Below are 144,179 nucleotides of genomic sequence, written 5' to 3'. Positions count from 1 at the left end.
ATTGACTTATTCGTAACTGAGAGATCTTTTGTGCACTAGGGCATCAGTATAAATGCAATGAAACTGTCTCCTGTAGTGGACGTGTGCCTATTTCTTCTTAACAGTAAATCTGACCTTGGACCTGACCTTGGTTGTTACAGCTTTAAGCCAAGCACACGGCAACAGTTTGAGAATCCAAGTCTCCCTTAAAAGCAAAATAAACATCCACTAAAGCAGCTGTGAATGCACTGGTGATCTTACAGTCAGAACACATCCCACTGAATCACAGAGGAAAGATTCGGAGCACATTCAAAGTTTCCAATATTGTGTCCAGCTTCAATGTTTCCTATTTTGAGTTATTTCTAGTTCATGGCAAAACATATTTCAAAGAGCTTTTCTCCACTTAAAGCTGGTCTAGCTGAGAGAATCAATAATTTAGCAATTAAAGCACAGACATAAAAGTACCAAAGCTTCTAGACTGTAAGTTTAAAGGCAGCCTGAATGGTCAGTGCCTCACTCTCTGACAGGCTTCGGAGACCTGAAGACAAGACGGACTGCTGTCCACGTGGCTAAGAGGTGATGGAAAATTATCAGCATTTCAGCAAAGAAACAGATAAAAGATTAACGTGCCTAAAGAGTCTGCCCAGGTTTCCTGTCATCGTTATTTGATCTCCAGGTTTATACTTTAGATTTGACATGCATCTGAACTTGGTTATCATTTCTGCCCCATCACTCTGTTAACGTGTTTTCTGCATTTAACACTATTTGTAAACCAAAACAAACAAAAATCCAATAGGTCTACAGTGATGATCGAACAAAGACAAACCCCCCAAATGGCAGAAATGATGTACAAGATGTTAGGAGTTTATTGAGATCAATAAAAACTTTGTAGCCCAAAGATTGGTTTACTAAAGTAAAAAAAACATGGACCCGACAAGGTCCGTGTTTCGAAAAACCTCTTCCTCAGGGGTCTAAGATCTTTTATTACTCAAGGGAATGAACCAAATGGGATGCAACTTTATAAAGAAAATTGGGCTGAGCGAGCGCCAAAAGAGTGCAGTTGTAACCTGTCACCGTGTAATTTTCTTCATAACGTTGGATCCCATTTGATTCATTCCCTTGAGTAATACAAGATCTTGGACCCCTGAGGATGGAGTTTTTTGAAACACGGACCGTGTTGGATCCATGTGTTTTTTTACTTTACTGAATCAGTTTTTGGGCTACAAAGTTTTTATTGCTCTCAATAAAGTCCTAACATCTTATACATCGTTTCTGCAGGGTTTTTTTGGGGTTTAACACTATTTTTAAAAATACAAAACCTTCATTCAACTACTCTGGGGTCTGTGTCTTCCTGGCTAGCATGTTTCAAAATTAATGCATCCTCATCTATACCTGAAAACCCTGGATTAATGTAGCACCTGGATCTAGAACTGGGTGGGGGTAACTCATTTAATATTATGATATATCATTTGAATCTCACAAAGGAAGATGGAAGTGTCTTGCCAGTAGCAAACCAGTATTTATTGTCAATTATCTGGGATTCCAACTCCAAGCAAATATTTGCTAATTCTGCTTAAATATGTTGGGTCTGATATTTACCTCTTAATTCGTATTGTGAATAACACTATCTCCTTACTAACAAAACGCTGTCACACAAGTCAATACTCACTACTTTAAGGAGAAAAACAGGGGTCTCAAGTGCTCCCACTCAAAGGCCCGAGATATACTTCAAGGCCAATGAATGATATATTGAGCTATCATCAATCCCGTTTATTTTCTCTGTATTTTGTAGTGGTTAACTTTCTTATTTTAGTTAATATTCCTTGTGTTTAAATAATCTTTCAATAATTTATTTTAATACTCATTTGCCATTAGAAAATCATAAGAGGAAGGAAAAGAATCTATAAGCTAAGTAGTTTGAAAAGTATTTAATGGCAAATGAGTATTAAAATAAATTATTGAAAGATTATTTAAACACAAGGAATATTAACTAAAATAAGAAAGTTAACCACTACAAAATACAGAGAAAATAAACGGGATTGATGATAGCTCAATATATCATTCATTGGCCTTGAAGTATATCTCGGGCCTTTGAGTGGGAGCACTTGAGACCCCTGTTTTTCTCCTTAAAGTAGTGAGTATTGACTTGTGTGACAGCATTTTGTTAGTAAGGAGATAGGGTCTGATATTTAGCCAGTGGGGGTGAGGCACAGAGGATGGCCTTTTGGCTGCCCAGAAGATGAAGAAATGACCACATATCCAGATCTGACATGTTTTGAGCATTTGTTTGTTAAGGGGGAATGTGGACCTAATGATCCATGGTTATGCACATTTGGTTATAAATCTTTGTTAAGAGGTTTAGTTTGGCCTTGACTTTGCACTAAATATGTTTATCTCTGTGTAACAAAAATGCTGTATGTGACCTGCTATTTTAGAAGTCTTTGCTAGGAATTTAGACTTTTTGATATTGGACTGTGAGGCATATTCTATAAACGGTGTCCCAATTGTAGGTGGTGGTAGGCGTCCTACTGCTGTCTAATCAGCCAATCGCACACCCATTAAATAAAAAAACACCCCGAGGCAGGCCGCCTACACTGTAGGCATCTGTCGCGGTTGAGGAAGACAAGTAGGGACACTTAAGCTCACCCAAGGCTAGGCATGGGTGTGGTTTCATCCAGAAGTGGCCTTAGGCAAGCTTAGGCAACCCTATGCATCTCCCTAGGGCCGCAATAGGTGCCTGAAATGTAGGCCAACAAAAAGCTGGTCTACATTTCAAATACCCAAATATATATTTAGGAATAATTAATTGCCCCAAGTGCACTAAACTGCAAACAGATATGAACTAATGTGCACACAGGTGATTATAGCACACACCTTCTAACATGTCTCAGTCTTAGTAAGAGTGGTTGAAGCAAAAACAGACATGGTGGGGGCAGAATTAAGTTCGTGTTGATGCATGTTCTCTGAGGCAGCATGGCGAAACGCGTCAGAACCCGTTGAACCCCTACATTAAAAGCTAATTCTGTTTTGAAGTTGAGCATTTAAAAAGACAAAAAGTATTTTTAAAAGTTTTTAAAAAAGCAAAAAAAGTGAGAGAGTATTATACTTAAAGATACTACAGGGACCATTGCAATGATTGAGAATTGAGCCGTATCAGTAGTGGGCTAAAATTTTGCTTCACCCAGCAGTCTCATAAGCTAAAAACAGTTCTCTGAGAAGTGTTAGAAGGTGTGTGTTATAATCTCCTGTGTGCACATTAGTTCATATCTGTCTACATTTCAAATAGACACGGCTGTAATGCTGATTGTGGTAAAGAAATCTTACTGCCATGATCAGCTGAGAGGCCATGGCAGGGAACTCGCCCCCTCCCTCCTACAACCACCTCCCCGAAGCATCCTCCCCCCAAAAGCATCCCCCGGCTGAAAGAGTGCCCAAGTGCTCCTGCCGGAGCCCCTCGAGCAACCCCTTCAGCAGGAGGAATGCCTAATCCCTCCTGCCAGATCCTACCAAAACACCCCCCACCCAACCGCGATAGGCAGGAGCGATACCCACTCCCTCCTGCCTGAACACCCCCCAAAAATACCCCCACCCCAACTGCTATAGGCAGGAAGGATGCCTACTCCCTTCTGCCAGAACACCCCCTGAAATACACCCCCCCCCATCCAGAATTCTGTGATGCACTGGGAAGGATCCTAAGGCCCTGGTTGGCTCAGATGCCTAAATCCCTTTCCATAGGAGGGGCCTTAGGCACCTGAGGCAACTGAAGTCTTAGGCCTCCTTCCCAGTGTATTCAGGGATGCACTGGGAAGAGTCTAAGACTCCGATTGGCCAGATACCTAAAACCATACCCTGGGCGCTATCTTGGTGGGGGTGGGTCTCCGCACCCCCATGCCAAGCTCACGCCCTCCTTTCCCTGCCCACCTTCATACCTCTTTAAATCTTTGCCAGCAAGAGCAACTACTCTGGCCTGCTGCTCACACTAGCCTTGCTCCCTCTGAAATCACTTTGGGTTGTGGGGCCAGGAAGTGATGTCAGAGGGAAAGCCAACGCCAGCGCGAGCAGCAAGTCAAAGAAGCTGCTCATACATGTAAATATTTAAAGAGGTATGGGCACGAGAGTGTGGCATGGGGTCTGTGGAAGGAGCGGGGCACCACCACCCCAGGTGCCTCCTACCCTCGCTATGCAGCTGCCCATGCTCTTCCTACATTTTCAACTATTTCATCCACCGCGGGTCCCATAAGGCATACCATTCTGCAAAGATGCTCTGTGTGTTGACATATTCGTTATGTAAAGGCTGTTATGCAAATGTTACAAGTAACACCATTTATCACTTCGAGGATTGTGCTTTATTAAACAAGAGACTCCTGATGCAGGCTGTAGAGCTGAAACATGTACATGTTGTTGAGTCACTAATACGAATAAAACATATTAAATGATCGAATGAATAAAGCAAACAAAGAAAAATTAGAACCTTGGTCAAACCCCTGCGGCGTACCACAAGGATCTCCACTATCCCCTACCCTCTTCAACCTTTACACTGCTTCTCTAGGAACACATCTGGACAATCTAGGCATAACCACCTATAGTTATGCAGATGACATCACCATCCTCATCCCATATGATCATTCTAAACCTACCATGACAGACACACTTCACCGAACACTTGAAACAGTCACAACCTGGATGAAAGATCACAAACTTAAACTCAACCCAGACAAAACCAAATTCATCCTTCTCGAAAATGACAAGGTCCAAACCACAACCAACTTAGAACTCAACGCAATCAACTATCCCATCCAAACCACCATAAAACTACATGGCATGACCATAGACAAATGCTGCACCATGCAACCGCAAATAAACAAAACAATTCAGAAATCCTTCGCAATCATGACAAATCTGAGACTTGTCCGGAAATTCTTTGAAAGAACACAATTCCAACTTATAGTACAATCCCTAATACTAGGTCTACTGGACTACTGCAACATCCTCTTCCTTCCTTGCCCTGTTACTATGATTAGACAACTTCAAACAATCCAAAATACAGCTTTGAGACTCTTCTACTCATTGAGAAAATATGACCATATCACAGAATCCTACATCAACTCACATTGGCTTCCAATCCAAGAAAGAATCCAATTTAAATTCTACTGCATGTTATTTAAAACCCTAAATGGAGACAGCCCATCTTACTTGAACAATCGCCTCATCCAAGCACCCACTACCAGACACAGAAAAACGCACTCCCCATTCATACCTCCCCCAATCAAGGAAGTAAAACGAACAAAACTACACGACGGCCTCCTAGCCACTCAAGCCGCAAGGTTGGACAACCAGATTTCCAACCTTGTGACGACCACCCCAGACTACAAGACATTCAGAAAAGAAATAAAAACTATACTTTTCAAGAAATTCCTGAAGCAACCATAACACCACGTACTCTTAATAACTCTAAAACTGACAATTGATCTACCCTTTACTTCACTAGTAATAACAGAACTTTCATTATGACCCCCTTCTTAATTCTTTTGCAAACTGCCTTATCCTTAACAACCCGTGAAATGTTTAAAAGATCTACTACCTACCTCTCTAGCTAATCAATAGTTCTCCCATTGTAACACCGTTTTTTTATTAATCTTTTGTAATCCGCCTTGAACCGCAAGGTAATGGCGGAATAGAAATCCCTAATGTAATGTAATGTAATGTAAAGCAGCGCTTTGAAAAGCACTAACACACCTGTTTTTCTTGGACATCTCCACTGTCTCTTTGATATTGACTCGTGGGGGCGATTCTCCTGCTTATTCCTCCTGCATTAACATCACCTTTGTATTTGCAAGTGAGAAAATTAGGAGCGCTGTAGAGAATGACACGGTGACAAAATTCATCACCGTTCCCGTCCCCGCGGATAACCGCGGGAAATAATCCCATGTCATTTTCTAGTGTCTGTTTCAACCTCAGTCCTTCTACACCAGCATTATTCAAAGCAAAGCTTGCGGGTCAGTGGTTGTGGCCATTCATACTCTGATTCTTATGTGAGCCAAGGATAATGAAGTCATTGTGACATCACTGATGTGATTGGCTCTTAGGCACTGGTGGAATGAGGCATTATGACATCACAATATCTGCTCTGGATACCAGAGACTGTCATTCTGTAGTGTCTGTTTCAACCTCAGTCCTTCTACACCAGCACTCTTCAAAGCAAAGCTTGCGGGTCAGTGGTTGTGGCCATTCATACTCTGATTCTTCCCTCTCTCCTTAAAGAATGACATGAAGATGGTTTCCCGCGGTTATCCGCGGGGACGGGAACGGTGATGAATTTTGTCACCGTGTCATTCTCTACGCTGTGTAAGGGGCATAAGTCTGTTACTCGCACAACTGCAAATTAGTGCCAATTAGTGCTTGTTAACCCCAATTAAAGGTATTTATCACCATTTACCAGTTCAGTGCCAATTAATCAATTATGTCATGTGCATAATTAGCCATGTTCTATAACTGTGCGCCCAACTACGTGTCTGTCTTTCTGTGCCATTTATTCAAATTAGGGGACAGTGCTTCTCTGTTGTCTAGCTTATGATGCAGAAAGCTATGGAGCAATTGTAAGTTTGGACTCAATGTAGCTCAGGATTTTCCATAACTTACTCGGTCATGTGTGTTGACTCCATTCCTCAGTGAAAGTGGAGTTTTCAGCAGCATGCAGATTTATGCCTGTCATTAGGAGCAAACGGTACAGCCAGCATTGTGCAATGCCATAACTCCATTATAAAAAAATAAAAAAATAAATGCCACTGAACCGAGCTAACAGCCTTTAGCTGCTGTCTGCATTTTTTGCACAAGGACTGCCTTTAATTATTGTGGTATGGCTGACAATATGGGAAAGATGTGAGTTACTTCTCTGCTCCTTGGTTTCCTGCCACAGACATTTCAGGTTATTGGTAAAGGAGAACAAACTGTGTTCCATGCTCGATGTTAGCCAGGAGTTTATGTAAGGGTTTAAACCCTACGTAGAACCACAGCACATTTGAGCAGAGCTGAAGTTCTAGTCTAAAGCTCAGTATCCACCTCATCATCCTCTTTGTAATTCCCTACCTGAGCAGCGTGTATAGATTCACCGTTTTGTCCTTTATGTCATAATTTGATTGTAAGCTCTTTCGAGAAGGGACTATTTCTTGCATGATTAAGAACATAAGAACATAAGAAGTTGCCTCCACTGAGTCAGACCAGAGGTCCATCGTGCCCAGCGGTCCACTCCCGCGGCGGCCCATCAGGTCCATGACCTGTGAAGTGGTTCCTGACCATTTTTATAACCTACCTCTGGTTCTATCTGTACCCCTCAATCCCCTTATCTTTTAGAAACCTATCCAAACCTTCCTTGAACTCCTGTACTGTGCTCTGTCCTATCACAACCTCTGGAAGAGCATTCCATGTGTCTACCACCCTCTGGGTAAAAAAGTACTTCCTAGCATTTGTACAGTGTTGTGTGCGTCTAGCAGCACTACAGAAATAATAAATAGTAGTAGTATTTTAGAACTGAAAAAACAAAAGGAATTGACCCCAAAATATCTGCAAAGAAGAAAATCCAGAGAAAACCCAAAAAAACTCTGTGGAGTGACGATGTTCCTAAATGGACTTTATTTGAAAGTGTCAAAGTTCCAAAGGTACACTGAAATCATCCACATAAAATAATTCCATCCGCATAAAAATAAATCATCCACATAAGAGCCTTAAAGGACCTAGTCCACTAGGGATACAGGACCCAACACGGTCCGCGTTTCGACAAAAAGTCTTCTTCAGAGGTCCCTGGGGGTCCTATAAAGGTGAGTACGTGGGAAACAATTGTGTGGTGAGCCGGAAGTGAGATGCGGGCCATGTTGGGTCCTGTATCCCTAGCGGACTAGGTCCTTTAAGGCTCTTATGTGGATGATTTACTTTTATGTGGATGGAATTATTTTATGTGGATGATTTCAGTGTACCTTTGGAACTTTGACACTTTCAAATAAAGTCCATTTAGGAACATCGTCACTCCACATAGTTTTTTTTTTTGTTTTCTCTGTATTTTAGAACTGAACATTGCTTATCACTGCAGAGGCAAGTAGAATGTGCATGCTTTCCTTCTTAGCTTGGGTCAATTCTCTGTTGGTAGACACAAATAATTTCCTTTCAAAGTCTAGGTTGTCGTACTGCAGCTGCCACTATTATGTAACACAGGGTTACCCCATCTCAGTCCTCAAGGGCCACAACTCAGTTGGGTTTCAGGATTTCTGTAATTAATATACATGAGATCTATTTGCATGCACTGCCTTCATTATATCCAAATACATTTCACACATATTAATTGTGGAAATCCTGAAAACCTAACTTTGCGAGGGCTGAGGACACCCCCTGATTTAACACATGATATAGTCAAAGATCGTTGCAATTAGTGTTCTGTTGAAAAAAATTAAGGGCAGATATGTAAAAGGATTTAATCCTCTTAGTTATTTATTTATTTAGATTTATATCGCATCCTCCCCAAAGAGCTCAGAACAGTTTACATTCACAGTGTTACAATAAAGGTTTCCATGCTTCCATCAGAGCCATCAGGAGGTTCTTTGGAAAGATTTAAATTTAAACTCAAAACACATCAGTTTTCCCAAGCTTTTGGCTCTTGATTGCCCTTTGCCTCTTGTCTGGGCAGATGTGGGGATAGTATCAGCACTGATCTCTTCTCTTTCTTCCCCCTTTTTCTTCTCTCCCTGTTTCTCCTTACTTTTCACTGTTCTTTACTATTAATTGTAGTTCTCTTTTCAGTTGATTTTAATTGATTTATTTCATGTAAACTGCCTTGATGGACTTTCCAAAGGAGGTATAAACTTGGAAACTTAGAACTCAGTAAAAGGTTCCTATTTAGCTAAATTCTGCTGGCCTGCTCTGCTACTGATATTACATAAAAACATAAGAATAGGCTTACTGGGTCAGACCAATGGTCCATAGTACCTGGCCAAAACCTAAGGAGTAGCAACATTTCATGCTACCAATCCAGGGCAAGCAGTGGTTTCCCCCATATCTTTCTCAATAACAGACTATGGACTTTTCCACCAGGAAATTGGCCAAACCTTTCTTAAAACCAGCTACGCCATCCATTCTTACCACAACCTCTGGCACTTAACTGGATACTGCTGCTGGATATCAGTTCAGACTGCCATGGCACTAGCTAGTTTGTGCCAGGGTGGTCCATGTGTGGTCTGAAGGTGAAGTCAGGGCGGAGCCAGGATGGTCCCTGGGTATATGGCAGTGATAATACAGGTATTAGAGAACAATGGATATAGCCTTAGAAACAAACACAAGGACCATCCTTGCTAGGGTTACCAGATTTCCAAGAAAACCCAGACATGTTCTCATTTTAGATGGACTTTCCAAAACCCAACAGTTTTTCTGGGTTTTGGAAAGTTCTGGTAGCATCTGGAAGGCCTCTGAGCATGCATGGATGATGTCACATGCGTCCGCACATGCTCAGAGGCCCTTGGTCACAGCCTGGAGGACAGGAATTAAAAGAAACAACTTGCTGGAGATGGGGCAGAATGGGGTAGGGCTAGAGGCAGGATAGAGTGGGGATGAAGGCAGAACAGGGCAGGGCTGGGGGCAGAACACGGCAAGGCTGGAGCAGAACAGGGCACGGCTATGCATCTGGGATTTTTGGATGCAAGATATGATCACTCTAATCCTGGCTACATGTGTTGTTAAATTTTCCCAGGGCACAGTGGATAAATTGAATCCTTGGATCGTCATATACAGATGTTAGATCATCAAAAGTTTGAATTTAAGGAAGCCCCGATATTCCTATCTGATTCTTCTCTGGCTCCACTCCCAGACAGCCCAAGTGTTTGGTTGAAATAACCATCTACTCAGGCTATCTACCTGCCTCCTAATACTTCCATATATTCCTCAGTTCTTAATTCTATTTCTGGGGAGTTCAGGAAAGAAATCTTACAAACAAGTGTGATTAAAAATAGTCAAAGCTTTCATAAGCGTTTCTGCATCTTCTAAAATAATGGGATGTTAGAAAGATTTCCCCAATACAGGTGACTGCCCATTTTATTGACATCATTAATTAATTTATTATTAAACATACGTAGTTGGTGCATCGTCCAATTACAATCCATTTATAAATTGCAATATTCTATTGGCTACTTCGTTCCTTAGCAGCAATGACTTAACTCATCACATGCTATTGTCTCACCTCTGTCAGCCATAGAAGTAAGTGGACTGAGGTCATGCTCTCTATTGCAAATATCTCGTTTACAGAAACAATCACATGATTTTATATAACTATCAGCTCATCAATATTTGCCCTAACTATGTAAGTGGAAGAAAACTATGTTCTTATAAACAGATGTGCTTTTCTGTCTAAACTGTCTAAACAACTACTGGAAAAAGATATGTTTTCCAGAAACTCTTTCATTTGCTAAACAATACATTTCTGCAACCACATGGTATAGTCACATGATTTATTCTAACTAGCGACAAATATGTCAGTGTTACTTGTAGCTTATTTGCAGGGGCCTGCTATGTTATGGCTCCAGCATCTTGTTTCAGACATTAAAACATAATATTTTGTTCCATGAAGGAAAAATATGTACTCTGCAAATTATGTTGTTTATACTTTGCTGTGTGTGAAGGATTTCTATTATTTAGCTATAATATTAGTGTCTTTCAGAGCCCTAACTAAAAGTGTATCTAATATATATATTGGTTATGGGGGCCATGTTAGTTATGCCCCCCCCCCATTATATTCTGTACAATACACTTACCACCATCACAAGCACTAGCTGAAATGTGCTATGGCTGTCAGAGCACGTATTCAATTAGGTACCGCTGGGGTGGAGGTGAGGGGGGGGGGTAAGTTATCAAAATTTATTACTATGAAGTCAGGTTGTTTTACCATGTTGGGTTATTTTAGTACAGGGTCCCATGCTAATAACTTCTCCTCCCCAACCCCCCCCCCTCCCGAATATTTGTTTCCGGCCTGGTCAACATGATTTAATAGGCTCCATTTATCTCAATATCTCAATGAGGTCTATTAACAGCTCTTAATAACATGTGACAATATACTCGTAGGTCAGCACAAGCTGAAAAAAAATGTATTCTGTGTCTCGTTGTAGTGTGTCAGTTCTGGTAGGGTAATCGCAATCCCTTTCCAATCCCTTGCCTCTGTTCTACTAAAGGCACCGTTTGAGAAAACTAGAGAATGACACAGTGACAGAATTAATCACCGTTCTCATCCCTGCAGATAACCGCAGGAAACCATCCCTATGTCATTCTTTAAGGAGAGAGGGTAAAATTATAATATGAATGGGTACAACCACTGACCCTCAAATCTTGCGTTAAAGAATGCTGGTGTAGAAGGATTGAGGTTGAGACAGACACTAAAGAATGACATAGGATGGTTTCCTGCGGTTATCTGCAGGGATGGGAACAGTGATGAATTCTGTCATTCTCTAGAGGAAACAAAACAATAGTCAGACTCTACCACCTCAGGGGCACACTTAGGTCACTAGACAGATACAAGGCTGGTGTCTTTGGAACACTAGCTAAATATCTTTTCATACATATGGATTTTATTTCTCGCCTTCCATTGTGGACTTTAAGGCAATTTACAAACAGATTTATTTACCATCCTTTTAAAGAAGATAAATGAGTTTTTTCCCTGTCCTAGTGGATTTATAATCTGAGACAGTGGTTGCTGAAATAATTTGCCAAAGATCACAGGGACAATTAGTGAGAGAAGCAGAATCTGAAGCCTGGCTTTCTTGAAGCTTATCTTCCCAATTATTCATTAGACTTCTCCATTTCACCCCTGAACTGCAAAAAGCTCTACAGTAAACCTGATCCGCGGTAGGCGATAGTCTATGCTAATACAATGATCTCTAATTTTATGTCAACTTCTCTTGAAAAAGATCACTACAGTTCCCTTGTTTCTTTTCCTTTTTCATTACAACAAAGGAATGCTCCTGAAGGTATTGCAAAGTGTTTGTGCGTTTCTCTATACAACACTACAAATTAAATATTATCAGGGAATCATTGTGGAGGACAAATTGCTTTATAAATTCTTTAAAACATGTATGAAGCTATCCCAAGGATCATTATGATACATTATTCTGTCGGCTAAGACTACTTTGCAAAAAGGTGAAATATATCTTAATTTAAGTGCATCTGTTGTTTCTAGCAAACGATTAACTGTCATAGAATCATAAATTTTGTTTTACCGCATGACTAAGATCATTTATTCTAATTAAAGACTGTGCATAGGGTTTAATAAAGCTTTTAGTTTTTAAAATGCAAAACAAGACTTTTTTGTAATGCCTTTTGACATCAAATCTTAAACTATGGAGGCTGATAGTATGATTAAAACATAAATCCTAGACAAAAATAACTTACCTTTAATAAGTGAGACCAGGGTAATTCTAACCAGGCTTATATTCAGTGGTATTATCAATTTTATGCTATCTATTTTGTGTTAGGGTGGTCCAGGGGCAGAGGCAAGGTGGGTCCTTAAGGTATCCAGATACTAGATAACAAACCATACAAGTAGGACTGCATGAAAAACAATGAATATCACTGGTTCCCATAAAACCTAAGGACCCACCCTGACTAATCCTGGACCACACTGGCATTAAACAATCTATAGGGCAGAAAAGACAGATCATGTGACTCCTCTTTTCATGTAACTGGCTTCCTGTTTATGGCAAAGAACACAGAAGTAGAAGTAGGAATGGACCGAGAACTTTCCTATACACGAGAATAACATATAAAGCACTCTTTTATTACCAAAGCACCAAAAGATAAAAAGACCTGACATGGGGGCCTGCTTCAGGAGTCACTAATACTCTCTCGGATGTGTTATATCAAACGATGTCAAAGAGCAGAGTCTGTATCAAATAGTACTGTCATTCTCATAGCCAGTGCTCTTTAGAACACTGTGGGTACTATCAGATGCAGACTCTGCAGAGTGTGGTCGTGCAGTGGTTAAAGCTACAGCCTCAGTTGTGACTTCAAACCCATGCTGCTTCTTGTGACCCTGGGCAAGTCACTCAATCTTCCCCCTTGCCCCAGGTACATTAGATAGATTGTGAGCCTGCTTGTACAGACAGGGAAAAATGCTTGAGTACCTGAATGAATTCATGTAAACCGTTCTGAGCTCCCTTGTGAGAGCAATATAGAAAACTGAATAAATAAATAGTGTGAACAGTTTCAGCCTCTGATAACCAGAGCTGGAATTGTGACATCATAATGCCTCATTCCACCAATAACAGCCAACCTCATCAGTGATGTCACAATGGCTTGATTGTCCTATACTTGGCTCACTTTTACTACATTTTGATTTCTAGAGTGGTGCAGTGGTTACAGCTACAGCCTCAGCACCTTGAGGTTTTTGAGTTCAAACCCATGCTGTTCCATGTGACTCTGGGCATTAGACAGATTGTGAGCCTGCTTGGACAGGCAGCAAAAAATGCTTGAGTACCTGAATAAATTAATGTAAACTGTTCTGAGTTCCCTGGGAGAACAGTATAGAAAAAAAAAATGTGTCCTTTCTGTTTTCTCTATGTGTGCTGAGACATAATTTTTTTGATGAATTCACATAGGTGTCAAAATTCAGCCAGTGGAGCTAAGCATTTTGCTTACTGATGCTGGTGTTATTCCCAGATATTCAATGCATTGGATATTCAGTTTATGCAGAGCTGGCTAAAACATATTGACAACTTAAGCGGCTATGGGTTGGCGCATAAAGATAAGACTGTGCTATATGCAGTCCCATTTATGCAGTCACCCTGGTCGATTTTAAGTGCTTTATAAGCACTTAACTAGCCAATTGCTGATTCTGCCCTCAGATTACCCCCAAATAGTTGAATTTCACTTAGGCGCCATCCGCTAATTTTTAGTGGTGATAACCGGTTAAGGTCTGATGAAAATGAGTGGATCAACAGTCAGTTAAATCATTTTAGATACCTATCAGATATTTATCAATTTGCTAATTTTATGTCTATCATTATACTTATGAATTTTAAATTTATTTATTATCATTCATTCCATATACATCTGACATGTAGACATGTATTTTATGTGATTAATTTGTTAAAACTAATTTGTGTTTCCCCGAAAATAAGATCTGCCCCGAAAATAAGCCCTAGTCCCAGGATTCGCCGGCAGCTTCCCTTCCCTCCCTCTATCCCATCCCAGAACTCTTGAGCACCGCACCCGCCACTCAGCCAAACCCCCATCCTTCACTCCCTCCCATCTGAACCTCACTGACCGCAAGTGAGCCCTACATACGGTACCTCCCTAAGCAGCTCCTTTCCTCATCCCGGCTGCACTGCTGACATAGCACACTCCTCCTGCTTCCTCTCAGCGCCGGTCCCCCATCCTGCCGGGCAAGCAAGAGGGCATCCCGATCCTTGTTCAGCGTCGGCTGCTCCACCCCTACTCCTGCTGCTCCCGATGTCTCAGGACGAGCCGAAGGACTCCATTCCTCCGGAGACAAGCTGATACCCTTGAGGGAGAACTCCCGCATTTCAGCTTGTGCGTTCCCTTCAGCCGAGGCATTATCTTCCGGTTGCTGCGCTGGTGGGCCATGCTGCACAAAAGAGTCCACCGGGCTGGTCTGAGGTAATTGTTCCCCCGGGTAAACCGGGCGCTTTGATTTTATTTTCACCATTGGCGAAAATGGGAAATGATTCAAAAGAACTGCTCCGGCGTCCCAGTGTAACTTTGAGCCGCCATTTTGCCAAGCTCCACCCTTGTATTTATTATTTCATTTGTTTTTTAGTAACATCAAAGGGCCCTGAAGCAGGCACAAGCTGATTTTTTTTTATCTTGAACACAAGATTTAAATAGCGCAATCTACCTTTGCTGTGCATGTTGGCTTGAATTTTGCATCCTATTGGATTCTAGAAAGTTCAATATCTTTTCTTTCAACAGCATCTCCTCTTTCCTATTGTACAGGACTAAGGGATGCTTTTTCTAAAACACAGCACATTTTTGCATTTATCTCACTGTAACAGCAAAAATCAGCATTTGGAAGGTACAAAGGCTGTGTGTTAATTATTACATGTGTGCCAGCATGTCTCCTGCAGTTATTGTACAGAAATGTTCTTTAGCACATGTGTACTTCGAATTACTGTTGAAAATGTACCCCCCTCCTTCTGCCTATTGAGGAGGGGATAAGTACACCCACGTTAACCCTGAGATTTTATATATGACATCCAAAGTATGCACCCAAGATTTGCGCGCATTTTAAATTGATCGATGAGCCCTTAACTAGCAATAATTAGTCATTAACAATCAATTAGTTCAATTAATTAGGATTCATATGTGCAACTTGTCTTTGTGCTATTCTTTAAGGCTAGGTGCCTAACATTCATAGGGCTAGATGAACTAAAGATACTGACTCGATCGCTGTTGGCCGATTCTCTGGCCAATTTTCCAGCAGCGATTGATGCGCTATCAAGTTTGCATGCAAATTATTTGCATGGAGGTGCAAATCATTTGCATGCAAACACAACCATCAATCGCTCAGTGAGGGGAAGCAGCCTCCTGTCAGGTCTAGACAAATCTGTTTTTACGATCACTAAAACCCCATTTGGAATAGCTAGGCGACGTTAGTGCATCAATCGCTTGGCTATTTTGCATGGGGTTTTAGTTAATTTGCATGGATGGATCGGAAAATGAGCGATTGAGAGGTACAATACGTGTTGCATCGGAGCATGTGCGGATGTCGGCTGATGATGTCACACACATGTGCATGACATCATCATATCAACATCTGTGCATGCTCAGAGGCCCTCCATATATGGCCCTGAGTTTAGTGTGCTATGGCTGAAAAACGTTTGTGAGACACTGGTATATTCCCTAGAAAGCTCGGGTGCCTTCCAAAACCCAGATAAACTGCTGGGTTTTGGAAATCCCTCCATCTGGTAACCCTAAAATTCCAGTAAGCCGGGGGGCAGAGAGGAGGAGAGACTCTGGCACTGGTGCTAGCAGTGAAAGATGCGTATCTCTTATTGCACATCTGGAATCTCGCCGCAGTACACAGTTTGCAATACACTGGAATATACAATTGTGCTGCTACTAGGGCATGTCTACTGCTGAATGATCAGCATGTGAAAAATTCTCCTGTTATGGTGCCCGGGTCATGTATGTATGGCCCTGTTATGTATTTGAAGCTTGTGGAAATTTGGTACAGAATACGGCAGTGAGATTGGTTTACGGTTTGAAGAAGTATGATCATGTGACTTTTTATTATTGTGAGTTGCATTGGCTTCCTGTGGAGGCTCGTGTGATTTTCAAATTTGGATGTCTATGCTGCAAAGCTGCCTTTGGAGTAGTTAGTTGACAGGTTGCTTATAATGTCACATAAGAATAGCAGAAAATCACATGCCCTCTTTATGTTTCTGTCAGTTAAGAAATACCATGAGCATATACTCTCATACCAAGCAGCTTACTATGGTAAAGATTTTCATCCACTGATACTCAAGTCCAGCTCTTATGAACACTTTAGAAAACTGCTAGAAACTTTTCTCTTTTCTAAATTCCTGACCAATTAGATTATCACGTTCTTTTCTAGCATAATTTGTGTCTTCATAGCATAGCTTTTGTTAACCGCATTGAACTTATGGTTATGCGGTCTATAAATCTGTTGTTATGTTATGTTATAGATCAAGCAAAAATATATGTAAAGTGATAGTTTTTATTGGGCTTAATTTCATGCAGCTTTTCACCAGCTTTAGGAAGTTGTGTTCCCTTCATCAGACCATAGAGATGGTAGAATTATGTCTCTGTAATATCTCTATTTTCTGCTGACCTTTGTATGCATTCAGGAGATTCGTGAAATATCAATCTCAGCTTGTGCACTTTTGTGGATGTCCATAGAACATCAAATACTGTATTATAGGGTTAGTATTGTATGGATAAAAGTGCTCTTTAGCCTGTTTGTTGGGGTGGGGTAAGGAAGAAAGAGAGGTAAGATAAATGGAAGACAGGAGAGATGCATGACAAAAAAAATCATGAAAAAAAGTAGGAAGAGAGAAGTCAGGAAGGACAAAAGGAAGATAAGGAGGCAGAAGGACAAAGCAAAAGGACAAGCTGATAAAATACAATACTATAAATATTAAACAAAGGAAGTTAACATGTTTTTGCATGCATTTTCTAGACCTTTTCAAAAGCATCCTCCTGAAGTTGATCTGATCATCAAGTTCTACCCTTTTCAAAAATGTACCAGGTAAGCCTGATCACCTTCCCAACTGGTGCAGGGTAAGAGAAGGTACATGCCACAGAACTGAACCAATCTCTAAGCATATTTTACCGCTACTCTCTACCATCCAATGAAATTCACTGGAGGATAGTACCAGGCCCCTGGAGTTAGGAGTAGATAAAATAGGCTACTACTCTGGTGCCCAGTCTTCATGGCAATGTTTGTCATGCCTCTCATACGCTGTTGTTTTTCTCAGCGGCTATGCTTTGGAATTGCTAATTTATATAGGTTCCTGAAGAAGGATGCAATCCAAAACTGAGCCCAGTTGAACCTTTGGCGATTTCTTTTACAAGCAGCATGTTACTACCATGCTTTGGATTTGTGTCCTGATACTGGTCTGGGAGTCGCATGGATTTTTTGATCTCCCTTTGAGATAAGTTTGTTTTTCTCATATCAGTTTTTTGGACTGTGCAGTCTTTTTTGAGTTTTACCTTCTAAGCTAGTGCAACACTTTGATGGTATATCATTGTTTTGGTGTTTTTTCCACTGTATTAATTAGTTTGGCACCAATTTGTATCTCACATGGAAGACTCTATGATGGTGAGATGTGTGGTTTATACGACACATAGATTATAGTATTGGGCGTTTATTCGTTCACCTGACTACATAATCCCACACTGAGGTCTTCCCTCACACAAATTTATATATATATATTTTTTTGGAAATATTTTCTCATTGTGTTGCTCTTTCATAGTTTGTTGAATAACTCTGTTATAGAACTTATTTTTTTTTCATTATTATTGTTGTTCTATACAAACTCGAGTTTTGTTAACTAATCTAGATCTACCTGCAGCAGCAAATAGCAAATCTTGAGAAAAGACACTTACAGGATTTGTAATTAAACATGTCCCAGTACCTCTCCTTGTATGGGTTTCCTTGATACCATTCAGTGGCGTAGTAATTGGGCTGCAGGGGTCGTTCTGCTTTTGGTGCTGTCACCCCTTCCTGCTCTCTGCTGTCCCCCCTTTCCTTTCCCTCCGTACCTTTTTAACAAACTGGCTGCTTGCGTCGGCTTCGGTGCTCTGATGTCACTTCCGGGACCCACGCTTAGGAAGTGATGTCAGAGAGAGCGCTGAAGCCGACGCAAACAGCAAGTGCATGGCTGCTCGCACCGAAGATAAAAAGGTATGGGGAAGGGGAACATACATGCGTCAGGGGTTGCGGAAGAAGGGCATCCCCTCCGTGGGCGCTGCTCACCCCCACTACGCTACTGGTACCATTAACCTATATGAGAGGAGTCTGTGAATGTGTGCGCTGAATTGCAGGCTCCGTGTGTTTCCTTAAACTGCTGTTTTGTTTTATTTTTGTTTGTTTTTTTATTGAAATTTTTAAACGTATCCAAACAAGTATACAGGATATGGGAATTTACACAAAAAATATAGAAATATCATTTCTCATAATACAACTTAAATCAGTCGTAGGAAATCAGAAATCCCATCAAGCCCACATCATTGAGGAGAAATAATTTCATTACATAACAACATAAAATTTTGGTAATCAATAAGGGATAATCATACTCTTAATTTTTATAGAGGCATTTAACTATTTAAACTCCTATTTTCATTGAAATTATCATAACCAAGAAAGGAAAACTGTACCCCAACTTATAAAAAGGAGGTTACTAAGAATGTTCAAGAAAATACTCTGAATAGGATCCAAAAATACGTAATCCTTATCCTGAAAAGTTACCAAGCACTTACACGGAAATCTCAGAAAAAATGTGGCGCCAGATTCCACTATCTTAGATTTCAAAGCTAAAAAGGCTTTTTGTTTAAGTTGGGTTCCTTAAACCACTGTTGTTACAGCTTCCCACTCTCCATCTCCCATTCAGTGAACCTAAAAAATGTTTTAATGTGCCAAAATATTTTGCAAACCTGTCTCTAATGACCTAGGATTGTTTTTTTTTAAAAAACATTGGCATGTACAGTTTTAAGATATTTGAATATGTGGTCAATTTATTCAGCTTTCTAAGTAGAGTTTGTTTAACTCAGGCATTAGAAACATGCCTAGCTTTTTTTCCCATCCCCAAAACAATTGGTGAGAGCTTTAAACTCCCCTTGGAATTACCCCAGCATCTGAGCAATAAATATAATGTTATACTGTATTATTAAAAGGACTTTCAGTACGGGCTCAAGCAACCCTGCGATTCAAATTTAGCTCCGGGCAGATGTTCATGGGTGACTAGCACCAGATCGAAATCTAAATAAATTCCACCCCATACATCATAACGTCCTTAGAAAATTATTTTTTGGAAATAAATACTTGTGCCAATCAGCCCAAAGGCGCAGAGATTAATTTCAAAGCAAGAGAAAAAAAAAGACTGAGGAGCGTTTCAAACACCCCAGAACAACAAACTTCCAAAAGTAATAAATAATGAAAAAAAAAAAATAATAATTTAGGGCTCCTTTTACAAAGGTGCACTAGCGTTTTTAGCGCACGCACCGGATTAGTACGCGCTAGCCAAAAAATTACTGCCGGCTTAAAAGGAGGCGGTAGCGGCTAGCGCACGCTTAAACCGCTATCGCACGTTTGTAAAAGGAGCCCTTAAAGTTAAACCAAAAATGCTAAGAAAATTTCAACTTAGCTGAGTCCCATCAAGTTTGTTTCACCGCTTTTTTCCCCTCAGCATTAGGCATATGATATAAAAGAAACTTGAAATAGTTCAATGTGCTATCAGGTGGTACAGGCCTGGTCTTATCTTCCTATGGATTTAAAAAGATTAGAACATATTCCCTCTTTCATCATAGTTTACGAGGCCATTTCATAAATAATGCACACTATTTTTTTTTTAATTTACATGTTTTATTTTTATTTTTTCAAGTATTTCTTTACAATCCTTCAATATAGTCTCCCTGCTTTGCAATGACCGAGTCCCAAGGTCTGGGAAGCTTCATTATTCCATCTAAGACACTGTTTCAGTTCAGTTGCCGAATGGCTCGGGTACCGGTGGAAGAAAGCTCTTCCAGAGATGCAAAACGATGTTCACGCATAGGTTGTTTCATAGTAGATGACGGCAGATAAAGACACGAATGGTCCATCCAGTCTGCCCAACCTGATTCAATTTAAAATTTTTTTTTTTTTTTTTTTTTTCTTCTTAGCTATTTCTGGGCGAGAATCCAAAGCTTTACCCGGTACTGTGCTTGGGTTCCAACTGCCGAAATCTCTGTTAAGACTTACTCCAGCCCATCTACACCCTCCCAGCCATTGAAGCCCTCCCCTGCCCATCCTCCTCCAAACGGCCATACACAGACACAGACCGTACAAGTCTGCCCAGTAACTGGCCTAGTTCAATCTTTAATATTATTTTCTGATTCTAAATCTTCTGTGTTCATCCCACGCTTCTTTGAACTCAGTCACAGTTTTACTCTCCACCACCTCTCCCGGGAGCGCATTCCAGGCATCCACCACCCTCTCCGTAAAGTAGAATTTCCTAACATTGCCCCTGAATCTACCACCCCTCAACCTCAAATTATGTCCTCTGGTTTTACCATTTTCCTTTCTCTGGAAAAGATTTTGTTCTACGTTAATACCCTTTAAGTATTTGAACGTCTGAATCATATCTCCCCTGTCTCTCCTTTCCTCTAGGGTATACATGTTCAGGGCTTCCAGTCTCTCCTCATATGTCTTCTGGTGCAAGCCTCCTATCATTTTCGTCGCCCTCCTCTGGACCGCCTCAAGTCTTCTTACGTCTTTCGCCAGATACGGTCTCCAAAACTGAACACAATACTCCAAGTGGGGCCTCACCAATGACCTGTACAGGGGCATCAACACCTTCTTTCTTCTACTGACTACGCCTCTCTTTATACAGCCCAGAATCCTTCTGGCAGCAGCCACTGCCTTGTCACACTGTTTTTTCGCCTTTAGATCTTCGGACACTATCACCCCGAGGTCCCTCTCCCCTTCCGTGCATATCAGCTTCTCTCCTCCCAGCATATACGGTTCCTTCCTATTATTAATCCCCAAATGCATTACTCTGCATTTCTTTGCATTGAATTTTAGTTGCCAGGCATTAGACCATTCCTCTAACTTTTGCAGATCCTTTTTCATATTTTCCACTCCCTCTTCGGTGTCTACTCTGTTACAAATCTTGGTATCATCTGCAAAAAGGCACACTTTTCCTTCTAACCCTTCAGCAATGTCACTTACATACATATTGAACAGGATTGGCCCCAGCACCGAACCCTGAGGGACTCCACTAGTCACCTTTCCTTCCTTCGAGCGACTTCCATTAACCACCACCCTCTGGCGTCTGTCCGACAGCCAGTTTCTGACCCAGTTCACCACTTTGGGTCCTAACTTTAGCCCTTCAAGTTTGTTCAACAGCCTCCTATGAGGAACTGTATCAAAGGCTTTGCTGAAATCCAAATAAATTACATCTAGCATATGTCCTCGATCCAGCTCTCTGGTCACCCGATCAAAAAATTCAATCAGGTTCGTTTGGCACGATTTACCTTTTGTAAAGCCATGTTGCCTCGGATCCTGTAACCCATTAGATTCAAGGAAATACACTATCCTTTCTTTCAGCAACACTTCCATTATTTTTCCAACAACTGAAGTGAGGCTCACCGGCCTGTAGTTTCCTGCTTCATCCCTGTGACCACTTTTATGAATAGGGACCACATCCGCTCTCCTCCAATCCCCAGGAATCACTCCCGTCTCCAGAGATTTGTTGAACAAGTCTTTAATAGGACTCGCCAGAACCTCTCTGAGTTCCCTTAGTATCCTGGGATGGATCCCGTCTGGTCCCATCGCTTTGTCCACCTTCAGTTTTTCAAGTTGCTCATAAACACCCTCCTCCGTGAACGGCGCAGAATCTACTCCATTTTCTCGTGTAACTTTGCCGGACAATCTCGGTCCTTCTCCAGGATTTTCTTCTGTGAACACAGAACAGAAGTATTTGTTTAGCACATTTGCTTTCTCCTCATCACTCTCCACATATTTGTTCCCAGCATCTTTTAGCCTAGCAATTCCATTTTTTATCTTCCTCCTTTCACTAATATATCTGAAAAAATTTTTATCTCCCTTTTTTACATTTTTAGCCATTTGTTCTTCCGCCTGTGCCTTCGCCAAACGTATCTCTCTCTTGGCTTCTTTCAGTTTCACCCTGTAGTCCTTTCTGCTCTCCTCTTCTTGGGTTTTTTTATATTTCATGAACGCCAACTCTTTCGCCTTTATTTTCTCAGCCACTAGGTTGGAGAACCATATCGGCTTCCTTTTTCTTTTGTTTTTATTGATTTTCTTCACATAAAGGTCCGTAGCCATTTTTATCACTCCTTTCAGCTTAGACCACTGTCTTTCCACTTCTCTTATGTCCTCCCATCCTAACAGCTCTTTCTTCAGGTACTTTCCCATTGCATTAAAGTCCGTACGTTTGAAATCTAGGACTTTGGAAAAAGGTCAAAGTCTGGTGGTCTCATGTCTGGACTGTAGGGAACATGAGGTAACACCTCCCAGCCATATTCGTGTAATTTATCAATGACATTCCCTATGTGCGAGCGAGCGTTGTCGTGAAGAATGAGTGGCTCAGCCAAGAGCAACTGAGGCCGGGTTTTGTGCATTTTTCTGTGCATTTTTTTGCAAAAAAATCACGATAATACACTGCTGTGACACTTCTTCCACATGGAACTTTGTCTGTAATGATGATGCCTTCATGATCATAAGCAAAAATCATCATTTGTTTGACTTTTGATTGAGCTCATCGAAATTTTTTGGGTCATTGGGAAGATGGAACTCTCCACTCATCATTGAAAAACTACGTGATTACGGCTGGGAGATGTTACCTCATGCTCCCTACAGTCCAGACATGAGTCCACCAGACTTCGACCTTATTCCAAAGTTGAAACAACCTATGTGTGGACATCGTTTTGCATCTCTGGAACAGCTTTTTTCCTCCGGTACCCGAGCCATTCGGCAACTGAACAAAACAATGTCTTGGATGGAATAATGAAGCTTCCCGGACATTGGGACTCGGTCATTGCAAAGCAGGGAGACTATATTGAAGGATTGTAAAGAAATACTTGAAAACAAAAATAAAACATGCAAATTTTAAAAAATAGTGTGCATTATTTATGAAATGACCCTTGTAAAAACTTACGCTGACTTTTACAAAGCTGCGGTAGAGGTTTCTACCACGGACCAGCGAGGTAAATGCTCCAACGCTCAGGGAATTCTTAAGAGCATTGGAGCATTTACCTCACCGGCCTGCAGTAGAAACCTCTTTTGCGGCTTTGTAAAAGCAGTCCTTATTTATGTAGGAAATATTATTATTACATCGCATTTATTGATTTATAATCTGTCAAAACCTTTTAATTCAAGGTGGATCTCAAAACAAGAAAAAACTGGCAATTTTCAGGAATTACATTAATATAAATAACGTAATTGTATTAAAACCAAACTCTATAAACATACAAAATTACAAAATAAGTATGTCTCAATACTGCTCCACAGTATAAACTGACTGAAAGAATGGAAAACAAAATAGTGTCCAAATAATAATATAATGTGACAAGCTTGATGGAACACTTGTAATGTATATAATGTGATTAAAATCAAGGGAGAAAAAGACCTCAAAATACCCCTAAAATGTGATCAATGAAGTCACAGATATTTCGGGGTTAGGTATCATCACCGGTCAAAAACCCTTGAATTAATGTTTTTTTTAATTTTTAATTGTATTTTATAATTTTCATTGATTTTTAATTCATTCTTCTTTTATTATAAATACCAATATGTATCAATTTAAGATTTAAATCTTTCCTTCTAAATGGTTGAGCAATCAAGTGACCAGCAACTGTTGATTCAATATCACAATAATCATTCTATTTGTATTTAGAAAATAGTAAGCACTTATCTTCGATAACCCAACGGAGGCCCGGTCCGTTTCGCTCTAATGGGCTTCTTCAGGGGTAGTGAAAGGCTTATGTGATTGCCAGTTAAGTTTCCATTTTGCTCAAAAATCTTTAAACAGAAGGAAAAAATAAACAAATACATTATATACCAATTTTTACTGAATAAATCAATCATGAGTTTCAAAGAACACCCAGTGCACTGCCAATAATACCATAATGAAAACTATAATCATTTATGTGAATTTTCTATTAAATGTGTGTCATGTTGTTGAGTTTACCTAAGTTAATTCAATGCATCCATAGATTGAAATATTGATACTAATGTTGCAATTGTAGCTGGTAAACTCAAAATCTTTTTTGCAACAGTTTCAATATAACACAGTTAAATGAATGTATCTGTTAAATACATGTGTTGAAAGTATCACAAGTATGGCTGTAAGCTCAATCTCTAGTTTACGACGTTCAGATATTCTGTACTTTACAAGGCTTGGTAATGTTTATAAAAACGGCAGAAATCTAGAATCTAACTTGTCTGTAATTGAATGATACTTGCCGTTACTGAGATTTTCACAGGCTGTAAATCGGGTTGTGAAACAACAAAAAAATGGCGCTTGTGTTTAAATAGAACGCCATGAATTTATTGACCAATCAGAACACTGATACATAAATTATCAAGCTGCCGACTTTAAAACTTATCGGCACAAGCTCTAGCTTTCATTCACAACTCCTAGACGTATTCAAGTCTAAATTCACAGCAAAACTAACCATTCATCAACTCATTTGCAACAGTTTTAATATAACATAGTTGAACGAATATATCCATTAAATAAATGTGTTTTGAGTATCACAAGTATGGCTGTGAGCTCAATCTCTTATTTATGACGTTTAGATATTCTGTACTTTACAATTCTTAGTAACGCTTATAAAAACGGCAGAAATCTGGAATCTAACTTGTCTATAATTGAATGATACTTGCCGTTGCCGAGATTTTCACAGACTACACATCGGGTTGTAAAACAACAAAAAAATGGCGCTTGTGTTTAAATAGAACGCCGTGAATTTATTGACCAATCAGAACACTGATGCATAAATTACCATGCTGTCGATTTTAAACCTTATCGGCACAAGCTCTAACTCACATTCACAACTCCAAGATATATTAAAGTCTGACATACACAGCAAACCTGACCATTCATCAACTCAATACCTGCCGTTGGTGAAACCTTCGTTCACTATGCACCAGATTGTAAAAATTAGAAAACAAAATGGCACTCGTTTTTAAACTGAACGTTGTGAGCCCATTAACCAATCAAAACACTGATGTGTGATCAAAGTGTTTTTATGTTGTTATTTTTGAAAAATTTCTTCATAAAAACACCACTTGTTTTAAATACGATGAAATCCTTTGAATAGTGTGCTTTACAATATAATAAAAATGAGTCTGCAATAATGTGTGTAATCTCAGAAGAACATAAAGTTTGATTTAAAGATAACGCTGTATTTAAAGAGAGATTACAAAACTCACAGCCAATCGGATCTGAACATGTTTAAAAAAAACAAATATTTGAACTTTGTAATATACACTGTATGTTTATATTAAAATCCGGTAATGTACCTAACTGGATATATATATATAAAGAACTGTAGATTTAATCAATCTTTATAGCATTGAAATAATACTGTGTTTTAAAAGAATGCATGCCATTCTATTTGACTATTTAGTCCACAGGGCTCTAATGAGTGGAGTCTCGAGATCCAAGATTGTTCTCTTCTCAATAAAAACTGATTACGATCGCCCCCTCTGTTGGTTTTAAGAACTTGATCAATAACCCAGCATTTAAGTTGTTGAAATTTATGTTGAAATTCATTGCAATGGGCTACCATGGGGGCTTCAATTTTTATTCTTTTGAGATTAGACCGATGTTCATTCAATCTTGTTTTCAAACTTCTGATGGTTTTACCAACATAAATCTTGTTACATGGACATGCAATGAGATAAACAACATGAGTACTGTTACAATTACTAAAGAAATTTGTCTTGTACTGTTTTGAATCAAACGGATTAGTAAAATTATCTGATTGTATCATAATTTCACAGTTGGAACAATGTCCGCATTTGAAATGACCTTTCAATATTGGAGACTTCTTGGTGGTGGGTTTAAGCTCAGATGGACTTAAGAGTTCTTTAAGGTTCTTACCACGAGAATATGCATTTCTTAGATTGATATCTTTAAAGATGTCTAAGGTTTGCATTACTTTCCAGTGTTTCTTCATTACATAAGAAATTCTGGGACTTGCATTGTTGTACTTGGAGACAAAGGTGCAAACATTTTCATTAGAATGATGATTTGAAATTGGATTTAACAAATATTGTCTGTTATTGAATTTTGCTCTTGTGTATGCTGCATTGATGTTTTTTCTATTGTATCCTCTGTTTAGGAACTTTTCTTTTAATGATTTAGATTGATGTTTAAAATCTTTCTCATCATTACAAATGCGCTTGTATCGTAAAAATTGAGAGTATGGTAAACTAGTTTTACATCCCAGTGGATGACAACTGTTTGAATGTAATAGAGTGTTACGATCTGTACTTTTATGATACACTTTAGTTGTGAATCCATTTGTTGTTTGTGAAACTTCAACATCCAAAAAGTTAATCTTGTGATAAGAATGTGTATATGTAAAGATGATGTTATCATTACATGTATTTAGCCATTTAAAGAAAAGATCAAATTCCTCAATGGTGCCAGACCATAGAAGAAAAATATCATCTATGAATCTATGCCATGATTTAATTCTACTGTTGAATGGTGATGATAGTATCCATTCTTTTTCAAAAAGATTCATAAAAATGCAAGCAATAGAGGGAGCAAAAGTCGCACCCATGGCGACTCCAGACAATTGGACATACAATTTGTCTAGAAACATGAAATAATTTTCTTGCATCGCTAATCTTGTGAGCTGTATTAAGAAGTCTGTTGGAACAAAATGCGGACGTGGCCTGGATTCCAAAATTTGACGGATAGCTTCGATAGCTTCTAATTGAGGGATGGATGTGTAAAGAGAGCTGATGTCCAAAGTAACCATTAGAAATGAGGTACCATCTGTCATCTGTTCAGATATTGTGTTCAAGATGTTCAAAAAATGCGTAGTGTCTTTAATGTATGAAAAATGACATTCAACATGTGTTCTTAGGAATTTGTCGACATATGAAGATAATGCTTCTAGTAAAGATCCTTTTGCAGAAATGATAGGTCTGCCTGGTGGTTTCTCCATACTTTTGTGAATTTTTGGTAACAAATAGAGAACTGGAATGGTTGGATTAACTACATTCAAATATTGATGTTCACGTTTTGTAAGATAACCGTTGGATAAAGCAATTTTAGTGATTTTTGAAATAGTGATTTTTAATCTATGTGTTGGATCAAGATGTATCTCCTTATAAATGGATGAATTGCATAATTGGGAAAGTGCTTCATCGATGTAGTCAGATCTATTCATGACGACCACTGCACCCCCTTTATCTGCACTTTTGATCACTAATTGATCATTTTTGCGTAGATTCTGTAAAGCATTGCGTTGAATCCTGGTTAAATTGTTGTTTCTAAAGGAAAACTTCATCTGGTCTATTTCTTGCAAAACTAACTCTTTAAACACAATTAAGGTGGAGTCAATGGGACCTGGTGGAACCCAACTTGATTTGTTATAAACCACCGAACGGTCAGAAATAGCTTTGTCTTTGAAAAAAATTTTTAATTGTAATGAGCGTATAAATTTTTCAAAATCTATCCGAAATTGAAAAGCGTTATAATGATTAGACGGTACAAAAGATAAACCTAAAGACAAAACGTGTTCTTCTATAGAGTTAAGTTGATATGAAGATAAATTCACTACGGTCGATACAAATTCCTTTGTTGTCGTCCTCGTCGATTGTTCCTGCCACCCCTTTGTCTTCGGTAGTTTTGTCTTCGTGTGGCTAAAAAATCAGCTGAAGAATCACTACTGATAGATGAACTTTGTGTGGTTTGGGCACTTGAAGGTCTTACGACGGTATTTCCATCATTTTTTCTGTACATCCAAGGATATACCCGACCTGTTTCATAATCTTTCTGATCTCTTGCTAGTTTAAGCATTTTTTGTTTTCTTACAGATTCTTTATGTTTATCAACTTGACTGGAAATATCTTTGAATTTAATGTCGAATTCCTGTTCTCCTAATTTTGATTTCAAATTGACAAGATCAGTGTCGAGTGAAGCTTTTTGTGTATTTATCACTCTCTTGCTGCGTTCTATTATTAATAACATGATGTCTAAAGAACATTTGTTCAATATTTTATTCCAACAGTCAATAAAGTCAGTGTCGTCTTTAAACATCTGTGGTTCAAGATGAACCCTCAGTCCACGTGGAATATGCTCCTTCCTACAGTATTCAACTAGGGCTGAACCATTAAGTTCCAATCTGACTGTCCGTTTGAATTTGATAATGATATCATTAATGTCTGATGTCTCAGTGGAGCAGGCAGTGGTGCTCAATGTTTCAAATTCATTCATTAGTGAATTGGCTTTATCTGATGTAAAGCTAAGACCAGAGGTCCATGATTTATCCAAAGTTTCCATAATGTGTACACAGTATAAACTGACTGAAAGAATGGAAAACAAAATAGTGTCCAAATAATAATATAATGTGACAAGCTTGATGGAACACTTGTAATGTATATAATGTGATTAAAATCAAGGGAGAAAAAGACCTCAAAATACCCCTAAAATGTGATCAATGAAGTCACAGATATTTCGGGGTTAGGTATCATCACCGGTCAAAAACCCTTGAATTAATGTTTTTTTTAATTTTTAATTGTATTTTATAATTTTCATTGATTTTTAATTCATTCTTCTTTTATTATAAATACCAATATGTATCAATTTAAGATTTAAATCTTTCCTTCTAAATGGTTGAGCAATCAAGTGACCAGCAACTGTTGATTCAATATCACAATAATCATTCTATTTGTATTTAGAAAATAGTAAGCACTTATCTTCGATAACCCAACGGAGGCCCGGTCCGTTTCGCTCTAATGGGCTTCTTCAGGGGTAGTGAAAGGCTTATGTGATTGCCAGTTAAGTTTCCATTTTGCTCAAAAATCTTTAAACAGAAGGAAAAAATAAACAAATACATTATATACCAATTTTTACTGAATAAATCAATCATGAGTTTCAAAGAACACCCAGTGCACTGCCAATAATACCATAATGAAAACTATAATCATTTATGTGAATTTTCTATTAAATGTGTGTCATGTTGTTGAGTTTACCTAAGTTAATTCAATGCATCCATAGATTGAAATATTGATACTAATGTTGCAATTGTAGCTGGTAAACTCAAAATCTTTTTTGCAACAGTTTCAATATAACACAGTTAAATGAATGTATCTGTTAAATACATGTGTTGAAAGTATCACAAGTATGGCTGTAAGCTCAATCTCTAGTTTACGACGTTCAGATATTCTGTACTTTACAAGGCTTGGTAATGTTTATAAAAACGGCAGAAATCTAGAATCTAACTTGTCTGTAATTGAATGATACTTGCCGTTACTGAGATTTTCACAGGCTGTAAATCGGGTTGTGAAACAACAAAAAAATGGCGCTTGTGTTTAAATAGAACGCCATGAATTTATTGACCAATCAGAACACTGATACATAAATTATCAAGCTGCCGACTTTAAAACTTATCGGCACAAGCTCTAGCTTTCATTCACAACTCCTAGACGTATTCAAGTCTAAATTCACAGCAAAACTAACCATTCATCAACTCATTTGCAACAGTTTTAATATAACATAGTTGAACGAAAATATCCATTAAATAAATGTGTTTTGAGTATCACAAGTATGGCTGTGAGCTCAATCTCTTATTTATGACGTTTAGATATTCTGTACTTTACAATTCTTAGTAACGCTTATAAAAACGGCAGAAATCTGGAATCTAACTTGTCTATAATTGAATGATACTTGCCGTTGCCGAGATTTTCACAGACTACACATCGGGTTGTAAAACAACAAAAAAATGGCGCTTGTGTTATAATTTGTAATACGCATCTCCTTCCAAATTCACAGGTTTAGGACTCGCAACTAGTTATTTGCGAGTTTCTAAACCCTGACCCACTCCCGCCTCCCAGACCTCTCTACACCTTACCTGGTGGTCTAGCGTTGAAGCAGGGCAAGAAAATTCTTCCTATGCTCCTGCCCCGTGCAGAGCCATGAGCAAAAATGGCTGCCGTGAGTTCCTGTGGTCTCACGAGACTACAGTGGGAACTCACAACAGTCATTTTTGTTCACAACTCTGCACAGGGCAGGAGCGTAGAAGATCTCTCCTGCCCCGCTTCACTGCTAGACCACCAGGTAAGGTATGGAGAGGCCCGGGAGGCTGGAGGGAGTTGGGGGTGGGTTAAAGTTGGCCCTAAAATTATTCACAATTTTTCCATATTCGCAAACTTGCTCTGCCCCTAACCCCTGTGAATTTGGAGGGGGAAGTATACTATTTTTTTTTTCAGATGCTTTTTTGTATAATTAGTTGTGATCCATTTTGGGCCTTTATTTTAAGGGAGTTAGATGAATATAAGCAATACTTAATGTAACAATGAAAGAGTTGACCGGGGAGGCACTAGTAACCAAGGATACTAGATGGCATTTTAGCAATGCTTCATTGTCCTCTCTCCACTCCTTGATATATTTATAGTTTTAGTGGCACTCAATGACTGGAACAGGTATATAAAAATTCCAGTGTTCATTTGAAGAAGTGCTACATTGATCCTGACCATCTTAATCTTGTATTATTTGAGATCCTATGTTCCCCTGATTCTGGTGCTGCGGGATGGTACAGCTATGATGGGCTTCCCCTTTCTCAGAGCTGGCCTTAAGCAGGTGCAACTGGGGCTAGGGTAACCAGATGTCTGGATTTCCCCGGCCATGTCCTCTTTTTGAGGACATGTCCGGGGGTCCGGACGGCTATACCAAACCGAGCACTTTATCCAGGTTTTGAAAAGCCTCCTCATATCACGTTGGGCAAGAGCGGGAGGCGGTGCTAGGGTTGGATGGGCGGGACTGGGGGCGGGATTAGGGAATTACAGGGCAGGGATGGGTGGAACTGGGTGGGCCTGGGGGGCAGGTCTAGGAGTCCAGATTTTCCAATTGGAAAATCTGTCAACCCTAACTGGGGCCCCACACTTCATTTCCATTTCCATCTCCCTCTCTGTCTCCTCCTGTCTCCCTTTCCCTCTATCTTGGTAATCATGCTTCTCAGCAGGGTTTAACCCAGGGGTAGGCAATTCCGGTCCTTGAGAGCCAGAGCCATGCTAGGTTTTCAGGACATCCACAATAAATATGCATGAGATAGATTTGCATCTCAAGGAGGCAGTGCATGCAAATCCATTGTGGATATCCTGAAAACCTGACCTGGCTCCAGCTCTCGAGGACCAGAATTGCCTACCCTTGGTTTAACCAGACAGGAGCTTCTCTAGCAGATATCCACATGTATGTCATTATTCTTAACATTTATGTGCACAATGGCCTGGATTCTCTCAATGACACCGATATCAGCACTCGCCTATAAAGCAGCTGCCGATCACATGTCTGTTACACAATAGTGACGTATAGAGAATTGCACCTCCAGGAAAGTTAGGCACTGGAAATGTAGGCCAGGGTTTTCCAGGCCTACCTTTCCAGTGCCTATCTTTGCTGTGAATTGTGCCTACATAGGTGCTGTAGGTCACCTAATGCCATGTCTGACATTATTCATGTATAGAGTACCTCAAGAAATAAGTTCAACTATTTTTTGAGACCTCAGTGGTGTTGCTACGTGTAGTATAGTTCAGGTACACGCAGACTAAACATACCTCAAATCGTCATTGGTCTTCAAATTTAAAATCCTCATAAGCGCTATTGTGATATAAATAAATACTTATATACTTTTTTTAAATAAATATTTTTAATAATTTTAATTCTTACATGTGGATCGGGGGGGTTGGCTTTCAATTAATAATATATATGAATGATAAGATATTATATTCATGTGGTATATTTTTTGTTGTATATGGAAGTGGGAGGGGTGGGGGTTATATCTTTTTGTTGTATGATATGGTAGATTTTCAAGTGATATTGTATTCTAATTGTTTGATATTTACTGTATACTTGTGAATTATAAAATGAATAAAGAATTAAAAAAAAAATAATAAATAAATATTTTTATAGTTTTTAAGATTCCCAACAATGTCTGGCATTAGGCCATGCCCATGGTGGCGTTAGTTGGCCTAAAGCACCTATGCCACTGGTAAGAGCCTTGAAACTCAGTTAAAAATGTCATTTAAATGGTGTTTTTTTTAAACTGAGCTTGCGCCTATAAAAACAACGGCAATTAGAGAAGCTGGGCCAACCTGTATGCAAATGTGAGCACTGAAGCTGCCTGATATTCAGCATTATTTAATCAGCCAGGAACAGATTCTGGCTGGTTAAATAGTGTTTGCCTAGCTAAGCGCTAATATTCAGTGGGAGTTAGCCAGCTTGTATCTAAAACTTAGCCAGCTAGATCATGTGATGGCCATTGATTTTAAATACTGATCAAGTTTAGCAGCCAAGGCAGGCTACAAAATAGTTTGAGCTAGACAAAAAAATAGACCAGATATTCAATGCTGGTCACTAGAAAAAGCCCAGCATTGAATATGTGGGTTCAGTGCCAACTGCGGGAGTTAGCCAGCTTCCTTCCCGTGGTCTCAATAGCAGCCCCTTAATTTATAGAAATGCCTTTTCCCTGTCTTGTAGGAATTTATTCTCATTTAGAACCAAGTAATAGAAGCATGGAGGTAAAAGGCATTTTTTGACTTTCTTTTGTGTATGCATCCCTTCTGTGTATTGCAGGCATTCTGCAGACAAACAGCAGATATTATAGAATTGCTTCTCCTGTAAGTAGGGCAATCGGTGGCTGCCTTTCTAATTTTAGAATCACAACATGGATTATCACCTTTCCCAGACGTAAAATACTATATAACTGGGCCCAAGAAGAACAGATGGGAATGCTGGATAGGTTTTCAAGCACAGGCTGTGAGGTAAACTATCAGTTTCTGCCAAAGATCATGAAAAGAAAAGCAGATTCAGTTTCCCTGCCTTCCTAAGCAACAGGGAATAAAATTGCTCCATATGAAAAAGGAATGTGATTCTGGGCTCTTTGTAATAGACCATGAGATGCAACAGAACAAATGAATCTTAATATGTCTCCAAAATCCCCCCATTGTCCAGCTCATAAAATGCTTCTGACCCCCTAAAAATTAGATTAATTCTTGAAGATTTTTTTAAGGCTATTTTTGTGTATTTTGTCTGTTGGTTTTATTCTTTTCTTTTTTTTTTCTCTTCTTTGCACAGATGCATGCTGGTGACAACTTACCAAAATCAGATTTATAAAAAAAACATTCAGAAGCATTTCGTTGTATTTGTCTTGTCCAAGGTCCAGGTGGCAAAAACTGTGAAAATCAGGACAGGTCATTGAACTGGAAAATCACATAGCAGTTAGATCAGTGGTTCCCAAACCTGTCCTGGGGGACCCCCAGCCAGTCAGGTTTTCAAGATATCCCTAATGAATATGCATGAGAGAGATTTGCATACCTGTCACTTCTATTATATGCAAATCTCTCTCATGCATATTCATTAGGGATATCTTGAAAACCTGACAGGCTGGGGGTCCCCCAGGACAGGTTTGGGAACCACTGAGTTAGATCAAACAATGTAAAAGGATTCAAATCCTACTTTTTCTCACTGACAGGACTTGTGATCTTGGGTTAATTATTAAGATTTATTTACTGCCTTTCTGAAAAAAATTCACCCAGAGCAGTGTAGAGCAGTGGTTCCCAACCCTGTCCTGGAGGACCACTAGGCCAGTCGGGGTTTCAGGCTAGCCCTAATGAATATGCATGAGAGAGATTTGCATATAATGGAAGTGACAGGCATGCAAATCTGCTCCATGCATACTCATTAGGGCTATCCTGAAAACCCAATTGGCCTGGTGGTCCTCCAGGAGAGGGTTGGGAACCACTGGTGTAGAGCACAGACTTAGGCAATAATAGACAATAACAACAGTAAAATATTTAAACAGTAAACATTATAGCATAGCATAGCATGCTAGTTACAGGGCTGCTTTTATCAAGCCGCACTAGCGGTTTAACGCACGTAATAGTGCGCGTTAAACCGCCGGCTGTGCTAGCCGCTACCGCCTCCTCTTGAGCAGGCAGTAGTTTTTAGGCCAGTGCGGGGATTAGCACATGATAAAACGTCACGCGCGTTAACCCCGCTAGCGCGGCTTGATTAAAAGAGCCCACAGTGCTGACACAATATTACATTCCCCAGGAATCTGTACACTGTGGCCAAAGTGTATCTATTTACTTATTTGGATTTATTAACTAAGGTACCTTTTTTATGAAGAGATTCACCCAAAGAGGTTTATAATACAATGAATAGTAATCAGGTTCTCAGGTATTTTCCCTATCTGACCCAGCAAGCTCACAATCTAACAGTAGTACCTGGGGCAATGGAGGGATTATGTGACTTGCCCAGAGTCACAAGGAGCAGCCTGGGATTGAACTTACAACCTCAGGGTGCTGAGGCAGCAGCTCTAACCATTAGGCCAAAATAAGTTGCACATGCAAATATGTGCATATTGCCGATTTGCAAGTGCAACTTAATTGTTTAACAAGCCAATCAACGCTGATAATTGGCAACTAGCAAGCAATTATTGTCATTAATTAAAATTTCCTCACACAACTTTCTCTAAAGTGGTGTACAAATTCTGGGATGCTGATCTCAAAATGAGGCATGGCCAGGGGAGGAGCGTGGGTGAGTCATGCGCATTCCTACACGATAGACGCAAGGCCGAAGCAACCTGTTTAGAGTGCTGCTGGCCCGACGCTGCTTTCACGGTCGGCGGGGAGGGAAGGATGGAGGGTCAGCAGGGGTTCGGCTGTGCGGTGGGACGGAGGAGTGCTCAAGGGTTCTGCTGCAGAAGAGATGGGAGGGAGGGAGGGAAGGATGAATAGAAGCTGGGCAAGGGTTATCCTGCACATGGGAGGGAGGGAAGGATAGAAGCTGGACAAACTTTTGCTGCACGGAGGGAAGGAGGGAGGGGAGGAAAGATGCTGCACATGTGGGGGAGAGAACGAAAAGAGGAAGAATTGGGGTGAAGGAGAGGAAGGTAGAGATGATCATGTGCGTACCCCGAAAATAAGACCTAGTAAATTTTTGGGCCCAAAATTAATATGACACTGTCTTATTTTCGGGGAAAAACGGTATATAGAATTTGGAGTATTTATATACATCACAACTGTTCCTCAGCTCCACCCATATGTCCCTCCCCCATGCATATTTGTTCATCTTGACTGTTGGCAAGCATGCCTGTAGAAAGGGAGGAGTAACCTAGTAGTTAAAACACAAGCCTGACAATGCACAAAAGCCTGGTTCTAATCCCACTGCTGCACCTTGTGGTTTTGGGCAAGTCACTTAACCTTCCATTATCTCAGGTATAGGCTTAGATTGTAAGCCATCTGGGAACAGAGAAATACCTACTGTACCAAAATGCAACTCACCTTTAACTAATTCTGAAAAAAAACGTGTGAGCAGAATCCAAATTCATATGTATTCAGGAGCGCAATTTTATAACCATTTTCCTCGGCTTCATAGAATTTCCCCCCATTATATCCCATTAATGCCAATAATTGCTTAGATACCCATATAGAGCCAGATTTCCGTAAATTGCGCCCAAAGTCAGGCGCCAAAGAGATCTATGCTAAACGAGTATTTTGCAAAGGTTGCGTGCCCTTTGCAGAATACTAGCTTGGCTTGGGTGTTGCGACTAATTTTGGGCACTGGTGCCCAACTGAGGTTCAGATATCACATTATTATAGCATCATGCTTAATTTCTGGGAATGCCCCCTGATCTGCTGATACTCCTAGTACAGCTATGCCCCTTTAGAGTTGCACACTAAGGGGCTGATGTTCAGATCATGGGATTTAGCCGGGCTAACTCCCGTAGTCAGTGGTGAACCCAGAAATTCAAAGCTGGGCTGTATCCGTCAACCGGCATTGAATTTCCAGTCTTTTTGAAATAGCTTTTGCAATAGCCAGTTATGCCAATATTCATCAGCTGACCACTAGGTCATAATGGCCAAAGATAGACCTGCTATATATATATGGGTCTATCTGGTCAGCCAATGAATATTGATAAGAACCGTCTATGTCACACAATATAGCCAGTGACCAGGCTAGCCACTGACCATGAATATTAAAAGGCTATCACAAGCTGAATATTCATGGTTAGCTGGCTTAGTAATATTTAACCAGCCAGGAGCCATTCCTGGCCAGATAAACAGTGCTTCATATTGGGCGGTATGAAATTTAGGTGCAAATGTTATAGAATAGGGCAGTTACACATATAAATCCAAATTGATGCCAATTGCTGATTTGGATAGTTTTCTTCTTTGAAAATGAGCCCCATAAGCTCTTATGCTCTCTTATTGAAAATAGGCTTAAAATAGATGCACTTTTGGACTTTCGCATAAGCATCCTTTATAAAATCAATATGTGTGAGCTCCACAAAATATTTATTTATTTATTTATTTATTTGGATTTTTATCCCGTCCTCCCAGTAGCTCAGAACGGTTTACAAATGAACATATACAGTGGGGAGTAACTAGACATATAAGTAGTACAACAGGTTTAGTGATTGGATTTATAGATTTTGGAGAGAATTAAATACAGGGAGAGTATAGCAGAAAGAGAGAAGGGGGAAATACAGTAGTTTAATTTAAGGAAAGTTATATGCGTTTAGGTACAATTTGTTAGTGGATAGAGTAAGAGAGGGTTATACTGGAGTTCGGGAAGGTGATAGGAGAGTGGAGGGGTGGGGCGTAAGGGGGGGAGAAGACAGAGGAGATCTTTAGTTGAAGAGGAGGGTCTTTACCGATTTACGGAATGTTAATAATGAGTTCTGTTGTCTAAGTTGGGGGGGGAGTTGGTTCCAGAGGTGTGGAATGAAGTGGCTGTAGGATCGTTTGTGGGCAGTTTCTGTGAGCAGGGATCTTCCGGGGTGGGGGGGGGGGTGCATAGGCGTATCTCTGACTTTGAGCGGAGGGTGAGAGTGGGGTTGTAGATGGGAAGCTTGGATTTTATGTAGGTGGGGTGGTGGAGTAGATTCTCTTGTGAGCAATTGCCAGGGCTTTGAAAGTACAGCGTTGGCTAATTGGGAGCCAGTGTTCAGCATGGAGTGCCGGGGAGATGGAATCGTGGTAGTTGAGGTTGTGTAGGAGGCGGATGGCTGCATTTTGGACCCGTTGGAGGCGTTTGATATTATTTTTGGTTAGTCCATTAAATAGGGAGTTACAATAATCCATTCTGGAGAGGACATATGCGTATAGGAGTTGGGCGAGGTCTGGTGTGGAGATGTAGGGTTTGATCCTTTTCAGTTGGCGAAGGTAGTAGAAGGAGGTGGAGACTACTTGGGATATGTGGTTAGATAGGGATAGGTGTCCGTCTAGGGTTACTCCCAGGCTGCGAACTTGATCTGCTGCCGTTAGTAGAGTGGAATCCCATGTTAGTGTAGGTCTTAGGTATTTGGTGTTTTTGGACTGTACCCAAGAATATTAAGGGAGAGGAATTTCAAAATCATTTCAGCTGGTTAAAGTGTTTTACTCATGGAAATGAGCTATTTGAAAATTATCCCCCTTTCCAACTGGGAAAGGTACCTGTGCTGAGCAGACATGTGCCCGAGAACAGAATATGGGAAGGGAGTGTAAGAGCGAATGCACTTTTGTATTTGCAAAGCTATATGTCTTGTTTGAGTTGGAAAAAAAAAAAGTCCCCACAGGACAAGCAGGTAACCGGGAAATTTTCCATTATGCTGTTTGAAAACTAGAGCCAATTCCAAAGGTCAAAAGTAGTCATGAACTTTGTAATGATGCAGTGATCGTGGGAATGGCCCTCAATTATGATTTTGCCTCAGCTTTTTTCTACAAAAGCAAGGCAGCTGAAAGGGAGGATTGGTGGAGGGAGTGGGCTAAGGTTTTACTACAGGGTATTTCTGCATAAATAGGTTCAAGTGTATAGCAGGGGACCTGCTGTAAATAGCAAGTGTTACTGCATGGTAGAATATGGCAACAAAGTAATGCCTTTTGCTTCATCTAACCCTCAGTTGTCAATTGGCTAATCTATGTGTCCTCTCCTGTCATTTCTGGCTGAGGTTCATTGTGCATTCATGTTGAAGCCCTCTGCATGTGTTTCTGACTGATGTCTTTTCTCTTTTTTTTTTTTGTGCCAGTGGCTTGGAATCCCTGCATGACGGCCAGAATTGGCATGAATTGTGTTCTGTACTAAATAAGTATACAGGATGCACAAGTGCAAAAAATAAAAAATAAAAAATGACAGAATGAAATGAAGTGGCATTAATTTACTGCTTCCTACTGTCACGTTACCACGATTGCTCTCCCTGGATTGTGCTTAATGTGCAGAACTAATGGGTAATTGTCCTGTAAACCCAATCAACCCATATGTACCAGTGGTGCATTTTAGGGAGAAAGCAGAAGAGATGAGAACTTTAATTAGGTCACATTTGCTACTTCACTTCAAAGTGGGAATATCAATTTAAATGAAACTCCTGCAATAAAAATCAGAACAATGATAAAATAGTGTGACAGCAGTGTTAGTCCATTTGAATATACAATATAGAAATGTATTTAATATTTTGTAGGCAATACAACAGCGAGGGAGACGAAAACCAAAAGGCTATAATATATTGAGTTTATTAGGTGATGGACTCCACAAGATTTGTGTTTCAGCCAGGGGCCTGCATCAGGGATCTAAAAATAGAATACAAATCAAAATAAACATTATAACACACATATCATGAGGACCTAATAAACAGTGATAAAAACAAAATAGTATACAAAAACTAAGATGGTAATAAAAAGGAAAGTTTGCATGAATGACACTATAAAATCCATGCATAATTTAAAATATTAAAGATAAAAACTAAGCAATATGCAACCTTCATGGAAAAATTATTTTTTTCAAATACTAATTATCAAATACAATGAATATAAATAATAAAAATTGTTATAAATGATATATATTTTATACATCTATATTTGAAAATATATATTTTTTGAAAACCATAAATAAAAAATGAAAAATGAGAGGATATTATTTATTATTTCCATTCTTCATCACATTTCTTTTCTCATTTGTTTCATTTTTCCCAATTCCCCTGTTTTTTTAAATCATTATCCCCCCTCCTTTACAAAGCCGTGCTAGCGTTTTTAGCGCCAGCCACAGTGGTAACAGCTTGGACACTCATAGGAATTCTATGAGCATCAGATCCGTTACCACAGTGGCTGGCACTAAAAACGCTAGTGTGGCTTTGCAAAGAAGGGAGTATTTGCTTCTTATTTTTCTCTTTCTTTTCTATTGTACGCTTCAATCATATTTGAATTATAAATGTCTCATTTTATTTACCCTCCCTTTTATAAAACTGTGGAAGCGGGTTGTAGTGCAGGCCGGCGCACTGAAGGCTCTGCGCTGCTCCTGACACTCATAGAGTTCTTATGAACATCAGGAGCAGCACAGAACATAAGAACATAAGAATTGCCATTGCTGGGTCTGACCAGAGGTCCATCGTGCCCAGCAGCTGCTCCCGCCGCGGCCCTTAGGGCAAAGACCAGTGCCCTAACTGAGACTAGCCTTACCTGCGTTCATTCTGGTTCAGCAGGAACTTGTCTAACTTTGTCTTGAATCCCTGGAGGGTGTTTTCCCCTATAACAACCTCCGAAAGAGCATTCCACTTTTCAACCACTGTCTGGGTGAAGAAGAATTTCCTTACGTTTGTACGGAATCTGTCCCCTTTTAATTTTAGAGAGTGCCCTCTTGTTCTCCCTACCTTGGAAAGGGTGAATAACCTGTCTTTATCTACTAAGGGCCTCTTTTACAAAGCCGAGCTAGCGGCTACCCTGCGCTAACAGCCCTGAAGCCCATAGAGATTTAAAGGGCTTCGGGGCTGTTGTCACGCAGCAGCCGCTAGCACGGCTTTGTAAAAGAGGCAGTGAGTCTATTCCTTTCATTATCTTGAATGCTTCGATCATGCCCCCTCTCAGTCTCCTGTTTTCAAGGAAGAAGAGGCCATTTTCTCTAACCTCTCGCTGTACGGCAACTCCTCCAGCCCCTTAACCATTTTAGTCGCTCTTCTCTGGACCCTTTCGAGTAGTACTGTGTCCTTCTTCATGTACGGCGACCAGTGCTGGACGCAATATTCCAGGTGAGGACATACCATGGCCCGGTACAGCGGCTTGATAACCTTCTCCAATCTGTTCATGATCCCCTTCTTAATCATTCCTAGCATTCTGTTCACCCTTTTTGCCACCGTTGCACATTGCGCGGATGGCTTCATCGACCTGTCGACCAGTACTCCCAAGTCTCTTTCCTGGGGGGTCTCTCCAAGTACTGCACCGGACATCTTGCATTCAGTGTGCCAGCCTGTGCTAAAACCCACTTCTGCTGTTTTCTAAAAGGGGGATAAGTCAGTTCACATCTGCTTACCATCGCTATTAAATCAGCTTGGATTATCATCATTTGATTCCATGCTTTTGGTAACATTGCTTTTCTTTTTTCCTCTTTTTATTCACTTATTTTTCATTTTTTTATTTCCGGTTTTCAAAAAAATATATATTTTCAAATATATATCTATAAAAATATATATCATTTATAACATTTAAAAAAATATTTATTAAATATTTGTATTCATTGTATTTGATAATTAATATTCAAACAATTTTTTCCATGAATGTTGCATATTGCTTAGTTTTTACCTCCAATATTTAAAATTATGCATTAAATTTATAGTGTAACTTTAGGGGAACTTCATAGAATCAGGGTCTATCTGATTAGCACAGGATTAGCGCATGACCCCTTACTGAGGTAAGGGCACACATGCTAATTTTTGTTAAAGAGCATGTGCTAATGGCAACTTTAGTGCATGGCCATTAATAAGGAAAATGGAAAATTGACTATTTTCTGGATGTGGTAGAAATGGCCTTGGCACATGGGAAAGACCTGTGTACGGATACGCTAAGGCCACTTTCTATCAAAGCACGAAGATATCACAGAACCCCAAAGATATCACATCCCGAAGATATCACAGGACCCCACTTAAATAATTGGGGCTCAAACCATATAATATTTTTAAATGAATACAACTAATTGAAACACAATTCTAGCCCGGATGTTCCATGTTATACCTGGTTTTACCACATCAAGGCCAAATACATAAGCTAGACATAGATAAGGTAAGCATATGGTTCCAGAAAAAGGAGGATGGATTGAGACATCTGGGTTTTACTTCCATTGCTTTCAGTGGATGTAAAACCCAGATATCTTAATGTGTCCTCTTTCTTCTGGAGCCATGTGGTAACCCTAGACATAGAAACACCTAGTACTGGTACCTATGCAAATTGGTGATGAACACAGGGAGGGAGGGAAAAAAGAGATGCTGCATCCCAAGACCTAACATTTCTCCCTCCCGCCCCTCCTTCCATCCCCAGGTCCAATTTTTCTCTCTTTCTCTTCCCAACTGTCCTCCCATCCCATATCTCTCCCTGCCTCCCCAAGGTCCACCATCTCTCCCTTTCTCTTTCCAACTATCCTATTCTATTCTATATCTCTCCCTCACTCTACAGCACCCACAGGTCCATCATCTCTGCCTTTCTCTTCCAAATTGTCCTCCCTTCAAGAATTTCTTTCCCCTTTCCTTCACACACCCCATGTCCAACTTCTCTCCCTTTCTCTTCTCACTCTCCATACCACTGCCCACCATCGCTTTCTCTAGTGTCCTCAATTTCTGGCCCTATAAGTTCTTCCCCTACGGCCTCCCTCCATTCTTTCCTTTTGCTGCGGCCCCTCCATTCTTTTCTTTTGCTGCAGTCTGCCCAAGTGGAAAAAGAAAGTTGCAGCACTGGGGGCTGACCACGGCAGAAGGAGAGCAGGGAGAGAGGCCACAGGCTACATTTCAGAGTCACTGTTGCAGCTACTAGATCCCTGCAACAAAAATGGATGAGAAATTGAACGAAGAGTGAAGGTGACATTGGACTGACTTGCTTAGAAGGGGGAGGATGTGTCGGTCCACAGAAGGACCCCCAGAGCCTTGGGGCCCAGGGCAGCTGCCCTATTTGCTTCCCTTAATGCTGGCTCTGCTACCAATCCAGGGCAAGCAGTGGCTTCCATCATGTCTGTCTCAATAGCAGACTATGAACTTTTCCTCCAGGAACTTGTCCAAACCTTTTTTTTTAAACCAGCTACATTAACCACTCTTACCACATCCTCTAGCAATGTGTTGCAGAGCTTAACTATTCTCTAATGTTATATGTATAGCAGACTATGACCCTTGTTTTATAAGCATCCTGATGTCAAAATGGCAACATAGACAGGCTCAGACATTTAAATGCCATTTTAGAATTGGGGCCTTTCAGATGGCAGGAAGCCAAGATATCAAGGGGGTGGTCAGGGTAGAGAGAGAGAGAGAGTGGTCTCGGTGAGATGACAAAGGAAACATGCATTCCTTATTTCAAATAGGGAAACAACCTCTTAAGTATGAAACCCAGATTTCAGAAATTACACCTACTTTGAGGCATTTCTAAGTGTTTTAGGGGCAGTGATAAATCCAGACATTTCAGTTTTCTTAATGTCAGTGCTCTCCCTACCCTCAAGGCATCTGGGCATCCCTCCTGGTATCACCTGACTCCATTCTTGTTATCACCCCTCCCCCACCTTCTGCAAGCCAAGACATCTCTTCACAGACAAGATCCACTTGGTGGGGAAGGCTCCAGAATGTGTGTTTGGGTAGGAGGACTCATCCAGCATTAATCTGCCTTGTGCATCCTTTTTACAATGACATCCACATGTATACCATAAACAGAAAATTTTGAGAGAAGCATACACAATAAAACCTTGGATTGCAAGTAACTTGGTTTTCAAGTGTTTTGCAAGACAAGCAAAACATTTTATTAAATTTTAACTTGATATACAAGCATTGTCTTGCAATACAAGTACATACAGTATAAACATATCACAACTGAGACGATGGTTCTTCTCTCCCAGATGCTGCAAGAGTGTAGTGACTGTTCTAAACAAGCAAAGTAGAGAATGACATGGGGAAAAAATCTTTCCCCGTCACCGGCCCACCATCCTCTGCATCGCCCTGTCACCGCCGTTCCCTTCACCGCCCCGTCACCGTCACCGCCATCCCTTTCACCACCCAGTCACCACCACTGCTATCCCATTCACCACCCCGTCACCATCCCCGCAGCATCCATATAAGCCTCAGTACTGCGAAACACCATGAAAACAGAAGAGAGTCCTGCCACTATTACTACTGCACTGAAAATCTGTTTCAGTGCCTCTGCCCTGTAGTAAAAACAGAACATAAAATAAATCAATTGACTTGTCCTCCCTTGCAATGGCGTGTCCCATATAGCTCGAATCAGGTCAATTGTGCACACTAAAAATGCAGGAGGATCTGGAACGTGAACGCAGGCAGGCAGTGATACAAAAACAGCAGACACCCAACCGATTGCAGCGTTCCGCCATCTCCCTCCCTCCACCTCACCTTAGATGTATTGTAGAGTATGCCGGCTTTCTTTTTCGCCAAGCCACACGCGCGGATGCTCATTTGTTCAATATTCTCCTCTGACGCAACCGGAAACAGGAAGTTGCAAGAGAGGAGAAGATTGATCAACTCAAGCAGCCGTGCGTGCGGCTGGGCGAAAAAGAAAGCCGGCATACTCTACATCAGTGATTTTCAACCTTTTTACACCCGTGGACCGGCAGAAATAAAATAATTATTTTGTGGACCGGCAAACTACTAGGACTAAAATTTTAAAACCCTGTTTCCGCCCCATCTCCGCAAGCTCAGTCACCTCAGTAACTATAGAAAAATAGACACATATAGTGCAAAATATAGACAGCAGTTATAAATTCTCAAAACTGACACATTTTGATCACTAAATTGAAAATAAAATCATTTTTCCTACCTTTGCTGTCTGGTGATTGATTTCATGAGTCTCTGGTTGCGTTTCCTTCTGTCTGTGTATCCTTTCTTTCATTTCTTTCTTTCTGCACTCAGGCCCAAGAATTGTCCCTTTCTATTCCCTCCCTCTTTCCTTACTATGTCCTTAGTGCCCCCGGTGCCTCCTTCCCATGTCTTTGGTGCCTCCGGTGCCTCCTTCCCATGTTTTTAGTGCCCCCAGTGCCTCCTTCCCATGTCCTTAGTGCCCCTTCCTGTCTTTAGTGCCCCCTGTGCCTCCTTCCCATGTCTTTAGTGCCCCAGTGCCTCCTTCCAATGTCCTTAGTGCCCCTTCCTGTCTTTAGTGCCCCCAGTGCTTCCTTCCCATGTCTTTAGTGCCTCAGTACCTTCTTCCCATGTCCTTAGTGCCCCTTCCTGTCTTTAGTGCCCCTAGTGCCTCCTTCCCATGTCCCTCTCACTGCCTTCCACATTTTGTCCCACCCCCACCCCCGAAGCCTGCCTGCCTGCCTACCTTTCTCCCTCCCTAGCCAAAGCCAGCCTGCTGCCTCCCTGCTGCTCAAAAAAAAAAAAAGCCTCCCTCCTTTTCCCCTTCTCTTACCGCCATGCTGCAGCTGCTAAAGCCGGAAGTCTTCTTTTCAACTCAATTCTGAAATCGGAGAGGACTTTCTGGGCCAGCCAGGCAGCGATTGGCTGGCCCAAAACGTCCTCTCCGACGTCAGAATTGACGTCGGAAAGACTTCCTGTCGGCTTTAGCAATTGAGAGCAGGGGAAAAGGAGAGGCTTTTTTTTTTTCGCCGGACCGGCGGTTGAGGAACAGAGCTCTTCAATTCAAAGGTGAGGTGGAGGGAAGGAGATGGCTGGGTGGGGACCGCGCGATCCTTGATTGCCTCACTGCGGAGACAAGTCCATTCACCGCTCCACGGGGTGGTGAATGCCTTGTTCCCGTCCCCGCAGAGGCCACTACTTTTTATTCCCCATTTCGGCGGGTTACCCACGGCTAAACGCGGCTAGCCACGGGTAACCGCCACCGTGTCATTCTCTAAAGCAAAGTCTTGCAATACGAGTACATAAAGTATACACATGTCACATCATCACAACTGAGCCGATGGTTCTTCTCTCCCTGATGCTGTAAGAGTATAGTGACTGTTCTAAATGAGCGAGGTCTTGCAATGCAAGTACGTATAGTATTTAGTATTAAAGTTTTGGGGTTGCTGCTGAACGCAATAACTCTCTCCGGAAGTTCACAACCATGTGGGCACCACTGTCCAGTGAAGTAGCATTCGAGTTACCTCATGACCGTCCTGGTGAGCCAGAATCATGAACCACGAACACAAGACGTGTTTTATTGTATCATCTTTTTGAAGTATATGACTGTATGAGCCACCTTATAACTTTCCGTGACACACTTTAATGTTATTATATCCTCTCATACCTGTGTGTTTATCTAAGATCCGTGCACACGACTGATGAGCTTGTTAGTTGGGTTATGTTCTTATTTCTTTGTTCTGTTTTTCCTGATATGTCATGGACCGCCTGTGCTTACACTTTTTAAAGACTTATTACGAATGTGAGTTCTGTGTTTGTATTTATATGACAAAATGCTAATAAAACTGATTGAACACAAAAAAAAAAGTTTTGGGGTTGTGGAATGAATCGTCTGAGTTTCCATGATTTCTTATGGGGAAATTTGCTTTGATGTACGAGTGTTTTGGATTACAAGCATGCTTCTGGAACGAATTATGCTTGTAAACCAAGGTTTGACTGTATATATATTTGGCATGGCACTAAATGTGTAAGTGTTTTTTGAATATTCATCTCTTAGATCAGGTGTTCCCAACCCTGTCCAAGAGCACCCCTAGGCCAGTCGAGTTTTCAAGATAGCTCTAATGAATATACATGAGAGAGATCTGCATATAATGGAGGTGCCAGGCATGCAAATCTGCTCCATGCATATTCATTAGAGCTATCCTGAAAACCCAACTGGCCTGGGGGTCTTGAAGGACAGGGTTGGGAACCACTGTCTTAGATCCTTATGTTTCATCTCACAAGACTTTTGGTGCCCATCCGGCACCATCTTGACAGTCACTGTTTATCTTTTTGCAGGCACAGTGTGCTGAACCAGATAAAGTGCTCAAATAATAGATTTGTAACTAGCTTTTGAGTGGTAATCTCCCTTACTAGGTCAGTACTAGATGAAAAACCAATTTTAAAAAATGACATTATAGCTGAAAATAATGACAGAAAAATTATCACCGGGTGACAGTTAATATATCTCCTCCATAAAAACAAAGGCATTATTTTCAGATTGTCAGCATCTTTTACCATCCACGGCATGGAGAAGATACTCAGTCGCCTTGGAAATAATTGGAACTGGTGTCCAGGGCCATGTTTTATATGTGTGTAAATATAACAATTACCACATGGCATCCACAGCTTGAGCCATTTGCAGACCCTGATGGAGAGTTAACAGTTTCCATAGAAACAATATAGAAAAGTTTGTAAAGAAAACCTCTTTTATACTAGTTGAGTTTTGGAGAAAAAAAGTTCAGAGGACCTAAGAGGCTTCGTGGTATGGGAATGCCTTGTATAATGAAGCTGAATACCAAAACCAAAACAATAAGGCAAGCAAAAGTTTTTTTTACAGAAACAGATCAAACTGGCTATGTCACTGGAAGCCCAAATGATGAAGTTATGACAGCATCAGAAGAGAAAGATCATTGGAGAAGGTACATTATGTTTGGGAAGATCGAAGGAACCAGGCAAAGAGGATGACCTACAATCAGATGGCTGGACATGTAGTAAACGGCCATGGGGATGATGCTGGAGAACCTTATTGGACTAGCAGAAAACCGATCTCTTTTTAGATCTGTAATTCATCAAATCAGTAGGACTCGAGCACAAGTCGATGGCACCTAGCTATAGATGCATAATTTAATTCTAAAGAGCAGGAAATCATGGTATAGTTTCCAGTGGGTAACTGATTTAGTTGGAAACCTTGCTAGAAAACAAAAAGAGAGCCTTATGTGGCTATGTTTTACCTAATAAGACTTCTTATTTATCTAATTGACCAGGGGTCAATAGGTTTTCTATGTTTGTGCAGAGAATCTCAGCAAGGCATTTTTAGCCCTCACTATTAGAAGCAAGTGGTTTTATTTGGGGCAGTTAGTTGTATGGTTTCTATAGCTGAAGATTCTGGATACTTTCTGGATTATTTTCAAGGCTCCTACCCTCTTAAATCACTTCCTGACACCTAAGTGGCATTTAACTGGAGTACCGTAAATATCCCCACAGCCTGCCCAAAAAGTAGGCATGTCAGGGGTGGCACTGAGGAGGACTCTGGGGTTATGTGGGTGCTGGCTGTAGTCAGTGCCAGCACCCACATATCCTTTTATTTATTTATATACTGCCTATCAAAGGAGGTTATCTAAGTGGTTTATATTCAGGTACTCAAGCATTTTTACCTATCTGTCCCAGTGGATTCACAATCTATCTAATGCACCTGAGGCAATGAAGGATTAAGTGACTGGTAGGGTCACAAGGAGCAGCGGGGGCGTGAACTCACAACCTCTAGGTAGCTCTAACCACTAGGCCATTCCTTCCTTTTACTTTATAAAATCCCCTTAAGCCCCTTCTAGGCTTCTCGAATAGTCTCCCTCCCTCTTACTCCCTTCCTGCCACAATGCTAAAACCCCCTCCTCCCCAATGAGGCCGCCAAACCCTCTACTCTATATCCGGGTAGGCTCTCTGGGCCTACCTGTCTCTCTAGTGGTCCAATGGGTGGGGGGGGGGGTCATTGGAGGCATAAGGGCAGCCCTCTTGCTTTTGCCCATTGTGGCTCCTCTTCAAAATGTTTGCCATGACCTCTCAAGGCACCATTTTGAAGTGAAGCTGCATGGGGCAGGAGGGAGAGGGCTTCCCTCTGGCCTCCAATGATTCCTCTCCCCCCCCTCTGCTCCACCAAGGAGACAGATAGGTCTGGGGTGGTCTTCCTAGACATTGGGGAGAGGGATAGGAGGTGCTTGGAGCATTGTAGCCTAGAGGAAGGGATAGAAGGGATGGGGGCTATTTGAGAAGTTGGGAGGAGGATTGGGAGAGTTTTAAAAAGAAAAAAAATAGTTATTTGGGTGCTGGCCTGATATTCAACTAGGGATGAGAGTACAATGATGCAGGCAAAGTTTATTCTAACAATAGATAAAATGCGGTTAAAAACATCACTTAAAAACAAACAAGTGGACCCGACACAGTTCGTGTTTCAGAAAACACGCCTTCATCAGGGGTCCCAAATGAAGAGCTCTGAGAAAAGAGTCTGTGCAAGTCTTGCTGAAAAGTTGAAAAAGAACGCCACAGGAAAACAGCTTAAATAGGTGGAGTCTGAGAAAGATGGCTATCACAGGACAGAGGGCAACTTTCTCAGACTCCGAAACACGGACTGTGTTGGGTCCACTTGTTTGTTTTTAGGTGATGTTTTTAACCACATTTTATCTATTGTTATAATAAACTTTGCCAGCATCATTGTACTCTCACCTGCAGTTTTCTTTGTTTTGGTTTTGCCTTCGTACTCCTGACTGTAGACCCTTGTTGGTTCTCCCCTTTGTTGTTTGCTCTGATATTCAACTACGACATAAATAACTTTCATATGGTGGCCCCAGCTGAATATTGGCAGGGACCCACATAAGCACCAATAGCAATTGCAGTCTCAATTAGCCCTGGATATTCAGTGCTGGTGTCCAGGCATGTCCCCACACTAAATATCCAGGCAAAAGTCATCTGACCATCTCCGGCTGAATATCGGGAGGGGGCAGGGGGGATTGGTACTATTCCTTAGAACACTTATTGTCCTCTATACAGACTTATTAGGTAGAACTTGGCCACAATGGGTGTATTTTTACAAATATTCTGGAAACCTTTTTTTTACACTTATTTTTTGGTGCTAATCCTTTATCTCCAGCTTTGTCAGAAAAGCCAATATCAAAAAACACAAGAAGACTAAACTGGTGGTTCCCAAATCTGTCCTAGGGAATCTCAAGCCTGTTAGGTTTTCAGGATATCCACAATGCATATGCATGAGACAGATTTCCATGCAATGAATGCAATGCATGCAAATCTATTTAAAGCATATTCATTGTGGATGTCCTGAAAACCTGATTGACAGGGGTCCCTCAGGACAGGTTTGGGAACTACTGGATTCAACTATTCTATTGTGTGCAACCTTGTAAAACCAGATGGGGTAGAGTTTCTATTTTCTATTTCCTTTCTGATCTCTGGAAAAATGATTTTCCATAGCTAGTAATGTGCTAGTTTTCGAACACAAGAACATGGCAAAAGGTTCAAAGAAAGCAGACTGAGGAGTATCTTAATGAAAGATTTATTCAAGGAAAAGGTGATGAACAGAACAGTCACTGGAAATGTGGGCAAGGACTGATTTTAAAATGCCCTTTCCATACTGGACTTGCAGACTGACTAAACAGAGTAGTGTGGCAATGCCTACCCTCAACCTCCTCCAGCTTGGCACCCAAATAAATCTACCTGCTTATGTTTTTATGGCAACTTTCCTCAGAGCTGCTAAACAGAGCCCTGAAAATGGGAAGGACAAAATATGCATATGTATTATCACAAAGTCAACTTATTTTAATCAAACCTTATTGCCATACAGTCCTCTGTTCATTCAGATCTATTATGTCCACCTGGTGCTATAAACATGCAAATGACCATCCAACTTCAGCAAGCCAGACTTATAGACTTGCTAGTATTCTGAAGATCCAGCTGAAGTCAGAGGGTCAGTTGTACGTTTATAGCACCAAGTGGACATAATAGATCTGATAAAGCCGAACTACTAAATGAATACTTCTGCTCAGTCTTTACCTATGAGGCGCCGAGATCCGGTCCACAGTTGCAGACTAGGGAAAGCTCGGAAGACCCGTTTCATAATTTTGAGTTTACGTCCAGTAGCGTCTGCTATGAACTATCAAGGCTCAAAGTGAACAAAGCCATGGGACCAGACAAACTACATCCCAGAGTGCTTAGGGAGTTGAGAGATGTCCTGGCGGAACTGTTATCTGTGCTGTTCAATCATTCCCTAAGTACAGGAAGAGTCCGATTGGACTGGAAAACAGCTAACATCATTCCGCTCCACAAAAAGGGTTGCAGGACAGAGGCTGCAAATTACAGACCGGTAAGTCTCACATCGATAGTGAGTAAACTTATGGAAATACTAATCAAACACAAATTAGATACGATCCTGAACGATGAGAATCTACGAGATCCCCATCAACATGCCAATCCAATCTAATCAGCTTCTTTGACTGGGTAACAAAAAAGCTGGATATGGGGGAGTCCCTGGACATCGTGTACTTGGGCTTCAGTAAGGCTTTTGATAGTGTCCCACACCGCAGGTTATTGAGCAAGATGAGTTAGTTGGGATTAGGAGAAACATTGACTGCATGGGTTAAAGACTGGCTCAGAGGTAGACTTCAAAGGGTGGTACTCTCTCTGAAACGTCGGAAGTGATCAATGGAGTGCCGCAGGGCTCGGTCTTGGGTCCGATCCTATTTAATATCTTCGTAAGGGACTTGGCTCAGGGGCTTCGAGGTAAAATTACATTATCGCCGATGACGCTAAACTATTACATTACATTACATTACATTAGTGATTTTTATTCCGCTTGTACCTTGCGGTTCAAAGCGGATTACATAAGAAGAGAACTGGACATTTCCAGGATGGTACATGACAATAGAGAATACAGTTTGAGGATAGAGACTTAATAACAGAATGATAGTAAAGACTTAATAACATCGGAAGATGTTTTGGACGGCAGTGTTTTGGTTTCTTGGGGGATGGGGTGAGGGAGGTTAGGTAGATTGTATATATTTTTTGAACAGCAGTGTTTTGATTTCTTTACGGAATGTCTTGAGGTCTGATGTTGTGGTTAACAATCTGGTGATGGAAGGTTCGAGTTTTGCAGCATGTGTTGCCAGGAGGCTATCATAAAGCTTTTTGCGGTGAGTACCCTTGAGTGGTGGGTATGTGAATGATGTCAGTGTTCTTCTTGTTCTGGTTGGAAGGTTACGGTTTAGGCGGTCATTTAGGTAGGTGGGTGCAGTACCGTTAATTACTTTGAAGAGTAGACAGTATAGTTTGAATTGAATTCTGGCTCGAATCGGTAGCCAGTGTGAGTCTAGGTAGGCATTGGTGATGTGGTCAAATTTTCCGAGTGAGTAAATTAGTCTAAGGGCTGTGTTCTGAACGGTTTGAAGTTTTTTGATCATGTTTGTGGGGCATGGTAGATAAAGGATATTGCAGTAGTCCACGAGACCTAGTACCAGGGATTGTACAATTATCCTGTAGTGTTCTTTGTCAAATGTAGGAAAAAGCACAGTGCCCGACAGTATGGCGCAGGACCTACTCTTACTGGAACATTGATCCACGACTTGACAACTTAGTTTTAATGCCAAAAAGTGTAAGATCATGCACCTTGGCAACAGAAATCCATGCAGAACTTACACCCTAAATGGTGAGACCTTAGCAAGAACTGCAGCAGAACGGGACTTAGGAGTGATCATTAGTGAAGATATGAAGACTGCCAATCAAGTGAAGAAAGCTTCATCCAAGGCTAGACAAATGATGGGTTGTATCCGAAGAAGTTTCATCAGCCGGAAGCCCAAAGTTATAATGACGTTGTACAGATCCATGGTGAGACCTCATCTGGAATATTGTGTGCAATTCTGGAGGCCACATTATCAAAAAGATGTGCTGAGGGTTGAGTTGGTTCAGCGAATGGCCACCAGGATGGTCTCAGGACTCAAGGATCTCCTGTATGAGAAACAGCTGGGTAAGTTGCAGATATACTCACTAAAGGAACGCAGAGAGAGGGGAGACATGATTGAGACGTTCAAATATGTCACGGGCCATATTGAGGTAGAAGAAGATATCTTTTTCCTTAAAGGACCTACGGCAACAAGAGGGCATCCATTGAAAATCAGGGGTGGGAGATTTCATAGCGACACTAGGAAGTATTTCTTCACCGAAAGAGTGGTTGATCATTGGAATGATCTTCCACTGCAGGTAATTGAGGCCAGCAGCATACTAGATTTTAAGAAAAAATGGGACAAGCATGTGGGATCACTTCAAGGAAAAACTTAGGGGGGTGGGTCATTAGAGTGGGAGACTTGTTGGGCCCTGGCCCTTTTCTGCCGTCATATTCTATGTTTCTATGTTTCTATCACATCATACCATATCATGAGTTTATCATGTTAGGCATACTGGATGGCAGTACAGGTCTTTATATGCTACCATCTACAATGTTACTGTGTTTCTATGTTGCTAAGCTGACCCAGTTTTTGTAGGGAATAGAGAATGACATTGTGACAAAATTTATCACTGTTCCTGTCCCCATGGATAACCAAGGGAAACCATCTCCATGTTATTCTTCAAGGAGAGAGGGAAGAATCAGAGTATGAATGTGTACAACCACTGACCCTCAAGCATTGCATTGAAGAATACTGGTGTAGAAGGACTGAGCTAGAGATAGACACTAAAGAATGACATTGGATGGTTAGAACATAAGACCATAAGCGTTGCCATACTGGGACAGACTGAAGGTCCATCAAGCCCAGTATCCTGTTTCCAGCAGTGGCCAAACCAGGTCCCAAGTACCTGGCAGAAACCCAGAGTAGCAACTTTCCAGAGCTAAGATTGTGATGTCATAATGCCTCATTCTACCAATGCCTAAAAGTCAACCTGATCAATGATGGTACAATGGCTTCATTGTCCTAGACTTGGCTTACATAAGAATCAGGGTATGAATGGGCACAGCCACTAACCCTCAAGCCTTGCATTGAAGAATGCTGGTGTAGAAGTCTGAGGTTGAGATAGACACTAAAGAATGAAATAGGATGGTTTCCCATGGTTAAGGGAATGGTGATGAATTTTGCCACCATGTCATTCTCTACTAGGGAGTCAGTTTTGGTTTTTGACATGCACCTGTTGTATTCTGGTACCTGTAGTTCTGACTCAAACTGCAAAGACATGAACTACAAATACCATCTTATATTGAGCTGCAAGTTTGATAAAAATAATGATGAACAGTCAACAGTCTCCCTTCAGGAACTGAGCTGTTTGTCATAATTTCTACCATCGTCTACCCTGTAAAGTATGAACTGTGGTAAAGGGCCATTAATTTTTAATTTAGGAGTCTCCACACTGCACTGACACTCCTTTTTATAGGCACATCATTTTTAATATGAATGCTTGTAAACTGAGAAATTTTAGGATGAGAAGGAACACTTGTACTTAACACCCATGGCAAAGTGGAATTGTATATAATTTATGGGACTATTTAAAACTATTATTTTTAACCTTAATATTCAGTGAAACACTGAGGATCTAAATTGCAAAAATGAGCTACAAAAACAGTGCTCAGATGGGAGTGATTATAGATGCACTTGCTGAAAACATATCTGAGCCCCTAAAGTGCAAGGGTAGGTTAAAGCAGAACTAACATTGACGGGAAGTTCCCAAGGAAGCAGGACTGGGGTAGTTGAGCTGTATGCCTCCAATTCACACTCCTATCACTTAGGACTCTGATCTCAGCATGAGGATCTCTAGTGCACCCCCTGTGCTAGGGGAACAAGATCCATTAATGGACTGTATGAAAAACCGCCTAGGCAAAATTTAGCTCCCCTTCTTGGGGACTAGGAAGCCAGAGATGAGGGTATGGCCTTGATCAGGAAGGATGCAACTGCTTTGTATGGGAAAGTCAGAAAGGCCTGGTGAGTAGTTGAAGGAAGCCTCCAAGATCCTGCCAGTGACAGTTGAAGGACTGTTAAGGACTGTTAAGAAGAAGTTTGAAGCATTACAGCCTGCAGTGTAGCAGAAGCTTCTTTACATAGTCCTGGAGACTGCATAGAGCAGTGTTTCTCAACTTCTTCAAGCCAAGTACTCCTTAAGTCTAACAACTATCAACCAAGTACCCCCAAAAACCAACCGTCCAAGCTCTACCGTTTACCCCACCCCATAATAATAGCACTAATTATAATGCAATTTCTTCCATTCATTTTTTATTTATACACAATATAATCTTATTAACAATACATAATGGTAACCACACAATTAAACTACACAAAGTGCACTGTATGCAGAAAAAATTTTAATTATCATTTATATTCAGATTTTTCCAAAGAGGTCAAGGCAGATGACTTAAAATATGCAATGGCACCTAAGTAACTGCTGTAGAAAAATGTGCAAAATATAGGGGTCCTTTTATTAAGGTGCGCTAACTGATTTAGCGCGCTCTAAGTGCTAAGATGCCCATAGGATATAATGGATGCCTTAGCATTTAGTGCGCTCTAAATCAGTTAGCACACCTTAATAAAAGGACCGCATAGGTAGTAGACATAAATTCTCAAAACCGACCCATTTCAATCACTAAATTGATAATAAAATAATTTTCTCTACCTTTGTTGTCTGGTGATTTCATTTTTCTAATCATCCTTTCCCAGTCTCTGATTGCACTTCCTTCTGTCTGTGCTCTCAACTTTCCAGGGCCTTATCTACTGGCTGTTTTCTTCTTCACTTTCTGCCCTACATCCATCTTTCAAAATAGAACAAAACACTAGTGTTTTGTTCTATTTTGAAAGTATTGCCCCTTCAAGTGGACTGTAATTTAAAATCCCCAGTTTGTTTGGATCAAACCTACATCCATCTTTGGCATTAACTTTTAATCTTTTTTTTTTCCATTTTTCTGCTTTCTTCTGAAAATCTACTTTTCCATGTCTTCCCTTCCCTTCCTATCTCTCTCCTCTCATATGGTCTGGCATCTTTCTTTCCTTCCCTCCCCACCCAGTGGTCCATTTCTCTCCTTCCTTTCCCCCCATCCCACGGTCTGACATCTCTCTCCTCTCCTTCCCGCAGTCGGTTAACATAAAGAAGTGAGGATATGGAGATTAAAGGTAGTTTAAAGAATTTATTATTCAATATAGCAAAAACATATTTCTAAATCCTCAATAAAGTTACTCAGGTAATGATTGTTGAAAAAGTAATGTTTTTAAAGATTTTCTAATAGTGTAAAGAGAAAAGAATACTTCTAATCTCAACTGGAAGTTCATTCCAAATTGAAGTAAAAGTATATGTGAGAGAATGGGAAACATAACCTAAAACATTTATTCCTTTAAGTGAAGGAAAGAAGAGTTTATTCAATTGAGAAATTCTTGGTTTTGTAGTTCGTAAAAAAATGGAGATTGAAACAAAAGGAAAAAAAATTTCATGTAAGATTTTGAATATTATACTTGCACATTTAAATTGAATTCTGAAATAAACTGAAAACCAATGAAGTGTCTTCAAAAGAGGAGAGACAGGGTCATATTTCCATTTTCTATAGATTAGTTTAGCTGCCATATTTTGAATAAATTGTAATCTCTTCAGATTACCATTAGTTAAACTGACATAAAGAGAGTTGCAGTAATCCAACTGCGCCAAAATGATAGCTTGGATGAAAGTAGCAAAATGTTGCTGGTGAAATAAGTGACTATCTTTCCCTAACATACGAAGACCAAAAAAACATTTTTTGAGAGATTAGGTACCTGACATTGAAATGAAAATGAGGACTGGAACAGAAATCCCAGTATCCTGGAGGAGAGATTAATATTTAAGATATCTCCAGTCAACAAATTTGGGACCAAACCATAAAAGTTTGGTTTTTCTGGTGTTGAGTTTCATCACCCTTCTTTGGATCTGACATCTCTCCCTTCTTTGAGTCATTTCTTCTTGCCCCCTCCCCACCAGTGTAACATTTCTCCCTCCCTTCCTTTCTGTCCCCTGCTGTCTAATATCATCCTCCTTTCTGGACCCCTCCCATTCCAACATTTCTCCCTCATTTCCCTCCACCAGTCCAACATTTCTTTCTCTCTGCCTCATGCACACTTCCTCTCCTCTGGTCCTCATTCCCTCACTCAACCAACATCTCTCTCTCTCCCTCAATTTCAACTTTTCACTCTCTGTCATTTTCCCCTAATCCCTGAGTGCCTGAGTGTGACATTTCTCCTTCACTCTTTTCTGTCTTCCCCATCTAACATCTCTCCCTCTCTCTCACCATGAGTCCAACATTTTCTGCCTCTTGCATGCTTTCTCTCTCCTCACCCCTTTCCTCGAGTGTGACATCCCTCCTTCCCAACTCCCCCAGTCCATCTCACCCCAGCCCCATTCACAACTAATATGCTCTTTCCTTATGCAACATCTCTCCTTCCCTCCACCCCATATCCATTTATCCCTCTCTCACCACTCTCATCTCTCCTTCCTTTCTTCTTTTGCTCCCTCAACCCAACCCCAGTCCCACTCACAACTAACCTGTTCCCTCCCTCATGCTTCAATGGGTTAGTGCAGTGACTCCTACATGCTACATGCCATGAACCCAGAAGCCTCTCCTATGTTGCATCCTACCCGGGCAGAAACAGGAAGTTGTGATTGAGGGTAGGACCTGGCAGAGGAGAAGCTTCCGGGTTAACGGCAGGTAGCATGTAGGAATTGTTGCTGCTAACCTGTTGATACAACTAGTGCAGGAGAAGCAAGGACCAAGACTTCAAAATTAATTGTAGGGGCGGCAGCAGTGACGACAGTTGGCTGAGGAGGAAGGAGGGTATGCGTACCGCGTTTTGAGAACCTCTGGCTTAATGTACCTATTGAGCCTGAACTGTTAAGCCTGTTAAGGACCAGACTTCTCTGTTGTGTTTGCATTATAATTTTTATGTTAAAACCTGAACTGCCAGCTCGAGGAGAAAGATTATTGTGTTTGTTGAATCTAACTGCATGAGTAAATGACGGGTTCCCCTGCAATTAAACTATAGTTTGGCTGTGTATTTACAGGTCTAAGGCTCCAACTCATGCTCACACTATCACAGTCTGTTTGAATAAGATCCTATGGGATTTGGATAGATTACAGAATAGAAGTGGTATGTGTGTCCCTCCTAAATGAAAGTGTGATAATGAAGCACTACCTCCAATTGGCAAGAAGACTTCCACACAGCTTAGAATTGGTAAGAAGGAACATTGATTGAAAGCATATATTCAAAAGTTCTATACCATACCTCATCTAAAGAATTCTTGGCTAAAGAAAGTCAAACTGTTGTACTCATATGGACATACCAGATCCTTCCAAGTTTGTTTGTGGGGTTTTGTTTTTTTTTTTTTTTACATTAACCTTTTAATTAGAGCCAGTGGAAGGGTATTGGCCATCATTAGTAAGCCTTCAGCTTTGTGGCCCTTTCCATTAACTTCCAGGCCCCTAGTTTCCTAAGTGAGAATTTGATAACCAAACAGGGCAATTATAATAATCACTGCAACAGCATCTCTCCCATAACGAACAAAACAGCCTGTGGCAACATGAGTGATAGGGTAGCAAATCATGCTGGACAGGAGAAACAACTAGATTGGTATTGGCAAATATACATCAGAGCACCAAATCAGGAGCAGGTCAAACAATGACATGGCAACAGGGAACAAAGAGCTTTTTCTCTCTTCTTGTTTTTGTACATGAGGCTAACAAAACCCACTGGAAAGAAAGAGAATAGAAAGCTGTGACCAATACAGCAATTGGGATCCCGATATTCAACGGCTCATGGCCATTTAAGTCCCCTGTTCAGGACTAACTGGGTATTTTCAGTGGTACTTAACCATATAGTACCGCTGAAAATGCTCGGTTAGAGCCCTTACCGAAACCAGCTATTTCAGGGGCATTCTAAATGCGTAGTCGGAGCTTTGATGTTAAGTGCTAATATTCAGCACTTAACCGGCTATGTTTTCACTGGATCCATATACCTAGAAAGCCAATGCTAGAGCCTGAACATGGCCCAGCAGTGAATTTCCTGGTATAATGCTGGAGGCGGTCGGCAAAATGCTGACAGGCTGCCTAAAACCACTGGAAGACATTGAGGGCAAAGAATGTGGGCATGCATTTCTTTAGTGAGGCTGTAAATTCAGTCTCTCACCCATTCACCTGGAAAATGAAAGAAATAAAGCAAAGAGACGTTTGTCTTTAGAAATATCCATTAAGGAAAGGTAGATATGTGTAGAATTTGGACTCCTTCAGATCTCAGTGGTGAAATGCATGTTACTGCATTATGCCTTGACCAGCTCTATCTGCAACTAGACCATCTGACTATTAAACATTTTCCTGGAGGACACTTGATAATAGATGCAGCAACTCTCTATAGTTACCACTATTCTCACAGCGCCAACTGCAAGGAGCAGCCGGAAAGTGAAACCAAATATGTGTGTGCATTGTAGTGTTGTGAATGAAAACCCTGGTTAGGTGCCTTTGTCCTCCTCATTCAGATAGCATCTGTCGCTGAAGAGCATTGAGCCTGTCAGGAGTCAGTCAAAGGCTTGGAACCGCATCAGGATGGATTCCCCAGTGGTTATTTACCAGAGCTTTGGTTTGTAGTGACATATTTGTTGCGTGTCCTTTGATACCACCACTTTATGGGACCCCTGAAAAAAGATGTGTTGATCGAAACATGGACTGTGTTGGGTCCATATTCTGTATAAAGTGGTCTATTTGTATGCAACAAATTGTTTGACTGCTTTAATAAACTTTGCCTGCATCTTGTACATCTGTCTGCAGTCCTTTTTTTTCTTTGCAACTCTTAAAAGACCTTGTTCTCAAGGTCTGACCTTGTTCTGCAGGGGCTGATCTTCCAGGGCACTATATCACAACTTTGATGCTACTTGCTGCTTACTCCAGCACAATTCTGTTGACTTATTACCTCATTTCCTCTATGACTTGCTTAGATGTGTCTTGGGGCTACTCATTTGCTACCTCATTAGGAGAAGAGATCCTGCCTCAGTTTAGTGAATGGATTTCCTCTTTTCTGTCACTTTCTTGCCACTGCTATTTGTAGTGGAGGATGTAGCCCACAGCATTAGATCAGCACCTTTTCTTGAACTTAGCTTAGAAATAGCTTGAAATGGTGATGTGTCTAGAAATGATGTAGCATGCTACTTTTAGAAAGATAGTCCATTAGCTTTCTTCTAGTGATGAATTGGGAAGGGAACTTATATACCACCTTTTTGTGGCGTTGGCATTTCAATGCTTACATTCAACACAGTGGGCACTGGAGGATTAAGTGACTTGCCCAGGGTCACAAAACCGCTCTACCAGTGAGCCACACAATGACATACCAGTAGTGCATAAATTTCTATCCACTCTACAATGTTTCCATACCTCTGATGTTTTACAAGACTTCCTCCTGACTGTTGCTACTGATATTGCTGGAAATGGGGCTGAAGTTAGAGCAGAAGATGAAAGATCACTTTCTACTGCCTGCTCCTTCTTGAAGGGTGTTCTTGGCTCTGGCAGTATCCCTCCCTGTCTCCTCACTACTTAACATGCTAAAAACAAGATCTTCAAGACTTCCTTCAGCTATAAAACTTTTATTACCTGATGATTCTGCTGGAAATCCCTCACGTGGAAATACATCAGATTCTGTATCTGCCAAAACCAGCTCCATATACTGTACCTCTCAGCAGAAAACTGGTTGTACCTGCTACTGTACTTAATTGACTTTACCTGTTGTTTTTCTCTACCCAGTACCGTCTCTGCCTTCCTTCACCCCTCTATGGAGATGGAAGCAGACAACTGCATTCTCACAGTTATAATGCTGGTATTCCCCTTATCTCTTTCATTTGAGTAAGGAGATCATACCAAAAGATTGCCTTCTCGGTTGCTCTCCACTAGTACTGCTACTGATCCTAGATCTCTTAACTATGTTTCCTTCTCTTGTTCTACCTCCATTTCCATGCCTCTTCCAAGCCTTGCGATTCAATTACGAAGGACTACAAGCTCTAAGGAATAGAGGCTCTCTCTCTCTCCTATATATACCTTAAAAGTGCTAAATATGCCTGGTAGCACTTTAGAATGATTAGCAGTAGTACAGCTGAATCAGATGAATATCTGCTTGTCTTTGTCTACAGCAGGGGTGTCAAAGTCCCTCCTCGAGGGCCGCAATCCAGTCAGGTTTTCAAGATTTCCCCAATGAATATGCATGAGATCTATTAGCATACAATGAAAGCAGTGCACGCAAATAGATCTCATGCATATTCATTGGGGAAATCCTGAAAACCCGACTGGATTGCGGCCCTCGAGGAGGGAATTTGACACCCCTGGTCTACAGTATGTATTCTGTCATTCTTTATCTCTTTGGGTTCTTTTTCTGTGCCTTCTTTCCATTCCCAAAGAGTCTTCTCTTTGTGTGTTCTATGAACCAAGCCTTGCCACCAAAATGAATGGCATGGATGAGGATTCAAGAAAATTCCCCCTTTCCATCTATTCATTGCAGTTACCACTTTCCCTGATAGTTCGATAGTCCCACAAAATATTTGTCAAATGTGTTCAGTGAACTTTACAGTGAAAAACAAATCAATATAGACTCCTTGAATTGGCCAATACAGTATATATTGGGTTTTGAGAAGATTTATCTGCTTCGGGGATATGCAGGTGAGCATATTCAGTGTAGGTGGTCTCCTCACAGCAAATCATCATCGTCAGACCTGGTTGCATTTTCCTAGAATTGCTGGAGAAATTTGATCCTGTTTGTCCAGAGACATTGGAGGAAATCCATTTTCATCAAACTAAAGTCACAAACAGGATGCTTTTGAAACAGAAACTGAAAAAGTCAGACTTGAATCACCTGTAGTTTCTAGCTTAAAGCACATTAGATATTGGATTGGATTGGATTTTTTACATTTGATATACCGCTTGTACAGGAGATATGATAATATTTGCATATTTGCTGTACATTGTTGATTTAGTCTAGTGCTTCTCAATCCATTCTTGAGGAACGCCTAATCCCATCAGTTTCTTTTAAGAACATCCCTAATGAATATGCATGAAATAGATTTGCATTCACTGCCTCCTTGGTTTGTAAATCTATCCCATGCATAGTCATTGTGGATATCATGAAAACCTGATGGGACTAGATGTGCCTCAAGGACTGAATTGTGAAGCACTGATTTGGTCAATCAAAGGGCTTGTTACAAAATCAGGGTTTTGGTATGCTTGATTAAATGCTGTATGCATTCTTCAAGTATACATGTTCAGAAGCAGCCATCGTCTTTTGAAGATGCACGGGTGATGCCCATTTTCCTTCTTGGTCTTTGTGCCATGTTCACTGACCCGATTCAGAATGAAGAACCTTGAATAATGGCTCAGGCTGGTTTGTACTGATACCAATTTGCTTTTGCTATAAATCTAGAGTGAGTAACAGCGACTTGGAGACAGATGGATCGGAAGAGGCTTCGACAGTCTGAAGACTGGCCTTGTGCTTGCACAGAGTATTTTATGGACAGGAAAGTGATTTTAGTAATTGTTTATGATGGCAGTTTAAATGAGCTGCAGGAACCTTCTTAGCATCCTGTGGGGAGGAGGTGACAATGGCCGGATCACATTACCTTGCGCTTACTTTGATATATAGGTAACTTATGAAGTGTCTGCTGTTTGAAAACATAGGATAGCCAGTAGACTCTGTCATCGGTATAGGCCATAAATAACATTTCAAATGGCTTAGCTTCAGTGCTTGGGTAATCCTTTCTTATTATTTTTCCCATTCACTTTGCTTAGAAATTGTCTCGCCTGAAGTTATCTTCTTATTGTGTCTCCACTGTGACTCTGCTTAACAGAAGTCTGTTAAGATTTTTCCACTCCTTGGGTCACATTGTCTCGTGGTACCATTCCTGGCTTGGATCTTAAATGATGATAAGTGAGCACTGACTTTCACCCACAGACAGGGATTTGTTGGCATTTTGTTTGAGGTAATATTACCAGCTTCAAAACTAGCACAAACTAGGCATAGTGAGATAAAAAGCTTTTTTTTTTTAAAGTCAGAACAATGCATTTCATTTTAGTTCCTGCTCTCAATGGATACTGGCCCATTTTCAGAGCCTGAGCTGCAATAATCCAACATCCGCAAGTCTTTTCCTGACTGGCGAGCTTCTTTGGATTTTAGTCATAGAGATCCTTTCTTGTTATTTTTCATTTATTTCAAAAACGTGAAAAGTATTAATTTTGATGTTTATATGTGTCCTTCTGCTTGTCATAGGAGCTGTCCAGATCTTGGTGCTGAACAGCAGTAAAAAAAACAAAACGAAACAAAAAAACCCACTGTAATAAATACTAAAGTATATGGTTATTGATTTTTTTCCTTTTCAGGTATAATTTAATTCTTATGCTTTTATGTTTTATGGGCACTCTTCATTTTGAAGTCTTATTTTTAAACATGTTTGTGCTACTTGCTTACTCAGGATCCTTTTAATAAAACATGCTAAAATATGGGTTTATTGCATTCTAATATGGAACTTTCCTGTATACTAAGCCTATATTTAAGGTGGCAGTATTTTAAAGGTTTGGGGTTTGATATTCAGTTGGAAGCAATGAGGGCCGGATTTTGTAACTGGTGCCCAAGTCACTGGCTGCCTTAAATGCAGCACCAATTGCCTGTCAATCATTCTAGGGCACCAGTTACAGAATCGTGGCTTTGGGGAGAACCTGCCACTCAGCTGTTGCATTTCTGGTACTTGTAGGCCTGATTTCAGGTGAAAGTTGGAAAGGATCTGATTTCAGGTGAAAGTCAGTGCTCACTTGATGAAGTTACAGGGAAATACTTTTAAAACCAATAGGAGGAAATATTTTTTTCACTCAGAGAATAGTTAAGCTCTGGGCCGCATTGCCAGAGGTTGTGGTAAGAGTGGATAGTATTGCTGATTTTAAGAAAGGTTTGGACAATTTCCTAGAGGAAAAATCCATAGTCGGTTATTGAGAAAGACATGGGAGAAGCCACTGCTTGCCCTAGATTGGTAGCACGGAATGCTGCTACTCCTTGGGTTTTGGCCAGGTACTAGGGACCTGGTTTGGCCACTGTGAAATGGGCTTTATGGACCATTGGTCTGACCCAGTAAAGCTATTCTTATGTTCTTATGGGAACACAAGTTGAAAAACCAGAGACAGATAAGCGTTCTCTCTCCAGTTTAGCAGTTTTGTCACTATTGTGCCTGTATGGATTGCTGATGCAAATCAACAAAGCAACATTGCTGTCAACCTTAGAGCACAGCTTCTCAAACATATCCTTGTGAGTCCACAGCCAATCAGGTTTTCACAACACCCACAATAAATATGCATGAGATAAATTTTGCATATAGTGGGTCTCTCGTGCACTTTATCTCATACAAATCTATTGTCGATATATTGAAACCTAGACTGGCTGTGGGGTCACCAGAACAGATTATATTCATAACAATTGAACAGATTGCAGGATGAGCAGTCCAAAACTTTAAACATTAATATCAATAAAACTCCCTCAGGTGTGAAATATAAAGCACAAGAGAGAAAGCCCTATGATTTGCATATGCTTTTAACACATAATCGAATTATATCAGTAAGTCTTTTTTACTTGTGCTTTGCAGACTGTTGGGGCTTTTTTCCAGCATGGTAAGAAATGGCATATTATTAAAACCTCATGACCAAAATGTCAAAAGTGGTACTGTATTTGCTTTGCAGCTTCTTTGCCTAGTAGCAAGTAGCAATAATATTAGTTTTCCATACCAGTGGATAGACTAACTGATTATGAGTAAACTGGCATGAACTAAAGCAGGAGAGAGGGCTACCATGTATTTTTATGTGTACAACTATAAATGAACCCTGTAATCACTCAGCAATGAAACCTGTGATTGTAAAAACAGATTCTTTTCCAGGTATTTTTTAAGTAACACAGAATTGGGGAGTGGGAGAGGGGCATTTGGTTCCTGGTGTCACGGCATGAGTAAAAAAAGGTGCAAAACAGTCACAGCAGGAGTCCAAGTTTCAGAAAAGGAGAGGCCAAACCAGTAGAATTAATAAAATGTATTTTAAAAACAACCATTGGTAAACAAAGCGTGTTATTAATGTCCAATCATAGATGATTTTAATGATAGTCCAACATGTTTCGGCAGCTTTCTGCCTGCATCAGAGGCACATTCTGTCCTTGTATTTGGAATATACAGTATAACACACTTAAAGATATGATAAATCAGAGCATATATACATAATACAATCAGAATAATAAAAGTAGCATCAGCTCAAAATAAAAGAACTCATACAGAAATTCATAAAATAGAAACTTATTAAAAAGAGGACTCCAGCACACTCCTTGAGGCCATAGTGAATTGCTAAAAAAAAAAAAAAAGGAAGAGTTGCACATCTCTGCTATTAAAAATATAAATTATTTATATAAAATATTTTTTTAAGTTAAATATATTTTATTAATAATTTCAAATATAAACAAGTCATGACTCAAACATGTCACAGTAATGATTGGAAAAACAGATTAATTACAATAATCAGTATACAAATAATGTTGACACTAACTCCCTCTTTTACAAAGCCACGTTAGCGGCTTCCGCACGGCAACAGCCCTGAAGCCCTTTAAATCTCTATGGGCTTCGGGGCCGTTACCGTGTGGCTTTGTAAAAGAGGGGATAAGACTAAACATAAGAAAACTAACAGCATGGATATACATTACCCCCATAAAAGATATTCATTTTAAATGTGATATGTCGCTATATGAGGGGATTCCAAACTTTTTTTTTTTTTAATTTCTTTATTGATATTTTGAACTTGACAATGTATACATTTGAAAAATTGAAAAAAAAACCCAACTATATGAAAATACACTATTAACATCAGAAATATTACAATAAAAATTTTAAATCCCTTCTTAACCTATAACAGTAATGATATTATATTATACTCATCAATATTATAGAATATTATGAAATTTATACCTCTAAATAAATAATACACCCCCCCCACCCACCCTGGATGTGCAAAGGAATCTAACATAAAGAAAAAGGAATCACTTTAATTATAATGTGACAAAATTAGTTAATGGACCCCAAATCCCCTTAAAGGATTTAACAAACCCTAAACGCTCTGCCATAATCTTTTCATATTTATATGTTGCACATACAGTTGCCCACCAAAAACTAAAATTAATCCTATCATGATTTTTCCAATTAGATGTGATCATTTGAACCCCTATTCCTGATAAGATCATGAAAAGGCGACTATTATTTCTATCCAAAGTGGGTTTATCATGCAGAATCGTTCCAAAAATTATTGCTTCAAATGTCAAAGGAATAGAGGATTGAAGAATATTATTAATTTGCCCCCAAATCGACTTCCAAAAGCCAAGTATCAATGGACAAAAAAATAAAAGATGATCCAAAGTCCCAATATCGAAATGACAATGCCAACATCTATTAGATTTAGAACTATCTACTTTATTCAACCTAACTGGAGTCCAAAAAATTCTATGTAATAAAAACAACCATGTTTGTCTCATAGATGCTGACATTGTACATCTTAATCTCCAAGTCCAGTTTCGTGGCCAACGAGAAACAGAAATATGCTGTTTTAACTCGATACTCCAAATATCTCTAAGACTATTTTTTGTTTTTTTATTTAAAAATCCAGAAATCAATTTATACCACTGGGCAGCCTGATGTCCTATTAAATCTGTTTGGTAGCAAAGGATTTGCAAGCTAAAATAAGTTTTCAAATTTTTCCATTCAGGGAACCCCATCTGAATAGCCTGCTTCAACTGCAAGCACCTATATTGTTGAGTGTTTGAAATACCAAATGAATGCTGCAGTTGTGAAAACTCAAGCAGATTACCATTAGAAATAAGATCATCTAATGTCCTAATATTTGCCTGCATCCAATTCTTCCAAGCGATTCCAGCACCGCCTATTTGAATCTTGGAGTTTAACCATAAGAACTGTAAAGTAGATTTCATTATTGGTACCTCTGTTAATTTATCAATAAATTTAATAGTTTTCCAAGTACCAATAAAATTATATTGTCCTTAGCATATTTATGAAATCTGATACTTAATACATGTGGAAGTCTCATAGGGGACATCAAATTCCGTTCCAAATATAACCAATCTGGTTGATGATCAATAAGCTCAGGGAGGATCCAATACATACCTTGACGCAATATATAGGCTTGATGGTACCTATAAAAGTTTAGAAAATTTACCCCACCCTCCACAATTGATTTTTGCAACGATACTAAAGCAATTCTTGGTTTTTTCCCAAGCCAAACAAATTTTGTCAAAATATTATTTAATTTTTTGTAAAAGGACTCTTGAAAATAAGCTGGTAACATACTCATTTGGTAACAAACTATAGGCAAAATCATCATCTTTACTGTTTGCACTCTCCCCCACCAAGAAATATGCAAAGGATTCCATTGCTCACACAATTTTGTAACTTTTAATAATAAGGATTTTTCATTTACCTTCATTGTTTCTTCCAATGTACTTTTTATCCAAATTCCTAAATATTTTATTCCATCTTTCTTCCAACTAAACTGAAACGAATCAAATAAGCCTTTTATACAATGTACATTTAGTGGAAGAATTTCTGATTTATTCCAATTTATTTTATAACCTGAAAATTTTCCAAATTTATCAATCAAATCCAATAAATGTGGAATGGTTGACTCCGGATTTCTCAAATGAATCAAAATATCATCTGCATAAGCAGAAATTTTATATTCCCGACCTGCATAAGGAATACCTTTGATTGTTGAATAGCTAAAAGTAGAGGTTCCAAAACAATATCAAATAACAAAGGACAACCCTGTCTAACTCCCCTTTCTAAAAAGAACCTTTCTGAAAAAGTATTATTTATATATAATCTAGCAGATGGGGAGCTATACAGGGATTGAATCATTTGTATAAATCGAGAACCAATACCAAACCAATCCATTGCTTGATATATAAAAGTCCATTCTACCCGATCAAATGCTTTCTCTGCATCTAAAGAAACAGAGAAAGCCGGATCTTTCATATCCTTTGTTAAATGTAAAATATGAAAAGCTAATCTGGTGTTATTTGAAGAATGTCTTTGAGCAACAAAACCTGTTTGATGCATACCAATAATATAAGGGAGAGCCTTATTCAAACGCAAAGCCAATATTTTAGCTAACAATTTCCCATCAACATTAATCAAAGAAATAGGCCTATAGTTTGAAACCAACATGGGATCTCTGTTTGGCTTAGGCAAAACTATTGTTAAAGCTTCTGCCATAGTACCTGTAATACAACCTTTATTTAGTTGAAACTGATATAATTTGAAAAGATGGGGTAACAAAATAGTTTGAAAAGAGTTAAAAAATTCTACCGTATATCCATCACTTCCTGGAGCGGATCCAACTCTAAGGGACTTTAAAGCCCTCTGAATTTCTTTTTGGGTTATAGGTGCTTCGAGATTTTCTTTCATATGATCAGGAACTTTAGGGCCATTAATCAACTTTAAAAATTCAAAACCATCTTTCTCTTTATTAAAATAATGCTCAGAAGAATACAAGCTTTCATAAAATTTCAAAAATTGTTGTAAAATATTTTTAATTTGAGAATGAATTATTCCATTATCATCTGAAATAGCCATTATATTAGCTTTCCTTTTTTTTGCTTTTAAATAGTTAGCTAGTAATCTTCCCGCCTTATTTGAGGTTCCATAATACAATGCCTTATAGGACACAAACTCCTTTCTAGCCAATTGTGATGATATCTCATTGTATCTAAATTTTACTTTTAGCAAATTCTGATAAATACTTTGTTCCCATTTTTCCTTTAATTTAATTTCCAATTTTCTAATATTTTGTTCTAAAATTAAAAAATCTTTATTTAGTTGTTTTCTAACATATGCTGAGTACGAAATTATGTGTCCTCTCAAGGTAGCTTTAAAGGCATCCCATAAAATTTCCTGAGACATTTCTTCTGATTCATTAAACTGAAAAAATTCACTTATTTTTAACTTAAATTTTTCTATAAAATTGGAATCTGCTAGCAATGTATTATTAAACCTCCAAACAGGTCTATTATTTTCTTGTTCATCTATCTCAAAATCAATCCAAATACCCCCATGATCTGAAAGTATAATTGAATCTATATTCGCCTTCTTAACCTTCTGTACTAAATTATCTGAAACAAAAAAATAATCAATTCTAGAAAATGATTTGTGAACATGGGAATAAAATGAAAATTCCTGATCATTGAAATGAAAAATCCTCCAAATATCTTTTAAACCACAATAATTTATCAAATTAAAATATGCAAACATCCCTTTCTTTCCACAGGAGCTTTGAATTAAGCTGCCATTCCGTTTGAGCTCACTGGAACTGTATAAAAGATTTCTTAACCTCCTATAACAAGGCGATTTTACAAAAAAAACAAACAATCATATAAAAAATAAGAAACATACAGCACATATGATACAAACAATAACAGCAGTTCCTTCATATCAGCCATATTTTACGGCACTCGACAGCGTATCAATACAAAAACATTCATAACCCAGAAAAGACATTTATTGAAATGCTTCTACAAATAATGTAGTCTTCAGAAGTTTCTTAAACTTCTGAAAATCTACAAGAGCTCATAGCGGTCCAGTCAACTTATTCCACAGCGTTACTCCCATGGAAGAGATAACGGATGTCCTAGTGCTCTCATAGTGCATTGCTGAGAAACCTATCAACGACAATCGTACTGCCCCCCTCAGACCGCAGTGCTCTGAGTGGCCTATAAAGTGCCATAGCCTGTGACAAATGGGATCCCTTAGTGAATGACCTTGAACACCAACACTATTGTCTTAAAAATAATACATGACCGTACAGGCAGCCAATGAAGTTTTTTCAACCACGGCGTTATATGGCAGTCATCTAAGAAGTATATAGATATAAACAGCAGATGTCATCTATAATAAACAGCTAAACATATAAGTCTTATGGGGTCATATAGTACAAACTTTAGGTAGGATTCTCCCTAATTTTTGCTGGCCCATGTGTGCATATAAAACATTTTGGGCCTGATTCTATAAATGCCGTCCTAATCATGGACGCCTAGCAAAGCCTAACTTAGGGCCTCTTTTATGAAGATGATTAGTGTGAACCACAGAGGTAACTGCCCTGAAGCCCATAGGGATTTAAAAGGTTTTGCAGCTTTTGCCACATGGCACTCACCTGTGTGGCTTCGTAAAGGAGGTCCTAAGTTCTATGCATAACTTAATTGTTTTGTTTTGTGTTTTTTTTTAATTTATAATTTTGAATACTTTACAATATCCAAAAAGTTCAAAAGAAAAAAGGATATCACATAAAATAAAGTAATACATAATCAAATCATACATACAAAATTCCTTTCAAGCCCACATTAATGGGGAGTATATCTTGCTATTTCTAAAAATAAAGTTCAGAAAATATAAAGAATGGTAATTCTTGGTTCATAGTTATAAACCCTGAATCATTCCTTAATCTAGGATACAATTATATTAATTCTCCTCGATTTCTCAGTAAGGTGAAACAAAACTCATTTCTATTTCTTTTCTCTTGCAATTAAAAATTGTTGTAGTTGTATTGGATCCCAAAAAGAATATTCGACATCTTGTAATTTAATCATACATTTACAGGGAAATTTCAGGTAAAAGGATGCATCCAGTGCCAATACTCTATCCTTCAATTTCAAAAATTCTTTCCTCCTCAACTGTGTGGTTCTGGATACATCCGGAAAGATCCTGACCAAATCCCCGCAAAAATTTTTTTTTTTCCTTTATTTATATTTTGAACATATTATCAAGAATAAACTCCTTGTACAGAATATGATTGAGTCAACATAATATAAACAATTGAAGTAACATCTATATGACAAAATTGCTATTTACTTAATCAAAATTAAAGTCCCAAATTGAGATCCAAGATGTTCCTGAGTGAGAAACTATTAAAAGGAAAAAGAATAAATTCATATTACAAATTAGGCGGTCAGATGAGAGTGGATCAAGAGTAAATTATACATTAAGATTTTCTTAATCCCCTTCAAGGCCCCTCCTGGAGAGAAATCCTGTCAGCTGAGAGGGTTCAAAGAAAATATAATTGCAAGATTTATACTTTACAATGCATTTGCAAGGATATCGTAAAAGAAATGATGCCCCCATTGCAGCGACCCCAGGCTTAAGAAGCAAAAATTCCTTCCTTCGTTTCTGAGATTCCCTTGTCACATCCGGAAATATTTGAACTTTATATCCAAGAAATTCTTTATGTCTATTCTTAAAATAAAGCTGTAATATCCAATTTTTATCTGGTGATAAAACCACCGTAGCCAATAGGGTAGCTGGAATAGCTACCTCCTTCATTGAAGATTCCAATAATAATGTTATGTCCATTTGTTCACCCTGACCTTGTTGTTCTAGTGGATGTTGTTCTTCCAAATTTTTTGATGGCAAATAATATATTTTGGAAAAAGGAGGAAAAGCATCATTAGGAACATTAAGAACCTCACAAAAGTACTTTTTCAAAACTTCTTTTGCTGATAAAGAAGGAATCTTTGGGAAGTTCAAAAATCTAAGGTTATTCAACCGCATATTATTTTTCATCATTTCCACCTTTCTCCTAAGGTTAAGATTGTCCTTAATCAGTGTCATTTGAATTTGAGTTACTTCACTTATCTTTTTATCTATTTTTTCCACATTATTTTTCATCGATATATTTTCCTGTTTAAGTCCATTTATTTCATTTCTTTGTTGTAAATATTTCTCTTCTAGTTCTTTAATTTGTGGTGACAATGTTTGTCCCAGAGTTATTACCAAGTCCCAAATAGAGTCTAGAGTAACATTCATGGGTTTAGGAACAGAGAATATACTTGCTTGCATTGTCCCAGCTTCCACAGCAATGGCAGTCTTCTCCCTCTGGGAACCTTGCTCCATTTCAGGTCCCCTCGTTGTTCTCACCGCAGTCTCGTCTTCCTCCAGTGCTTCACTCACTTCAGCCTCCCGGGAAACGAAGTCTGCCTCCTCGGGCTGACTACTCTCCCGTGGAGAGCTAGCACGCTGCGGCTGAGGGGGCGGCTCGCAAAATTTTGTTAACCTATTTTTAAAATAAAATCTCATTATCAACATTTTATCCATCTCGCTCATGCATGTTATTACCAGGGTGGACCGAGTCTGAATCACATCCTGTGTGTCTTCTAGAAATTCAGTCAAATTTACCTCTGGTGTGATCAGATGGTCCTCCCCCTGGGCAGATTCAAGTTTTTTGAACTGTATATAGTAATAATTATTTATTGGAAAATTCTCTGCATTGGCCAATCCCAGTACTTCTTTAAAAAATTTCCTTAATAGAATCTCAGGTGACAACAAGTGAGTTACTGGAAAATTGACCAAGCGTAGATTTTTCACTCTACTCATATTTTCCATAAATTCAATTTTAGAATGTATTAAAGTTGAATCTTTAACAGCTGATACAGAGACAGCCTGCAAATTATTACATTGATTTTCCACCACATTTAGTCGTTTATCCAAACAACCTAGGTTAGCATCCACATTTTCTAATTTAGAAGAAACTGACTGGGAATAATCTCCCATTTGCTTCATCGTTGTCCTGAGAAACCCTTCAACCCTAGATATACCTAACCATAAGTTTTTTAAGGTAATATCCTGTGTTTCTTCTGTTCGTGTGGTTTCATCCACTCCACCAGAAAATGTCAAAGGTTTAGGTATTTCAGCATATATTAATTTACTTGAATGGGTGGATGAAATCACTTGAGCATCAGATGTAGCGGGGGTTATCCCACTATCACTGGGTACTGGATGAAGGGGAGGAGTTCGATTGAGAGGACTCATTGAAGCTCCTGACAATGAGGAGTCTGCTTCTGATGGTATCACAGGTGGATTATCCGAAAATAATAGTAAATGTCTATCCATTGGACCTGATACCACTGGTGTAGAGCTTTTAGGTTTTATCTTTCTTTTTCCCATATTCTTAAAGTCATATAATAGTATATTGAAAGAATTTATAGATTACCAGACCAGCTTCCAGCTCCCGGACTCCTCGTGGCTCCTCGTGGCTCCCAAGGGGCCTGGCGTGCCCCTTAGGGCACGCCCCTTTGGCCACGCCCTGCGGCCACGCGGCTGCGGCTTGATTTAAAGGCTATAGAGACTGACCCGGTGATCAAGGGGTCCGTCTCTGTAAGTGCCTGCACGGCAGTAGAAAGAAGCAGCAAACCGCTGATGCAGGTGAGCAGGAAGCAAAAATCCTCTCCTCTCGCTGTATCCTCATTGGCAAGGTCTCCCGAGTTCAGCCGTGGCGGCGGCTTGATTTAAAAGCTATAGAGACGGACCCGGTGATCAAGGGGTCCATCTCTGTAAGTGCCTGCACGGCAGTAGAATGAAGCAGCAAACCTCTGCTGCGGGTGAGCAGGAAGCAAAAATCCTCTCCTCTCGCTGTATCCTCAGTGGCAAGGTCTCCCCAATTGTTTTTAATTGGTTTAAATGACTTGATAGTTGACCATGCCATTAAAGACTGATTAAAATATCATTATTTTAATTGTCAATTTAGATTGCATGTGGATATCCATATGGCGCCTTTCCATATGCCCTCTAACACCTACTTTAAAAGTAAGCATGGATAGGGAAGGAGAATAGGCATGGTTGACTTAGTCATCGCTAGGTGTCTGAGGTAGGCACCAGGAAATTAGGGCAGGTAAAATCTGGCGCCTACCTCTAGGACACCTAGCAACGCCTAAGTCTGCTTGGGCACAATTAGGCGTGATTCAATAAAGTATGCCTAGAAGTTTATTGACAGCTACTTGGCGTGGCACCTACAAGTTTGGCTTCATGTATAGAATAAGACCCTTTGTGTGCTAGTTTTCAGTCTTGACTCAATGTGTGTGGTATAACCTGTATTCACAAAAAAGAAAACCAGCAAAGGTTTTGTATGTGCAGATACTAGGCATGTGTGATCCCTTTCTAACCCATGTGTACTCACATACAACTTAGAGGGAACATTGACCTCAGAATGAGGAGAGGCTGCATGAGAGTGCATGGTGCATGGTGCAGGGGTTAGAGCTACAGCCTCAGCACCCTGAGGCTGTGGGTTCAAATCCCTCGCTGTTCCTTGTGACCCTGGGCAAGTCACTTAATCCCCTCATTGCCACAGGAACATTAGATAGAGTTTGAGCCCACCAGGACAGATAGGGAAATATGATAAAGTACCTGAATGTAAACCACTTAGGATATAAGTGGTATATAAATAATAAAATTAATAAATGCCAATAATCTAGTTTGACAGGATCATCAAGTACAAATCTCATTGGCTCCCATAATACACATGACACTAGGGACATAAGATGATCTTCTTCCTGGGACTTACCCTGGCATATCCCTGATGGTCTAGAGCAGTGGTTCCCAAACCCTGTCCTGGGGAACCCCTAGCCAGTTGGGTTTTCAAAATATCCCTAATGAATATGCATGAGAGAGATTTGCATATAATGGAAGCAACAGGTATGCAAATCTCTCTCATGCATATTCATTAGGGATATCTTGAAAACCCGACTGGCTGGGGGTCCCCCAGGACAGGGTTTAGGAACCACTGGTCTAGAGGATGGGATCGAAGTGATTACATAAGAACATAAGAATAGCCTTACGGGGTCAGACCAATGGTCCATCAAACCCAGTGGCCAATCCAGCCTAGGTTCAAAATGGTGCTATGACACCTAGTGGTAGTCTCATGGTACTACTTCTAGGGTCAGTTTGTCAAATAAGGGAAATTGCTCCTGAGCTGACATACACAGAGAGATAAACACTTTCCATATGTAAAATCTGTTTCCTTGTGGAAAATGCTTTTCTAAAATTATATAGCTGAATTCAAAAGTGTAATTATGAATATAGAAAAGGTAATGTGTACTTGTATGGACATAGCTCCCAAGGGTATAATTTGGACAAAGCGAGAAGTTGCAGTGCACATGCATATCTAATTAAATGTGCAGATAATTGCACAGACAACACAAACATTAAGGAATAAACTTGTGCATGAACCTGTGAGCCAACCTCCCTGGACAGAAGTACAGAGTCACCACCATTTTTAAACTGCAGCGTTTGACTATTTGAATGTCTCCTTACTTTTCTGATGTCTTTTCAGGACAAATCCATGTCTGCTCTCCTGCTGAAAAATATGCTGCTTGTCACACTTTAGGCACAAGAAAATGGTGATTATCCAAAATGCTTTATAACTGCAATCACATGTTTTGGTGTCTGCAGAATGCAGACACACAAACACAAAGGTATCCCACGGAGAAAGCAGCCACTATTATTGATTGTACGGTTGCTATGCAATTTTCTGCAGAAGAATTGCCAGAGCCGGTTTTGTAAATTATTCTTTTACGCCTGAGAAATACAATTTGTTGAATAAAATATATACAAGTGTAAATGGAAGCTATTATTGGAGAGCACAAAATGTACATATAGCTGATAAAGAGAAAATACAATGGACTGGCATGAAAAATTAGTCATTTTCAAAATGCTGGCTTAATTCCTTGAAAAGGTACAGGATCTAAATCTGAAATCCATAAGTTCTAACCTGCTCAGTTACTGGAGATGAGGCCGATTTTGTCAGACAGGAACTTTTAATCTTTTTCAACCAAGTTATCTTATGGAATTTAAAGCCTGATTTTATACAGGGTGTCTAGGTAGGGATTTGAACATCACTATGGGGCCCTTTCACTACAGCTTAGCATGTGCTAAAGGAATTAGCACATGCTAAATGCTTCATTTCCTATTTTATACCTATGAGCCATGTACCACTGTGGCCCTGATTCTATAAATGATGCCTAAATCAGTAGATGCCTAGGGAAATGGTGCCTGCCGCATGCCAATTATATTTAAGTGCCATTTGAAGAATCACCCCTATTGGCGCCTAAATCAAGTTTAACACCAGTGGGCATCTACATCTTAGGGACTGGTATATTAGGCCAGGGTTTTCTTGGCCTAAAATACTGGCAGCTAAAGCTTTCCATGCCCAAACTTTGCCCCTATCCATGCCTACTTTTTATATAGGTGCCGGTAGGTGCCTCAGTGTAGTCACCAGTAGGTGCCTTGCCGATTTTGGCACATAATTTAATCATTTTTAATTGGTTTTTAGTGGTGTTTTCAATTATCACTCCAAATAAGCCAATTAAAACATTTTAAGTTGCGTTCCAAATTTGGCTAGGTGCCGCCAGTCTAGGCACCATTTATAGAATCAGGCCCTTAGTGCACGCTAATGTCTATTAGTGCAATGCTAAGCAGAACAGAGGCAAATAAGAATGATCCAAACATACACAAGATCCCATATATTGGTATACAGAAAGAGACAGGTAGGTTTAAGCTTTCTTTCAAAAACCCACTTGGGATTCAGTGTGTTCACTTTTTACCAAGACTGACTGGTTCTGAGTCTCAATTATCGACCCTTATAACCTCCTCAAACTGTTTCTGCTTTTATTTAACTCTAATTGTCATTCATTTAGCAAGAAAAATTGCTTGTCTTAAATATGCAGAATTCTAGCAAACAGAATGTCCTGTGAACCCTTGAAAAAGCCATTTTGATGGCGAAACGGGTCCCGTCAGGCTTGCTAGAATTACAGAATTATCAGGGCCAGTAGGGCTTCCACAGCACATATACTGTATTCCCCGGTCAAGGGCGATGCAGTGATTACCATCTTGCCGGTTCCCTCCTCTGTCTTGCTGCAGCATTTGCACGGCCCCAGAAACATTTTTTTCGGCCAATGCAGCCCAGGGAAGCCAAAAAGGTTGAACACCCCTGCTTTACAGAGTTAATCAAAAGGACACAGAATTGTCAGCTATTGGGATATTTTAGTGACCTTTTCACATTAGCATAAGTAGGTGGGGGAATGTGCTGTAAGGATTCCAGCTGGGGTTATTGGTCTTTCTGTAGCCTGGAAACTTTTAACAGGAAATCTGAAGACCTGAAGGCTGCCTCCAGTACTGCTAGTGAAAGGTCACTTGGACACACAAAGTCAGAGGCGTGAAGAAAGTACAAGAGATTTATTACAGAATGCATGCTGGACCCCTGAGCTCCAAGCTGGCTCAGAAGTGCCGAAATCAGGAAGTTACAGAGATATTTATTCATTTTTCTGGCTATACAACTGAATTCTAGAAAAAGCTTTTCACATGTTACTTTTCTTAGCACTCATTGGTTCTAAGCTCACACTAGCTGGTCACTAGCAGGACACTTATCTAACTTTACAGTTAAATGTACAGAAGGGCAGGGTACATCATGGCTCAAACTCTTATCTATTTAGCTTACAATATGGTAAGGTAGGGACATACAATTCAGGCAGATGAAGTCTGTACACTGTTTTCAGCTATGTAGGCCAGAGCAATATTTTAAACAACAGTTAACCATTTCATGACCCTACACTAGTTTTACGGAATTGAGGGGATGATGCAGAAAGCTTCCATTAGAGCTGTGCACTGATGCCTTAGCGCACGGCTTCCCATGCAAGCTGAATGCACAATTTTTGCTCCTCAGTGAAGTAAGCTGTCAGGTTAAAAAGTGTACACTGTCAGAAGATATTTGCACATACTGAAGTGGTAGCATGCAGGTGTTTGCTGCTGAGGATCATGTCTTCCTTCCTGTGACTGTGTGAGCAGTGATTGGCTTACACATTGATAGGAAGGGAGATGTTAAAAAAACCTGCAATGATTCTAGAAATCACCTTCAACCTTCCACCCCCCCAAAAGAAAATCCTCCAATCCCCTGATCCCCCACCCCAGAAAGGAACCCCTATGCCTCAAACCACCACACACCATAGATGTTCTTATTAATCTTGACACTATTAAAAAAAAAAAATCCATTGTAGTCTAGAGCAGCGTTCTTCAACCTTTTTATACCTATGGACCGGCAGAAATAAAATAATTATTTTGTGGACTGGCATCGGTCCGCAGACCGGTGGTTGAAGAACACTGGTCTAGAGGGTCCATTGTAGAGAGGTGGGCCATGGGATCTCCATTCCCATGACCCCCCCTCCTGCATACATAAGAACATGTAGAGGGGTCCTATTGTGTCATGGAGGACCACTGGACTACCAGGATTTTCTTTCTAGAGTGTTTGAGGGTAGGCTTGTGGGTTCAGAGGGCAACTATTCCCTCTAAGCTGAGTGGCAGTCCTCCACCTACAGTCCTGCAAGTATACAGTATGTGTGTGGGGGGGGGTGCGGGGGGGGGGTGCTGTTTCGCCATTATATTTTTCATAGTGTGGGATATATAAGGTTTGCAGGATTCAGAGAACTTGCCTGTCTGTAGCAACTGAAAACACAATATTGAACCCCCACCCCCTACTGGCAGCAATGCAGTTGGTGGACTCACACTCAGCTTAGAGAGAACTATAGTCAAGAAGCCTAGAACACTGAGGGTAATCTTGGAGAGGGTAGGAAATCATGGAATCATCTCAGGAGTCGGATGGGGAGTCTATTGGCATTTTGAGCTAAAAGTGGAAACAGGCATTAAAGCTTCACAGCTGGTACTGTAGAAGATTGAACTAACTCTTCTATGCTCCCCTTTGAGATGGTATCAAAGCTCCTGTCTTGTGCTCAGTCTTAAAGTCTTCCACCCACTTCTCTGCAATAGGGCTGAAGCTAATACGAGCTGTATTAAGATTCATTTTAATATACTGTGTGCACAGTTATCTTCTACGGGAAACACCCTGTCTGCATTGTGCCTAGACGTCATATTAACCCTGTGCCAACATTGTCAGTGCAAGCTTTTTGTATCAGCCCCTCAGACTGATCTTATTGGAGTACAAAAGATATCTTTTGTTCTGTTCCACTCTGTGACAGGACTTTCCATCTTACAGTAGAGGTCTGATATAACCTTATAATTCAGAGTACTAAGTGGATATCTGTTTTCCTTTCTTTACATTAAAGCTCTTTCTTCTTCCATTTCTTCACATCATTTCTGTGCAATACCTTCAACTCATCGCTTTGGCACCTCCCCTTTATTGAACTCCACAGTGTTGGCTATTTTTATGCATTTTTCCTAAAGATCAAGACTTCATAAAAGAATGTTCTAGAATTTTCAAAGTGGTAAGAACAATAGACATTGCACGCTGTGAAAAATCTGGGCTGCTGTCAGTGAAACTTCTGTTTGTTCTTGCTCCCTTTTATTCTGGTTATTCATTTCAGGTCAAGGCTGTTAAAGCCACAGTTTATTGCAAACTTTGCCCATCTGATTTCAAAGTCACCCAATGTGGCTGAGTTAGGAAAGCATTTCAGAAACTATTTCCAATAGGGGTGGGTGGGGTGGGGACAAAGAAACCAACATCTGCCCCAGCTTTTCCAAGCACCCTAGTTGCTGATGCTGTGTGGGGCAGGTTGGTGGCCCACTGTGTTCCACTATAAGTCAGTATGCATTTATGATGTAAATTCATTCAAATTAGTGTGGTTCACTAGGTTGAGAAAGGATAGAGAAGTTTCTTGCATTCTAAGGCACTGACACCTAGTTATGGTTGGCTTGAAATTTGGTAGACCTGGTCACAGAGATCTAGATTCATTCTCAGTCATATCTGGTCATAGGTGTCAACTGCCATGTTCTAAACAATCTAAATGGAAAAGAATCCGTCACATTTTAAAGGGTTTACAATTCATCAGACTCCTCCATTCTTCAGACCTGGATTTAGTCATCGCCAACCTGGGCTAAACAAGAGCACAATTCTGCTTGCTTTAGAACTCTATTATTTCTTCACCATTCTCTGGTCGTGCCTTTGGGTGCCAGCATATTGAATCCTGCCATGCCTTCACTGCCACAGAAATTGCTTCCTTTTATAACACTGGGCATCCCCACTGCAATATTTTTAAGCACAGGTTGGGTGTTCGGCAAGCAGGCCGATGGGTGGGGGGTGTTCAGCAAGTGGGAGGACAGGGGGATGTTCGGCCGGCCGGGGGAGGAGGGATCGGATAGCAGGAGGGATCGGGCATCCCTCCTTCCATAAGAGTTTGGTGGGTGGTTGACAGGAGCCCTGACAGCAGTGACAGGAGGCTGCTTCTCCTGTCATTACTGTCAGGGCTCTGCCCCGACTCAATCGCTCACTGTGCAAATCATTTGCATGCAAAAAAGTTAGTGAATCAATCGCTGTTTAAAAATCGGCCAACAGTGATTGAATCGCTATCTTTAGTGAATCTAGGCCTAAGTACTTAAGTAAATGTTTTGGCAGGGCCACTGCTCAGGATAGAGATTGCATCTTAACCAGCAGAAAAATAACTCTTCTTGGCCAGGTTTGCATTCTAAGATTTTCACATTTAGCAAAAGATATTCAAAGCATTCTAAAGAAACACTGGAATATTTTGGAATCTCATTAATGTTTTACCAATAAAAAATTGACCATTGCACACTCACGTAACCAGGCATTATTCCTGAATCTCAGAGATGGAGGGAACATTCTGCCTGAGGGTCATGTAGTGTTTGTAAACATACTAGAATTGCATGCATTGATACATGCTTGATTGCATGCATTCTAGCACTGGCACTACTTACCATTTGAAGTTTAATCTAATCTAATCTTCTATTTCTGCGTCACACATACCTAAGCAGGCTCAAGGCGACTTACCAAAGAGAAGTGAGAGGAGTGGAGAGAGGCAGGGAGAGAAGAGGAGGAGAAAAGGGGGAACATTTGGGCAGGGGAAGATTTGAGATGTTCAGGTGTCAAAGAGGTAGGTTTTCAGTTTTTTCCAGAATGTGGTGTAGTTGGGTTCTATTCTGGTTGTTGCAGTGAGGTCATTCTAGGTTTTAACTCCTATGAAGGTAAGCATGGAGTGAAAAATTTGCTTGTATTGGAGATTCTTTGTTGAAGGAAGGTTTAGTAGTATCCTGTTAAGGGTTCTGTCGGAGGTAGACCATGCCTTTGAGAAGAGTTGGATGAGTGGAGCTGCTGAGTTTCCGTGAATTATTTGGTATAAGATACATGAAGTTTTAAATTTTATTCATGATGGGATGGGTAGCCAGTGTAGTTGCTTGATGAAGGCTAATATCAAGTCGTATTTATAACTCATATTGTAACTGCGGTATACATTATCATTTGCCTGTGCAGTCTTATTTATGACCAGAATAATTGAATATTATAGCTGCATTATTAGAGAAATACTTATCTGCACCATTGGTCCCACATTGGATTGATGCAAATCATACCTCAGACAATATCTTTTATTTTGTTTTATTTAAGCTGAAACCTAGATGGAGAGGTGCTGATGTGTATCCCTCTCTCCTTTGGACAGAACATAGCTACTGGTTAGAGAATCAGGATGGTTAGGTGAGGTTAGGCATCTGTCCGTTAGGTCAGACGCGATTCTATATAGGACGCCTGTGTGCGATTCTCATAAGCCACTTAGGCGGCTACTGAAACTGGGTATCCAATACAGAATCAGGCACATAGAGGGGCATAATCGAAAGGGACGTCTAAGTCCGTTTTCGTCTAAGTCGTAAGTCGTCCAAAGTAAAAAAACAGCCTCACCTGCGTACATTCCATTTAGCAGGAACTTGTCCAACTTTGTCTTGAATCCATGGAGGGTGTTTTCCCCTATAACAGACTTCGGAAGAGCGTTCCAGTTGTCTACCACTCTCTGGGTGAAGAAGAACTTCCTTACATTTGTACGGAATCTATCCCCTTTCAGCTTTAGGGAGTGCCCTCTCGTTCTCCCTACCTTGGAGAGGGTGAACAATCTGCCTTTATCTACTAAGTCTATTCCTTCAGTATCTTGAATGTTTCGATTGTGTCCCCTCTCAGTCTCCTCTTTTCAAGGGAGAAGAGGCCCAGTTTCTCCAATCTCTCACTGTACGGCAACTCCTCCAGCCCTTTAACCATTTTAATCGCTCTTCTCTGGACCCTTTCGAGTAGGCACCACATCCAAAAGGGATATCATTCTTTACCCTCTCCCCATCTCCACCCCCCCTTACACACACACATACTTACAGTGACATTTTCTCAAACTGCAGTCTAACATTAAGATGAATTTGCACACTAAATTGGAGCCTGGATGGATTCAGGGTTTTGGGGGAATACTACAAGCAATAATACAACAAACATTACTTACTATTTTAGCAGCTTGCTGCTTTACTAAGAGCTGGATGGGTTCCAAGGCTGATGTGCTTGGAAACCATTGTGATTTTATTTGGTATAATTTTTTTTCTCTAGTCTATCCCATACAGCTGTCCAATTACCCACCTGGCAGAAGAGAAATGCATCCTGTCCCCGCCTTCTTCTCAGCAAGGTGAGAATGCAGTTACCTAGCAACAGGCCTCCGGATGCTGAGGGCGAGAAACAGCTCTGATTAAACTTCTGAAAGTCAAGAGGGGTTTGGTTTTGTTTTTAATTCCATATAGATTTTTTTTCCCTTCATTTATCACATTGCTCTGCACGAGAACAAAAATCTTTATTTGGGGCCTCTCAAATTGCCGTTTCTTACTGAGGCAAATTGGTCAGTTACATAACTTTGTAAATTTCAAGCGAGCTCAGGGTAAAAGAAAGGCTGCTATTTGAAATTTTCTAAAAATGCAGAGGGTAACTGGACAGTATGAAGTGTGATTAGCCAGGTCCCCAACCCTATATTGCATAGCTTTGTATGGGACTCCAAAATGGTGCAAAACCAGGTGTCAACATTTTCACATTTCCTATTGCATCCATTATTTAGAAACTGGTTAAATTAGCAAACATGTTAGTGACCAGAACCAGAGTGATGCTAGAGTGTAGAAAGAGAGAAATGTTAACAGTAAGAAGAAGCAAATTTACAAAGCTTCATTTTGTATAAGGGCTCTACATGGGAAATGGAACATCCATGTCAGGATACTAACTTATTCCTGGGCATTTTACAAAAGGTTCTGTTGAATTCAGAGTCTTCTAAATCTAAAATTTGTATAATGATGTGCAGAGTGCACATAGAAGGCAATCCTATAATAGAGCACCTAAATTTAGGTGCCTACAGAGTGCTTAAAGGCCATCTGCTTCCCTTTATAGAATATTAAACATGCAAACATGCATATGCTTGTAGGTGTGAGCACCTATGCCAACCATGGAATTGGTATAAATGCTCGTGTCTAAATTCTGGAGACACACACATAGATTACAGTATTCTATGATCTATGGGGTCGATATTCAAAAGGTTTAACCAGGCAGGAGATGCTCACTGCCCAAGTAAACCCACTTGAGATAGCCAGCAGCCAATTTTTAAGGTGGCCCACTGGCTGAAGGATCACCATAAAGTCCTTGACCCAGATAAAACGATTACATGCTGGATCACTGGTACTCAGTCTCCACTGTCATCAGTGCCGACATTCTTTGACAAACCAATACCTCTGGTCAGTTCATTTTGTCATCTTGGAATACTCATAGACTCATCCCTTTCCTTTTCTTCCCAGATATTTAATGTGATTAAATTGGGCTTTTTCTCTCTTCACAGACTTAGGGCCATTCAGAACTTTCTATCAGAGGAATCTTTACATACACTGTTCTAGACCTTAATAAATTCCATTACTATAATGTGATCTATGCAGATTTACTGAAATTTCTTTCAAAATAACTTAAAACTTTACAAAATACTGCAGTAATTCCGAGCACATTTTAGTTTCAAAACTAAAATCTCTTCTGATCTGCCTGAAACTCTTCCAGACAGCTTTATATCTCAAAAAAAAAACAAGCCTGAATTACATAAAAAGTAATTCTGAGCACATTTTAGTTTTTAAAAAAAATGTCTTCTGATTTGCCTGAAACTTCTAACCCTAACCCTAACCCTAGCTCTAGCCCTAATCCTAACCCTAACCCTAGCAAGGCTGGACAGTTTGAACATGCAGTGCCACTACTGAAACAATTACACTGGCTCCCAATACCATATCAAATTCAATTTAAAATATTGACATTGGTTCACAAGGTTCTACGTTCAGGTATCCCTAGCTAGTTGGCATCTTTAATCATTCCTTATTCGTCTACCTGCAATCTCCGCTTCTTATTAGACAATAGGCTCGTTATCACTCATCCATCAAAAGCAAAATGGGCAACAACTAGACAGTATTTTTTTTTTTTTTTTGGGGGGGGGCGGAATTTCCCCAGCTTTATGGCATTCTTTACCATCATATTTGATATTAGAACATCCATCTACTAATTTTTCTGTAGTTGTGAAAACTTCTCTCTTTGAAAAAGCATTTGTTCTTTACTGATCTATATGGAATAAAAGCATTTGAGACTGCAGGCTTATGTTTCTTGTTTGTCTGATACTGTCTCGTTTTAAATGGAGTTCCATTTCTATTTTAATTAATTTTATTGTGAACTGCCTTGATTTAAGCTGCAATAAAGATGGTATATCAAATTCAATAAATGATAAACAATTTAAACACACTTAACTGGGCTGCTGAATATCACTGCTAACTGGTCATCCTCTAACTGGCTAAATTAGAGATGGGTCAAGGGCAGCGGCGTAGTAAAGGGGTAGGGGTGAGGAGTGGTCCGCCCCAGGCGCTATCATGGTAGGGGCACTAGCACACCTCCTCCTCTCTGTCCCTCCTGCCTCTTCCCATTCCTCCCTCTGCACTCCACCCCTTCCCTTACCCTGTATCTCTAGTTGCTCACCAATGCAAGTAGCAACTTCAACATGCTTCTCATGACCGCGTAGTAAAGGGGTGGTCCACCCCAGGCGCTATCATGGTAGGGGCACCGGCATACCTCCTCCTCTCTGTCCCTCCTGCCTCTTCCCATTCCTCCCTCTGCGCCCCCCTTCTCTTACCCTGTATCTCTAATTGCTCACCAATGCAAATAGCAACTTCCACATGCTCATTATGACTGTGTCGGCTCCTGCTGATGTCACTTCCAGGTGCTGCACATAGGAATGATGTCAGAGGGAGAGCCAATGTGGTCACGAGGAACACGCTGAAGTTGTGGCACCCCTCCTTCTCTCCACCCCCCAGCTCCCTCTCCTCCCCCAGCAAAACACGTGACCCCCCTTCCCTTCCACCATACCTCTAGTTGTTCACCACCACGAGCAACAACTTCAACATGCTCCTCATGACCTCGTCAGTTCCCGCTGAGATCAGTTTTGGGTGCCACGAAGGAAGTGACGTCAGAAGGAGAGGATGCGGTCGCAAGGAGCACATTGAAGTTGTTGGTCATGGCGGTGAACAACTAAAGATACAGGAGAAGGGAAGGGGGGACATGTGTGTGGCGGGGGGTTAGAGCGAGGAGGCAGAGATGAGGGCAGGGGAGAGACGCCACCGCCCCAGGCACCTCTCGCCCTCATACGCCACTGGCCAAAATTAAAGTTTCAAGTTTTGAAGTTTCAAGTTTTATTGGACTTTGATGAATCGCTTATTTAGTTTTACTAAGCAAGATACAAAAATCAAAAATTAATAAAATATAAACATATGTTTTTACACACAATTTAAAATTTAAAATAATGGTATAGACAATTGGTTATATAGACCATCTAATACACAAAGGGGAGAGGGGATAGAACTACAATTAAGTATTTTTAAAGTTCAGAGGAGAGACATGTATGGAAAGAACAATAGGATGGGGAATCTAAAAAGAGAATGAAGAGGAAAAAGGGAAAAAAATAAAATATATATATATTTTTTAAAAGGTGCAATTAGAAAAGGAATTTTGTAAAAGCATCTTTAAAAAGGAAGCTTTTTAAATTACTTTTAAAACGGGTCAAACTGATTTCCTCTCTTAGATGTTGTGGCATGGCATTCCAGAGCTGCGGCGCCATCACTGAGAATATATTGTGTCGTTGTGTCCCAATAACTTTCAAAGATGGGACTGTTAGGAGCTTTTGATTTATAGACCAAAGTGAACATGAAGTACTGTAAGGGATGGGTAATTTATCAATGAATTGAGGTTCATTTGTAGAGAGGGTTTTAAATGATAAAAGTAGAATTTTGAAAGTGATTCGATGGTTACCGTAATTGGAAGCCATTGAGATTTAACTAGAAAGGGCGTTACATGGTCATAATTTTTACCATCATGGATCAGTTTGACGGCAGTATTCAGAATTATCTGAAGGCGCTTTTCTTTTTGTGTGATGCCTATTAGTAGGGAATTACAGTAATTGAGTTTTGCGATGATTAGTGAGTGTATTAATATATTTAATGATTTTGGCTCCAGAAATTTAGAAACTGAACGGATCATTCGCAGCCTATAGAAACAGGATTTAACTATACTACTTATATACTCGTGGTAGGAAAGTTTATCGTCGATGATAACTCAGAGAATTTTTTTTTTAAATCATTTTTATTAAATTTTTCAGATATATAAATACAAGCCACAACAAACCAACAACCACTAACAAGAGGAATAGCAGAAACAACCAGGTATTTCGCGTCATTCCTTCATGAAGACCCACAGAAACCAAACCCCAACCCCAGAACCCCCCAACCTTCTCCCCCCCCCACACTCCAGTGTCAAAAGTTCAATAAAGAACTGCGAACTCTAGGGGACAATCCCTCCCAAACGGGAGCCCATATTCTCCTGAATTTCTTCCAGGGCCCAGGACCTCCCCTCCGAACATCCAGGTATTCAAATTTCAACAGAGTAAACAGTTCATTCCTCCACATTTTTAATGAAGTTACTAGTTCAAGGTGAATGTAAAGGAGGAACAGCAACTTCGCCAGTTAGCAGCAATATTTAGACTGCTAAATAGCTAAGTAAGCGCATAAACTAAATAGCTAAGTAAGCGCAACGATCTTCACTATAAATGAGTTTTCTATTAATTGCTTACCGTCCTAGGAGTCAAAACTTGGAATGACCTTACAGAAAAGACCAGAACTAAACCTTGCCACATCATCTTCCAAAGAAAACTGAAAACCCATCTGTTCGATACTTAATCTCCTTTACCCTCTCTTCTCTCCCTTTCCCTTCCTCCCTTCCTCCTCTCTCCCCTCTTTTTCTCTCCCCTTCCTCTCCCTCTTACCTATCCACCTTCTTTCTCTCCCTCCTCTTTCTCTCTCCTCTTACCTCTCTTTACAGTCGCCTTGAGCCTGTATAGGTATGAGCGACACACAAATAGAAGATTAGATTAGATAATGTTAGGATAGCAAAATAGCTGTCCTAACTTTATACATTGAGTTAAATGTCACCAGTTTGAATATTGATCAATGCCCAGTTAAGTTTCAGGGCAGCAGACACACTTAGATATTCAGGAGCGGATTCTATAAACTGTGCCTAAATCAACCGGCACCTAAATAAATGGTGCAGGCCGCATGTCAATCACATTTAGGCGACATTTACAGAATTCCGGCTAGCGGCGCCTATGTAAAAACGTAGGCACCTGAAATGTAGGTGAGGGTTTTAAAGGCCTACATTTCAGGTGTCTACGCATTTGGAGAATCGCTCTTAGTGGTGCCTAAGCCATGCTCTACTCATAGAAAATCCCACTTAGGTGTTAGGTGCCACTAAACACCATGCCTATTGTTTATACAATTGGAAAGGTGCCTATTGTCCAATTTTTTATTTATTTTTTTTTAGCAATTATTGACCCTATTAAAGGTATTTTGCTAATTAAGTCAGTTGCCTAAGAGGCACCTAACTTTAAGTGTCCATTATAGAATCAGCTCCTCAATACTTGGAGCTGCGTATACACCAGCATTGAATATTTGGGGTTAGGTCAGCCCATAGCTGGAAACGTCTTATAAATCACTTACCGCAATGGGCTCAGTATCACTCCCTTGTGCATAAATGACTGAACTTGCCCAGACTCCACCCTTGTGCAAGCCCACCTTCAAACTGCATTCCTGTTGAATATAGGTGCCATATTATAGAATATTGTGTAGTCGAAATACATGCACATGTGTCAGTATTCAGGTTATTAACATGCCTTTTTGATGTATATATTTGATTTCTTCTTTATAGAATTCCCTTCCCCCTCCCCATGCTGCCAGAGCATACTTATACAGAAAAGGATCAGCATTACACATGGATTTACATAAGTAATCACTGGTATCTACCTGTGTAGGTGCTGATCATGTAACACGCATGCATATTTGCCAGTGACAACACATGTATGTGCTGTATTTCACAAAGCTGCATGTGTAAAGGAAACCAGTTAAGGAGCTGAGTGAACTAATTCTTTGAATGAGTTTTTGAGGGTGTGTTAGACACTACTGAAGTTTGCACAGTTATTCCCTGGATAACTGGTGGAAATCCCAAGTCCAAACAAGCAGGCAGCTGGCACTTGTACATGTCTTGGAGCAGATGCTAAAGCCAGCATGAAAATCTTCTAAAATATATTCTCATTATGTAATGAGAATGGCACTTATAATTTTTAGCCCACTCAAAGTGCACTCAGACCATGACCCCTTGAAATCTTTACATCCCAAGGCAAGTACTCATGTAAGGAGCAGCTCTCTGAAATCACCATTTACATAATTATGCCACTATTTCCACATGTTGATGCTTTTAGAATGACCTCCCTCTGTGATGTGTTTGGGGCTGGAAATAGTGTCTAACTCTCACTGTGGGGGGAGGGAGGACGCAGGGCAGAAGAGGAGAGGAAGATAGTGCAGGGAGGAGAAGAGGCTCCTACACTTTGGAACTCCTTACCACACTACATTCGCAATGAAAGTTTGCTTTCAAGATTCAAGGCACAACTGAAAGCTTATTACTTCTCGCAGGCCTTTTATTCAGAATCTGACAGAGCAGATTAAAAAACAAAACAAAAATAAATAAACCAAGGCCCTCTTTTACTAAGGTGCGCTAACTGACTAGTGTGTGCTAATTGATTTAGCACGCACTAAACACGCATGCATGCATGCACTAAACAAGCGTGCATGTTAGTCTATGGTTAGCGCACCTTAGTAAAAGAGGGGGCAAGTTAAATAGGGACTCCTTTTACTCCCTAGCCTGATGTTTTATCCTTTTCCACACTTCAGATTTTATTGTAATTAACCTCTCGTTATCTCCTCATGGTCTTATTATATTAAAAAAGGAGGAAGGGCAGGATTAACCAATAGGCCAAGTAGGCACGTGCCTAGGGCCCGAAATGGTCAGGGGGGCCCGATGAAGGAGGGCATCAACATTGTTTTTTCCAAATGGCGATGGGCCCCTCCAGCATCGATCAGCAAAGCGCCCCCCCCCCGATCTGCAAAGCGGGCCCCACCCCAATGGGCAACACAGCCCTCCCCCATCGACGGAAAGTAAGACAAGCAATCAATGCAGGTAAGAAAGGCAATGCGAACTGTAATTGTGCAAGCGGTGCTGCTTGCCCAAAACTTCCCTCTGACACAGCTTCATGTTTCTGCCTGGGCGCATGGTGGGGTGGGGCGGGGCAGGGGGCCCAGTGTACTTGTGTGCCTACGGGCCTTCGACGAATTAATCCTGCCCTGATTGTTCCTATAGAATCCTACGTACCATCTTCCGTGTTTTCACTGAGTGGTTCGCTGCTGAAAGGTTCTTAGCCCAACCAAGAGAATGATGTGGAGCCAAGAAACTCACAAGCTATTCCATACGTTTCTTCACACTTTTCATTTCATTTCATATAAAAATAAATGATGCTCAAAAATATGTTAATAAAATCAAAATCACATATAAAAAGCTGTTCTCAACAGAACATAAATAATAGAGAATGACACGGTGACAAAATTCATCACCATTCCCGTCCCCGCGGATAACCGTGGTAAACCATCTTCATGTCATTCTTTAAGGAGAGAGGGAAGAATCAGAGTATGAATGGGCCAAACCACTGACCCGCAAGCTTTGCTTTGAAAAATGCTGGTGTAGAAGGACTGAGGTTGAAATAGACACTAGAAAATGACATGGGATTTTTTCCCGCGGTTATCCGCGGGGACGGGAACGGTGATGAATTTTGTCACCGTGTCATTCTATAATCAGGATCACTCCTGCACAACTAAAAGACAAATGAAAATAAGTTAAAAGCTTTCAATATCAGAATTTTAAAAGAAATATATACCCAAGCAGAAATATATATATAATCTAAAAAATGTGACATATAACTCACCCAGGTGTACTCTAAACACACAGATGATAGCACCAACTTATAGCAAGTAGCTTCCATAATGCTGTTGTTCTTAGTTGCTTATAACTACTTCTTCTCCTGGGATCAAAGGACTTATCAATCAAAATTATAAACATTAAAACCAATGTTACAAAATTTATGTTTGTTCTAGGGCCTTGAAAAATGTAATACAAAGCAAACTAACCCCCTCCTTTACAAAGCTGCACTAGCATTTATATCACCAGCCAAGGCAGTAACATCTCGGACGCTCATAGGAATATGACGTTGGACCTGTTACTATGGCGGCCGGTGTAGAAAACACTAGCGCGGATTTGTAAAGGAGGGGGTAAAAAGCTAAAATCACAGGAATGAGTGACAGTTTAAAAAAAAACAGTATAAAAATCCAAATATATAATATAGAAACATTATAGCAGATAAAGGCCAAATGGCCCATCTAGTCTGCCCATTTGCAGCCATTATCTCTTCCTATCTCTAAGAGATCCTACGTGCCTATCCCAGGCCCTTTTGAATTCAGACACAGTCTCTGTCTCCACCACCTCTGTTGGTAGATTGTTCCATGCATTTACCACCCTTTCTGTAAAAACATATTTCCTTACATTACTCCTGAGGTTATCACCTCTTAACTTCATCCTATGCCCTCTCCTTCCAAAGCTTCCTTTGAAATGAAAGAGACTCGACGTATGCGCATTTACGCCACATATGTATTTAAATGTCTCTATCATATCTCTCCTCTCCCACCTTTCCTCCAAAGTATATATATCGAGATCTTTAAGTCTGTCCCCATATGCCTTGTGATGATGACCATGCACCAAGAAGCAAACGGATTTATTAATTTAAAAAAGTAATGCTATTTTGTGGAAACAGGACCATCAAGAAGTATTTTGATCTAGAGTCCTTTTGCTTGTTGATTCAGTCTACAGTATTGTCCACTTTGGATTACTGTAACATTGTTTATCTGGGGCTTCCCAAAAAGATTTTATTAAGACTACGATTAGTTCAGAATACAGCAGTTCATTTGATTTTTGGTCTTAAGAAGTATGATCATGTTAGTCCTTTTTATGCTAGACTACATTGGCTGCTTTTTGAGGCCAGAATGCTTTTTAAATTTGGGTGTATCTGTTATAAGGCTCTTTTTGGCTCTTTTGCTGTGGGCAGCAAGTTGGTGATGCTGCTGACAATGGGAAGGTTAAAGAGGTGCAGGGGGAAGGGCAGGGGTGTGCAGCAGGGGGGCGGGGAAGGAGCATGGGGGGGGGGGGGTCAGAGAAGAGGGCAATTCTCACCCTCACTATGCCATTGACTCTAGCTGAGATCATTATCCTGCACCTTTACTAACTCCATGTACAATTTTTCCTTAATTAGTCATCCTTTTCTCTATTTAACTCCTGTTACTCTCTGTCTATGTTACCTTCACTGCTATCATTACTAGTAAAATTATCTATTGTCATTGTTCAGCTTATTCTTGATGCACACTGCCTTGGGTGAATTTCTTCAAAATGCAAAAAATAAACCATAGTAATTAATTAGTTATGGTTGCAACTCAAATGTGAGCTAAAGGCACCTACAATTCTGATCATAATCAGGTTGGCAGGAACATCGCAAACTGCAAATGTCCCCTGTGTGATACGCCTCCAAGTATGCCTGTTGTGCTCCAGCCCTGCCCACTTGCATGGCATCAGCAAGGGAAGCCAATGGATGGGGCACAATTTAGTGCTTCAGCTTCCTTTGAACCCTTTGTGACTGCCTCAGCTGCATATAGCCAGCTATGGCTCTGGAAGCTGAAGCATGCTGTGACCAAATGGCAGCCTAGGTGTAGCACCAGGCTTAGAAAAAAAAAACCGGGAGAGGTAAAACCACAGAGGGACATGTGCTTGTTCTATTTTCATGAGCTAATGGTGAGCAGGAAATAGAAAAGCAACCAGCAACATAAAAGAATTTAAATCTCTTCGGATGCCCAGATGTTTTGTTTGTGAGAAGATGAGGCCTTTTGGAAGTGGATGAAGCATCTGTTTTGTAAATGCTAGAAGTCAATCATGTTACTCTCATGGCAATTAAACCATATTCAACAAATGAATACACCAGTTTGCTTGATAATTAAGGTCAGTAAAGCTGATTAGACCGTCCTAGGACATGACTTTGAACGGAACAAAAGATAAGAGGCTTCTATAAAGGGCTGAATTGGTGCCACATTTAACATCTGTCACAATTAGCCTCAGGAGATGGAATAGGATATGTTTCCAATAGCAAACAACTCTGGCAGCAACAGAGCACATTATAAAACTGGCTTTTCTGTGTTATTAATTAATAAGCTTTTTATGCTGCCTTTTTATAAGGTTGCCCTTACAATTCCAGTTCTCTTTGTGTTTAATGGCCATGCCAAACAAAACCATGGGTTCAGTGATCCTAAATAACTATTTTTACAACTGATCCAAAACAAATGTGTGTTACCTTTGGTATCTCCTTCACTTCTGAATCCAGGGAGAGTGTGAAATAGGATAGACAAGGTCCTCACTTTGAGATGGATTCGCCTGGAAGAGCAATTTATGAATATGATTAAGATTCTCTACTTTTGCCCACTAGTCAAAGTATTTGTGGAAGATTGCTATACCAATTCCTTTAGGGCTCCTTTTACTAAGGTGCGCCAGTGTTTTTAGCACATGCTACATTGCTGCGCATGCTAACCCCGTGCTACACGCCAAAAAACTCAATGGTGGCATTAACATCTAGCGCGCGTGGCAATGCAACCCGCACTAAGCATGCACTAAAACTGCTAGCACAGCTTAGTAAAAGGCGCCCTTAGTCTTTCTAGGGCAGGGGTCTCAAAGTCCCTCCTCGAGGGCAGGAATCCAGTCGGGTTTTCAGGATTTCCCCAATGAATATGCATGAGATCTATTTGCATGCACTGCTTTCATTGTATGCTAATAGATCTCATGCATATTCATTGGGGAAATCCTGAAAACCCAACTGGATTCCGGCCCTCGAAGAAGGACTTTGAGACCCCTGTTCTAGGGGAACCCAACAAGTCAGCCCCCTCTCACCCCTTTCTCTGGAACCTTTTTTACAAATGTTTCAATCGCATCCTAAGATTTGGGAAGATGGAGGTCAGGGCATCAGCTTTTGCTGATGATGTGCTCTTATACCTAATACACCCTGAGCATCAATGCCAGAAGTTGTTTCTATTCCTAAAGCCTTTGGAGTGTTATCTGGCTATTTGGTTAATTGGGAAAAAATAGAAGTCATGTCTCTTAATGTCTATTGCACCAAAAGTACATTGGCTCCACTTTTCCTCCATTGGTGCGCTAATGAACTAAAATATTTAGGTATTAAATTTAGACCCGCCTGGGAAAATACTTTAAAATTCAACATACAGATGTTATTCACCAAACTACAAGACCTTTATCATTCATGGTAACCCCTTTGGCTTACATGATGGGGTCATTTGGATGCTATCCATATGATTATTGCCCACAAATTCTGTATATTCTTCAAATATTGCCTCTTTCCCAAACTCCTTTTTTAAGCACATTGATGCTATCGTAAGCAAATTTTTGTGGGGATTCAGGGTGCCCAGAATATCCCTCAAAACTTTAAAAAGACCTCGCATGGAGGGAGGCTTAGGATTTCCTAAGAAATATACCTTAGCCTTTCGATTGCGTAGTGCATGTTGGTGATATCAGGAACCTAGACTAGCCATTATTTCAGCTTGGTATGCCATTGTGTTGGAGCTGGTTCAATTGTGCCCCTTGCCTAGTTTAGTAGGTTCACACAAGCATCTTTATCTTCTTAAAAGCCATTCAAGTGTTAGATGTGTTACTAGACCATCCGATAGTCACTAAATTATATTTATCAACTTTTCAACCCTGATTTCAGGATGAGATAAAATCTGTTTGTTGTTGATTGTTTTTTGGGTGTTTTTTTTTTGGGGGGGGGCAAACTCTGGGTGAATTGTGGTATTATTTTATTTATTTAAAAGATTTATAAACTACTTAAAATCAAAGCGATGTACAAAATAACATATCGTATTTTTCACTCCATAAGACGCACTTTTATCCCCACCCAAAAGTGGGTGGAAATCTCTGTGCATCTTATGTTGTGAAGGTTCCAAAAAAATGTACTCTCCCCATACCATTTAAAAACACCCCTCCTGCCGCCGCACCTTTATAAAACACACCGCCTGCTGCCCACCACACACCCGCTACACCTTTGTTAAACATCCCCCTGCACACCCACCACCGCCACACCTTTTTAAAAAACCCCAAAAAACCCACCCGCCATCCGCGGCAACTTGTTGCAAATAACCTGGTGGTCCAGCGTGATCTCTCCTTCGCTAGCTGTCTCCTCCTATTTCCCAGCCAGCGGCGCGGAGGTCAGAAGAGCATGGAGGTCAGGAGCAAAGCTTTCTGCGCTCCTGCTTCAGCCGTGCTGCTTTCTGAATGGCTGACATGCATACACAACTGAAAGTCCAACTCCGATACCATCAGCTAATTCCTTAAAAAAAGATCTTTAACATTCAAACAAGCTCTTGACTATGCTTTCTTAACTGTTTAAGCTCATCAGAGCTTTGAGTACTAATGAAAAGATGTTTCATTGGTACTGAGCATGACTAATCAGTGAGCTAACTGGTCCCCTTTGTAAAGATTCTTCAGTGGAAAACACTTTAATTGGGATAACAAAGCAGGAATGGTGGCAATGCATGGAGATGATTTATGCAGGAACAGATGAAGGGTTTGATGACTGAAGTCTATGATAGAACATTGGAGGGTTACTTCAGTCAGGGGTGGTAGTCTGACCTCACTGAGCAATGATGACATCAGTAGCAGCAAGAAGATAACAAAATGTAACCCCTGGCCTCCTATGGTACCCTGTGGCTGGTTATGTACACTGGAGGCAGGCCAGAAGATACTATCAGGTAAATAAGAGTGAATAAGACAGATCTAATGTGCTTTAGTAAAGGGGTCCTATAGGCAATTCAATGTGGACAACCATGCCAAAGTGTTTTTAAGTAGGGTAGCAAGGGTTGGGGTTGAGTAGTGACTGATAGTATATGTGAATGTGCATATGTGTATTAATGGTATGAATTATATATTTATTTCTGCAGAGTTTGGCTTATTCTCCATGCTTAACACCAGACTCCAGAGTCAGTGTGCCATTTGGAACCTCTTCAAACTGGCTATCTGCCACTGAATATTAGCCCTCTTCAGTTCATGGGAAGTGCTCTGGTCAGATTTTGAAAATTTCATTTTTCCCCCAGTTAGTGGAACCTAGGTAAATGAGGCTAAATTGATCAAGGAACTTTTTGTGAACTGTTGAGCAATTCTGTGGCTTTTGATGGGGTGGGGGAATAATTCACTCTGACATTCAGGAAGACCTAGAAATTAACACTACGAGTATATTGGGACTTATGCAAGCATGTATTTGCAGACCTCCATCACTTTTTGTACTCCACCATAAGGATCTCCATTCTCCCCATCCTTCCCTAAGTTGTCCTCTCTCCAGATCATCTCCTGAAATAGCAACTGTAGGGGCTGATTTTAGGAGTGGCGACAGCAGATTGCAAGTGAAAGTAGGAGCAGAGGAAACATATATTCACAGGGCCTACCTCCCACACCGAACAAAAAGCAGGGAAAAGGGCCACTGTGTGGCTTGTGAGTAAACATTGGTCCTGAAGAATCTGCAGTGGACAAGCTACTGTAACCAAGGGAGGGTCAGGTAGTTTTATGGAGATTCTTGAGCAGAGGCATGGACCTGACATTTTTCCCATTTCATTTCCTTTTTACACATCCAAGTTTCCAAGTTTATTATATAATTTGATTAATCGCCTATCACAGTTTCTAGGCGATGTACAGTTTCATAAATAATCAAATATGGGGAACAAATCAGACAAATAATCATATCGAATTAAAAACAACAAAAACAAACATTTCTATATATAGTTTAACTTGTACATATAAACTCAAAGCAGAGGGGAAATTATTAATGGGTTACAATCAGTATAAATTTAATAACGTTTAAGGGAAAAATAATAGGAAGGGCAACAGATAAAATTTATAATGATATATAAAGTAAAAAGTAGAAAAAGACCGAATCTTTGAGATTTATTCACTAAAAGCATCTATAAAAAGGAAACTCTTAAGTTTGGACTTGAATTTATCTAAGTGCTTTTCCTCTCTAATAAATAGTGGGAGGTCATTCCAAGATTGGGGAGCTGTTATAGAAAAAATGGTGTTATATTTCCTTTGTGGTTTGTAAAGAAATGAAAGAACAAAAAGAAAGGAAAACAAAATAAATGTTTCCATGCACACCCATACTGGAAGATAGCCAGTCTGAGAGTCTATACTTTGCCAATTCTTTTTGAATAGCTTCCAAATCTCCATCTGCAGTTTCATTGTCAAGAAGTGTGACTGACAGCAACACTTTTCTCTCTCCATTGTTGTTTTTCTACTGTACCTTACATATAAGATGGTTGCAGGCGTCGGTAGGCATCCTACTGCCATCTGGCAGCCAATTGGGATGCACGTACAAAAAAAAAATAAAAAAATTGAGTGAGGATGGACGCCTACATTGTAGGTCTCTGTAGCGCATCTATGGAGAGGCATAGGGATGCTTAAGCATTCCCAAGACGGAGCGGGGGCATGGTTTTGCCCGGAAATGGCCTGGGCGTTCTTAAGTGACCCTATGGCAATACTTGAGAGGGTCCAGAGGAGAGCGACACGAATGATTAAGGGCATGGAAAACCTTTCATACACTGAAAGATTGGAGAAGCTGGAGCTCTTCTCCCTGGAAAAGCGGAGACTCAGAGGAGACATGATAGAGACCTACAAGATCATGAAGGGCATAGAGAGAGTGGAGAGAGACAGATTCTTCAAACTTTCAAAACATAAAAGAACAAGAGGGCATTCGGAAAAATTAGAAGGGGATAGATTCAAAACAAATGCTAGGAAGTTTTTCTTTACTCAGCGGGTGGTGGACACCTGGAATGCGCTTCCAGAGGATGTAATAGGGCAGAGTACGGTACTGGGGTTTAAGAAAGGATTGGACAATTTCCTCTTGGAAAAGGGGATAGAGGGGTATAGATAGAGGATTATTACGCAGGTTCTGGACCTGTTGGGCCGCCGCGTGAGCGGACTGCTGGGCACGATGGACCTCAGGTCTGACCCGGCAGAGGCATTGCTTATGTGCTTATGTACGCATCTCTGTAGGCGTGAGACATACACAAATGTAGGCCTGCAAACTGTGATTCTCTTTAGGATCCCGATGTGTGACTGACACGCGATTGGCGTCCACATCTTAGGTGTCCATCGAGATTGGTATCCTAAAGAGAATCAGGCCCGTAGTATCAAATTCACACATTTTGCAATTTGTAGATCACAGATCAGTTCTTTTCTTATTATTTCTACAATGTATGAAACAAATTCCTTGCACTTTTTCTCATTTTTATACTTATCTCTCACCTTAACCTTGATTTACCCGTCAATTCTAACAACTCTTCAAAATCCAAAAATGGCTTGCTGTTCTATGTAGCATATTGAGCTATATTAAAAATGGCTTTTCTTTGCTCAAACATTTTTTGATTCTTTTTTTTCATGCACATAGCCAAGGTCATAGCTTCTAGATCCAATAGTATATTATTTGCTATTACACATTTCTATGCTGGAATGATTTATTGTGGGTTTTTTTAAACTGTGTCCAGTTTAAAAGCACTTGCAAAAATCTTTCATTATCTTAGAATTCTGATCTGCAATATAAAAAAGGAAATACCTATCTATTATAATGCTATAACCTTGCTCTGATCAAATTTAATGGGTCCTTATGCACTTACTGGGATTTAACAGCAAATTTAATATGTGATAAGTGCAAAGGTTTGTGATAACTGTTGAGGTCATGCCCAGCATGTCCTCAGCAATTACTGCACTGCAAAAGTTCTTTGCCACATGTTAAGGCAATTTGCACTTAGAATAGATACACTTAACACCTCCTCCTGATGCCAACTGCACAACTTGACAGCACACAGTATGTAGTGTGTGTTAGCTAACGTGTGCAGAGATGCCGAGTTATCCATTTCCAGGCTGGAGACTTTTTAACCAGTCCTGGTGCTGAACTTACATTTCAAAAGATACAAAAAAGAAGGCAAAAGATGTCAGTAAGGACTCTATGAGTGTGTCTATCAGCTAATCACTACTAACAGACCAAACCACACCAATACCAAATGTCAATTGAGGAGTAGGGACGCTCTCAGTGTGAGGTTATTAGCGACGGGAGAACAAACTCCAGCGCTTCCACTACAAAGACGGAGGTGAATCACCCCGCCTGTACACCATCATTGGGCGTCCCTAGTGTGCAAAATCAACTGTGCAGAATTAATAACAATAAATAAGTCACAAACAGTGAACTAGTGAGAGAGTGAATCACACTGAAAACCCACTCATAGAGTCCTCCCCAGCCTAATTCCCAAGATACAAAATGAAACCACAGCCAACTTAGCTTTTAAAGCAAGCCAAATGAAGTCAATGAGAATTGCAGGAGACCAGAATAGTCATTGGATCAACCGGTTTCGGGTGAAACCCTTCATCAGGATCTTAAGGCTGGAGCAGAACCGGCTGGGAGGGAAGCAGGAGAGCCCGCAGAGGCAACTGACCGGGCTTAAAAGCAGATCCAAAATGACATCAGACACTTTCAACCAATCAGAAACAAAAAAGAAGAAAAAACAAGGAGGAGTCACCAAAAGATCAAACAATAGTATTCCACTCCACACATTCATTGAGGCCCCCCGGAATGACCGTGCCCAGCTTAAAAATCCAATGTTGTTCTCTCAATTGAAGTTGTGTCATTCTGTCTCCTCTGTAGGTATCAGGAATCTGTTCCAGCACCATCCATGTTAAGTGTTGGAACTCATGGCCCAATTGTAAACAATGGGAGACCATAGGAGCCGACTCGACAGCCTGGTGAAGTCTACTCTTGTGTTCCGTCAACCTGGTTTTGATCATTCTGCATGTGCGACCTACGTAGGATAACCCACAGGGGCAATTGATAACATACACAACCCACCGTGATTCACAAGTGGTGTGACTCCTTAACTGAAATTCCCTGTGAGTATGAGGATCATGCCAACAAGACGCAGTGATAGTATTTGCACACATGGAACAACGCCCACAAGGTAGATGAGAGCCAGGACTGCTCTTAGTGACACGAGTAGACAACAAATTTTTTAGATTCCTGGGGCGCGAGAATGCAATGAGGGGGGGTTCCTGAAAGATAGAGTGGAAACTCAAAACCTGCCAATGTTGTCTGATGAGGGCAGCCATTTGTTGAGCCCGAGGGGAATATGTGACCACACATACTTGACATTCTGGATCAGAACGCTGAACATGATGAAGCAATAGTTCAGGATTAGCATGCCGGGCACGTAAATAAGCCCGTCTGATAGTCCGGAAAGAGGATATCCGGAGTGGACTATCAGACGGGCTTATTTACGTGCCCGGCATGCTAATCCTGAACTATTGCTTCATCATGTTCAGCGTTCTGATCCAGAACGTCAAGTATGTGTGGTCACATATTCCCCTCGGGCTCAACAAATGGCTGCCCTCATCAGACAACATTGACAGATTCTATCTTTCAGGAACCCCCCCTCATTGCATTCTCGCGCCCCAGGAATCTAAAAAATTTAAGCTAAACATTTATTTTTAAGCTAAACATTTATTTATTTTATTATTATGTATTTTACCTATGAGTATTATTTTCCTGCTTTTCTTCAACTTTCTGTACAAGTGGATACTTGATTTATAAAATGTAAAAATTTTATAAATTAAAAAATTAAAAAAAAAAAAATATATATATATATAATGGAGGCAGTACGTGCAAATCTATTATTTCTACATTTTATTTGTTCTTCATAAGATACTTATATAAAATTTCCTAAAAGACAAGTCCATAGGCCATTATTGAGATGGCTTGGGGAAATCCACTGCTTATTCCTAGGATAAGCAGCATAGAATCTGTTTTGTTACATGGGAATCTAGCAAGGTGCTTGGGACCTGGGTTGGCCACTGTTGGAAACATGATACTGGGCTTGATGGACCTTTGGGCCCAGATTCTGCAAACAGTGTCCCGACTGTAGGCAGCGGTAGGCGTCCTGCCACTATTTAACCAGCCAATCGGGATGCACGTTGTTTTTTTTTTTTGTTTTGTTTTTTAAAAAGCTCCTGAGGCAGGCTGCCTACATTGGCAGTTCTTCCGGGACCCTAGGAGGACTGCATGCCCCCCTAAGCTTGCCTAAGGCTAAGTGTGAGTGTGTTTTGCCCCAGAACTAACCTCAGGTGAACCTAGACAGCTGTACATGTCTCCCTAGTCTAGCGGGGAGTTTCCACCAGGAGGTATGTACATTATAAGTAGATGCGGCCACTAAGCTTATCGCGGCAAGGGATCACCATACCACAATAAGTTTAGCGGTCAAGGCTGCAGCCGCCAGTCCTCCCACCACCCCAAATGAAAGTGGCAGGAGGGATGCCCAATCCCTGCTGCCCAGAATACCCCCCCATACACCCCCCTGAAGATCACCAGCAGAAGGGTACCCAATCCCTCCTGCTGGAAAAAACCCCCACCCTCCCTGAAGATTGCTGGCAGAAGGGTGCCCAATTCCTCCTGCCGGAACATCCCCCCTGAAGATCACTGGGCAGGAGGGTGCCCAATCTCTCCTGCCAGAACACTCCCAACCCCCTTGAAGATCGCCGGCAGGATGGTGCCCAATCCCTCCTGCCAGAACACCCCCCTTGAAGATCACTAGCAGGAGTGTGCCTTATCCCTCCTGCTGGAACCCCCCCCCCTGATGACCTCCCCCCCCCACACACCAATGTCTATTATATGTTAAGAATTAAATACAAATTTTTAATAAAACTTATCAAACTAAAAAAAAAATACAAACACAAAATCACATTCTCAAAAATAATTAAAGTAGCAATATACCTAAGCATTCATATTTCAGATTATAAACTGCAAAGAACTAAATCAACAACTGAATTGCTCCTTATGTCATGGAACCAGATGATAACTGAATTTATACAAATGAGCTATATGCCTAGAAAGGCACTGAAAAGGAACAGTTCCAAGATTCAAACAGAAGAACAACTAGTGAAAAACATTAAAAAAGGGGATAAATCCTTCTTCAGATACATTAGCGACAGGAAACGAAACACAGATGGGATAGTACATCTCAGGAAAACAGACGGGACCTATGCAGAAACGGATTCTGATAAAGCCAAACTACTAAATGAATACTTTTGCTCAGTCTTTACTTGTGAGGCGCCGGGGACCGGTCCACAACTGCAGGCAAGGCAAACCTCGGAAGACCTGTTTCAAAACTTCAAGTTTACACCCAGCAGCGTCCATGGTGAACTATCAAAACTCAAGGTGAACAAAGCCATGGGACCGGACAATCTACACCCCAGGATTCTTAGGGAGTTGTGTGATGTCCTGGCGGAACCGCTATCCGTGCTGTTCAATCTTTCCCTAATTACGGGAAAAGTCCCCATGGACTGGAAAACAGCTAATGTCATTCCATTGCACAAAAAAGGTTGCAGAACGGAGGCTGCGAATTACAGACAGGTCAGTCTCACCTCAATAGTGAGCAAACTCATGGAAAGACTTATTAAACAAGAATTAGATACGATCCTGACCGAGGAGGATCTACAGGATCCCCAGCAGCATGGATTCACAAAGGGAAGGTCCTGTCAATCCAATCTGATCAGCTTCTTTGACTGGGTTACAAGGAAACTGGATATGGGGAAGTCTCTAGACGTCGTGTACTTGGACTTCAGCAAAGCTTTTGATAGCGTCCCGCACCGCAGATTGTTGAGCAAGATGACTTCGATGGGATTGGGAGTGATATTGACGACATGGGTCAATGACTGGTTAAGCGGTAGAATCCAGAGGGTGGTGGTTAACGGTACCCCCTCCAATACATCGGAGGTGACCAGTGGAGTGCCACAGGGATCGGTCTTGGGACCGATCCTTTTCAACATATACATAAGAGATCTGACTCAAGGGCTTCAAGGTAAAATAACACTATTCGCCGATGACGCCAAACTATGCAACATAGTAGATAACAGCACCTTACCCGACAGTATGGAGCAGGACCTGCTCTTATTGGAACATTGGTCCTCGACTTGGCAGCTGGGCTTTAATGCCAAAAAATGTAAGGTCATGCACCTTGGCAGCAAAAACCCATGCAGAACTTACACTCTGAATGGTGAGACCTTAGCTAGGACTAGGGCAGAACGTGATTTGGGAGTAATCATTAGTGCAGACATGAAAACTGCCAAGCAGGTGGAGAAAGCTGCATCCAAGGCTAGACAAATGGTGGGATGCATCCGTAGAGGTTTCGTCAGCCGGAGGCCCGAAGTCATAATGCCCCTGTACAGATCCATGGTGAGACCTCATCTTGAATATTGTGTTCAATTCTGGAGACCACATTATCAAAAAGATGTGCGGAGAATCGAGTCGGTTCAGCGAATTACCACCAGGATGGTCTCAGGACTCAAAAACCTCCCATATGAGGAAAGACTGAATAAACTGCAACTATACTCGCTCGAGGAACGTAGAGAGAGGGGGGACATGATTGAGACTTTTAAATATATCACAGGCCGCATCGAGGTGGAAGACAATATCTTCTTTCTTAAAGGACCTTCAACCACAAGAGGTCATCCGCTGAAAATCAAAGGTGGGCAAAATTCATGGCGACACCAGGAAGTATTTCTTCACCGAAAGGGTAGTCGATCATTGGAATGAACTTCCATTGCAGGTGATTAACGCCAGCAGCGTGCTCGATTTCAAAAAGAAATGGGATATGTATGTGGGATCTCTAGCCGGGTGAAGTCTGGGGGTGGGTCATTAGCGTGGGCAGACTTGATGGGCTACAGCCTATGTTTCCATCCAGGAGAGTGTATTGACCATTGTGTGAGCTTTTGAGAGGTCACATTCACAGTTCTTGGTTTTTAATCCTTGTTTGCTCCTGCAATTTCACCAAGTGCAGCCATCACAGAAAATACAAGCTCAACATCTAAAACACTGTGTTCTCTGTCTCATCATGTTCTGTGATCTCTCTAATTGCTGACAGAGAATCAAAGAAATTCTTGAGGTGTGGATGGAGAATCAATTTGTTTGTCATTTACATTAAATGGTAGCAGACAATGCAGGCTGGCAGAAGTTACAGTGGTCAAAGCACACAGAGCCATTAAATAGCAAAATCCAAGTTTCATTCAAAGATATCTTGTTCTTTGAACCTTCAAATGTCACTTTACTCAACATGCCTTTAGGTGTCAATATTCAAAGCGATTTAACTGGGCAGGCCCCTGGTCAGATAGCGTCACTGAATATCAGCAATAATCACAAAACTGAAAGCTGGTGATTTTGAGAGTGGTTCGGAGGGGATGGGGGGGGGCAGAATCAGCACTAATATAGTTAAAGTTATAGCTTGTATAGGGGTTCTTCAAAAAGTCTCTGCACTTTCATATTTTCACACTTAATCAAAAACATTCTTGTCTGAGGGCATTAAGAAGTTAGTAGGACAGAAACATGACGGCAGATAAAGGCCAAATGGCCCATCCAGTCTGCCTATCCGCAGTATCCACTATCTCCTCCTCTCCCTATTGGCTAAGGCTCTTAACATTTGCATCTCCTCTTCCTATAGGCTAAGGCTCCTCCTCTCCCTATTGGCTAAGGCTCATAACATTTGCATCTCCTCTTCCTATTGGCTAAGGCTCTTTACACCTGCATTGTGAGGTCATAGAGCTGCCCATCCGCAGTAACCATTATCTCTTTCTCTCTCCGAGAGATCCCACGTGCCTATTCCAGGCCCTCTTGAATTCAGACACAGTCTCTGTTTCCGCCACCTCTTCCTCGAGACTGTTCCACGCATCTACTGGGATGCTGGGAAACATGTTTTGCAAAACTGTGTGGAAAAGTGATGTCATTTGCTTTTGAGATATTTAATAAATAGTGTTTAAAAAATAAAAGGGCAGAAACCTTTTGAAGATCCCTCATATGTTCTGCTCTAACCATATTTAGTTCCAAGAAGATCACAAAATAAAGAAGCTAGATCAGGGGTAGGGAACTCCGGTCCTCGAGAGCCATATTCCAGTCGGGTTTTCAGGATTTCCCCAATGAATATGCATGAGATCTATTTGCATGCACTGCTTTCAATGCATATTCATTGGGGAAATTCTGAAAACCCGACTGGAATACGGCTCTCGAGGACCGGAGTTCCCTACCCCTGAGCTAGATCATTAGCCTAGGAAGTCACAAAAAACATAAATAGCTTTGCCTATGATACTAATATAGCTAGCTAGAAAGAATAAATTTGTGAAATTAAATTGTTTTGAACACTTTTTTTTTTTTTTCAGATGTCAAAGCTTGTTAAGAATCTAATTTCTTTAGGCAAGATGGCCCAGATGTTTGCTGCTTGATCAGAGAAAAGACAAACATTTTCTTAGATGAAATACCTTTAGGATTTGGAAAAAGTAGCATTAGATTTTGAGATGCACAATGCTGGTTGATAGATGGTCTATACCAGGGGTAGGGAACTCTGGTCCTCGAGAGCCGTATTCTAGTTGGGTTTTCAGGATTTCCCCAATGAATCTGCATGAGATCTCTTTGCATGCACTGCTTTCAATGCATATTCATTGGGAAAATCCTGAAAACTCGACTGGAATGCAGCTCTCGAGGACCGGAGTTCCCTACCCCTGGTCTATACTGAGGTACTACTCTATATAAGATTTTAAAGATTAGAAAATATAATTTGTATAAAATGCTTGCTTCCTTATCAAGCTAGTGAAGAACGACAAAATAAGCTATTCTATCAGATTTTTTTAAGGACATACGTAAATTAACCAGATTGTTACATTTTGGACTGTCTGAAGTCTTTTCAATAGGCACTTAGAAATGCCCAAATATACAGTATGGGCTTCTTTTACTAAGGTACGCTAGCGTTTGCTTGCGCTAACCATGCGCTAAACGAAAAATACTAATGCAAGCTCTATGGAGGTGCTAGCGTTTAGCGCGCGTGGCATTGTAGCGTGTGCTAAGCATCGCTAAAAACGCTAGCGCACCTTAGTATAAGGAGCCCTATATTGTTACATAGAAACACAGAAACATGATGGCAGATGAAGGCCATATGGCCCATCCAGTCTGCCCGACTGTTGCATCCAGTCCAGTGTACTTAGAATTAGAAATTGGACTACCAGTTCTTGTCATATACATATACAAGTTGTTTGCACACATCCACAAGGAATTTTTCACAGGACAATTAATCTGATCGTCCTTCGTTAATTTACAATCCAAGATGATATCCAGTAATTTAAGAAAACACTCCAAATTATATTCTACACCATCTATTATAAAATCTTTTTCTTTGCTTAATATATCATTAGGGCCCCTTAGCAAAGATTGCCCCACAATATTCAGCTGGTGGAGGTCTGCGTTTCTTTAAATGCTTACTGTCGCCAGCTGAATTAGCCACCAATATTTAGTTCTGTGCCATGTCCAGGCATTGGCACTGAATATTATGGGTTAAATGTGGGCGGGCAGGCTGCTGGAGTTATGCAAACCTTGACTGAATATTGGCTGGGTTATGCATAACTTTTTTTGTTATTATTCTAAGCCCCCCCCCCCCCAATTCCCTTACAAAGCCTCCTCCTTCCTTCCTTCCTTCCTTCCTTCCGCAACAGTCTTCCTCCCTCCCTTCCTTCCACCTCCGAGAGATCCAACACCTACCCTGTGATGTAGGTAGGCCCCCCCCTTACACAAGGCATACCTTATGTCCCTCGTGGTCAATGGAGGTTGCTGGGGGCAGGTGCAAAGCGCACTCACTCTTGTCCCTTGAGGCTGCTAGAAGAAAACGGCTGCCATGATCTCTTGCAGCAGCTTTGTGATACTACAAGATAGTAAAATTTCCTGATATCCTTATATCATCCCAAAACTGAAAGTAGTGCATCATGATAGATAACATAAGAACATAAGAATAGCCTTATTGGGTCAGACCAATGGTCCATCAAGTCCAGTAGCCTGGTCAATCCAGGTCACTAGTACCTAGCCAAAACCCAAGGTGTAGCAATATTCCATGTTACCAATACAGGGCAAGCAGTGGCTTCCCTCTTGTCTTTCTCAATAACAGACTATGGACTTTTCCTCCAGGAACTTGTCCAAACCTTTCTCAAAACCAGCTATGCTATCCGCTCTTACCACATCCTCTGGCAACGCGTTCCAGAGCTTAACTGTTCTAAACTAAACTAAACCTTAAGTTTTATATACCTCATCATCTCCATAAAGATAGAGCACAGCACGGTTTACAGGTAAATTCAATAAACGAATTCTCTGATTAAAAAAAGTTTCCTCCTATTGGTTTTAAAGGCTTGCTTCCCTATACTTATAATGGGCTTCATTCTCTACATGACGCTGAAAAGTCTGTGCCAATTAAAATTTGCGCTAAGCATTATTCTATAAATGGCATTCAGATCTGAGTGCTGTTTATAGAATAGGATTTACACCAACTGAAATCTGGTGTCATTTCTCATGCCTAAATTAGGTGTGGCACCACCTCATTCTGTAACAATGCACACAAATTCCAGTAAAACCTTCGATTCTCCCATGCCCCTTCCAAGCCTTTTCAGACCCACAAATAAAACTTACATGCAGATTTCGGCACCTAAAGAGGCACACAAAAATTTAAATTAATGCTATTTGTGCTGATGTTTGAGCATAACATCGGTGGTGTACAAAAAATGCTGATTGTCATTGGCTGAATATTTATCCTTCAGAAACAACCGAATCTTTTATATGGCAGGAATTTATAACCAGAAATAATAAATCCCTCTGTGGCTCTGTGTACGCCAACAATAATACCTGTCATTACAAACAGCACGAAAGTGCAGAAATCTGGAAAAGTGGAAGGGAAGGTGAGAAAGCACGTACGAGAGTATGTATTTGTGTGTATGTGACGGGAGGATGGAGGTTGAAATGAAGCAAAGAGAAATGAGCCTTGTTCAGTGGGTCAGCTCTGATTTGGTCATTCAGCAAAAGCAGAGACGATGAAAGGAATCCTCAGCATATACTATAAAACAGGGCTGCCCAAGTCCGGTCTTCAAGATCTACTGGTAGGCCAGGTTTTCAGGATATCCACAATGAACATGTATGATAGAGATTTGCATACCAAGAAGGCTTCAGAAGAATGTTAAAGACGTATCTTTTTTTCCTTATAATGACTGATCTCTACCCAACCCGCTATCTAGAATCTGCTTGCAAATGTAATAACTGATCCCAATCTTATTATAAGCCACAATTATTCCTTGTAGAAAAATGCAGTATATAAGAAAATATATGGTATGGTATGGTAAATGCATTCATGTATGCTGTAGCCATGCAGGAGCTGGCCACCTGAGGACACTATTATAGCACTAATTTGAGTATTGATTTATCCTTTCCTGTGAAGCGAAGCCCTTACTCGACACCTTTAATAAATATTAGTTGTTTTAACCAGAACTTGCTAAATGTGTGTTGCTTGTCTTACCTGGTCTCATGGGCCATCCTCACGCAACTTACTATAGTCCTAGGTGTCAATATGAACAGCTTAAACATAATTTGATACAGGATAGGTAACAAGTAATAATGAATAAATAAAGGTGCCTCGTGCTCATATTTGCATGCATTAGCTAAGAAGCAGACAACTGTATTTTGTAATGTTTGTATGAGTTTTAAACTAGAAGCAGATATACTGACACAGACCACATTTCCATATCCAGACAGGAGACCAAGGGTGTAGGCCAGGGGTGTCAAAGTCCCTCCTCAAGGGCCACAATTCAGTCGGGTTTTCAGGATTTCCCTTATGAATATGCATGAGATCTATTTGCATGCATTGTTTTCATTGTATGCTAATAGATCTCATGCATATTCATTGGGGAAATCCTCAAAACTCGACTGGATTGTGGCCCTCGAGGAGGGATTTTGACACCCTGGTGTAGGCTGACCTCATCGAGTATTTAGTAGTTCATAACTACCATAATACATTAAAAAAACCTTTTTTATTTTAACTATACTGGAAACCTGATCCTCAAATAAAAGGTGATAATCAAAACATAGTAACATATTTAAAAGTATCTAGTATGGGAATTAATGTACCCAATAACATTGGAACCAATGCTGGATGGTCAAAGTGGCCACAGATCCAGCATGCAGTTGTTTTATTAATATTTAATATCAGTTTTCCCTTAATTGGATGGCAACAGCATCCAAACATTTTTGCAGCGGATGAAGATCCAAGGCCAGGGGGAATACCTTTGCTAATAATAAGGTGTAAATTGTCATAGCAATAAACACAAATCCGTGGTCCTACAAAAATGTTGAACAAAACAGGGAGCACGGTAGATAATTGAGGTACACCACAATCTAAACGACACTGAGAACAACTTGTCTTCTTGGATGACACTATAAAAATATGATCTGATAGGAATGATCAAATCCATTTTAGGAGCATACCCACCAGGCCAATGGACTGTAAATGAGAACACAAAAATGAATGACCTATTAAATCAAAAGCAGATGCCAAATCTAAGAAAAATCTCATTTTCAGCATAGTCCCCAGGGGTCACAAAAGATAAACCCAATGCAAATCCAATTACTAAATCCAATTAAAATGGCCAAGCCTTAAGGGATTTCCTAAAATTCATTAAAGTGTCTGCTAACAAAATGCATCAGAATAGCTAATTCCCCAAATGTGGGCTAGCCAGCGAAAAAATTCCGTTGATCAGTGTTTGGTCATTGTTATTCCAAATATCTGAACTATCTGAATATCAGTTTCCTATTTAATAGTCTTGATCATAAGGACAGCACCTGACCCAGAAATATTTATTTTATTTAATTTTATGTTTCTTTACAGAAACGTATTAATTGCCTCTCTTATATTTTATTTATTTAAATTGTTGGGGGGATGGGTAGTTGGATGTTGTGGGTTCTTTTATATACCTTGAGCTTGTTTTGCTGTCTTTCGTGCTGTTTTCTGTTTTTCTTATTGAGCTCAATAAAATATATTTGAACATATTTTATTTATTTATTGGGATTTATTAACCGTCTTTAAGAAGAGATTCACCCAAGGGATATACAGCAGGTCCTGTTTGGTGGGTATCAAAATATTTTATCATTTGGATTGTCCTAAAATTTCCTTTTAGCATTCTCACCATAAAATCATTGATGTAGTATTTGTTTATCCAAAATGATGTCCGACAGAGGTGACATCCTGGTTGGGCACTGCAATTTTGAATATATCTGTATAAAGTGATCCCAGTCTTTAGCATCTGGCTTGTTTCACCAATATAACATCTTTCTTTGCACTTTTTGCTTTGAAAGATATACACCGTATTAGAAGATGAGCATGTGATGGATCCCCTTATGTTGAGTGTTTTTCCTACAGGAGTGACTGTGGGATCCCATGTAGGGCTGCCAGATTTCCTTTTTGAAAAAAGAGGATCCAAGTTTATTAAAATTTGATACAGTATACCCCCGCGAATTCACAGACCGTGATTTGCGGACTCAGTAATCCACGGGTTTTTCCATGCCAGCGTTTCCAAGATATGAAGTCACTTGAGTTAGGCTGCCCTTGCTCGAGCACAACAATTCGGGGACCGCTCTCCCCTCCCCGTGGTCTACCATCACTTCCTGGTCTCCTTTCCAGAGCTTTTCCATCAATAATCCAACAGCACTCCTTCTCCAATGTCTGTCCCCTCTTACACAACAGCTGCCCCGCCTTGCCAGAAACAGGAAGCAACCTCGGAAGAGGGCGGGACCCAGAGAAGGGAATGATGAGGGTGATGTAGAGGCGAGTTTACAGTATTCGCGGTTTTTCAAAATTTGTGGGGCTACAGGAACATAACCCCCGTGAATTGGGGGGGAATACAGTATACTGCCTTAAAACTGTCAAAGCGGTGCACAATACATTTAAAATGATAAAATCAATGACATACCATTAGTACTTTGGGTGGATACATGACAAATTGAGACAAAAGGAAAGAGGGGCAGAACGGCAATTATTCATAGGAAAGAAAGAATAAGGGTAGCACGGTAGGTTAGGGGAACTATGCTCTTCCATGGGAGATGTTTAGTTGAGAGAGGTCTGTGATTTCCTATCCCTTGGAAGAAATTCATAAGTTGTTAGCCTGTCCCCACCCCATTCCATCCTGTTCTGCCTCCAGCTCTGCCTTATTCCTCCCCCAGTATCGTCGCCCTACAAACCTCCCCAAGCTTGAAGGCTGCATTTGGAAGTTTTCGCGCATGTGTTGACGTCAACACAATGACATCACACACATGTACGCGTGCGTATGATGTCATCATAGTGATAGCCATGCATGCGCAAAGGCTTCCAGATGTGGCTTCCAAGCTCAGGATTTCCAAAACCTGGACAAACTGCTGGGTTTTGGAAATCCCTCCGGGCGTTCGGACAGTCCTCTAAAAAGAAGATTTGTCTGGGTTTTCCTGAACGTATGGTAACCCTAATCCCATGAAAAGTGCTTGCATAGTTTGCAGCATGTTATATTGCAAGGATGTGTACCATTCTTTTCTTTGTGGGTTTATGTAGGGCAGTGTCTCGCAAACTTTTCCAGCCGGAAGTACACTAAATCCGTCGCTGAGACCAGCGCCAACTCTTCTCCGGCCACATAAATAACGATCAGACATTTGGGGAGTGGACGGAGTGGGGGGTGGACAGAGTGGGGGTATTACCACCACATTTTAACTCAAACTAACTGCCTCTAGTGCAGCTACACTTTCTGCTACCTTCTGTTAAGGTAACAGCGCACGGTAATCACCCACATGCCAGCTGTCACGGCAGGCCACTCTTCTACTCCACCCCAGTCAGGCCCATGCTGCATTAAACAGGTAGTAGAGGTTTTATTTTTTACCATGTAAGCAAATTTAATAGTACATTAGACATTAGCATGGGTCTGTACTACTGTCTTTAGAGTAGTAAAACCTGTGCTAGGTGCTTAACAAAAGGGTATTTAAATCACATTTTCAGCGTTAGCGGTTTAATGCGCGTAATAGCACGTGCTAAACTGCCGGCCGTGCTAGATGCTAACGCCAGCATTGAGCTGGCGTTAGTTCTAGCTGAGTAGCGCAGGTTTAGTGTGCGCTAAAAAGCTGCGTGCTCTAAAACCGCCAAAGTTTAAAATAAATCTTGCACATCAGCCTTTATATCTTTATAAGAAACTAATCCCCCATTACTCTCCACGTGCTCTGAGATCAGCAGACCAAAAACTTCTACAAATTCCTTCAATCAAAGAATTCTATTATACCCGAAAAACAAACTTTACAGTTGTCGCTCCAACACTATGGAATGCTTTACCACAAGAACTTAGAGAAGAACAACATCTAGATAATTTCAAGACCAATCTGAAGACATTCTTATTCCGCGATGCTTTTGTTAGTTCTTAGTTTCTCCTTTTCTTTTTTTTTTCTTTTTCTTTTTCTTTTTCTCTATCCCCTAAATTCTCTTTTTTACTTACCCCACTTTTTCAATCTTTGCCTACCTTTATCTCCTCTATTCCACTCTTTTTTCCTATCATTTTCTCCTTTTCAACTGATTCATTTTAACTTATCTAGCCAACCGCTTTAATTAAAGCGATCCTACCCAATATGTGTTTCCCTACCCCCACTATTTCCCTCTCTTCTCCAGAATATGTAACTTTCCCTCCCCTTCCCCTCATATCCGCACTTTCATGTTGGTCAATTATGTCTTTAATGTTTACTCACCACATTTTATATTTTAAATATTATCTTTGCTTTTCTTTTTATAAATTGTACTGTGAACCGGCCAGATACTTGGTGATGGTCGGTATATTAAAAAGTTAATAAACTTGAAACTTGAACTTGAAAGTGGCTTCGTAAAAACTATACTCTTCAAGAAATCCCTGAATAAAGCCTAATACCACGAATACCTCCCTCTCCCCTACCCCTGATCCTACCTTACCCTCTCTCAGAAACGACCTCTGATCTAACTTTGTAACCCTTCCCTCCACAACTCTTATTGAAATCCGCTTTGAACCGAAAGGAAATGGCGGAATAGAAATCTGTAATGTAATGTAATAGGAGCCAAAAATCCATTTGTAACTGTATACAAAATGCACTTCTCTAGAGTTATTTTAAACATTTACCCTGGAGTTTCTGCCTACTCTAGTGGTAACCAGAAAATACAGCTGGTTCCGTGCTAGCTCCTTTGCTACAAAATACTTAATCAGATGTAAATACATGCCCTTGATTTGGTATTTGCATAATAAATGTTTCTGTGAAATGTCTTTGCCACCAACTCCCAAATGCTATGTTACTGATTATGCTTAGCGAAATTTACAAAAAAAATTGAATCTTGGCAGTTTCTGATTAAAAATAACCTCATCTATTTGCAGTTTCTGAATGAAAGTGTAGAATTTTTTTTATAGCAAAGGATTTCATCTCTGTGAGCCAGGGAATTAAGGAGCTGGGTAGAGCTGAGCCAAAAAGAACAAAGGCAGGACAGCTAATGTTCAAAGGATACAGATAAGCACACAGTCATCAAACCTAAGCAACTGTAAGCGCCACAGGACAAAAAGAAACTAGAAAATGAGCACACAGAGCCCAGGAGGTTGTCATACACAGGGCCAGAGAAACGCAAACAGGGCAATTGCTCTGGGCCTCCATGCCTCAAGGGAGTCCAGTGCCTGCAAGAAGCTGAAGGAACAGCCTACCAGTGGGCTTTGAGGGCGCTCTTCCTAATTTCTACCCTGGGCCATGGCATGTCTAACACTGACTCTGATTAGGGTTGCCAACTTTTCCAATTGGAAAATCTGGACCTTCCTAGATCCACCCCCAGGCCCGCCAAGTCCTGCCCATCCCTGCCCTGCTACTCCCTAATCCTGCCCCCAGTCCCGCCCTGGCCCCACCCCCTGCTGCCAGCTCTTGTCAGGCAGAGAGGAAGTCTGCGCATGCGCGGACTCCCTCCCTGCCCGACGCGATTTGAGGAGGCTTTTCAAAACCCGGACAAAGTGCCGGGTTTTGAAAAACCATCCGGGGGAAATCCGGATCTCTGGTAATCCTAATTGATCATGCCTTACATGCTAGACACTCCTGACCTGACCTTATTTGAATCACCTATCAAAATTTTGCAGTGCCACTTCTGTTTTTTGTTGACATAAAGAAAACTTGGATTGTAAAATCTTGCACTGTAACTATGGCAAATTGTAACCGGTAAACTGTATATTATGTACATTAATATCAGACCCCTAGAATGTGCCAAGTTAGGATAAAAAAAAACTTGTATTGTAATTTTGTACTGAAATTATAAATGTTTAACCTATTCTGAGCTCTTTGGGGGACAACGATATATAAAATGAAATAAATAAATACTACTGTGGAAATCCGGAGACCATGGATGTGTCATTTGAAGGGAGTCCAATTGTGGAGAGCAATGCGCTCTGGTAAGGTCGCATGTGAGCCTTCATCCCACGGAACCACATCTATAGTGGCTGCCACGGAGCCTAGCACTCGGAGGTAGTGCCACGCTGACGGAGCTGGCGGCCACTGCAATTGGAAAAACCATCGTGGGTGTATTTCAACAAACATGTCAAGAATCTTAAATCTTTCTCCCTTTCTTGCAGTGTGAGCAATAAATCATTATTATGAAATCACGCGCTCTTATAGATGTGTTTAGCAACAGCCAAAGGGTATCCTTTTTCCAACAGATGTCATTTTAAATCTTGTGCTTGTTTTATAAATTCTATATCCCCAAAACACAGAGCCATCAATAACGCAAAAATTGTAAAAAAAAAAAAAAAAAAGGTATATTTTCCTTTAACACAAATGGGTGATAGCTGTCAAAATTCATTAACATATTCCTATCTGTGCTTTTACGATAAACAGTAGTTGCAAATCCCTTGTCCAAATATTTTATCACTAAACATTCAAAAAAGAAATTTGATTATACGGTAATCATAATGAAGTGTAAATTTCAATCTCTGATGGTATGAATTGAGTCAGTCATAAAATTAGAGGAGTTTGAGTCCTGTACCACCCCACAAGAAAAAAAATCATCACTCAATCTGACCCAGAGCTTAATGTTATTGGAAAAAAAAGGAGGGCAATGCAATACTCCTCTCAAAATAGGCAACAAACAAATTTGCTACCAAGAAAGCCATGCTACCTCAAGGATAGAAACGTGGAGGGGCATAATCAAAAAAAGCGACTAAGTCCCCTTTTGGCCTAAGACCTTTAACGTTCAACGCAGAAGCAGGGAAAGTGTCCATAACCAAAACAAACGTCCTTGTTTTGATTATGGCCTTCCTCTGCCTAAACGCCCAATCTCCACTACGTCTACAAGTACACCTACACGACGTCTACACTTTTTAGCCATAATGAAACAAAAAAACGCCTAAGCCCCAAACTTCCAACAGAAGGGCTTTTAGGCGAAAGAGGAGCCAGTCCTTTGCCTAAAAGCTGGATTCTGTAACCGGTGTCTGTCAAAAACAACACCGGTTACAGAATCCCCCCCACACACACACAACCATCCAGGCAGGAGGGTGCCCAAGCCCTCCTGCCATGTCGAACCGCGACCCCCCTTCCTTACAACATCGGGACAAGAGGGAGCTCAAGCCCTCTTGCCCCGGCCAACCGCGGCACCCCTGACGATATCGGGGCAAGAGGGAGCCCAGCCCTCTTGCCCTGCCGACTCCCCGACGATATCGGGGCAAGAGGGAGCCCAAGCCCTCTTGCCCCGCCGATTAACATCGGGCCAGGAGAGAGCCCAAACCCTCCTGGCCCCGGCGACCCCCCCCCGCCACTATTTGAATGGGCCAGGAGGGAGCCCAAGCTCACCTGGCCCAGGCGAACACCCCCCACGCGACTCGTTCAGGCCAGGAGAGAGCCCAAGCACAACCCGGCCCATGTGCCTCAGGCCCGCCCCCAGGAGGGGCCTAAGGCTCCCGGGCCTATTCTGATTAGCCCAGGTGCCTTAGGCCCCAACTGTGAGCGGGGCTTTGGGACGACTGGGCCAATCCGGCCCCATTCTGCCGTTGGCTGCCTGCCGGACTGGCGGGTTTGGCACCGTCTGTCCGGCTAATTTGAAACAAGGTACGGGGAAGGGGGGTGGGGGTGGGGGGTTGTGGGGTCTGCCGGGGGGTCATGGGTCGGCTGGGGGGGGCGGTCATTGGGGGGGGTGCGTCGAGGGCAGGAGGGCCTGGGTTCCCTCCTGCCCGTAATGTAGTGCGGGATGGGGGTAGGGGGTCACCGGGGCCAGGAGGGCTTGGGCTCCCTCCTGGCCCGAACGAGTCGTGGGGGGAGTGGTCGCCTGGGCCAGGAGGGCTTGGGCTCCCTCTTGGCCTGAACAAGTTGCGGGGGTGATTGCCTGGGCCAGAAGGGCTTGGGCTCCCTCCTGGCCTGAACGAGTCACGGGGGGGTGGTCGTCTGGGCCATGAGGGCTTGGGCTCCCTCCTGGCCCATTCAAGTAGCGGCGGGGGGGGGGGGGGTGTCATAGGGGGCCAGGAGAGTTTGGACTCCCTCCTGGCTCATTCAAGTAGCAGTGGGTGGGGGGGGTCACCGGGGCCAGGAGGGCTTGTGCTCCCTCCTGGCCCGATCGTACTCGGGGGTCGCTGCGGGCCAGGAGAGCCTGGGCTCTCTCCTGGCCCGATGTTAATTGTGAGGGAGGGGGGTGATGGATCGCGGCAGGAGAGATGCCTAATCTCCCCTACCGCAATGCCATCACTCCTCTACCCGAACTGCCGCGACCCCTGGCAGGAGAGATAGGGCATTTCTCCTGCCACGGGTTGTGGCAGATCGGGTAGAGGAGTGATGGCATCACGGTAGGGGAGATGAGGCATCTCTCCTGCCGCGATGCTTGTGGTGGGTAGGTTGCCGGGCCACTGAGCTGATGGTGCCAGCGGCCATCAGCTCAGCGGCCCCTTTTCCGGCACTTAGACCTGGTTTGACTACGTCTAAGTCAAAAAGATCTAAGTGCCAACTAGGCAACCTGTAAATGTTTTGGTTATACCCGTTGTACGCCTAGGTGTAGGTCGGCCCACTGCCCGCCCTTTCCCTTCCTTTAAACACACATCTTTTTTTCTCTGTGCGTTTAGTGGCAGGGGAAAGGCCTAAGCTGTCTTTAGATACGTCTAAAAACCAGCTTTGGTTATGGGTACTTGGATGATCAGGCTTTTTGATCGTCCAAGTGGCCATTTAGGACACTTTTTAGACGTTTTTGTTTTTTTTATTATTACCCCATAGAGTATGACGGCAGATAAGGGCTGGCGGCCCAACAAGTCTGCCCACTCAAGAACCCTCCCTCAACAAATCTGCCTACTCTAGAATCCTCTCTCCAATGAGAATCCATCTTTTAAGCATAACTCTGTAGCAACCCCATATGTTTGTCCCATCATCTCTTGAAGTCGAGCATGTTGCTGGCCTCGACCACTTGGCGTGGAAGACCATTCCATCGATCAATCACCCTTTCGGTGAAGAAGTATTTCCTGGTGTCACCATGAAATCTCCCCCCTTTAAGTTTTAGTGGATGCCCTCTTGTCGCCGTGGGACCCTTGAGAAAAAAGATTTCTTCCTCCACTTCAATGCGACCCGTGATGTATTTAAATGTTTCTATCATGTCCCCCCTTTCTCTGTGCTCTTCGAGAGAATATAAGTACAGTCTGGCCAGACGTTCCTCATAAGGGAGATCTTTAAGTCCTGAGATCATCTTAGTGGCCATTCTCTGGATCGACCCCATTCTCTTCACATCCTTTTGATAATGTGGCCTCCAGAACTGGACACAGTACTCCAGGTGAGGTCTCACCATGGATCTGTACAATGGTAGTATGACTTCAGGCTTTCGGCTGATGAAGCTCCTTCTGATGCAACCCAGCATTTGTCTAGCTTTTGCTGAGGCTTCTCCATTTGATTTGCAGCTTTCATATCGTCCCAGATGAGTACTTCCAAGTCCCTTTCTGCAGTAGTTCTTGTTAAGTTTTCACCGTTCAAGGTGTATGTTCTGCATGGATTACTGTTTCCAAGATGCATTACTTTACATGTTTTGGTATTAAACTTTAGTTGCCAAGTACTGGACCATTTTTACAGCAGAAGTAGGTCCTGCTCCATAGTGTTGGGCCTGGTTGCACTGTCAGGTTCCTTTGCCCTGCCCACAATGTTGCACAGTTTAGCGTCATCGGCAAATAATGTAATTTTGCCATGTAGTCCCTGAGTCAGATCCCTTACAAAGATATTAAACAGCATTGAGCCCAAGACCGAGCCCTGTGGCACTCCACTGGTCACTCGACGTTTTTGAGGGTATACTGTTTACCATTACCCTTTGAAGTCTGCCGCTAAGCCAGTCTTTTACCCATGCTGTCAGTGTTTCTCCTAGTCCTAGCGTGTTCATCTTGTTCAACAACCTACGGTGTGGGACACTATCAAAAGCTTTGCTGAAGTCTAAATATACGATGTCCAGGGACTCACCCCATCCAGTTTTTTTGTTACCCAGTCAAAGAAGCTTATCAGATTGGATTGACAAGACCTTCCCTTCGTAAAGCCATGCTGGTGGGGATCCCTTAATCTTTCATTATCCAGAATCGCGTCCAATCTGTTTTTAATCAACGTTTCCATTAGTTTACTCACTATTGATGTGAGACTCACCAGTCTATAATTTCAGCCTCTGACCTGCATCCCTTTTTGTGGAGTGGGATAACGTTGGCAGTTTTTCAGTCCAGGGGCACTTTTCCCTTGCTTAGGGAAAGATTGAAGAGCTCGGATAACGGTTCTGCCAGGACATCTCTCAATTCTCAAAGTATTCTGGGGTGCAGATTATCCGGGCTCATAGCTTTGTTCACTTTTAGTTTTGATACTGTTGTACTGAAAAATATTTTTCCTTGATCCTAAATAAGCCAAAAAAATGATAAATTTTTTGCTGAGATTTCAAGGGGGAAATACTGATGTGTACTATTACACTACCAGTAATTGGTATTCTATAAGATGCCACTTTAGAACACTGGTGTTTATGCATCTTCCTTCTATCTAAGACCAGGGGTGTAGCCATGGGGGTGGGGGCCTTGGGGGCCTGGGCCCCTATTCATTTTCAGGCCCCTGGATAGTGAGGGTCTCCATGCTCTGCCAGTGGAAGTGACTGTCATTGTAGCTGTGCCGGGCCTCCCATCACCAGAACACATACTTAATTTTGGCAAAACTGGGCATTTACAGGGGGCGTGGCTCTCTTGACATGCGCTAGGCACCATATTCTTAGGCGCCTATGATTTAGGTGCTGTTTATTAAATCAGGGCCTTACTTCTGCCAAAGGTGGGTGTAAATGCCGGCGCCCAATTGACAACAGTTGCAGGCGCATAACATAACAATCAGCCTATATACCGCAAGACCATGAAGTTCTATGCGGTTTACATAAAGTAGGATACACGAATGAAAAAATTAGTTACCCAAATATTTGGCAAATAAGTATATTTTTAAATGCCTCCTAAATTCTTAATTAGGAACTGGAGGACATAATCAATTTATCTAAATCCTTACCCCAGGTATTCTATAACATCAGGCATTCTATAGCATCACACCTAATTTCTGGCATTGCCCCTGACCAGCCTTTGACCTTGCCAATGAAATTTAATTGCACATGTTATAGAATATGGCATAAAGCAGATTCACACATAACTCCTAATTATTGCTAATTAAGTGCTTCTCAACATCAATAATTGATTGCTAATACCTAACTGATTAGTTTACTTATGAATCTGGGATAAGTGCCCAAATTTGGGTGATCTTTACAAAATCCATTGGTTAGAGGACTAAACACCTGAGTACAAGTCACCATGTACCATGCACCATTGTGAACAGGGGTGAACATTGTCTACCTTAAGTCCTTGGTTTGTATAGTAGAGCTTTTTTTTTCCAAGGACACCTTCAACTGTTCATTTGTGTCCTGGTCTCACTTCACTGTCCGGTATACTGAGATTCAGACAAGCATCAGTGAATGGAGCTTCTTTTATTGTTCAGTGTGGAATCTGGCATAAATGAACTCCATAAATAATAATGATTTAATTTTCCCCATTGCTAATTAGCAGCAATAATATAATGACTTTTTCAACAAGGAAACAGAAGTTACTTAAATGTGCAATTACTCAGCCAGCTATTTAAAGTCATAAATATGTATAACTCTGTGTTGCAGAGCTGATATGTTTAAAACAGTGCACCATATGCAAATGTGATTAGCATATTAGAACACTACTACTGTTTTAATGATTGTTGTGGCCAGATGTTTCTAGGAAATATTAACAGCTAATAGCTCTTCTTCATGAGTCATCGCATTTGCAAAGACTTAGCATCAAACAGGGCGCACAAGGATGAAGTCTGCGGGTAAAATTTTACATCAGTTTTCCATGATAGAAATTTCCCTTTGAAAACTAGGAAAACCTTTGCATCCAAATTTACACCTGCTCTTAATGTGGGGACTTCTTCCTGGAAATGGCTTTGACCATTGCCTTCCCAGCATATTTATTTTTATTTAAACATTGCAAACATCCAGCAATTCTGAGCAAGTGACAATAAAACATGCATAATTAAAACAAATATCACAAAGAAATGTAAACAATACATATTAAAAATAATTATACCATAAGCAGCCACACTCAATGGTATCAAAAGCTATGTCATATATCCCCCTCCCCCGTTCACAAAACACAAAACCGTAGCACAATTTTTAGCGCCAGGTGCGGCAGTAACAGCTATGAGCATTAGAGCAGTTACCGCCACGACCAACACTAAAAACTGTGCTATGGTTATGTAAAAGAAGGCAATAAATAACAATCATCCAAACTCACTCACGTACAAAAAATATCTCTTAAAGACTTAAGCAACATAGTTTTAACCATTTTCCTGAACTGAAATAGGCTCATTCCGCTTATGGTGCAACCTTCCATTTTAAGCCTGCTCGACTATTGTAACATCATTTATCTGGGGTCTTTCAAGAAAACCATTCAAAGTCTCTGAATCATACAAAATTCGGAAGTTCGACTGATTTTTGGTATAAAAAAATGGGAACATATAACCCCCTACTATCAAAAACTTCATTGGTTGCCCCTAGAAGCAAGAGTGTTGTTCAAATTTGCCTGTCTCTGTTTCAGATCCATTCAAGGTTTGGCCCCCATATATCTGGTTTCCCATTTTAACCTGGACTGTTCAACCAGGCCTACACGCAGAGTACATATGTTTAGCCACCCAACAATAAAGGCCTGCCAATTCAAGAGATACCTGGACAGAACTCTTGCTTTCCAGGCAGGTCAACAGAACGGTTGGCTTGGTAACATCATTAAACACTCCTCATCCTATCTTAGCTTTAGAAAACTAGTTAAAACAAACCTGTTCAACCGATTTGTAACAAGACCTCTTAATGCCTTATCCCTGTACTCTACTTACATGTACTCAATGTCTCTACACTGTGTCTATTACTCTGCCTTTCTCCCTCTCTACTTGTATCCTCCCACTCTACATGTAATCGACGACTTCATTGTAATTATTTTCGCTGATTGTCCAGCTCTTCTTATTGTAAACCGCCTTGAACTACTATGGCTTTGGCTGTATATAAGAATAAAATTATTAATTCCAAGATGACTGCGGCACAGAAGTGTTGAGAGGAACACATCTGAGCTGCTCCTCTCAGAGAATTTTTCCTTTATTATTGAAGGCCTGTGCGCTTTACCTTAATCGATGCCGAAGAGGAGAGGCAGGAGTGCCACTAATGCCTCGCGGCGCCCAGAAGTGCCGACCTTTGGCACCATAGACGAGATGTTGCGGCGGATGCAGGGAGCAGCAGTCACGACGCCAGAGGGTAGCCCGCTGAGAGCACTTGGATACGGCGATACCAGAGTCGTTTCTCCTGGGCCGGATACCACGCTCAGCCCCGATGTAAGAGCTCCACTCCCGCAACCCCGAGTCACTAGTTCTCCAGGGGAAGAAGAAACCCTGGAGATGGGGGAGGAACTTTTCACCATCGGATAACTTGGAGGCAGAACCCCTGGTTCAGGGTGTCTCTGTTGAAGAAACGGGGGTGGATTCAGCAACGGGAGGTGAAGATATCCAACTGGAGCAAAGCCAAGAACCTGATTCCTTTGAGGGTGAGCATTTCTACACTCAGCAAAAACTTGTAATTTTGGATAAGACAGCACAAGTGACTCTGGAGTTTTTATGGGACTTAATTACAAACTTTACAAAGACTATTAGCCCCAATTTCCAATATTTGAAGCTAAATTGATTCAACATACTAAGGAGCTTAAGGCTTTAAAAGAGGACCTGACTTTTTCATAATCCTTAGTTCAAAAGCTTGACCAGGATTTATCATTTACTAAACAAGTCCAACACTCCCTAGTTAAGGATAATGTGAGTCTTAGGAAGAAGTTAGAATCACTTGAGAATAATGCACGGAACAATAATTTGAGATTAATTAATTTTCCAAGATTAGCAATGGTAACTCCTAGGGAAATGCTTAGGAGATACCTGGTAGAAATTCTCCAAGTTCAAGAGGAAAATTTGCCACTTTTTTCCCAAGTGTATTATCTTTTTTCCCAAGTGTATTATTTGCCTAATAAAGAAGGGAGTCAAACACAGAAAAAAATGACTGATCAAGCACCATTAAATATATCAGCAATTTTGGAAACGTCAGATCGAGATATTGCTATACCATCTTCGATGGTAATAACAGTAACTCTCTCAATTGATAAAATGTTGTTGTTGAGGCTTTTCTTTAAAAGCAAACAGAAAGAGTTTTTTGGATGTAAAATTAAAATGTTTCCTGATTTTTCAAGAGAAACTCAAAAGCGTCGTAGAGAATTTCTTCTTTTGAGACCAGGGGTCATCTCACTGGGGGCAACATTTTACTTAAGACATCCTTGCAAGTGTATTATTTGTCACCACTCAGTTAAATATGTTTTCTTTGAACCTCAACAATTAAGTACTTTTTTGGCAATGTCCCAAATGGATGAAGGAAAATCAAGTGCTCAATAGTTAATGAAGCTGCTCCTACCTCAGTATTATCTGTAGCTTATTTTGCTTTATTGTTATATTTTCCCCTTTATTTTATCGCCTATGTGTAATCCTGGAATCACAAGTTGAGGACTTGAGTGAGTTAGTTTATAAAAAATAGTTTTCTTATTTCTTTTATAATTGTATTAAGGTGTAATGTGTTTTATACTTTATGAAGTTGTATTCCTACAACCTCACTTTCTGTACAAGTGTTTTACTTGGTATGTAATAATGAAAAGTTATAAAAAAATAAAATAAAATAAAAAAGAATAAAATTATTATTATTATTATTTTTTATTTCCAATGGCAATGCGTTCCACAATATTACTCCTTGCAGAATTATCGTAGAGTAACAAATGCTAACTAACTTTACATGTTTTATTGATGGAACCTCTAAACAAATCTTATTTTCAGAACGTAAAGCTCGAGGCAGATGGTACCGCTGCAAAAGAGAACTCAACACTTTTGGACATCTGTCGTTCACCAACTTGAAAATCAAACATACAGTTTTAAACTCTATTTGAGAGGCAATAGGTAACCAGTGAAGATCATGCAAAATGGGTATAATGTGATCAAACGTTGAAGCACCCACAATCACGCGCGTGGCAGAATTTTGCGCCAACTGCAATGATTGAATCACACACTTTGACAAACCCAAGTAAAAAGCTTTACAGTAAAAAGGTGTCAAAATAGCGCTAATAACCATTCAAAAATTATCTATAGAAAGATAGTCCCTTAGCTTTTGAAGCAATCAAAGTTTAAAGAAAACCTTAGAAGAAATCAGATGTACTGAATTTGAATTTCACTATGGTTGTTTGCTTTTTTTAAAATTCCTGGGTAATAAGTGTTATTTTTTAATTACCAATGTCAGAAAAGTATATAAAATGGCTATCATTCCCTTCAAATTTTGCTTTTGTGACCCAAACATTAATATTTTAAAATTTACCTTTTTGGTAGAACATTCCAGATTGATTCCAAGCTGAGTAAACTTAGGGGCCCTTTTGACATCTAGGCTCAAGCAGTGGAACTTTGTTGGATGAAAGTGTGCAAGTCATAAATCAGAGGAAGTATTGTCAAACTTTTTCCACTTTCTTCATCCATCAAGATGGGCTCTGCTTCTGCCACAATATGACTAGTCTGTTTGAGGCAATTGGAATTGTCTGTAAACCAAAAGAGTGGCATCTCTTCATTGGTAGCTCATCCAGGAACATCAAAGCTGTGCTGCTCCACAACAAGAACAAGGACCCATCTCTTCCATTAGCTCACTCAGCACACCTCAAAGAGGATTGCAACAGTATCAAGACCTTACTAGGTGCCTTGAAGTGTGAAGAGTAGAGCTGGGAGGTCATCAGAAACTTCAAAATGGTGGCATTTTTAATGGACCTCCAAGACAGTTTTACCAAGTTTCCCTGCTATCTCTGCCTTTGAGATAGCAGGGATACAAAGGCACACTACCAAAGGCAGGACTGGCCACAGCAGACCAAGTTCTCTGTGAGGAGAAACAAAGTCATACGGGAACCACTGGTGAACCCTCAGAAGATGCTGATATCACCACTGTATATCAAATTGGACCTAATGAAACAATTTATTTCTAGATAATTAATTAGCAGCCTTCAAATATCTTTTTGAGGCAAAGGTCAAAGCTGGTGTTTTCATTGGACCCACAGATAAAGAAGATCCTAGAGTGCATGGAATTTCCCAAGAAGCTAAGTAGGAAGGAGAAAATGGTTTGGAACAGATTTGTTGTAGTAGTACCGGACTTCCTGGGCAATCACAAGGCTGAAAACTGCATGGAGGTGGTTGGGAATCTGCTGAAGAATTACAGTAAAATGAGCTGTAGAATGTCTCTCAAAGTCCATGTCTTTGGCGTTCATCTTGAGACATTCAAGGAGAACTTGGGAGCATGCTCAGAGAAGCAAGGTGAGCACTTCCACCAGGATATACTGGACTTTGAATGCTGCTACAGAGCACAATGAGAAAATGATGGGAAACTACATCCGAGAGTTGTGAAATTGAATTAAAATAGACAGTAATAGTAAATCTTGAAAAAGTACTCACTTCTAAATATTCTGTGGTCATTTCTATATAACTCAATATAAATACATGCTATGTGATGTGTGCTTTGTATGACTTTATAAGAATGAAAAGATGAAAATTAGGCATTCTCACATTTTAAATAGGTAAATTGCAAAATTTGACTATCCTGGTCAGAAAAGCAAAGTTTTATGGAAATAACAGATATTTTCTATACATTTTAGGCATGAGAAATTAGGAAATTACACTTACTGCCCAGGGACAAAAAAATCATGTTACATGGTGTTTTCAGCAACCTAAAAAGGAGACAGCCCAGCCTATTGGAACAATCGACTAGTTTAATCCACCTCAACCAGACATAGGAGAACCCACGCACCATTCACACACTCTCTAACCAAAAACGTCAAAAGAAAAAAAACTGTACGACAACCTCCTAGCCACTCGAGCTGCAACACTTGACCCATAACTCTACAAGCTATTGATCACGACTACAGACTACAAAACCTTCAAGAAAGAAATAAAAACTCTTCTATTCAAAAAACACATAAAACCCAACTAACACAATCAGGAATGTCCCAAGCAAAACCTGCAACTACCTCCAATATCATGACAACTCAGATGCAATCCTTAGCAACTCAAAGAAATATACAAATTACTCTCTAAATACTTCTAATCTCCGGACAATCCATTTGTAATCTGCCTTGAACTGCAAAGTAATGACGGAATAGAAATCCCTAATGTAATGTAAATGTAGCTGAACAAAAGGAAGTAGAATTTAGGAAGTGTGCTAAGGATTTTCCATATTGTAAAAAAAAAAAAGAATTTTCACAAAGCTACAAGTGTAAATAACAATCAATTTACACAAATAGGAGGGAATTCAATAAATAGAGTTGCTATTTCAGTGCTGAAAAACATGAGCGCTAAGGGAGCACGCCCTTTATAGAATACTGTAGTGTTTGGCACGGATTCTGCACCTAACTTTCTATGCTGTACTTATGCCTAATAAAAGCAGGTGTAATGCCAGCACCCAACTTAGATGCCCTTCAAGCAGATTGTGTAAATCCATGCACAACGTTTTGAAATGCCCCCAACTTCCTCTGGCCACACCCTCTTTTCAGATACACATGATTGAAGTTAGACACTATGCTTTATAGAATAGCACACAGCGGGATGCGTGTGCACATTTTTAAGACTGTCAAATGCCAAAAAAATTGGTTGTTAGCACTCGGTTATTGATGTTTCTGAGCTCATTAGTCAATTTATATGCCTTGTACATTCAGGTACAGCAGGTATTCTTCTGTTCCTGGAGGGCTCACAATTACAAATGCGAAGAGTTCAAGTGGGATTTGAAACTGGGTCCTGTGGTTTACAGTCCTCTGCTCTGCATCAATCTCTCTGTCACCACTTTCTAAAAGCATTGGCATTGCTACTACAACTACTTATCATTTCTATAGCGCTGCTAGACGTACGCACTAGAGAATGACACGGTGGCAGTTTACCCGCGGCTACCGCTTTTAACCGCGGGTAACCCGCCAAAAACGGGGAATGAAAATTAGCAGCCTCTGCGGGGACGGGGACAAGGCCATCACCGCCCCGTGGAGCGGTGAATGGTCTTGTCACCGCAGTGAGGCATAAAGGATCGTGTGGTCCCCGAAGCCCCCACCCGCCCACCCGCATGCCGGCTCGATCGTTTAACCAGCTTCCTCTCTCCACCTCACCTTAGTTTGCCGGCTTTCTTTTTCGGTGACCGGAACGCTTTCAAAAGAGCCGCGCATGCGCGGCTGCTCAGTATTCAATCTTCTGCTCTGACCCAACCAGAAACAGGAAGTTGCAGCAGAGCAGAAGATTGAACTTTGAGCAGCCACGCGTGCGCGGCTCTTTGAAAGCGTGCCGGTCGCCGAAAAAGAAAGCCGGCAAACTAAGGAGAGCTGGAGAAAGGAAGCTGGTTAAACGATCGAGCCGGCGTGCGGGTGGGGGCTGCGGGGACCGCGTGTTCCGGCTCACACAAGGAAGGAGGAGGTGAAAGGGAAAAGTTTCTCTTCCTTGGAAATGTGGAAGGCAGAGTGGGGAGAAGACGCTGGAAGGGAAGAAGAAGACAGATGCCAGACTATGGGGGAGCGGAGGGAAGAAGATGGGTGCTAGACCAATTGGGGGGGGGGGGGTGAAGGGAGAGGCACAGTAACAGCAAATGGAAGACGCAGAGAGAAGACACACAGTGGATGGAAGGAATTGAATGAGAAGATGTGGAAAGCAGAAACCAGACAACAAAGGTAGAAAAAAAAATTCTATTTATTTATTTATTTTTTGCTTTAGGATAAAGTAGTATATTAGTTGTGTTGATAAAAATTTATAAACAAAGCCCTGCCAGCTGAACATCTCTTTCTCTAGTTCAGCAGCAGGAACTTTGATTTATAAGAAAGGAATAAGCTAAATATTGCAGTACTAAGGCTTATATGGATGCTGCGGGGACGGTGACGGGGCGGTGAATGGGATGGCAGTGGCGGTGACGGGGCGGTGAAAGGGATGGCGGTGACGGTGACGGGGCGGTGAAGGGAACGGCGGTGACGAGGCGGTGCAGAGGATGGTGGGCCGGGGACGGTGCAGTGACGGGGACAGATTTTTTCCCCGTGTCATTCTCTAGTACGCACCACTGTAGTACATAGAAACATTGTACATTAAAACAATCACTGCTCAGTAGAGCTTACAATCTAATCAAGCAGGCAAACAGGACAAGCTAGGGAGTTTCTCAGGCATGAGTTCTGTACAAGCGAGTGGGGGTTGGAGTTAAAAGCACCCATGTCCTTTGTCTCCCCTCCCCGTTCAAAAGCTGGATGTTTCCAGTGCGTGAACATTCATCTCGTATTTTTGAACAGGCCTGGAATAAATTACTTGAGTTCATCCGTCACGCCCCTTCCCTTGTTTAAAAGTAGACTAAAAACCCACCTTTTTGATTTAGCCTTCAGTCCATAGCCTTGCTCCCCTCTGCCCCCTGCTCACCACTCTAGCCAGCAGATTCCATCCCCCCTAACTGTATCCCTCCCCCACTCCCCCCCCCCCGGCATCCTGTTTGTCTGTCTTGTCTGTTTAGATTGTAAACTCTTTTGAGCAGGGACTGTCTCCTCTGGGACTCTGTACAGCGCTATGTACGTCTGGTAGTGCTCTGGAAATAATTAGTACCATAGTAGTAGTTCAAAAATACATGTGAGATGAATGTCCGTTTGGGATGTTCTGGCTTCGACGTCCCTATTCTGACTTGGACATCCTTTAAAAAATGTCCCTCTGTGAAATTTTGAGTGTAAGTTTTGGCACTCGGTCCTAGTAAATTTTCAAAAAGCCAATTTAGGAGCAAAGCTCTGAAAGGTAGGAGCATAAATTCTTTTGAGTATTGAGCCCAGTGTTTCTAGATGTCTAGTTTACATATTTATTTGCCAAATGTTTTGTTTGTGCCATGTCAGTGTGGCAGGAATTAATTGATTAAAAAAACACAAAAAAACCCAACAACCCTGCCTAGCGTTCTACTTCATCTTCCTCAAGTCAGTTTAGACTTTCTTTTCTTGCTCCCTTAGGTGCCAATCATACAGAATTCCCCAGTCTGGGGGCACTTTAACTGCTAGTCACGTCCTGACACTGAATTCCTTGGTGAGGGGGGGGGGGTGAGAGAAAGTGACTATATTTAGTTAGGAGATGTCTCTGCAGCTGCATCAGCTTCGGTGTCTGAGAATCACAGACAGCTCAGATCCCACTGTCCTTTGCTGATGTGGGAGGAGGGAGAGCCCCCAAACCACCAACCTTATAATTTAATCTGACATGGCTCTTAAGACGTGTTATGCTTCTGTAGAGAAGTAGTCTAATGGGTAGAGCAGAGGGCTGAAAACCAGGGTTCAAATTTTATGTATTTGTTTGTCCCTTTTCAGTAGTGCTCAAGGTGAGTTACATTCAGGTACACTAAGTATTTGTCTGTCCCTGGAGGGCTTAAAATCTAAGGGAACCTTTTACTAAAGGGCATTAAACCCTTTGACCCTAAGACATAGGCACTTAGGAACACAGTGCATAGCGCCTGTCAATCTTGATATAGGTGCTGTTTATAGAATCATACCTAACGGTGCCTAAAATGGACTTGGGCGTCCCCTGTTTGTGCCAGGGTTTTCATGGCCTAAATATTAGCACCTAAGTTAGGCGACTAAGTCCATTTTAGGTGCCTACATAGAAAACTTGCCTAAGATCCACCCTTGACCACACCCACTTTCTGGTAGGCACCTTGGGCTAGGCACGTACCAAGTTTGGTGCCTACCACCCAGTTAATTTTAATTTCAGCTAATTTCAATTATTGCCACCTATTAAGCTTCTTAAATAATAACCCCCTCCCCCACCCCCACCCCCCTTTTACTAAGTCGTGGTAGAGGTTTCTACTGTGTCCTGGAGTGCAAAATATTCTGGCGCTCATAGAATTCCTATGAGTGTTGGAGCAGCATCGGAGCATTTAGTACTCTGGGCTAGAGAATGTCATGGTGACTGTTACCCATGGCTAGTCGCGGGCAACCCACAGGAAGGGAGGGGGGAAGACTGGTTGCCACAGGTACGGGGACAAGGCTATTCACCACCCCGTGGAGCAGTGAATGGCCTTGTCACCGCCCTTTCAGCAGCCCTCCTTGTGATCGCGCATCCAGCAACCTCCTCTCGTAATCACGGGTGTAGCAGCAGCCCCCCCCCTCGTGAGTCCAACATCCCCCTCCCTCCCTCTCACAGGTCCAACAGCCCTCACACCCTGTCTCTCTCCCGATCGCTGGTGGCAACCCCCCTAAATCCCCCCCCCCCAACAAACCTGTAACTCTCCTGGGTTGGCCCCTTCGTGCCTCCCAGGGTGGGCCTACCACCCTCTTAGAAGGAACCTTCTTGCCGCTGAGTCCCTCCTGATGTAACTTCCGGCCAGAAGGAAAAGGGTGAAGGGGACTAGAGGGAAGAGATAGAGGTGCAGGACCTACAGGGAGGAAGAGAGATAAGGAAAGGAAAAGAGAAAAGCTGAACCAAGGGGATGAAGGAAGTGAGTGAAATATTGAACATAGTGAAGGGAGGGAAGAAAAAGAGAGTGTGAGAGACACATTGGTGTAAGAGAGGGGAGAAGCTGGACACAGGGAGATATACAAAAAGAGGGGAGATGGTGGGCATAGATGGGAGCATAGGAACAGGGACAAAAAGGGGAATGTTGCATCTGCATGTGGGTGGCATATAGACACAGAGGGGTAATGCTAAACATGGAAGGGTATATGAACACAGAGAGAAGATGGCTAGACATGGGGGAGAATAAGAACGCAAAAGGAAGTTGCAGGACAGGGATGGAGCATAGGGATATAGAGGAGTGATACTGTACACAGGAGAAGGGAGTCATAGAATGGTGAGATGATGAATACAGGGAGATGGGCACAAGAGAAATACTAGAAAGGGCAGTATAGGAGGAGACAGAGAAGGGAGATGCTTGCTGAACATGAGGGAAAAACATACACAGAGATGGAAGATGAATGGTGCGCATGGAGAAAGAAGACAAATGGTCAAATGGTCAGGAGACCCTGGCAAGTGAGTTAAAAGTAGACAGTCTGAAACAGAAACCAGAGCCTGAGACCAATGTGATGTGAAGAATGAAATGACCAGACAACAAAAGGTAGGAAAAATATTTTCTAATTTGTGATTAGAATATATCAGATTTGAAATATGTATCTAGCTAGAGCTGGTGTTAGATATAACTGGAGACAACAAAGCCCAGGCTGTGCTTCTTTAGCTTCCAGCTGGATTAGGGGTATCTCTGACCAGTGGGTAGTTGCCCTAGTTGCATTCCCCTAACACTACTCCTGCCATGTGTGACTGAAGTATTCTGTTAGCTTGGTTTTTCTTTGTAGCATTCTGTAGTAATTTGGCTTGTTCACTTTTATCAATAGTGAGGGGAGACAGAGGTTTTGTTGATCCTTGACAATTGTACAGAATATGCTTTTTTTTATACTTTAATAAAATAAGTTCAGTATAAAACTATTCGAGGCTTGTGCGGGTGCCACACATAGGAACTGATGTTAGCGGGAGAACCGATGGAGTCGCGAGTAGCACGTTGATGACCACCGCGAGCAACAACTTCAACTAGAGGTATGGGGGGAAGGAAATAAGGGCACGCATGCAGCAGGCAGGATCGGATAAGGAGTGGGAGTGGTATGAGGGCAGGGAGGGGCACCACTGCTCATGGTGCCTGGAATGCGCTTCCAGAGGGAGAGATAGGACAGGATTGGAGTTTAAGAAGGGATTGGACAATTTTCTGAAGGAAAAGGGGATAGAAGGGTATAGATAGAGGGCTAGTATACAGCTCCTGGACCTGATGGGCCGCCGCGTGAGCAGACTGCTGGGCATGATGGACCTCAAGTCTGATCCAACAGAGGCACGGCTTATGTTCTTATGCACCCTCGCTACGTCACTGCTGCAATGAAATATTTTTTAAAAATTTACCAAAAGTGCTGCATTAAATCTGGGTTTAGCATGCAGTAAAATCCCATGTTACCATGCATTAAGCCCAGATTATGGAGCATTTTAGTAAAGGGCCCCTTATTTAGCTGATGCAATGGAGGGTTAAGTGACTTCCCAAAATTTGTACTGGAAGCCCACTGTTATAACTGGGATATTAGGCAAGTCTCCATTGTCCCAGGTACAAACTTAAGTTGTGAGCCCTCCGGCAACAGAAAAAATACTTACTGTAATTCAGTGTAACTCACCTTGCAAGGAGAGAAGTGAAATCTGATTCCCTTTATATACTGTGGCTGTCCTGCAAACACATAAGAACATAAGAATTGCCGCTACTGGGTCAGACCAGTGGTCATTCGTGCCCAGCAGTCCGATCCTGCGGCGACCCTTAGGCCAAAGACTAGTGCCCTAACTGAGTCTAGCCTTACCTGCTTTTGTTCTGGTTTAGCAGGAACTTGTCTAACTTTGTCTTGAATCCCTGGAGGGTGTTTTCCCCTATAACAGCCTCTAGAAGAGCATTCCAGTTTTCCACAACTCTGGGTGAAGAAGAACTTCCTTACGTTTGTACGGAATCTATCCCTTTTAACTTTAGAGAGTGCCCTCTCATTCTCCCTACCTTGGAGAGGGTGAAAAATCATGGTAGAAAACTGGACCACACGCTTCAAACTGAAACTAAACCCAGAAAAAACCAAGTTCTTCCTTGCAAGTCCCAACCACAAACTAACGACCACCACCCTGCATCTCAATGGTTTAACGTATCCAATCAATTCCACTATAAAAATTCTCGGAGTCATCTTGGACCGATGCCTCACTTTTGGAAGGTCAAAAAATGCTTTTCCACCCTTTGGAAACTCCGTTCTATCAAACATTATTTTGATTTCCCCACCTTCAGTTTGCTGGTCCAATCCCTAATCCTAAATACCCTGGATTACTGTAACATCGTATACCTGGGCTCCTACAAGAAAACCATTAAACAACTAAGATTCATCCAGAACACCGCCGTCCGCCTCATCTATGGGCTTAAAAAGTCAGACCACATCAGCCCCTTCTACAGAAAACTTCATTGGCTACCGTTTGAAGCAAGGGTCATCTTCAAATTTGCCTGCCTCTGCTTCAAAACCCTATCTGGCTCAGCCCCGATATACCTGTCACACCACTTCGTCTTCCCAGGCTCTAACCAAACACGCAATGTCCACCTGTTTGCCTATCCCTCCCCAAAAGGATGCATCTACAAAAGATTCTTGGACAAAACCCTCTCTTTCCAAGCTGGCAAATGGAATGACTGCTTGACCACCCTCATCTCTCTTGCCCCTACCTACCTATCTTTCAGGAAATCTCTCAAATCATACCTCTTTGATAAATTCCTCTAACCCCCCCCCTCCCAACCAAACTACTAATCTCAACCTCGCCTCCCTCCCTACCCTTCCTCCCCCTCTTCCACGGTTATTGTTCGCACCCACCCGTGCAACAGTTATCGGATCATTTTGTAATGGCCACTGGTTTATAGCATACACTTGATAACTAATTCTCTGTACCTTCATTGCATAAATACAGTTCTTATCTCCTGTAAACTACTCTGAACTGTTTTCTGATACTCTGTAACTTCGCTGTATATGTACAGTCTCTTCTCCTGTAAACCGCTCTGAACTGTTTTGTGGTATTGCGGTATACAAAAATAAAGTTATTATTATTATTATCTACTAAGTCTATTTTCTTCATTGCCTTGAACTTTTCGATCATGTCCCCTCTGTCTCCTCTTTTCAAAGGAGAAGACGCCCAGTTTCTCTAATCTCTCACTGTATGACAACTCCTCCAGCCTCTTAACCATTTTAGTTGCTCTTCTCTGGACCCTTTTGAGTAGTACTATGCCCTTCTTCAAGTACGGTGACCAGTGCTGGACGCAGTATTCCAGATGGGGGCGTACAGCAGCATGATAACCTTCTCCGATCTGTTCGTGATCCACTTCATTTTATATTTTGAAGAAATTGTCTTTGACTTTAACCCTTTAATCGGCAGATGGTGAACGAGAGCAAGAATGCCAAGGAACAGGCATTTGGAGATGCATAAGAACATAAGAATAGTCTTACTAGGTCAGACCAATGGTCCATCAAGCCCAGTAACCCGTTCTCACGGTGGCCAATCCATGTCACTAGTACCTGGCCAAAACCCAAGGTGTAGTAATATTCAATGCTACCAATACAGGGTAAACAGTGGCTTCCCCCATGTCTGTCTCAATAATAGACTATGGACTTTTCCGCCAGGAACTTGTCCAAACCTTTCATAAAACCAGCTACGCTATCCACTCTTACCACATCCTCTGGCAATGCGTTCCAGAGCTTAACTATTCTCTGAGTGAAAAAAAATTTCCTCTTATTGTTTTAAAAGTATTTCCGTATAAATTCATTGAGTGTCCCCCTAGTCTTTGTAATTTTTAATGGCGTGATAAATCGATCCACTTGGACCCGTTTACTCCACTCAGGATTTTGTAGACTTCGATCATATCTCCCCTCAGCCGTCTCTTTTCCAAGCTGAAGTGCCCTGCTTGGCACTGCTGAAATATAAACATCTGATGAGACTGTTGCTATTGACAATCCTATTCACTAAGCTATGTTGTGTGTTCGCATGTACTATTATCAAATGGGCCCCATTAGATATAAGGTATGTGACGAATGATACACATTTAGTATGAATGTGTTTTATGCACCATCTGGTTATTATAAAACTTCCTTAATGTTTCAGGTACTTGAATTTTAGCCATGCAGCAGGTACAATTGCCATCTTGTATAAACAATTTCAGAACATTCAGTTAGTCCCAGCTCTTGCTTGGCTCACTCTGAGAGGTCTGTTCAGGAATACCATCTGATGCATAAAATCAGATTGGAATGACTTTATTGCACCTGCTGAGAGTACTGGCAAATGAAAAAGTCATCAGGGTCCCAGAAATTCTAATACGCTTCTACTCCTAGTCTGGGTTTAATTGAGAGACAAGTGCAGGAAGATACAAACTGATTTTGAAGCTTCCATATTTGCCAGATTATCTTTATTATATTCTATACTGTGCGTTTCTTTTTCACTCTTCTGAGCATTTAGTTATGTGACTGCTTATCCTCCAAACATGGGATCCTCTCTGGCTAGACCAAAGGGCCACCTTCAAGTGCTGCAGAGTCCTGAGATAGTTTGCTGCCACCCTACCAATGGATCTTCTAGTGGGGGAGAGATTGTTCCTTGGTCCAAAAAGATAAGTTCTCTTTCACTCCAAGAAAAATCCTTGCACAAAAAAAAAAGTTCTTTTTCAAAGGCAAAATAACGTTTGTGACAGACAAAAAGAGACTGGTGTAGTAGAACATGAATAAGAAAATTAGCTCTCTCAAGTTTTCAATGGACAGTAGCTGTTGCCAGCCAGCCAGCTTTGAGTTGGCCAAAGTCTAAAGTGAGTGGGCACAAATCTTTCTCTCTGCCACAACCTCTGTATCCTCTCCTTCCCAACTCAAAATATAAATACCTTAGCTGATGGGAACTCCCAAGTCCTGGCAGCAGAAGACCTCTTCTTCTGGTGGTCAGTACTCTTACCAAGCTTGCTGGCATTCTGCACATGCTCAGTTTTTACCACCACCCATGAGTTTCCAGTTTTTTCATAAGCTATTTTTCCTATGGTACAAAAAAACCCTCTGGAATCTCGCTGGACTAACCCCCTCATTTACTAAGGTGCGCTATGTTTTTTAGCATGCGATAAATATTAGCTCGTGCTAAACACTAATGCGTACATGTTATCCTATGGACGCATTAACGGTTAGCGCATGCATTGATTAAACATGCGCTAAAACGCTTAGCGCATCTTAGTAAAAGAGGGCTTTAGTGTATAGCCCTCGATGGAGACTATGTTGTTTAACTTGCTTTTTTACCAAACTTTTCAAACTTCCCTCTTATAAGCACTATTGTTATTAATTTCATGCTAAAAAAAAAAAAAAAAGAATTTATGGCAGACAGAATGCCTATTGAGCCAGAGCCAACCTGTTCCTGATTGTTTATACTATTGGTGAGGTTTCTAAAGCATTGTTGATGCCTGTCACCCTGGAAGAGGGTGTTAAGCCAGAAGTCAATAAATCAGATCCCAGAGTACAAACTTGTAGTCTATCACGAACAGCTTCTCTTTGCTAAAATGGGAACTGCTGGTTTTTAATGACCCTTCACTTCACTGAAGTAGTTGGAAGCACCATGAATAAGACTCTCTGGGAAAGAACCCTAAAATAAAACCTGCACATTGAGTCCCATAAGCATATTCTGCATCCTCAGAACCTCCCACAAGAATAGGTCAAGAAAACCCGACTGGAGACAGAGACTGTTTCGGAATTCAAAAAGGGCCTGGGATAGGCATGTGGGATCTCTCGGAGAGAGAAAGAGATAATGGTTACTGCAGATGGGCAGACTGGATGGGCCGTTTGGCCTTTATCTGCTGTCATGTTTCTATGTTTCTAATCTTTCCCTTCAGAACTCAACATGCAAAAAGAAGTACAGTATGAGAAAAGACTAGAATGGTTAGGGCTCTTCAGCTTGGAAAAGAGAGGGCTGAGAGGGAGATATGATTGAAGTCTACAAAATCCTGAGTGGAGTAGAACGGGTACAAGTGGATCGATTTTTCGCTCCGTCAAAAATTACAAAGACTAGGGGACACTCGATGAAGTTACACGGAAATATTTTTAAAACCAATAAGAGGAAATTTTTTTTTCTCTCAGAGAATAGTTAAGCTCTGGAACACGTTGCCAGAGGATGGGCTATGAGCGGATAGCGTAGCTGGTTTTAAGGAAGGTTTGGACAAGTTCCTGGAGGAAAAGTCCATAGTCTGTTATTGAGTAAGACATGGGAAAGCCACTGCTTGCCTTGTATTGGTAGCATGGAATATTGCTACTCCTTGGGTTTTGGCCAGTACTAGTGACCTTGGTTGGCCACCGTGCGAATGGTCTATTGGGCTTGATGGACCATTGGTCTGACCCAGTAAGGCTATTCTTATGTTCGTAAGTCAGCACACAAACTCCCTCCACTGACAAGCGCACAGTGAAACAATATGAAACTCTGCCACAAAGACTTTGTCCTGCACGAAGGTGTCAGCGCGCGATTGTCGGCATGCGACTGACAGATGCGCTTTTGATGTCAAAATACAGAGAGCTGAATATTCTCAAAGTTGACACCGAGAGCCCTTTGCCCTGATCCAGCCAAACAAGTAAGCTCTTCCCCAGCATTCCGTTGGAAAAATCAATATGCTTGCTTTTAAATATCATCAGAAGTAGGAGATCAACTGCTTTTACACCCAAGCAGCACCAAGACCAGCCGCCACTATCGAGAGCCTTTGTCCCAATCCAGCCAGACGTGTGTGCTCTTCACCATACAATTTGTTGGAGAGATCAATCTGCCTGCTTTTAAATATCAGCAGCATTGGGAAAACAACTGCTTTTACACCTAAGCAGCAGCGGGTACATCCGCAACCACCAAGAGCCCACAGACCCGATCCTGCCAGGAGCGTGAACTCCTCCCCTTGCAGTCCATTGGAGAGATCAATCTGCCTGCTTTTAAATATCAGCAGCAGTGGAGATCAACTGCTTTTACATCTAAGCAGCAATGAGACCAGCCACAACCACCGAGAGCACACAGACCCAATCCTACCAAGAGTGTGAACTCTTCCCCCCCTGCAATCCGCTAAGAAGATCGACTGTCGGTTCCGGGCGGCTTTCCCGCAGAGGAGAGAATCCTGCATTCACCGTGGACATCATCTGGGGCAGCCTCCTTGGAGCGGCTGGGGCACGGGCAGTGTGTCTGGGAGGGAATGCATGGATGGGAGAACATTGCAGGGGAGGAGACATAGGCATCCTGGGACTGTCGGCCAGAAGAAGCCCTTTCTGGATACGTCAATCGCTCCTCCTAAACTTACTTGCTCCACTTCATCATTGACGCTGACCTATTCTGCTTCTATTCCTTTCTCTCCTCTCTTCAACCTTCCAAAGTATTTAGATCAATGCTGTCTTTTTAAAATGTTTATTTTATTTTTATTTTTCCTCTAACTCTACTTTTCACTTCACTATTACCCTCCAGGTACTTTAGTTAGATTGTGAGCCTTCGGGACAGTAAGGGAATTTTCCAAGTACCTTTCTTATTTCTAATCTTAATGTATATTTTCTGTAAACCGCTTAGAACCTAACGGATGTAGCGGTATATAAGAAATAAATTACATTACATTACATTACATTTCTGGTTTCCATTTTGTTTGTTACACTTCACCCTGTACCTTGCATCTTTGAACAAAGATATTTAGGGCAGAGCAAATTTACCATATGAAAACAGCACCAACTCCCAAAGCTTAAACATCAATAACCTTCCTTATGAAAAGAAAGCACTGCAAATATTACAAGCCCAAGAATATCAATACTCTTTCTGATGAAAAAGGAAAACAATCCAAATTGCTATAGACATCAGCACAGGAACTGTATGCTAGTAGAGTATCTCACAGACAGATGCGTCTTTGTGAAATGCAGAACGAGTGACGAAAAATTGGAAGCCCACAGAGAGAAACAAAATGAGTCCCCCAGAAAAGATAGATTGTGCATGCAGTACAACACTGGAGAAAGAGAAACAGAAATGAACATTCTTTCTATACAAAGCAACACTGAAGAAAGCATGCATGACTTTGGCGCTCCGACAATCGCACGCCGACACCTGCATGCAGGACAAACGCACGCTGCTGGTTCCGCCGCTTTTATGCCTTACCATTAGTGTTCTGATGGGAGGTGGGGGAGGAAACCACCCAGTACACTTATAACTGTTTGTGCTCCCATGGGAGGGGGGAGGGGTAGGTGGTGGAACTCCCCCAGTACACTGAAAACTTACATTTTCTCGCTATTTGGGAGTGTTTGGGAGTTTTAAATGTTGACACCCACACACCCACACACCCATCCAAGTGGAAGCACAAGCTGTTATAAGTGTAGTGGGGGGTTCCCCCCACAACCCCCCTCAGAACGCTAAGGTAAGGCATAAAAGCAGTGGTACCAGCGTTGCGCTTTTGTCCTGCACGAAGGTGTCAGCGCGTGATTGTCGGCACGCGACTGACAGATGCGCTTTTGATGTCAAAATACAGAGAGCTGAATATTCTCAAAGTTGACACATTTCTATTTTAAAAATGTTTCTATTTAAAAAAAAAAAGAAAATAAATGGACTGATATTCAGTGTCCACCAAATAAAGTGCAGTTCCAGTGTTTAATTTTATTTGTAAATCCAGTAGTGCTATCCATTTGAGTATACATTTATGTGGGGGCCAGCACACCATGTACCCCTTTTGAGTTTGGCCTGTTATTTTACTAGCTAAACTCAAATGGAAATTATCTGAAGAGCAACAAAATTTTGCTACTCTCTCTATAATGTTTTGGAAAGTCCTCCACCCTGCTTCCATGTATCTCAATAACATTTTTTTTTCTCCATATATTATAACTTGCCACAGCATGGTGAGAGAGCAGGAATTGTGTTGAATCTGTGATTTTTTTTTATTGATTGATTTTATTTTAGTCTTTAAATACCACTTATAGCCTAAACAGTTTATATGTGGGTACTCCAGCATTTTTCCCTATCTGTCACGGTAGGCTCACAGTCTATCTAATGTACCTGGGGCAGTGGAGGATTAAGTGAGCAGCAAGGCGTTTGAACCCACAACCTAAGGGTGCTGAGGCTGTAGCTCTAACAACTATATTAGAAAAAATATTACTCCCACTTATCTAGAGAAGTGCATTCACTTTGTAATAGAGAATGACACGGTGACAAAATTCATCACCGTTCCTGTCCCCGCGGATAACCGCGGGAAACCATCTTCATGCCATTCTTTAAGGAGAGAGGGAAGAATCAGAGAATGAATGGCCACAACCACTGACCCTCAAGCTTTGCTTTGAAGAATGCTGGTGTAGAAGGACCGAGGTTGAAACAGACACTAAAGAATGACAGTCTCTGGTATCCAGAGCAGATATTGTGATGTCATAATGCCTCATTCCACCAGTGTCTAAGAGCCAATCACATCAGTGATGTCACAATGGCTTCATTATCCTTGGCTCACATAAGAATCAGAGTATGAATGGCCACAACCACTGACCCACAAGCTTTGCTTTGAAGAATGCTGGTGTAGAAGGACAGAGGATGAAATAGACACTAGAAAATGACATGGGTTTATTTCAATGTTCCCTCTAAGGATTGATGAGGTGTGTGCAAAAAAAAATATGCATGAGCGACAAGTTACATACTCCACAAATTTATGAGCAGGCGCGGAGGACAAGTGCCCATGAGATTGTGGGAGGGTTAAATACTCAAAACTTAAAAGAATAACAATTTACTTAAAGTTTTTGCTTCGCCAGCTTTCTGGTATCTTTATATACAGTGGCGTACCTAGCATATGTAACACCCGGGGCCCATCATTTTTTGGCACCCCCCATCTGTACGCAAAACATGATTTTTAGTAACAAGCCACACGTCACACATGAGTAACTAGGAAAAGGCAGCATCTTACATATTGCAGTGAGCAGTACATCAATACACCCATTGTAAAACTAAACAAGCCAGACCAGCACAGATCAATCCTACACCGTCAATCCTAACAGAAAACCATGTCTTTCGAACACACAGAACACAGAAAATACCTTCGCCTAGTATGGAATATGTCATCACAAACTAACCCCTCCCCCTTTTACAAAACTGTAGTGTGGATTTTAGCCACATTGGTAACAGCTCTGATGCTCATAGAATTCTGAGCATCAGAGCTGCTACCACCACGGCTGGCGCTAAAAAACGCTCCACAGTTTTGTAAAAGGGGGGATAAAATAGAAATACACAGACAAAGGTTAAATTGAACCAGCAAGAAGCTGGACTCTGCATAAAATGCAACACCACAGAAACAGTGACATATGTCTCCTAAAGCAATAAATAAATAGAAACTTTTTGGGCTTGCGAGCTACTTTAAAATGACCAAGTCAAAATGATCTACCAATAATAAAATTAAAAAACACAAAGCACACTATACGCTGAGAAAATGTTAATTATCATTCCTATTCTGGGTTTTTTTCAAAGAGGTCAAGGCAGATGACTCTATGCATTGTCACCTCAATAACAACCATACAAAAATAGACAAATATACCCCTCTTCCTTTTTATTAAACCACAATAGCAGTTTTTAGCGCATGGAACTGCGCTAAATGCCCAGCGCTGCTCTCGACGCTCATAGGCTCCCTGCGCTAAAAAACACTATTGCGATTTAGTAAAAGGGGGCCATAGCGCAAAATATAGACAGCATATATAAATTCAGACACATTTTGATCACCAAATTTAAAATAAAATCATTTTTCCTACCTTGTCTGGTGATTTCATGAGTCTCTGGTTGCACTTTCATCTTCTGACTGTGCATCCAATCTTTCTTCCCTTCTTTCAGCCTGTATGCTTCCTCTCCTCCAGACCTCATTCCCTCCCCTAACATTTTCTTCCTCTCTCCCTGCCCTTTCTTTCTTTTTTCTCTCTTGATGCCCCCCTTTCTTTTTTTCTGTTTCCCTTCTGTCTCCCTGCCTGCCCCCTTTCTTTCTTTCTCCCTACCCTCCACAAAGCCATTGCTGCCACCATCCATGGAAACAGGCCCCAAAGCCACCACTGCGGCTGCCCCAAGCTCTCTCTGCTTCCCATCGTCGGACCACCCCCCCTTGGTACGCCACATTTCAGGCAGCGGAGCGGCGGATGAACAAAACAAGGCTCTGAGGAGGACGTGCAGGCACAGCGTCGCCTGAGGAGAACGACAAGCGCCGGATTCTCGCCACTTCCGTCCCCTTTCATGGTGCCGCGCCGGCGCTTGGCCTGAGCCACGGCCGCCGCTTCCTCTCAACTCCGCCCGCGCTTGATTCCAGTCGCGCCCACTGCGAAATGTGAGGGGCGAATTGCTGGGGGCGAAATGTGGGGGGCGAAACTTCCGTGAACCCTCGCACCCCCACCCCGACGTCCGATTCCTCCCCCAGCCTCCCCTTACCTTTGCGACGCGTGTGTGCGCTGTGACGAGAAACTTGTGCGCTGCGATGTAATATTTTGTGCGCCAGCGCACGCCAGCGCAGCTTAGCGGGAACACTGGTTTATTTCCCACGGTTATCCGCGGGGACGGGAACGATGATGAATTTTGTCACCGTGTCATTCTCTACTTTGTAACTTCTTATTCTACGGGAAAAGGCCTCAGATATGGAGCCTACGCACAGTCATAGACTGAATAAATCGGCGTAGTTGCCATGCTCCTTGCTCCAGTCATCGGCTATAAAAACCCGTTAACTTAAATTCAAATTCAATTATTGAAACTCAACTTTTTACAACTTCTTAAAAAATATATTTTTTTGTGTATTTTTCACTTTTTTATATTACCAACTTTATATATTTTCTATTTCATTTATATAGCTTCATAGTTTCATTTATATAACTTCATAATTTCTTACTTGCTTACTTGCTTATAGAAAATATATAAAGTTGGTAATATAAAAAGGTAAAAAATACACAAAAAAATATATTTTTTAAGAAGTTGTAAAAAGTTGAGCTTCAATAATTGAATTTGAATTTAAGTTAACGGGATTTTTTTGGCCGATGACTGGAGCAAGGAGCATAGCAACTACGCCGATTTATTCAGTCTATGACTGTGCGTAGGCTCCATATCTGAGGCCTTTTTCCGTAGAATAAGAAGTTACAAAGTGAATGCACATCTCTAGATAAGTGGGAGTAATATTTTTTCTAATATAGTATATGATTATATTCACCACTTGGGTTAGCCGATTTAGGCTCTAACAACTATGCCACACTCTTATGTATGTAGAGTATTTTCAGAGCATTATCAACTAGTATCAGAGCAAAAGCACAATGCTCCTGTGTAGCACCGCCCCTATTGTGAAGATCACTTCCACAGTATCCCCAGCAGCAGACTGAGGGAGAAGAAGATCCGAGCCAGGAGCAAAATTCAGTGTTTTATATACAGAGCAGCCCTAGGTTCTTGTCTCTTGACATCAACTTCATGCCGAGGGTAGTCAAGCAAAGACTTTTGCATAAAAGAAATGAGATCTATGAGTGATTTATTGCTTAAAAAAGATGTGCTTTTATGACAATTTTCTCCTCCTGATTTCATAATGAAAGGCTTTAAATTAATTAGGTCTAGATACTTGATTATTAGGTTGTAATTATGATTGACTATCAATTTTATTTTTTATTTCATTGTTATATTCTGGTTACGGACAAGACATTTTCGAAGTATATTAGTGATAGAAAGATGTGCAAAAGTGGCATTGTGAGACTCAAAGGTGAAGGGAGAAATATGCAGAAGCTAACAAAGATAAGTCTGAATTGCTTAACAAATAGTTCAGTTCTGGGTTCACGGCTGAAGCACCAGGAGCGGAACAGCAGAAGACAAACGCAAGAAGGGAAGGAGGAGAGGTAGACCCCGTTTGATTTTCAGAGGATTGTGTTCATGAGGAGCTAGCTCAGGGCTGCCCAAGTCCGGTCCTCGAGATCTACTTGCAGGCCAGATTTTCAGGATATCCACAATGAACATGCATGAAAGAGATTTGTATACCAAATCTCTCTCATGCATATTCATTGTGGATATCCTGAAAACCTGGCTTGCCAGCACATCTCGAGGACCAGACTTGGGCAGCCCTGAGCTAGCTAAACTAAAGGTGGACGAAGCGATAAGGCCAGATAGTGTACATCTGAGAGTACTGAAGGAACTTTTGGAAGTCTCTGCTGCCTAACCTTTTCAATGCTTTTCTAGAATCGGGAGTGGCACTGGAGGATTGGAAATGGGTGGATGTGATCCCTCTCCACAAAAGTGGAAGTAAGGAAGAGGTAGGGAACTACAGGCGGGTAAGTCTGACTTCTGTGATAAGTAAATTAAAGGAAACATTTTTAAAACAGAGAATAGTGGTGTTTCTGGAATCCAGTGGATTACAGGACTCAAGGCAACATGGATTCACTAGAGGCAGGTCTTGACAGACAAATCTAATCAATTTATATTTTAGCAAAGCCTTTGACAGTGTTCCACACATACATCTAATAAACTGAGTGTTCTGAGTTTGGGCTCCAAAGTGATGAACTGGGTCAGGAACTGGTTGAGTGGAAGGTGACAGAGGGTAGTGGTCAATGGGGATCTCTCTGAGGAAAGGGAAGTTACCAGTGGTGTGCCTCAAGGTTCGGTTCTTGGTCTTGTGCTTTTTAACATTTTTGTGAGCGTTATTGCTGAAGGGCTATCACATGAGATTTGCCTCTTTGCAGATGAACCCAAAATCTGCAATAGAGTAGATACCCCTAATTATGTGAATAATATGAGGAAGGACCTAGCAAAGCTTGAAGAATGGTCTGAAATTTGGAAGCTAAGATTTAATGGTAAGAAATGCAAGGTCATGCATTTGGACTGCAAAACCTGAAGGAAAGGTACCGTTTTGGGGATGAAGAACTTTTGTGCTCAAAAGAGGAGTGGGACTTAGGTGTGATAGTATGTGATGATCTAAAGGTGGCCAAACAGGCTGAAAATGTGACGGCAAAAGCTAGAAGAATGCCAGGATGCATAGGGAGAGGTATGGCCAGTAGGAAAAAGAAAGTATTGATGCTGCTGTATAAGACTCTAGTGAGACCTCTTTTATTGTGTACAATTCTGGAGACTGTACCTTCAAAAAGATATAAACAGGATGGAGTTGGTCCAGAGGAAGGCTACTAAAATAGTTGGTGTTCTTCATCATAGAATATATGGGGACAGACTTAAAAATCTCAATATGTACACTTTGGATTAAAGGCGGGAGGGGGGATATATGATAGAAATGTTTAAATACCTATGTTGCTAAATGTGCCTGAGGCAAATCTCTTTCATTTGAAAGGAAGCTCCGGAATGAGAGGGCAAAGGATGAAGTTAAGAGCTGATAGGCTCAGGAGTAATTTAAGGAAATACTATTTTACAGAAAAGGTTGTAAATAGTCTCCCGGTAGAAGTAGTGGAAACAAAAACTGTGTTTGAGTTCAACAAGGCATGGGACAGGCACATGGGATCTCTTAATAATCAAATTATTCAGAACGCATCCATTAAAATAATTCATAAACAAAAAAATTTGACCACGTCACACCTTTACTCAAGGAGTCACATTGGCTCCCCGTTGCACACCGCATATTATTTAAAATATGTTTGCTCACTTTTAAATCATTAATATTTCAAGCCCCCGCTTTTATTTTTAGAGTTTTAATTCCTTACACTACTTCCAGAACACTGAGATCCCAGGATTAACATTTGTTGGCCATTCCCTCATTGAGAGTCATTAATACAAGACGTCTTACTATTTTTTCAGTGACTGCCCCCCAGTCTTGGAATGATCTCCCACTCTATATAAGAGAAGAAAAGAACTTAGATAAATTCAAGACTAAGCTTAAAAGTTTCCTTTTTAATGATGCTTTTAGTGATTAAATGAGTCTTCAATTCCTCTTTATTTTTTATTTTCTTCTTTCTTTTTTTTTTATTTTGGTTTTTTTTTTATGTTAGTCTTCCCTCCTAATGTTTTTTACCTTTATATTTTGAATTTGAAACAGATTGTAACCTTTAAAGAATTTTCCTATTGTTTCTATCCTAATGTTTTTACCTTTATATTTTGAATTTGAAACAGATTCTAACCTTTAAAGAATTTTCCTATTGTTTCTATCCTGTACATATTTTTTTTTTTTTTTTGTTGGTTGTTGTTTGTTTTTAATTTATTGTTTGTCTATGTAATAATTTACCTATGTTTTTAAATACTTTTACTATTTTGTATATCGCCTAGAATGTAGATTAGGCGATTAATCAAACTATATAATAAACTTGGAAACTTGGTAGATAGTGAATGCTGTGGATGGGCAAACTGAATGGGCTATTTGGCCTTTATCTGCCTTCATGTTTATATGTTAAAAGGCACTTATATCTTGCCTTTTCCAAACAAATCCAATGCGAATTGCAAAAGTACAAATAAAAAAATATCCACAAATAGTCCCTGTCACCTAAACAATAACACCAAATATATTTATATTCTTACACAACAAAGCAATTAAAATTCCAAGTTTGTTCAACGTAACCTCAACTAGGAAAAAGCCAGATCTTTAGCATAGTTTCCTAAACTCCTATCTCATAAGGAAATAAGTTCCACATAGACCTCTTAAAGGTCATATATGGGACCAACCAATGGTAAAACATATCAGGACTGAGGCTAGAGTGGGCTTCGACCACTCCAACAGATGGGAAGTAGTATCAGTGCTGGGCAGATTTCTACAGTTTGTGCCCCAAAACTTACATGGGTAGACTGAGATAAAGTATATCGGTATTTTATCATGAAGAAATAGAACCTGTGCAAAGTGCCAGATTTAACTCTGGCCACCTTGATGGGCAGACTGGATGGACCATGCAGATCTTTAAACTGATAACATTTACTATGTATTTATGTCAAAGCACTTCTCCTAGTAAATGGCAGTCTGCCTTACTTAACTGAAGGAGAATGCAGAATTTCCAGAATGTG

This window comes from Geotrypetes seraphini, chromosome 13 (assembly GCF_902459505.1).
Source record: "Geotrypetes seraphini chromosome 13, aGeoSer1.1, whole genome shotgun sequence".
Taxonomy (NCBI): Eukaryota; Metazoa; Chordata; class Amphibia; order Gymnophiona; family Dermophiidae; genus Geotrypetes; species Geotrypetes seraphini.
This window is presented reverse-complemented; position numbering follows the sequence as displayed.